Below are 137,214 nucleotides of genomic sequence, written 5' to 3' on the forward strand. Positions count from 1 at the left end.
GTCTTTCTCTTAGCAAATTTCACTTAGCAAATTGTTGCAAATGGCAGAAATTTCATTCTTTTTTATGGCTAATATTCCATTGTGGGCTTCCCAGGTGGTGCTAGTGTGAAAGCCCTGCCTGCCAAATGCAGGAGATGTATGCGATATGGGTTCAATCCTTCAGTCGGGACAATCCCCTGGAGGAGGACATAGCAACCCACTCCGGTATCCTTGCCTGGAGAATCCCATGGACAGAGGAGCCGGGTGGGCTGCAGTCCATGGGGTCGCAAAGAGCCGGACAGGACTGAGCGAGTTAGCACGCACGTCACATGCCAATGTTCTGTTGTATATATAACCCGAATCTTCTTCATCCGTTCATCTGTCGATGGACACTTGCTTTTCTTCCATGTGTTGGCTACTGTAAATAGTGCTGTTGTGAACACTGGAGTGCATGTATCTTTTTTAAAAATGCATCTCACACTTGCTTCTTACTGAACCTATCATGCTTCATGTAAATGCAGAGAACTTCAATTTTTGTTTTACTTAAAAAATATTTATTTATTTATTTGGCTCTGCCAGGTCTCAATTGCGTTATTCAAGATCTTTAGTTGCAGCATTTGGGATCTCGTTCCCCGACCAGGGATCAAACAGCGGCCCCCTGCCTTGGGAGCGAGGAGTCTTAGCCTCTAGACCACCAGGTAACTCTTGGGGTGCATGCATGTTTTTGAATTAATGTTTTTGTTTTCCTCAGATAGATACCCAGGAGTGGAATTGCTGGATCATATGTCGATTTACTTTTAGTTTTTAAGGCCAAATTCTTTCACGCAGCGACTGCAGCAGTTTACAGTCCCAGCAAAAGCTCACAGAGATTCCTTTTTCTCCACGTCCTTCTAAGTGTCTGTCATTGTGCTCTCTTTCTAACAGCCGTTCTGACAGGTGTGAGGTGATATCTCACTGTGGTTTAATTTTAATGCAACTTTTTAAAGCTGTGAATTCACTGTGCTCATTTTTTTTTAACTGTTCTCTAGAAATTCCATGTTCTGCTCCTAGCTCCTCCTTGGCTCCAGAGACAGGCTTTGCTGTTTCAGGGGTAAATGCACTTTTTTCTCCTAGTTTGGGTGCAGCATGATCAAGAAAGCCGAGGGTCCTGGTCTCCTTAGCAACCTGCTGGAGTGGGCGGCCGTCTTCCCACCTCTGCTATGAGCGCCGGGATTATCTGCGGGGCTTGGCTGGTGAGAGTTAGGGACAGGGAGCCGCTGTTCCCCTGCTGTGACCCCAAGGAAGACGAAAACTCTGTCCATGGTGACCTTGCACCCAGAACACCTGCTCTCCACCCTGGTGCTGTTTTCTCCCTCCCAACACCCACTTCCCAAATTAAACCCGGGGGCTGTCTCCAGGCAGATCTCCCGAGACACGGCTTGTATCCTTTCAGGGAGGCTTCACACTGGGGAGCAGGAACCGCACACACAGCACACACACACACACACACACACACACACACACACGCATGCACACAGCTGCCTGATTTCTTTAGCTGGAGCTGCTTGGATGCCTGGACAGCAGCGCCCATCTGCTTGCAGCTGCGAGTGATTTCGGCCACACTAGTGAGGTCTCAACTCTGTCCTGAGTCCTAGGCTTCTTACTTTCAGGCTCATAGCATCTTCAGACAGAAGGCTCTCGAGCACCCACCTCAGGACCCGGGGGCCCCCTTCGCCCGGCAGCACCTTGGCCTCCAGCCTCACGACCCTGGAAACTGCTCCCCTGGAGAGTTTATCAAAATAACAATTATGTGGTTTGGCTGGATTCAGTCTCTACAGTTGTCATAGAAACTAACTATAGGTTGTATTACTAAATAATTTCAGGGGGAAGCCAAGTGATGTTATTTTCTTAACAGTAAGCAGCCAACTATGTGTAAAATCCATCATTCTGTGGGGGGTACATGTTTAATTGAAGAGTCAGTTTTTGAAACAGAATTAACAGGTGTTGGCTGCCCCTGACGAGATTGAAATGCAGCTCAAAATCATCAGAGGTCAGTTCCAGTTGGACCGGGCAGTGTTCCTGAGCCCTGGTGGGTGGTTGACACTCTGCTGTTCTCTGGGCTGCCAAGATGAAAGAAAGCCGTTGGGTCCAGACAGGGTGGCCCCCACCCAGTGACAGACAGCCCGCACCCTCATCTGCAAAGCCCATGGCCCAGGGTCGAGTTCCCAGTGACCCTGAGCCGCCAGCTTCTCTTCTCTGGGTCCCCTGACCTGCCAAGAAGGGGGTCTCAGAACCCTTACGTGACCCACCCCTGCCTTGGCACAGCTCATGAGTGTGGACTTTGGCTACCAAGATTCTGGAAGCTTGCTGGAGAGGACCCAGCAGCTGGTGGGCACTGAGGAATAACAAACTCGGCTTTGGCTTTTGCTCCTTGAATCCCTGAGAGTTCTTGGGTGACTAGAGAGTCTTCTCTTATTCACAACCAGCCCCTCCCAGCACAGCTGAGTCTATGCCAGTGAGGTGACTCTGCTGGGGCCCCAAATAGCGTCAGGACAGGGCCAGTTACCAGAAGGGCAAAGTGGCCAGGGGTGAGAACCCCCAGCCCCCACCCTCGGACCTGGGGCAAGAGGACGGGACTGGAGACAGGGTCAGGACTCTCGAATGGTGAGACTGGAGAATGGTGGGGTGGTGAACAGGGGGCGAGGCTGCAAGGTTCACGGCCCACACCCACGCCCACGCCCGCTGGCATCAGCATCTCTGTTACATGGGCACCTCACAGTCCACTCAAGCAAAAGGGGTAAAAGCATCCCTCATATCCAGCGGGTCGCAGGACAGACGGTAACTGAAGGTATTTAAATGAGGCATCAACTTGTTTCCCTCAAAAAATGGGGTCATGCAGTCCCTGGGCCCTCAGAATCGAGGGGTGACCATTTCCAGGGGGCTGACTGGGCAGAGCACTGGCCACAGAGCCTGGCCCGTCGTGCAACATGACTCCAGAAGCTTGGGTCGGGGCATGACTCATCTTTACGGCACGGGACACAAAGTGAGTAACTTTTTTTATACTAACAAAGGTTATTAAAAAAGGGCCAAGTAATTGAAATGCAGTTTTAGCTTCAAATACAAGAATTCTGAGAATGAATTCCCCCAGATAGACTGTGGGGGTATTTACACAATGTCTATGACGTGCAAACCTCTGGGCGTTCATGTTCCCGGAGTCTTATACTGACATCCCACCTGCTGTATTTGGAGGTACTTCGAGGCAGAGCCCTCAGAGATGGGATGTCCTAAGAAGAGGGGGTGAGCTGGCACTTCCCTGGTGATTTAGTGGTTAAGATTTCAAAGGAGGCCTGGGTTTCATCCCTGGTGGGAGAACTAAGATCCTACAAAGTGAAGTGAGTGAAATTCGCTCAGTCGTGCCTGACTATACAGTCCATGGAGTTCTCCAGGCCAGAATACTGGAGTGGGTAGCCTTTCCCACAGTTCAGTTCAGTTCAGTTCAGTCGCTCAGTTGTGTCCAACTCTTTGCGACCCCATGAATTACAGCACGCCAGGCCTCCCTGTTCATCATCAACTCCCGGAGTTTATTCAAACTTGCCCATCGAGTCGGTGATGCCATCCAGCTATCACATCCTCTGTCGTTCCCTTCTCCTCCTGCCCCCAATCCCTCCCAGCATCAGGGTCTTTTCCAGTGAGTCAACTCATCACATGAAGTGGCCAAAGTATTGGAGTTTCAGCTTCAGCATCAGTCCTTCCAATGAACACCCAGGACTGATCTCCTTTAGGATGGACTGGTTGGATCTCCTTGCAGTCCAAGGGACTCTCAAGAGTCTTCTCCAGCACCACCGTTTAAAAGCATCAATTTTTCGGCGCTCAGCTTTCCTCACAGTCCAACACTCACATCCATACATGACCACTGGAAAAACCATAGCCTTGACCAGACAGACCTTTGTTGGCAAAGTAATGTCTCTGCTTTTTAATATGCTATCTAGTTGGTCATAACTTTCCTTCCAAGGAGTAAGTGTCTTTTAATTTCATGGCTGCAATCACCATCTGCAGTGATTTTGGAGCCCAAAAAAATAGTCTGACACTGTTTCCACTGTCTCCTCATTTATTTCCCATGAAGTGATGGGACGAGATGCCATGATCTTAGTTTTCTGAATGTTGAGCTTTAAGCCAACTTTTTCACTCTCCTCTTTCAATTTCATCAAGAGGCTTTTTAGTTCCTCTTCACTTTCTGCCATAAGAGTGGTGTCATCTGCATATCTGAGGTTATTGATATTTTTCCCGGCAATCTTGGTTCCAGCTTGTGCTTCTTCCAGCTCAGCGTTTCTCATGATGTACTCTGCATATAAGTTAAACAAGCAGGGTGACAATATACAGCCTTGACGTATTCCTTTTCCTATTTGGAACCAGTCTGTTGTTCCAGGTCCAGTTGTAACTGTTGCTTCATGACCTGCATACAGGTTTCTCAAGAGGCAGGTCAGGTGGTCTGGTATTCCCACCTCTTTCAGAATTTTCCACAGTTTAACAGTTCAAGCCACTGGCAAACCGCCAGGTGGGAAGACCCTGATTCTTGATCAGTGATGCTTTCAAGAAAAGATCTTGATCAAAAGGGGAAAATGTGGAATTCATTAAGGACTAGTCAGGTAACCTTTGGAGTTAAGGCAGGCCTGTAGGAGGCGCTCTCACACCCACCTCGTTTGTCTAACCGGAAATTGACTACTTATACTCCTGCGGGAAAGAAGATAACTTCCCTCCGCCCCTGCCCCCAGCAGCCCAGCCAATCAGAGACGGCAGCAACTCAGCTAATCGGAGGAGTCCATGCTTTGCCCCTCCAGGGGACTCTGGCTATCAGAGCCCCGCCCAGATTTTTTTTTTTCCCCTATAAAAGCAAGTTCCCAGTGCTTGCTCTCTGATTTGACTGTGGTCGGTCCTTGTCTGCGTGTTGTGATTTATACTTCCTCCACTGTTTTTATTATAGCTAATCTGGTGGTTGAAGTGGTATCTCTTTGTGGCTAATGGTATTGAGGATCTTTTCATTTGTTCTTTAGCTGTTCGTGTACCTTCTTTGGTGAAATGTGTTGCCCACGTAAAAAACTAAGTTATTGTTAACTTACAGATCTCTTTATTCTGCACTTCCCTGGTGGCTCAGTTGGTAAAGAATCTGCCTGCAATGCGGGAGACCTGGGTTCGATCCCTGGGTTGGGAAGATCCCCTGGAGAGGGGAAAGGCTACCCACTCCATTATTCTGGCCCAGAGAATTCATTCCATGGACTGTGTAGTCCATGGGGTCGCAAAGAGTCGGAGACGACTGAAAGACTTTCACTTACTCACTTATTCCTCCTTCTCTGATGAAAACAGCTGGCTGTCATATTATTAAAGCTGACAGAGGCTTCGTTAGCCTTGAGCTGCGCAGACTGATGGCCCTGATGCATTTACTCAGGTTGACATGGTCAGATTCCAGGAACTCGGTTTATCCAGGACAGGAAGCTTCTCCTCCTCTTGGGGTTCTGTCATCACCAGGATTTTGCTAGAATGCTGCAGGGCGTGGGTGGGGGGTAGTGAGGCTGGTGGAGATGGGTGTAGAGGGTCCAGGCGGCTCCCCTTGCAACAGTGGATTTCTTGAGTCGCCTCAGGTGTGTATGTGTTTTTAACGCTGTTTCTTTTAAAAAATAATTTCAAAAAAGTGTGAAATTTGGCTTAATTTTAAAGTCTAACTAGTGAAACCTAATTTAGTTTCTATTTTTGAAAGGACTAAAAGGGGATAAGTATATGGAGTGGTTTGAAAGGCAACTCGAGTCGGTGTGGAAGCCAGCGAAGCCGGAGGCTCTGCCCGCACCGGGCCTCTGTACACTGTGGCGGCCTCTCTCCTTACCCAGTTCAGAACCGCCACCTCCCGCCCCCAGCGCGGGTGCCTGGGCCCCGCTTCAGGCTGCAGCCGCACCCCTCTGCGGAGAGCAGCCCACGGACCGGCGCTGGGGGCATGCAGACGTCCTGGCACAGCGGGCTCACTAGCGGAGGCCGGCCCGCCAGAGCCCAGTGACCGCCACGGCCGAGCGGCTCGCGGGAGCCCGCCGCCAGCGCCGGGACCAGAGCCGCCGGGAACCCGGGGCTTCCCGCGCGGATCGGCAGGCCCACCCCGCCTCAGGTTCAAGGAGGGACCCCGCCCAGCCGGGCTTCCCGCTGATTGGCTGAACGGGAGAAAGGCGGGCGGTGATTGGGCGGGCCGGACGCCTCTCGCCTCGCGCCCGGTGGCCGCGCCTTCTTCCTCAGCCGCAGAACGGGGAGCGGAGGCGATTGGTGCGGACGCCGGCCTGCCCCGCCCCTCGACGTCACTACCCGGCGTGCCGCGCGCCGCACTTCCCCTCCGCCCGCTAATGTTTTGGCCGATCCAAGATGGCGGTGCAGGAGTCAGCCGCTCAGCTCTCCATGACCCTGAAGGTGCAGGAGTACCCGACCCTCAAGGTGGGGTCTGCGACCGCGGTGCGCCCGCGCCTGTCAGGGGCCGCGGGCTGGGCGGCGACCGGGCGCGGGGGTGGGGGAGGGGCGGGGCCGAGGCCGGGGCGCGGCCTAGGGCGCCGGGCGGGGGCCGAGGGCTTGGGGGCCGGGCTTCCCCTGGGCCCCGGAGCGGGGGCCCGGGCTCCCCGGGGGCCGGGCTCCCCGGGGTCTGGGGCCTGGGTGCGGTGCTGTCTGGGGCCCGGGCTCCCCGGGGGCCTGGGGGCTGGAGGTCGTGCCCTCCGGGGGCCGGGGACCTGCTGGCCGGGCCGGTGCGGCGTGTGGCCGTCTATACCCCCGCCTACCCCCGTGACAGGGCAGGGAGCGCGTCTCACTTGCGCCCCACTTCGCCCGCTGGAACCCGATGGTGGCCCCTTCGTCCTAAAAAGAACGCGAACCGCATCAGGGACCGTTCTGGCCGTAGGCAGGCTGGTTGCTTTGGAGGCGGGGGTCTCCGGAGTGTGGGGTCGGGGGCACCCAGCTAGAGAGACCATAGTCGGCGGTTGTGTCCAGCTTTCGTCCCAGAAGCTTCTGTCAGACGGTGTTGACGGATGACTTCCAGCCTCTCATTAGGGACCTGTGAGGAGAGGCCTCACGACCCAATGGGAGCCTATTTGCGGGGCGTCACCAAACCTGAAAAACAGCCCTTACCGCTCGGTCGCCAGTTGCATGACCTTGGATGGTCACTTAGGCAAGTCGACTTAGACTGCAGTGGAATCGCTGTTCCTGAGAGAGGGACCCCTACTAGTTCTTAACTAGTTAGTAGAGGATTCAATGGTAATTGGCTACAATGAAACACCTGGGAGTAAATTCCTTCAACGGTCAAGGTTATAACATTCCCAGGAGAGCTGCAGCTGAGCCTGTGTGAGTGTGAGTTCCTTTCCCTGGGGGTCAGGTATTGTCTCTGCTCCTGGAGGGCCCAGCTTCCCTGTCCACCAAAATGGTGACAGGTGGTGGATCGATGTGGCAAGATTGCTGTGAGCTCTGTTCACTTCCTGGGAGACCTCGGGGGGGTCCTCAACCCCTCGAGATTGTTTACTCCACTCAGGGCGAAGTGCGGACTCCGGCTGTGGGAGGTAGCTGCCACAGTCCTTACTCCTTGAGCCCTGACGGGAGGGGAGGGAGGGAAGCCCTGCACCACTGGCCTGAACCAGACGCCTGTTTGCTGGACCCCACTTGTAGGGGGTGGTGTTTTTATATGCAACTTGGGCAAGACCCTGCAGCTCAGAGGCCAGGGTTCTCTGCTGCCCCAGGCACACAACTAAATGTCCTCCCCACCCAAAGAAAAAAGAGAAGTATGAGCAGGGAACCGCTAACTGCTGACCTTTTATCTCACTCAGACCCCATCAGGCCTGCTGTTCGACTGACAGATGAGAAAGTTGAGAGTTGAGAACATGGGAAACACCAGACAGGAAGGCTGTCTCCTCGGAGTCCTTCTCTCTCGTTTCATAATCGTGAACGCAGTTTGAGTTCCAGACTTATTAAATAGACTTTGACTAAAGTAGTCATGCAGGCTTCCCAGGTGGTTCAGTGGTAAAGAATCCACCCACCAATGCAGGCGACACAGGAGACGTGGGTTCGATCCCTGGGTCAGGAGGGTCCCCTGGAGGAGGGAATGGCAGCTCGCTCAAGTGCTCTTGCCCGGAGAATCCCATGGACAGAGGAGCCTGGCGGGCTGCAGCCTGTGGGGGCGCAGAGTCGGGCATGACTGAGCGCACAGGCACAGAATGGGCATGGCGACCGTCTTAGAGGCAGAGAAGTGGTCTAGTGTTGTTTCCGGTGACGTTGCCAGATAGAAATCTTTCCCTTCTTTATTGGAATGGTTTTGAAAAGTGGAATTTTCACAAGGTACTCGCTCCATCTTTCCCTTACAGATTGTTTAGATCCCACAGAATAATTGCTCTCCTCTTGACACGTGTCACTGCTGGTAAACCCTTCTCAGGACTAGTTCCCGGTGGGTGGTGAGGAAGTTTCACTGGGAACAAGGGCTGCTCAGGTGGGAAGTAGAATTAAACAGAGCCCAGGAAAGCGGTTCACTCGGGAGTTCAACTAGTCTTGTCCTGAGCAGAGCAGAGGTGCCGTGGGGTGGGGGCTGAGGCCGGTGCTGGCAGGCCGCGCTTCTCCAGCGTGAAGGCAGGTCCTACTGCAGGCAGTGGGCATGAGCATGCCGCGGGCAAGCCTCCTTCAGACAGGAGGGCGGTGGGTGCAGCCTGGCTTGAAGCTGCTGGCACCCTCTGGCCCACCCTCCTCCCCCAGCCCCAGGCCTGGGGACGTTGGGATGCGTCTCTGCAGCGGGGGCTGTGGGAGGCCCGGCAGCAGCCCTGGGCTCCTCCCCGCCGAGTGAGAGCTGCTGGCCTGGATGCGCTCGCTGTGGGGAGGGCGTTCTTCCCGCAGCGGGCGCGGGGGACGTGCTGGGCCCTGGCTGGCAAATTTCCCTGCGGTGCTGTCGGGTGTGGGGTTGTGGGTCGTGCCCCCCAGGCCTCAGGGAAGGAGAAGCGGAAACCTGTGAACTGGAAACACTGTTTTAATTTGTCTTTGGAAGTGTTTTCTGATTATGAAAGCAATTTGTGTTTATTCTCCAAGTTATTTTGCTGACCATCCCATTCGTTTTTTGGGGTTTTTACTTCTGTTTATTTCCCTTTAGATAGCTGAAGGAAAATCATTTTATAGAGGCCTCTCTGTCACCCCACAGATCGGCGGGTCCGCTCAGCCAGGATCGGGGACGTGGCATTGGTGGTGGGAGACCATCCCTGGGCACATGGAGCCTCGTCTGGGTGCCTAGGCCAGGGGTCCCCTGCGTCAGCACCCCCTCCCAGCACCCCCCGCTCGGCACGTTGCTCCTAACTCTATCTGCGGACGGGTTCGCCTGTGTCTTTTAATTCTGCACACAAGTATTTAAATTTTCTACTTTTAGTGTGGTGACAGTTTTGTTGACCAGGTACTTACCTGCAATTTCAAATCCTGGGTTTGTACTTTTCATGCTAAGTATATGTCTAAAGTTACAACTTTTAGTTCAGTTTTCCAAACTTGGTCTCAGCTGGACTTGGAGGATCCGCATGGTCTCAGGTTTGAGAGGCGCTGGTAGCATGAAGCATGTGGACTTTAGAGACGGGTGTATGGTGGCCGTGGGCTGGGTCCTTACCTCTTTTTCCTTTGTGTGCGTGCTAAGTCGCTCCAGTCGTGTCCAACTCTGTGCGATCCTATGGACTTGGACTGTAGCCCTCCAGGCTCCTCTGTCTGTGGGATTCTCCGGGCAAGGATACTGGAGTGGGTTGCATCTTCTCCAGGGGATCTTCCTGACCCAGGGATTGAACGCGCATCTCTTACATTTCCGGCATTGGCAGGCGGGTTCTTTACCACTAGCACCAGCCAGGAAGCTTTTTACTTTAGGTTCTGTGATCACAGAGTGACCGTCTCTCCCACAGACACTTGCAGCACGGTTGCCCTCCTGTTCTCAGGTCCAGCCTCGTCACACCTGCAGAGTGCTGTCTGCCCTCACCCAAGAGCGCCCCCGGCCTGGCCCTGGCCTCCCAGAACCCGCAGACCAAGCGCTCGGCTGGAAGGCCCGCTCTGAAGCCCCGTGCCCACCCTGCACGGTCTCCCGGCCCGACACGCCCGCGTTGCTTACTGACGCTGGGATGTGTGACTTCATGGAGGAGACCCGATGGCATGTCCTCTGCCCCCGGCCCTCCCGCAGAGATGCAGCTTGACGGGAGGATGCTCCGCGCGCTCTGCAGGCTGGCTGGGCTTTAAGTGTTGTTGTACTTTGAACAGATTCAAGTCTGGGAAAGGGGTTTCTGGGCTCCAGTTCCCTGTGTGGCTGTCGGAGTTGGCGCCGACCCCAGCCTCAGGCAGTGCTGGCCAGGGGCCCTCTGCCACCATGCGCCACAGGCCCCAGGCTTCGGGCTGGTCTGTCATGACTTTGACCGCGGAGCTCATCACCTCTGTTCTCTAGTGAGGCTCAGAACACACCTGGGGCACATTCAGGGACACACCCGGGAGGCGAATCCCCACAGGTACCTCCGTCTCGATGCGCGGTTTGGGTGGCCATGCGGAGGGCCGGGTGAGGCCCCGTCGGGTCGTCCCCGTTGCATACTGGGTGGAGGCAGCCTCGAGTGGGGACCTGGGGTTCAGGGAGGTCCTGCAAGGGGGCGGGCCCTCGGGGCGGGCTGGCGGTTTAGGGGCAGCTGGGGAGGTGGGTTTGGGGAGGAGTCGCGTGGGCTGAATTGAAATCTTGGCAGGCCTGACCCTGAAGGCTTGTGGTCCAGCTGGAGCAGGCGGCTCCAGGCGTCCCAGAAGCCCTGCAGAGGGCAGGGCCACTCTGTGCCTGGGGGCCGGGAAGAGACGGGGTGGGGAGATGGGCAGAAAGGCCCAGGGCGGATGTCTTGACACCGACCTGCACGTGGCTGAGCAGTTTCCCCCGTAAAGGTTGGTGTTTCTCAGGGGTACGTTATTCAGAATCTTTTGAAAATGAGAACTATTCACTGTTTTGATCACTTCTAGCTGTTACTTAACAACTAAATGTTGCTGAGTAGTGACTGCTCAGTTACTAAAGAGGTCCCTTAGTCTGTTCAGTTACAGAGATCCTTTAGTGATTGTCTTTCACTCTGACGCTGGGATGTGTCAGGCTGAGTGGAGGTGCCCTGGCTGGGCCCGGGGCCTCGTGGACCAGAGACCCAGCCTTCGCCCCCTCCTTTCCTCTCACGGCCGCAGCCCCGGCCCACAAGGGCGAGCTGCCCCTTCTCAGCGCGTCACCGGCCCCATCTGAGCAGACCTCTCCTGGGCCCCTGCCCGCTCCGCACCTGGCCCCTGCCTGTCGGAGCCGGCGTCCGGACACCCCAGCAGCGGCTGGGCCTGCGCGCTGCCACCAGGACGTGGACCCCGTGCCCTTGCCACCGCCACGCCCTGGTGTCTTCTTTCTGTCTTCACTGCGCGTCTGGTGCTTTTTCTGTCAGACGCTTCTTGGGACCCTGGTCCTCTTGGAGGGGCCGTGTCTGGAAGGGCGCCTGGCCCCGAGGGAGGGAGGCGCCGGGGCCCGCTGTTCTGAGCAAGCCTCCCCTCTGTCCGAGGGGCCGCTCAGACACTGGCCTCACTTGTTGAGAGCGGCAGTCTGGGTGTGAGGCCTCGGGTGTCCTGTCTAACCCCTCCCAGCCTGCACCCCTATCCTCTCGGAAGGGTCAGCTGATGGGGGGGGGTCTGCTCACGACCCTGGCCCTGGCACGAAGCTGTGCGCGCTGTGACCGTCTGGGTGACGAGTGGGCAGCATCTCGGGCCGCCTCTGAGATGGCCACGGCCCGGCCTCATGAGCCGCTGGCTCTTCCCCGTTGCTGCCCAGCAGGGCTCTGGCCAGGGGCTCCAGGCGCACCCTTGACGGTGTCTGCTGCTCACCTCACCTCCTGTCCCGGGCCCCTCCTCCTCATCCAGCCCCATCTGGCCCCCACAGTGCCACCCGCGTGGTCCTCCCGGGCTCCTGGCCACGCCTCATCCCCACGTCGGGGCCACTCATGGTCTTGATGACCCTGTCTGAGCACCCCTGTGCGTGTCCTGACTCCCAGTGGGACCCCTTCCAGCCCCAGAGCGGTGGCCCAGAGCCTGGCAGATGTGCCGTCTAGGTCTGTCCAGCTTCTTAGCAGCTGGGGATCTGAGCTTGTCCCCGAGCCCGCCGCCTCCCCAGACCGGCTCCCCATCATCCTAGTCCCGGTGGGGAGACGTGGCTGAGGCAGCCCGAGAGCTGCATCGCAGAGCCCTCCTTGAGCCCCATTCTCACACTCGCGCCCTCCTCACTCTGCCTGCAGGACAGACTCGCACTCTGACTCCCGTGGCCGCCCTGTCCTCGCCCCGGCTCCCGGGGCTGTGGGGCGCCCCTCACTGTCCCAGCGCCGCCGTGCTCTGCACAGCTGCTGGGCCGCATGGCACCGTCCTGGCCTGGCAGCTCGCGCCGCACTTGGGCTGAAGTCCAGCATGGCTCAGGCGGTGAAGGATCGGCCTGCAGTACCGGATACCCAGGGAAGATCCCCTGGAGAAGGGAATGCAGCACACTCCAGTGTTCTTGCCTGGAGAGTCCCATGGACGGAGGAGCCTGGTGGGCTACAGCCCACGGGGTCACAAAGAGTCAGACACAACCGAGCGACCAACGCTTTCACTTTCCAGGGCTGTTAGAGTGGCCCCAGGCCGGCGGGTGACTTGACCCCTCTTCCCCTCCTTCCAGCTCCCCCCACCCACCTCCTCCCCTCCCCCACTGCTCCTTCCTACCCCCCCATCTCCCTGCGCCATCACCTCTTCCCATCTCCCCTCCCCCACTGTCCCCACTTCCTCCCCCTCTCTCCCCCATCTCCCCTCCCCACCGGCTCCCCCACCCCTTTGGACACTGAGGCACAGTGGCCTCCCTGCTGCTACAGGACGTGCCAGCAGTAGGGGCCTGAGAGTCTTTGCTCTTGTTACTTTGTGCAGAATCCTTTCCCCCATGTCCCTGTGACTTCTTGGCTTTGCTGAGATGGACCAGTGGCATGGAAAGACTCCATGCTGGTGAGGAACCAGCTATCATGCTGAGAGGGCCTTGCCCCCCCCCTCCGCCCCCCCGGAGAGGGAGCACAGAGGTGCCAGCGATGCCCTTCCCTCCTCCAGCTTTGTCCATCTCGCCCCATGCGCACAGGCGTGGACCAGAAGCGTCATTTTCTTAAGAAGCCTGTTCAGAAACAGGGATTTGCAGCCCTTCTGTCCTTCACGAGCCTCTGCAGGGTGTGCTGCACGGGGGAGGTCAGCCCAGGACGGGGAGGGGCGTCTGCTGCGCTCAGGGTGCAGCCCAGAATTTCAGAGGACTCCCGCTAGCTTTGTGATAAATATGTAGAATCCTCTTCTGAGGCTCTTATGAAAGATAAAAAGGTTCTTGTGAAAGATAAAAGGCCTTGTGCCATTGGCAAGATGCTTCCTTCCTGTGCTTGTGAAAGTGGCTGAAAACATGATGACAGATGAAAATGCACTTCTTTGTCAGCAAATACTGTGAGGAAACCCACAGCAAACCCTGGAGAAGGTCTGAAGCAACACATCCTGAAGCAAACGACAGTGTGTGGGAGGGCGGCCGTAGAGCTGGACGGGAGTTTCAGAGGTTTCTCGCAGGTCTCAGCTGAGGGTGTTTGCCAGGATCTGTTTCAGTTATGAAAATAGACAGGGTTACTTTCTGTGAGCTACTGAAGGGCGAGGAGGTGCTGGAGAACATCGTTTAACATCGGCTGATTAAGCGGAGAAGTCCTGTGGTCCTAAAAGCTGTCCTGCAACGCGTTACCACGGAAACATGTAGATTTGATTAATACAGGCTTAAATCTTTGGTTAACTAGATAAGATAAAACCAGAGTTATTTTTTTTACTATTTATTTTTATTTGTTCTGGGTGCCTTGGGCCATAGTTTTGGCATGGGGAGCTTTAGTTGAGGCATGTGGGGTCTCGTTCTCTGACCAGGGGTTGAACCTGAGCCCCCTCGCATTAGGAGCACAGAATCTTAGCCACTGGACCACCAGGAAGTCCCAAAATTCAAAAGCACATGACAAACCTTAAAAAAAATCCACCACATGTGAACCATAAAGAGCTGGTTCCTGTTGATGAGAAAGCTCCACGACTCTCTTCCTTGTTGAGTGTTGGACTAGGAATACAAACGTAGAGAGAATACATGTAGAAGGAATACAAAAATGTAGAAGGAAAAATGTGTTGAGTTGAATCAAAAATTGCTCTTTTGTAAAAATGATGACTGAATAGTCAGTAACAAGTAAAGAGATTTAAAAAAAGAAAAACTGAGGACCTCATGGCTTCTCTGGTGAATTCTATTCAATGTTTAAAGAAAAAGTAACACTGCTCCTTCACAGAGAACCAAAATACAGGAGAGGAAGATCACTGTTCAGCTTAATGAGGTCAGTTTTACCCTGATACCGAGACCAGACAGACCACAAGAAAACTGCACCAGTCTTATGAATGAATATAGGTGCTGAAATCCTCAACAGTGCCTGCAGACTGGATCTGACAACATGTGAAAAGGACTGTGTACCGTAACTAAGTGGGGTTTACCCCGGGAATGCAAGGTTGGTTCAACATGTGAAATCCAGTGTATTGTTATCCTAATAGCATAAAGGACAAAGGCCACATGGTCATCTCAACAGACACAGATAAAAGCACTTAACAAAATCCATCACCCTTTCATGATAAAAACAGTGAACCAACTAGGAATAGGGGAGAATGTCCTCAACCTGGTAAAGAGCATCTCTGAGAAAACCGTAGCCGTCATCACACTCCGTGGTGAAACATGGAAAGGTGAGCGAAAAGACAAAGATGTCCACTCACCATTTCCACTCAGTGTTGCCCTGGAGATCCTCACTGGGGCTCAGGCAGGAAAAATAAATAGCAGGCAGTCAGGCTGGAAAGGAAGAAGCGACAGTCTGCAGGTGAAATAGTCGTGTCTGTGGAAGATCCCACGGGATACACGTGTGCACAGCGCGCACACATCTTGGAACTGATAGTCTGGGACAAAACAGTTTCAGGGTACAAGATCAGTAAATAAAAGTAATTTTTATTTCTTCACCCTAGAAATGAACAGTGAAAAGGGAAATGGAGGAAACAGTTTTGTTTACAGTTAAATGATAAATTGGATTTCATTAAACCAAAAAACCTTGTACTTCAAAGGATGCTGTTTAAGGAAGTAAAAAGACTATTCTCAGAAGGAAAATATTTGCAAATAATTTCTAAGGATCTAGTATCCAGAATGTATAAACAACTCTTAAAGTTCAAGAACATAAAAACAAGCCGTAAAAACGAGCAGATGGTTATGAGGAGACACTTCTGAAGAGAGATACAAATGCTGATAGGCACAGAGGAGACGCAGGCATCATTGTCAGTGAAACAGCGAGACCGCAGCGAGGCCCCACTTTACACCCACAGGAGTGACTGATCAGAAAGATGGACAGTACTCATGTTGGATGAGGATGTGGAGAAACCAAAATCCTTGTGCTTGCTAATGAATGTAACATGGCGCGACCGCTGAGGAAAGCCGTCTGGTTAAACAGTTTCCATACGACCCAGCAGTTCCCTCCGAGAGAAATGCGAACATGCCCGTACAGAACCCATGCGGGCATCTCTGAAGTGGAAGCAGCCTCGGTGTCCATCTCACTACTGGTACAGAAACGAATGTGGGTCCCGTAAGGGGATGCCGCTTGCCATGGAGAGGAGTGAAGCGTGTGCTGCGTCATAGACTGAGCCGTGGGAACATGTCGCTCAGTTAAAAGGCCAGACGTGAAGGGCGACAGAGTACATTATGTGTTAGGTCTATACGAAGTGTCCAGCACAGGCAGATCCGGTCAGGTGGACAGGAGATCCCTGGCTGGTTCCTTGACTGGGGGCAAGAATTCTGTAGGCAGGAGTTTCTATTTTGGGGTGATGAGAATGTTCTGAAGATAGATGGTGTTGATGGTTGCACGGCCTTGCGATCATAGTAAACACCACTGGATTGTATACTTGAGTTAAAAGGGTAAATTTTATGGTGTCTGAATTATATGTCAGAAATTTGTAAAATAGCAATGCAGCTTATTGTACATTGTCCTTATTCTTAGATTGCCTTTCGAAAGGCAGACATTCTGGTTTGGATAAAGACTGATTTCTCTCTTCCCGTGGTGCTTTCTGTATCCTGCGGGAGACCTTTCTCTGAGGGCCAGGAAGGTTTCCCCCTGTGTTTTCCAGCTGGGAGTTTTACAGTTTTAGCTTCTACGTTTAGGTCTGTGGTCCGTTTCAAGGGAATCTGTGCAGATTGTATGGGGAGCAGGTTGGCCCTCTGCCCACGCGGGGTCCATCCCGCACCTCTGCTGTGGGCGTGGCTGGCCCTCTGCCCACCCGGGGTTCGTCCGCACCTCTGCTGTGGGCGTGGCTGGTCCTCTGCCCACGCGGGGTCCGTCCGCACCTCTACTGTGGGCGTGGCTGGTCCTCTGCCCACGCGGGGTCCGTCCGCACCTCTGCTGTGGGCGTGGCTGGCCCTCTGCCCACGCGGGGTCCGTCCGCACCTCTGCTGTGGGCGTGGCTGGCCCTCTGCCCACGTGGGGGTCGTCTCTGCGCCTCTGCAATGGGCGTGGCTGGTCCTCTGCCCACGCGGGGTCCGTCCGCACCTCCGCTGTGGGCGTGGCTGGCCCTCTGCCCACGTGGGGGTCCGTCCGGCGCCTCCTGGGCGTGGCTGGCCCTCTGCCCACGTGGGGGTCCGTCCCGGCGCCTCTGCTGTGGGCGTGGCTGGCCCTGTGCCCTGAATCGCCCTGCCTCCTCGGTTGCCCACACAGACTGTGCAGTGGGTTCCCACCGGGTCCGCCCCCTCCTTGGTCCCTGGGCCTGCCTGAACCAGTGCTTTGAATCAGGCGGCGTTGTCCGAATGGTAACAGAATAGTTCAGGGTCTCGTTACTGTGCCAAAAGCCAGTTGACCATGCATGTTCTTTGTTTCTGAGCATCCGGCAGAGCCGTGTCCTGCACGAGCTCCGTGCCCCTCTCGCTCAGCTTCCGATGAACCGATGGCATGCGCTGTTCCTCGTGCTCCTGGCGGAGCGTCCCAGGGCAGGGGGACCCGCACGCCCCCAGCACGGCTGCCCCCGTCCCTGCCGCGCGGCCAGTGCGCGCGCTCTGGGAGCCTTGGGGGCTGAGCGCCCGCTCTCACGTGTCGGGGGGGTCTGTCTGCTTCAGAGAAGTGTCGGTTCCGGTCCTCCGCCTGTTTCTCAGCCGGTTCTCGTCTGTCTGTCATGGGGGCCGTCAGGCTCCTCACGCAGCCTGGGGGCCACCCTGCCCTGGTCACGTGGCTCACACACATCTCCTCCTGTTCCTGGGCTGCCTTTTCCCTCTGATGGTGGTTTCTTTGGTTTCACGGAAGTTCTAAGGTTGAATGTTGCTCACCCCGTTCCTGCTGCCTGTCAGGAGTGTGTTGAGGAGTGACGCATTCTCTCTCTTCCCTGGTGTCCACTCTCACTGCCGTGTCTTGCGTCTCCGTGGTTTTCTTGTCTCCACCAGGACTGTCTCTGAGTAATTCTCCTTCCAGAGGATTTGGCAGCTGAGCCAGGAGCCTCGCCAATCTGAAAGCATCTCAGTTTTGCCTTGTTCTCAGTGATACTTCAGAGTGGTTTAGTCTGTAGCATTTCTGAAATTCCATCCCTTCTTTTGGCAAAAGCCCTTCAGGAAGGCGCCTGTGGACATGTTGGTGACAGGACAGTTGGGGACAGTGGGAGAGGCAAGGCCTGGGTGGCCTGGTGTCCCGGGAAGGACATGGGTCCCAGGAGCTCGTGAAGGGGTGGGGGGGAGGCCGGGTCCGCGGGGTCCCGGGACTGGCAGAAGAGGGACTGGAGCGCTCGGCCCCAGGCACGTGGCCTCTGAGTGCGGCCAGGGTCTGCGGTGTGGTGGGACGGCTGGGCTGGGGCACACTTGGGGGGAGGGAAGGAGGGGGGAGTCTGGAGCCTCTGGGCGCAGGTGTGGGCCGAATGGGGCCGGGCTCTGCCGGATCTTGAGTCGGCTTCTTTCCACAGAAGGGCCCCAGTCAGCTTAGTTACTGCACGGTGTGAGCTGTGAACGTGAGTCCATCACAGGCGTCCTCTTGGATAAAAGTGAAAAGCCGGGTCCGCAGCCTGGGGTGACCGTGGCGGTGTGCAGGCCCATGGCCGCACGCGTGCCGTGCTCACGGCGGTGTGTGAGAGGGGGTGTGCTCCGTGTGTCCTCTCGTGAGTCCACTCGTTTCACGGACGAGTCAGTTCAGCTCAGGTTGGAAATACACAGCGTGTCCACGCAGCCAGCCAGCGGGGCGGGGACGGGGGTCCCGCTCACTCGGTCAAGCAGTGGAACCAGCAGTGCCACTTGGGTTTAACAGACTGCCCAGGTTCTCAAAGGGGTTCGCTGTCATCAGCAAACGGTCCACCCCACAGCGCCTCTGGCGCTCTCACCCCGCAGGCTGCTCAGCGGCCTGCTGGGTCAGCGTGGGGGCCGGGTCGGCCCTGAGGCATCTTCCCCAGGGTGGCCGTGCTGTGGTCTTGGGAGCTCTGCCTGCCGCTCGTCTCCTTGCAGAGACGCCCCCCGCCCCAGTCCGCTCTCCCACCGGCCGTGGTTGGAGGCTGGGTGTGCCTCGTCCCCCCAGAAACCGCTGAGGGCGTGTCTGTGGGAGTCACTGGTGGGTCGCCTGCCTCGAGCCTGGTTCTGTGCTGGGCGCTGGCGCAGTGCCGTGTGCAGTGGCCGCTTCCTGAGCAGTGGACCCCTCAGGAGCCTCCGCTTTTCTTACAGGAGTACTGGGTCCAGAGGAGGCGACCGTGTGGGGGGTGGACCAGGGGACCAGTCCATGGTCTGTGTGGGGAGCCCGTGCCGTCCACCACTGGAGGGGCCTGAATGCCCTGTCAGGCCTTCGCCCGTGTCCACTGGGCCCCTCTCGTAGCTCAGTTGTGATTTGAGAGCCGCCACTCCCCGCCCGTGGTCGTCAGGGAGCCCGGGGCTCGGCCTCCCACCGCGAGAGCCGAGGTGGGGGCAGGCGTGCTCCCACGCTGAGGGCCGTGGCAGCCGGGGGGACAGGTGGTGGCCTTGCCGGGTCTCCTGGCCAGCCCCCGCCCCGGCCCCGACGTCGCCCGGGGGTCTCTGCTCCTGGGAAGCCCAGGCTCTGGGTCAGGGCCCGTGTCCTCCCTGCCCAGCACAGCGCCTGGCACGGGGTGGTTCCCCCTGAGTGTCGGGGCGGCTGGCGGGGCCCCCGCGAGCAGTGCTGCCCCGGGCAGGGCGGGTTTGGGGCAGCCGCTGCACTGCTCCGTGGAGACCCGCCTGTGAGCACCATGTGCTGGCGGGGGGCCCCCCTCGTGGGGGGAGTCCCTCAGAGTTCCCAGGGCTCCTGACTTCAGGGAGGCTTCACGGGTTGCGTGCCGCCCTGTGTTCTGGGGAACAGGCATCCTCTGACTGAGAGCCCCGGCCTGTCCTCTCTTGTGAGCGCTCCCGCCTCCGCTTCCCTGACCGACGTGTCCAGGGGCTGCTTCCTGTCTGTGCTCCGGGCCGCAGCAGCGTCCCGGCCACTCCCACCAGGGCCATCACAGGGCCATCGTCACAGGGCCGCCCCCAGCACGGCTCGCCGTTTTGCTCTCCTTCACTCTGTGTTGTCCCAGATGAACACGGGGGCTCTCTGGCCACTGACAGGTGGAGGTTTTGGGGACAGCGGGGGCTGCCCTGCGTCTCGTGGGCCGGGCGCAGCTCAGCCTTGTGTCCTTGTCCAGGAACCCAGGTGACCCTCGCTCACATGGGCCTTTTGTGGGGCTCAGGCAGGTTTTAGAGGAGACACATGTTTAGCGAATGAGAAGCCGAAGCCTCTTGCTTCCAGAAGTGCCACGAAGGAGGCCACCGTTCTCGTGGAGGACAAGCGGCCCCACCCGCCGAGGGCACGGGCGCAGCGGTCTTCCGTCTCCCGCAGGTGCCCTACGAGACGCTGAACAAGCGCTTCCGCGCCGCACAGAAGAACATCGACCGCGAGACGAGCCACGTCACCATGGTGGTGGCCGAGCTGGAGAAGACCCTGAGCGGCTGTCCGGCTGTGGACTCTGTGGTCAGCCTCCTGGATGGTGTGGTGGAGAAGCTCAGCGTCCTCAAGAGGAAGGTCAGTGCTCTCCCGGGCCGTGCCGCCTGCCCTGCCCCAAGCTGCGGGCACCCGCGGGCGCCCCCCTCCCTGCCGGCCCCTGGGGGAGCTGTGGCGGAGGGCGGCCCCCGCCCTGTCCTACTCTGCCGCGGGAGGCAGCCTTCCTGACCCCCCTACCAGTTCCTGTCTCCACCTGTCCTGTGCCCAGGATAGGAGCAGGTTTATTATTTCCACCATTTCACCTCAAAACAGCACATTGGCTTTCTTGTTTCTGAGGATGGTAGATATACCCCCAAAGTGAAATAAGATATTTGAAAACATTTTGTCGAAAGTACCGCGAGCTCATGAGACAGGAACATCAGGTTTGGAGAGCATGCGGTCCGGGGTAGGTTGGGGCCGAAAGCGAGGGACCCCTGCTGCCTCAGGACAGCCCTCTACCAAGGGCCTCCCTGGCCTGGCGTTGGCCGTTAAGAGTGGGGGTCTGATGGCAGGAGCGCTGTACCTCGGGTGAGAGAGCCCAGAAGCGGCGGTCTACAGCCACGTGAGCTGTGCGCCATGGTGACCAGCCCCCCATCTGGTCACGTCAGGGCTCCGGTGGAGTGAACGGGTTCTCCCCGTGGAGGCTGCTTTCCGCCTGAGCATCAGGTTGTTCCGCGACTGTAGCCACCACAGTGGGAGGGGACAGGGACACAGGACACCGTGACTGAGACTCGGCAGGAATGGGAGATCCACACAGACTTCAGAGGTAGAAGCTAGCAGATAGGGCACTTCACTGTGTTTAAAGGGTGATAACAGCTTGGAGATAACTGCAGGGAGTAGACAGCGTAAGTGATTTGAAGTTTAAAAAAAAACAAGTAAAAATTCAAGAAAAGAAAGATAGCAAATGAAAAACTCAAATTTTACTTACAATAAGTATTTTAGCATTTAACAATCAGATCCAGCTAAAAAGAGAGTTAAAGAGCTGGAAGGTGGGTCTGAGGAAATTACCTGGAATACAGCACTCTGGCGAGTGGGCCAGAGCGCACGGAGGGGCAGGCGGGAGCCCCGAGTGCAGGCAGAGTGACCGGGAGGTTTTCACCGCTGGTCCGCAGCGCAGAGACCTCACCACGATAAACAGAAACAAGTGTGCATGGGATTTTCACTCAGTGGGACTGAAGACGTCAAAAAAGCAGGTAGAAGAGAGTCCCCTTGTCAAGGAGCAGCAGATACCCTGACAGCTGACTTCTGACGGTGGGATGGGCTGGGAGCCGTCAGGGGCTGACTTGCCACTGACACTCCCACGGGAAGGTCACGGACGCACACTTCAGGTGGTCGCCAGTGGCTGCTGCGTGATGAGCAGGTGTAGGACACTGCCAGTTGGCCATCTTAATTCTGAACTAAACAGCCTTTAGAGAAAGTGGTATAAAAGATGAACTGTCAGGTTATAACGACAGGTGGATTCATTAACCCGGAAGCTGGACAAATGTAAAGTTCTCTGCCTCGGGCAGTGCAGCTTGAGTAGGTAAAACAGAAAGCAGTATCCCTGTGGGGAGAGGACAGACCCTGCCGTCGCCTTGGAAACGGTAGCTCCTCTCCTCCCCTCTCCTCTTGTGCGGCCCAGGGGCCTGCTTCCCCCTCTGACCTCCCTGCCACCCAGTCTTCCGTGCTCTAGGTGGGCGGCCCGGGTGGGAGTCCGGTGATTGGTCCACTGGGCGGTCCGGGTGGGAGTCTGGTGGGGTTCTGGTGGGAGGTCCAGGTGGGATTCCAGTGGGCGGCCCGGGTGGGCGGTCCGGGTGGGAGTCCGGTGGGCGGCCGCGGGTCCTGAGCGCCTGAGTGTGTTGCAGGCGGTGGAGTCCATCCAGGCGGAGGACGAGAGCGCCAAGCTGTGCAAGCGCCGCATCGAGCACCTCAAGGAGCACAGCAGCGGCCAGCCGGCGGCGGCCGGCGTGTGGAAGAGGAAGCGCATGGACCGCATGATGGTGGAGCACCTGCTGCGCTGCGGCTACTACAGCACGGCCGTGAAGCTGGCGCGCCAGAGCGGCATTGAGGTGGGCGGCCACGGGCCCCGCCGAGTCCTGAGCCGGGCAGCTGCTCCCTCGCATGATGGCTCGGAGGAGCAGGGGTGTGGGCGGGGCTGCCCGCCTCTCCCTGGGCCCGGGCGTGCCTTCCGTCACCCCTCTGTGGGGGCCCCGGGGTGCAGCTGTGGGAGCGCTCGATGCCCCGGGCTGGGTGCAGTGGTGACCGGGCCGCCCCTGCCCTCCGCGGGCCCCTGCGGGCCCACCCGCACCGTGCTGCACCCCTCATGCTGCTGGCTGGGCGCGGCGCTGCCGACGTCCCGAGGCGGCCTTCGCTGCAGCGGGCCCAGCAGTCGGGTGCCCGGCAGGTGGCTGCCCTCGTGTGCCCGCTTCCCATGGGCGGACCTTCTGGTGGGAGCACCTCTGTCGAGGGCGATGTCCTTCTCGTCTCTCCTTCCCGCGTCCCGCCCCAGCCTGCTCCTCTGCTGCACTGGGGACCCCCAGGCCTGAGCCTCCTCACCCTCGTGTCCTCAGGCCCCCTGGCCCCCAGCACAATCCCATCCCCACCCAGGATGCGTGGCTCCCGCCCTGGGCCGACGGGGCTCAGCTCTGGTGGCTCTGAATCCCAGTGTGTGCCCCTGCTCCCATCCCAGGAGGTGCCTGGGGTCCCCAGCAGCGTGCCCGGCCCAGCTGCTTCCCACGGGCTCCGTGTCCTCGCCTAGTTACAGCTCCAGGCCTTTCCTCCGACGTGGCTGATACACTTGGCGGGGGGGGGGGGGTCAGGGGTGTGCATCCTCCCACTTGCACGCCAGCCCTGGGCAGCCCCTTGAGCTGGGTGTGCCCGGCCCCAGGCTCCTGCTGTGGGTGACGGAGCTGCCAGTCTCAGCTTGGTGCCCGGTGGTCCCTGGCGCCCGATCCCTCACCAGGCACGCCAGCGTCCACCTCACCACAGGCTCTCCCTGCCTCACCTTCCCAGCATAGCCTGCCCGTCTGTCAGGCTTCACTCCTGTGCCCTCCCCTGCACCTGCGAGGGCGTGGCCAGGCTCACCCACCCGCACTGGCTGGTGAGGCCCAAGCTCCCTGTTCCTCCTGGCCCCCAGGTGTGCTCCGTGGGGGGAGAAGTGTGAAGCCAGACCAGATGTGGTGAAGGTGAGCTGTCTGCAGAGGCGCAGAGGGGCATCGGGCGGCAGGCAGGGGCCAGTGGTCACCTGTCTGCAGAGGGGCAGTGGGGGGCGGGCGGGGGCCGGTGGTCCTCAGAAGAAGGTCAGTTGGCGTGAACCTTGTCTAGGAGCCAGTCCCAGAAGGTGTTTCCCCGTGGAGCCCCCAGCCTCACACTGAGCACAGAAACTCAGCTCTTTCTGAAGCAGAGACAGGACGGCATTGTCCTGGCCTTGGGGTGGGTGAGGCCTCCCAGGAAGAGGCTGCAGCGCTGGGGCTCCTTCTCATCCAAAGACACCACGAAGAGGGAGGGGAGCGCGGGCCACGGCGGCGGCTGTGGTGGGCGGAAGGCCTGGTGGAGTCAGCCGTGGCCCCGTGTTAGCCGCCTCCGTGGTGGCGCCTCCTGGGAGGGGGCTGTGGGTGGTGCTTGCTCGCTGTGGCTCGCCTCTGGCCAGCTGGTTTAACATCTTTACTGGGGCTCCCATAGTCCAGGGTCCATGGTCATCAGAGGACTGTCCACAGGAAAGGGAGAGACTTGGAAAGGCCAGACTCTGGGGGTGTGGGCGGGAGAGGCCACCGCTTGCAAGTTAGAAAAGGCCTGGAAAGGATGGGACACAAGAGAAGGAAGACAGCGTGTCATCTGGGAGCCTAGCCTTGGCCTAGCGGGGAACATTCAGGAAAAAGAATACTGTGGTGAGATGGCCAGGGAAGCAGCACCAGAACGCGGCTCCCTCTGTAGGGAGGGCGGCGAGTCAAGGGCTGGATTGGTGAGTCCTGGCTGGACAACCACAGGAGACTTCCTCGCCTGAGCCCCATGCGCAGGGCGAGGCCGGGGGAGCAGCTGGCAGAGCGCGGGCTGTGGGGGGAGGCCTTGGAGTCTGGCGCTGGCCCAGCCACGCTCCAGCCCTCTGACCGTGTCCTGCTCTGCCAGTCAGGACGTGGAGCTGAGGAGAGGTCAGGCTGGGGCGCTTGAGGGCACGTCCTGCAGGCCCCAGCCACCGCCCGCCACTGTCCCTCCTGGGGTGCAGGGGGAGCCTCCCTTCTGTGGCGCCCCGCCCTCGCGCTGTCCAGAGCGGCCCTGACAGCAGCACACCCCGGGCCCTCTGATCAGCTGCTCTTGTGCCCGTGACCGGCGCCCGTTGGCGTCCATAGAGGATGCCCCAGGAGCTGGTCCACGGGCACCGTCTCGCTGCCTAGCAACAGCACCTGATTATTTTTTCTTGTTAATTGTGCTGTGAGTGCCTGGTTTCACGGCAGCGTCACTGTGTGCCCCCACTGACTCTCTTGAAGTAGAGCAGCTGTCTCTTCCTCATGCTGTGTCCACCAGTAGGACTCTGCTTCCTTCTGCAGCTCCTGCATGGAGCTTGAGGTGGCTCTCGTGCTGCACACGGAACGTCCGTGGCGAGCTCCAAGCTGCTCTGCGTGGCCGGCCTTGGCCAAGAGAGCGTGGGTGAAGCGGTGTCTGCAGCCCCAGTGGCCTGCGAGGCCTAAGTGGAGGCTGTGGAGACAGGAGAGTTCCAGGGCTGTTGTGTGCTGGGTGTTCCTCCACCAGATAACAGAAAATGACCAGCTCAGTCTGTGCCTGAGGGAAGAGAAATTCACTTTCTGAAATTTTCTTCCAGCCATCCCTTATTTTTCATGTCGGAACATGCATCACCTGCCCAGTGTGGCCAGGGAGGTCCTTCTTGCTGGCTACTCCAACCTCTTGCTTGGGCCCCACGCTTCCTGCCCCACCCCCCCCGCCCCGCCGCACTTCCTGGCACCATAGCGCCCCCTCGACTTCGACATGTGGGCACTGGAGTGGGTGGGTTGGCTCCTGTGGGTCCCTAGCTCTCCTGGGCTCCTCCAGCTCAGCGGCACTGGGCCTGCCCGCCCAGATTGCACTCCTCGGGGTGGGAGAGAGGAGCAGACAGTGGAGGCGAGAGACGTGCAGCCCCGCAACTTGCCCCTTCTCCAAAACCTAAACTCGAAATCAATCTGCAGAGCAAAACCCGTAGAAATTGAGAGCATGGACTACCGGGATCTCCATGTCGGCCCTGTGAGAGCTGGTGGGGCCCCAGATTCTGGCAGGACCTGGCCTGTCACTAGGCCTGCGTGCTGTGCAGACCCAGCCCCTGGCGGGGTGTCCCAGCGCCGGAGAGGGTGTTTGCGTGAGAGGAGGCGCGGGATGCTAGCTGTAGGGCGCCGTGACCGTCCAGCCTTGGGTGGGTCTGGGGTCCAGTGTTCTGAGCCGTGGTTCCCTTCACTGCAGGATTTAGTGAACATCGAGATGTTCCTGACTGCCAAAGAGGTGGAGGAGTCCCTGGAGAGGCGCGAGACGGCCACCTGCCTGGCCTGGTGCCATGACAACAAATCCCGGCTGCGCAAGATGAAGGTGCGCGGGCTGCGCCGGGTGGGGCTCTGGGGAGGGGCGGGGCTCCCGGAGGGGCGGGGCTGCACCTGGCAGGGCTCCCGGAGGGGGCGGGGCGTGCCTGGGCAGAGCTTGCAGAGTCGGCAGGGCGGCGCCACCTGCACCAGAGCCTGTTTCGGAGTTGTGTGGATTCATAACGGGCGGGTTGTTGGGTTTGGGGTTTTTATATAAGAGGGTGGTGTTGGGTTTTAGGGGAAATTCTCAAAAGGGCACTCTTTGTATTATGGTTTGAACAGATATTGAGTGAAGTTCTGAGGGCACGTGGTGTGGACCACGCATGTGCTGCCGGGGATTGGAGCAGGGTGGGTCCAGCTCCTACCCACCCACTCACTGACTCAGGAAGGCACCCTGCGAGGAGTGGGTGCCCGCCTGTGAGGGTGCAGAGTTCCAGGCTGGGATATTCTCGAATACAACTTCACTTGAGACCCAGAAGCAGCTTAAAAAATAGACACTTAAACATAAATTGCAGAATTTAAACATGTTTCCTGAAAGGTATCAACGCCTTAGGGCTTGCAGAAATGCTTGATTGTATTAACCTTTCCTGCCTCCATTAGAAAAACTGTGTTTTAAACTGAGTGCCTTTAACCCTGCCCCGTTGAGCTTGTCGTGTGCACATAGTCACCAGCCAAGGGTGACACTCTCTGCCACTCAGGGCCGCCAAAGCGAGCACGACGCGAAGACGGGACGGAAAAGTAGAGTGGCCAGTGGCTCCCCTAAAGAGAGTGAGGATCTTGGTATGGAAACCATAAAAGGAAAGCCAGAATTGGTATGTAACACGCGCCCGCGCTCTGCTCCACCCCCACGGCTGTGCGCTCGGCGGGAACCAGGGCAGAAGGAAAACAGGCCTCCGGTGCAACAGGCAGTTTCTGCACGCCCTGCTCCCTCCCCGAGACCACTGCTGCTTGGCCAGGCACGCCACGGGGGTCGGGTCGCAGCGGGGAGCCTTGCACCTACCTGCCAGGGGGTGGGCTGGCGGGGCGAACCCACCACGGCACACTCCCGTGGTCTCGTCACGTAACTGAAGGAGCATAAGTAGTTGTCCAGAAGTGCACCTAGAGGATGAGAGGACGTCAGGACGTCTCATGACAAAGTTCCGGCTGAACACAAGCCGGTGTGCAGGCTCTGTCCTGTCTGTACCCTTGTGGGCACATGTGAGCTCCGGTACTTGATCACACATGCAGGCTGGGGGCGGGGGGGTCAGGGAGCCCACGCCAGATGCCAGGGGTCCCTCAGATCAGTGGTGAGGCTCTAGACAAGAAAAGAAAGTTTGAGACCCACATTTCCCATAGTTGAAAATACCTCCAAAGTAGTGAGTACAGCCCACAGAAGTCTCCTGAGTTGAGGCGGGTCTCTGGACACGTCAGGCTGGCAGAGGCAGTGTGCGTGCTGTGTTGTCTGCAGCCTTAGTGCGGCCGTGAACAGGAGCGCGTGGAGCCTCGCAGGTCGCGTGTGACGTGGTCACCAGATGCTGGCCGTGCTTGTCCAGTCTGGACACCTGCGTGTGTCCACCCTCTCAGTGGACTGTCTGAGGGTTAACTTGGAGAGCAAAGAGCCACCATAAACAAGGAGACGCATTTCCACGTGTCGGTTTTCTAGAGCTGACCTAGGGCTTACTGGTAACGCTCCACAGCGGGCAGCCCCAGATGAAAGTGCTCATCGCTCCCTGTGAGGCAGGCGGCGCCCCTGGCCTCCGGCCCCGGCTCAGCCCTGCTCGTCTGGCCTCTGAAAGGGGCCGAGTTTTTCTTCACTGGTTTGTGCGGCACCTGCCACACCACCCTCGCCCTGGCTTATCCATTTGGGGTCAGGACAGGCTGCTGCCCGGGGCTCAGTGCCCTGCACGAGGGTGGGGAGCGGGGCTTGGGCGGGGAGAGAGACAACGTTCTCTGAGCCCTTGTGGAGTGTACGTGTGGGTACCAGGTGAGTGGTTCTGTACCTCTGCCGTGCTCCTGACGCCGGGCGGCACAGCCTGCAGTCAGGTCTGCCCGCGCTCCACTTGGTGTGCCTGGGGCTGGGCTGGGCGCTCGTGGAGGGTGTCCTCCCAGGGTCCCTCCAGCCCAGGTGCTTCCCCAGAATGCAGTGTGTACGCCAGGCTGGGGGGCAGGGAGCAAGTCATGAGGTTGGCAGGCTTTTGGAAGCAGCAGACGCAGGGCAGCATTCATACCATCTCCAGACCGGGGCACTGTGGGCGGGACAGTGAGCGGAGGTCCCAAGCTTGGCCTCCGTGCTGTGTACTGCATGTACTCTGCTTCTGGTTGGAAACACTTTTCTGAAGCCATGTTGAAGATGTTATAGTCTTAGTTTTTTTGTAAAATAATCCAGATTTTTCATCTTAGGTCACAAAAGTTAATTTTGCCTGCTTGCCCTCTACCCCTAGCTGCAGGAGTTTTAACCCAAATTGGGTTGATATTGCTAAGGTTTCAAAGTTCGCTTGGGCTCCTTACAAGCTACCCTGCTGATGGCGGCCGTATTAGCATCCCCTGGGGTCTCCTGTGGAGCTTCAGGACAGACGCCTTCCAGATGCAGCTGGGCCATGGCTGCCTCCCAGCACAGCAGCCCTAGCCCTGGGGCCCTCGCACCCGTGGCATGTCCCGGGCTCTTCCGGGAGCCGGCCCTGACCTCTGCCATCTTCGCCCGGTCCTGGCCACATGCTGAGGGCCTGCCCATCCAGGGCCTCTGAGCTGGCCCGTTCCCAGAGTCGCTGTGGCCCACACTCTGAGGGTCCTCATGTGGTGCTCCGTCCCCCCCAGCCTTCAGCGTGACCCAGGGCTGGAAAGAGGAGGCCTGCGGGTAGGAGGGCGTGGCGAGGGCACTGTGCTGACTGTGGTGATGAGGCTGTCACGTCCGTGCAGCCAGCTGCAGCTTGGGAGCACCCCCGATGCTCCTCGCCCACGTCCCCCAGCCCTCCCTGGCCTGGCCCTGAGAGATGGGGGGTGGGGCTGGGCCATGGCCTCTCAGGACCCAGCAAGTGTTGGCTGCAGGTTGAAATTAGGATTTCAGCAGCAGCCCTGCCTCCCCGGCAACGCCGAGCTTCTGTAGCAGTGCGCGCAGCCTCGAGCTGGGACACAGCTTTGGGTGCATCTGGCTAAGCTGGTCATTTTGTTGTCTTCACCCTCAGAGCTGCCTGGAGTTTAGCCTGAGGATCCAGGAGTTCATTGAGCTCATCCGGCAGAACAAGAGGCTGGATGCGGTGAGGTAGGACTACCCCCCCCCCCCCCCCCGCCCCCGCAATGTGCGGGGCAGGCTTCTGGGCCCCTCCCGGGCTAGGTTTGGGCAGGCGCAGCCGGTGCCTGGGTGGGGGTGGTGGGAGTGCAGACGTCTCCAGGCTGCACTGTGTCTTTGCAGACATGCGAGGAAGCACTTCAGCCAGGCTGAGGGGAGCCAGCTGGATGAGGTCCGCCAGGTCATGGGCATGCTGGCCTTCCCGCCGGACACGCACATCTCCCCCTACAAGGTACGGCGCGCCCTGGGACTAGGGTGGGGCCAGGCCTGCCGTCACTGCCACTGACCAGCATGGCCTGCACACCACCCAGGCCTTTTTCCCCATCTTGTTCCCATTTTGCTGGCAAAATCTTTGATCAGAATAGCTCCTAAAGCACTTCAGTTGGAAAGTGCAATTCTGAGTGCCTGCTCACTCCTCTGGAGGCCCGGTCAAGGCTGGACAGGCCTGGCCTCTGCGTGGCTCTGCTGGCGTCTTTCCTGACCTCACTTGTTGCTGCCCTTCATTCTCTGCCCTGCGTCAGGATCACTGGGTTCATCTCCCCTCATCCCCCCACCCCCAAGCTAAACACCCAAGAGAAGCCAAGCCACCCCTTCAGCACTCTGCCCAGAGACAGCTTCAGTAGCAGCTAGATTCATCACCCACAGCCCCGTCCACGAGCTCAGCTCTGCCAGGCCCACCCCCCTCTGTGCCCAGGAGCCTCCTCTCCAGTCCCCAGTGACTCAGGCTTCGCCGGGCCTGAGGCCTCAGCACGGTGGGATGCTAGATTCATCACCCACAGCCCCGTCCACGAGCTCAGCTCTGCCAGGCCCACCCCCCTCTGTGCCCAGGATCCTCCTCTCCAGTCCCCAGTGACTCGGGCTTCGCCGGGCCTGAGGCCTCAGCATGGTGGGATGCTAGATTCATCACCCACAGCCCCGTCCACGAGCTCAGCTCTGCCAGGCCCACCCCGCTCTGTGCCCAGGAGCCTCCTCTCCAGTCCCCAGTGACTCGGGCTTCGCCGGGCCTGAGGCCTCAGCATGGTGGGATGCTAGATTCATCACCCACAGCCCCGTCCACGAGCTCAGCTCTGCCAGGCCCGACCCGCTCTGTGCCCAGGAGCCTCCTCTCCAGTCCCCAGTGACTCGGGCTTCGCCGGGCCTGAGGCCTCAGCACAGTGGGCTTGACGGTGCCCAACTCTGAGGCTTCTCTCCAGAGACTGGCTGCGCTCTGCCATCTCGTCTCTCCTGAACCCTCACTTTTGATGGTCCGTTCTGTCGGGCAGTGTCTCCAGACGTCCAGCTGCTGCCCTGTGTTGTGAGGCTCCACCCCGTGTTTAGGGGCTTGTTCCCACAGCACCCACTTCTGGCAGCCGTCCTCTGCGTTAGCTCCTTCTGGCCGCTGCAGCAGCATACCAGAGACCAGGCTTATGAACAGCAGAATGTACTGTTCAGGGTTCAGGAGGCTGGAAGTCCAAGGTCAGGTGCCAGCCTGAGTCACGACTTCTCCTGGGTCCTCTCATAGCAGAAGGGTCAGGTGCTCTCTGGGGGCTCTTCTTAGAAGGACACTGATCCCATTCGTGAGCCCCCCACCCATGACTTCATTCCCTCCCAAAGGGCCTCTCCTGACCATCGTTTTGGGCCTCAGCGTTTCAGCGGGCGTACTTGTGGGGGAGAGAATAAAACGCTTGGGTGGTGGACCCACCCTGTCCATTGGGCCTTGAAGCTGGCCGCTGTCCAAGGCCGAGTGTTGCCCTGTGGCCCTACTGCCCCTCGGTGTTCTGTGGGAGCCTCTGGGCAGACCCTGCCCCCACCGCCCAAAGTGCCTGCACGTCCTTTTGAAAGCTGCTGGAAGCTGCTTGCCCACCTGAATTCACCCTTTCTGTGGTGTTTGGGAATATAATAGATCAGCAGGTCACAAAGATCTTCAGGTCTAAACTCACATTTTAACTCGGAGCATTTTCTCCTCCAAGTGCAGCAAGGGCCAGCCTCCCCTTGTGGGTGAGGTTCCCAGCTCAGGAGGGTGTGGAGCACATCTCTTCACTTCTTGGTGAGGCCTCACAGCAGCTGTAAAGAGCCAGGCAGCGATGTCATCGCTGCTCTGGGATCCAGAGGGACCGAGCCTCAGAATAGGCCCCAGGGCGGGCGTCCCCTCCCCTGGGCAGAGTTCTCCACCAGCTGGAACACGACAGCCTTTGGCTGTCAAGGTTGGTCTGGTAGGTTCAGTTCAGTTCAGTTTAGTCACTCAGTCGTGTCCAACTCTTTGTGATCCCATGGACTGCAGCATGCCAGGCTTTGCTGTCCGTCACCAACTCCCAGAGTTCACTCAAGCTCACGTTCATCGAGTTGGTGATGCCATCCAACAATCTCATCCTCTGTCGGCCCCTTCTCCTCCTGCCCTCAATCTTTCCCAGCATCAGGGTCTTTTCCAGTGAGGTAGCCAAAGTATTGAAGTTTCAGCTTCAGCATCAGTCCTTCTAATGAACACCCAGGACTGATCTCCTTTAGGGTGGACTGGCTGGATCTCCTTGCAGTCCAAGGGACTCTCAAGAGTCTTCTCCAACACCACAGTTCAAAAGCATCAGCTGTTCCACGCTCAGCTTTCTTTATGGTCCAAGAAAGTTGGTCTGGCAGGTTAAGCAGCACCAAAGAGGAGACCAGGATGACAGGAGAGCCGTGACTTCAAACAGGTGGAGGTCTCAGGTGCAGGAAGCTCAGAAACAGTTGGGACAGTGTCCTGGAAGCAGGAGCAGGGGACCAGACACTGCTGACACGAGCTGGAGCAGCCTTATTAAGGGAGCGATGCCTTTGTCCCTCATGGCAAGAGGTCACAGACACGTCCAAGTGGGTCACGGTGGGGATGGACAGAGCGCTTTGTTTTGACAGTGGCTGTAGCAGAGGCTGCAGGGCTCAGCTGGTGCTGGGCATGGCCACCCCAAGCGTGGGCCTCTTTCACCATGGACTGTGGGATAAAAGAAATGTTAAAAATCATTTTTTAAATGTTGAGAGTGTGATCGTGCCCTATGCCAGGGTTCTGAGGAGCTCACAGAACCTCTGACCGCACTCTTGCTTGGCTGCCTCCTCCTCCCTCCCTGCCCCCCCCACCCCCTTCTGAGTCTAAAACTGGGTGACTTTGGGGACCATCATGGGTCAGATTTAATCCTCTGTTCTGATAAGCTGTTCCCTGGCATAAGGCTTCTCCTTGCACACCTTAATGCTCTTAGCAAGAGGTTCTGGAGGTCGCTCCATGGGTGGCTTTCCTTGTAGCCCTGAGTCCTTGACTTGTCTCGGGGACCAAGGACACACTCTCCAGGGCATCAGCATAGGCTCAGGAGTCGGTGTCCCAGAAAGGGAGCCAGCAGTGGCCTGGCTGTGGGTGGAAGTCGAGGCTCCCCTCCGGGCGCCCGCGCGTGTCTCATCGGGGTGGTGCTCATCTCCGTCTGCGGGGAAGAGACTTGGAGTTTGTTTGCTGTTGTCACGACTCTGCCCCGCTTCTTCCAGGACCTGCTGGACCCGGCGCGGTGGCGGATGCTGATCCAGCAGTTCCGCTACGACAACTACCGGCTGCACCAGCTGGGGAACAACTCCGTGTTCACCCTCACCCTGCAGGCCGGCCTCTCGGCCATTAAGACACCGTATCCTTCACGCTGGGAGTGCTCCCCATGTGCCCCCTTCCTAGTGCAGGGCTCGTGTGCAGACCCCGCTCCTTACCAGCCTTGGTCCCTGCCCTTGAAACAGCGTCTGCAGTGTCCCCCCGGCCCAGATCGTGCCTTGACCGCGTTGCAGCCGCAGTGTTGAGACAGTGCCGGGAGCGCTCCCGTGCCCAGATAGGGACCGTGCTCAGTAGCCTCCATGGGGTGCTCGGGACCCTGGGACCTCGGCCAGCCCGCCTTCCTTAACCCGCACCCAGGCAGTGCTACAAGGAGGACGGCAGCTCGCGGAGCCCGGACTGCCCGGTGTGCAGCCGCTCGCTGAACAAGCTGGCGCAGCCCCTACCCATGGCGCACTGCGCCAACTCGCGCCTCGTCTGCAAGATCTCGGGAGATGTCATGAACGAAAACAACCCGCCCATGATGCTGCCCAACGGCTACGTCTACGGCTACAACGTGAGGGCCGGGGGGCGGGGCCTTGCGGAGCGCGGCGGGGCCAGGGCGGGGGGGGGGGGGGCGTGGGGGCGGGGCCAGGGCAGGGCGGGGCCGTGGGGGCGGGGCGGGGCCAGGGCAGCGTGGGGGCGTGGGGCGGGGCGGGGCCAGGGCAGGGCGGGGGCGTGGGGGGTGGGGCGGGGCCAGGGCAGCGTGGGGGCGTGGGGGGGCGGGCCCTGCGCTGTCCTTTGCAAGGCGGGTTGGGCGACGGTGGAGAAAGCCCAGGACTTCTTGGCAGGGGTACTTGCAGGAAGTGACTTTTGTGAAATGATTTGTTTCCAGAGAGTTGGTTCTGTGGGTTTCTCATAAGAAACTTTGATGTAAACCGGATTGGCCCTTCTTAATGCGCCTGGTCTTTCTTTTCAGTCCCTGCTCTCTATCCGGCAGGATGATAAGGTCGTCTGCCCGAGAACCAAAGAGGTCTTCCACTTCTCCCAGGCCGAGAAGGTGTACATCATGTAGGCGGTCGCCACGCCGGGCGGCCTTGGGCCCCTGCCTACCTGCCTTTCTGTTTCTGCGACCAAAGATCAGTGAGCAACGACAACACTCCTGGGAAGAAAGGAAGAAAGATTCGACAAGCGTGCACTCGACTTTGACACACGTCAGCTGTTGATGCTTCTGAAGTGCTTTCACCTTTCAGAGAGACTTTACAGACTGACCGTGCGGAGGGAGGCTGGAACCTTTCACCACAGGAACTGATTCCTTCTCTGTGTCCTCACAGTTCCTTCCCTTCTGCTGACAAGGAGCCCCCGGGACGGACTGGTCCTCGGCCACGGCCCGGGAGCACTGGTGGCCACGCCAGGCCGACCTGTGGCGACTGGGTGCCATGAGGGACCCTGTCACTTCTCTCTAGAGCTGCTGCCAAAAGGCTGGCACCACGGCTGCAGGTGGGGCTGGCCTCCAGGACCGCCGCCTGCCCGAGGCCGCACCCCGGGGGCCGCGTTTGGCCGTGTAGGTTCAGTGTCACGTCACTCGTGCCACCTCATCTCCCGCCTGAGAATGTATCTCGTGGAAACCCACTGGACCAGTGTCTGCAGAGGCCTTGCCGACGGCTCAGTGACTCTAGCTCCAAACACTATTCATTACAGAAGCCAGTAGTTCAGTTAAAGTAACCACCAATGACTTTTCAAATCAAACGAACTGTTGTAGTTTACACGAAACCGTATGGTAGAGGTTTGTATTCAGCGCTTATTTTTGCATGTTGATGTTGATTAGCTAATAAACTGTAAACGTAAGACTCGCCAGTAAAGGCATTGCTACTTCTTGTTTCGTGTGCGGCGACAGCACGTCAGACACCGTGGATGGTGTCTGCCACCTGCCTGTCAGTCCAGGGTGGGCCCCGGGGCACTCAAGAACTGCACTCACTTGATTGCGTCCTGCCTCAGGGCCCCCTCAGCCTCATGGCACCCCTAAGCAACCCCCGATACTTGGGGGGGGGGTCCTTCCTGGCATCTGAAACGCCACGTCCTGAGCGGGAATGGGGTCTGCTGCTCAGCCCTGCCTGCTGATCCTCAGCAGGAATGGTGCCCTGGCGGGTTAAGGATTAGAATCAGGGGCCACATGGGCCCCTCTGTCCACTGCTTTGGTCCCCGCAGTTCAGGAGTGCCCACTTCCCTTGGGCAAATTCCTCTCAATGGGTACAGCTTCTGTCACGGTGGCCGATGAGGGCTCGGAAGCAGCTGAGGCCATCCTGGCCTGGTGAAGGCAGGGTGCACCTCCTGGGCCGCCTGGTCCACCAGGTCCCCAGGGCCCGGCCAAGGTGAGCTCTGGTCCACTCACCTCCGTCCCTGTCGTCCTGCAGACACCTCCTGTGAGGGTCAGGGTGAGCTTCGTGGCCTCTGCTGACCACTTCCTCACACCTGTTCTCCGCCGTGTTCCCTGGCCGCCTCCTTCCTGGACTCACCGCTGCACTTCGCTGGCCCTCAGCCCACCTGGGCTCCTTGCTGGTGCTGGCCACTCTAGCTTCAAGCCTCGGTTGGCTCTCTGCTCCCTTGCCAGGTGCCCACTCTGGCCCCTGTGCCCTGGGTCCACGTCCCAAGGAGACCACGGCCTCCAGGTTGTGATTGTGCTCTGCTTAGTTGGGGCCGAGAATGGAGCACTATTTAAGTGGGGTCTCCCCGGACCCCAAGTCCACATGCCGCCTGTCAGGCCTGGCACATGTGTGGGCTTGCAGCTCTGCAGACACTTGGGCAGAACTGTCAGTGGGTTGATGGGTTCTTTGCTGCCATCCATACCCATGGAGGGAAACAGTGGGGGGTCTCTGCTGGCCTCGCCCCCATCTCTGCCTGCTTTCTTGCTCTTTCCTGTCTGTGGAAGTAGGTCTTAACTGAGCATGTGGAAGAGATGGATTTCTACCACGCATGCTGGTGTGCGTGGCCTGCAAGCCAGTCCAGCCCTCTGGGCTGCCCCCGAGGCCTTCCCAGGCCAGTGTCCTGGGCGACCCTGGTTCTTGCTGAGAGTGACTCAGCCAGGCCACTCAGGCATGGTGAAAACAGAGCCCCGCTGTCGGGTCCCTGGTGGCTCACCCACGGGCAGGGCAGCTCATCCTTTTTCCTGCCGATGGTTCCCACTGGCACGTGAGGGTGACTTCCTGTCTGCACACCGGTGGACATTGGGTTGCTTCCAGGTAAACCAGCCACGAGCATTCTTGGGCACTTTTGCTGAGCATGCACTCACTCGCGTTCTATGGGAGGATGTGGGGTTGCTGGTTGTGTGTTAACATTTGCTAGACAGACAGCTGGATGAGTTTTGCTGAATGTTAACACACCTCAGCCAGCAGGCCCAGGTGGCCAGCACCCCGGCCCCCACAGACTCTCCACTCGCCCCACACAGCCATCGCTCCTGTCTTCATGACTCAGGTGAGTTTCACCTCCACTCAAAACGAATCACAGACTGAGCTCTGGGTCTCTGCCAAGTCTCACCCAGAAACATCCATGGTCCCTGCAGCCCTGCTTCTCCACGCTCACCCAGCCTGGCTGTCCACCTACCACGGCCACACAGGCGGTTTCCCAGAACAGTTGGTACCCATGACAGCTGGTACCCGCGCCTCTGGACATTCCTTCATTCCTCCTGGGTAGGCGCCTGGAAGTCGAGTTGTTGTGTGCTGGTGCCCCAGAAACTGTGAAATCAGGGAGCATGGGTCCCTTTTGTTGACTTATTTTCTAGGTTTTCTAGACTGCATTTTAGCATCAGCTCATAAGGGTCTACTGGGAAAAAACCAGTCTGTGGGGTTTAAACTGGAATTGTGTAGAATTCTTAGGTTGACTTGAGGATGGTCTCGGTCTACTTGAGATGGGAGGATATTCCTGTGATCCTGGAGGCCACAGTCCAGGAATAAGGTGCCGGCCGCTGGATCCTGGCAAGGCCCTGTCCACACAAGACACTGGTCCTATAGCATTGGAATACCACCCTTGCACCCTTCTGACCTCACTTAACCTTCAGTTCAGTTCAGTTGCTCAGTCGTGTCTGACTCTTTGCGACCCCATGAATCACAGCACGCCACGCTTCCCTGTCCATCACCAACTCCTGGAGTTTACTCAAACTCATGTCCATTGCGTCGGTAATGCCATCCAGCCATCTCATCCTCTGTCATCCCCTTCTCCTCCTGCCCCCAATCCCTCCCAGCATCAGGGTCTTTTCCAATGAGTCAACTCTTCACATGAGGTGGCCAAAGTACTGGAGTTTCAGCTTCAGCATCAGTCCTTCCAATGAACACCCAGGACTGATCTCCTTCAGGATGGACTGGTTGGATCTCCTTGCAGTCCAAGGGGCTCTCAAGAGTCTTCTCCAACACCACAGTTCAAAAGCATCAATTCTTCGGTGCTCAGCTTTCTATACACAGTCCAACACTCACATCCATACATGACTGGAAAAACCATAGCCTTGACTAGATGGACCTTGGTTGGCAAAGTAATGTATCTGCTTTTTAATATGCTATTTAGGTTGGGTAACTGCCTCCAAATAGAGTCACAGGGAGATAATGGTTTAAGGAAGGGGGGCCTGATTTAGTTCATAACAGGGACTTAAAAATCAACAGTTCTGAGTCTTGCAGTTCATGACACATTCTCACCACATAGTTACTCAGATTTACTTTATTTCTCTCATTCACATTTTATAGTTTTTAGTGTACATGCCTTGGACATATTCTGTTAACCTTCATTACCTCAAGATTTTTAATGCTATTGCACACATAACCTTTAAATTTGTCTTTCCAGTAGTTCCAATATGGTAACAGACATAGTGGTTTTATTTATTTATTTATTTTTTGTCCTCTAAGGCATTTTATTTGTACGTATTACATCCCTAGAAAAAGAATCCAAGGATTTTCCCTCCTGTATGTTTTCGTCTTGCTTCTTCATGGTCCATGATGCCAGCTGAGGTTGTCAGTACAATGAAACCAAACTGACGGGATGGGAGCAGGTTATTCTGCCATTTTTCTAGATCTTTGAGTTGCACATCAAATCTGGGGCTGATCACTCAACACTTATTTAGCCTGCCTGTGAGGTTCACAACAATTTTCCCAGCCCTGTGATCATCAATGATTTCAAATTCGCCAATGTAACCATGCTTCATCATCACTGTTAGAAACCTGACGATGACCTTGGAGCACGGCCGAATAAGCACCTGGCGTTTGCCTCTCTTTTCAGCGTTGTTGATACTCTTGAGAGCATCAGCCAGGACATTCATGCGCACCATTCTGGCGGCACGGAAAGATGGCGGAAAGAGGACATAGTGGTTTTATATATAGACCTTGTAGCCTGTGACCTTGCTAAAGTCCTTCACCAGCCTTACTTGGCAAATTTTAAGGCCTGTTCTATGTACACAATTGTATCATCTGTAAATAGAGACAGTTTACTTCTTTCTTCTTAATGTCCGTGTCTTGTGTCTCTTTTTCTTCCCTTCTTGTACCAGCCAGAGCCTCCAGCTCGTGGTTAAAACAGGAGGAGGGCGTCATGGCCTTGTCCCCCTTCTTGGGCAGAAAGTGTCACTTTTCACTGTTAAGAATGAGGTTTCTGCAGGTTCCTCTGGGTGTTCCTTACCAGGTTGAGGGAGTCTCCTGAGAATTATTATTGTGAATTGATGAATTTTGTCAAATGTCCTTTTTTTTTTTTTGTCTAAGGAAATTACCATGTGATTTTTCTTCTTTATTCTGTTGATATGGAAGATTACATTCTTTGATTTTGAATGGTTAAACCAAACTTGCCTTCCTGGATAAATCCCACTTGGTTTGTTATGTTTTTTATGTATGGCTGGATTTGATCTGCTAGGACTTCGCTAAGCACATCATCTGTAATGTGCTCTATTATTGCAATGCCTGTAGGACATGTTGTGATGCGCGGTCATTCCTCTTCTTGATCAATTTTTTCTCCTTAATTTTTCCTTGATCAGTTTAGCTACAGTCAGTTTTCTATCAATCAGAATTTCAATTCTATAGATATTACAAAGCACATTTTGGATTATTTCCTCCCATTGTTTCTTTTTAATTGATTTCTGCTCTTTATTGTTTTCTTCCTTCTGCTTATTTTGTTTGTTGTTGTTCAGTCGCGCAGTTGTGTCCGACTCTTTGTGACCCCGTGAACTACAGCACACCAGGCTTCCCTGTCCTTCACCAACTCCTGGAACTTGCTCAAATTCATGTCCATTGAGTCGGTGATGCCATCCAAGCATCTCATCCTCTGTCGTCCCCTTCTCCTCCTGCCTTCAATCTTTCCCAGCATCAGGGTCTTTTCAAATGAGTCACCTCTTCGTATCAGGTGGCCAAAGTTTTGGATCTTCAGCTTTAGCATCAGTCCTTCCAGTGAATATTCAGGACTGATTTCCTTTAGGATGGACTGGTTGGATCTCCTTGCAGTCCAAGGGACTCTCAAGTCTTCTCCAACCACAGTTCAGAAGCATCGATTCTTCGGCGCTCAGTCTGCTTTACAGTCCAGCCCTCACATCCGTACACGACTGCTGGAAAAACCGTAGCTTTGACCAGATGGACCTTTGTTGGCAAAGTGATCGTCTCTGGTTTTTAATACTCTGTCTAGGTTTGTCATAGCTTTCCTTTCAAGGAGCAACCAGCTTTCAAATTCATGGCTGTGGTCACCACCCACAGTGAGTTTGGAGCCCAAAAAAATAAAGTCTATTTTGGATTTAATTATTTTCTAGCTTCTTAAGGGGAAGATTACTGCTGTGGAGCCTTTCATTTCCAACACAATCATCCCTACATTTTAATGTTTTTTTCATGCAGTTAAAAATATATTAGTTTCCATTGTGATTTTTTTACATGACCCACGGACTATTTAGATGTTTGATGGCTAATTTCCAAATATGTGGAAACTTTCCAAATATCAGTTAAATTCTAATTTAACTCTGAAGAAGTTCTGTAACATTTCTTAAACCGTAAAACCACTGGTAATGAATTCACTCAGCTTTTGCCTGAAATGATTTCATTTCACCACAGTTTATAGTTTGGGGGGCACATTTCACTGCACATATGATCCAAGGTTGACAGTGTTTTTTCTTTTACTGCTGCAGGGTTTTTTTTTCATTGCTTTGGAGCTTGCGTTGTTCTGGCCACAAAATTTGCTGCTCTCTTATCTTTGTAATGTCCCTTTTCTCTCCAACTGCTTTTAAGGTGCTTCCTTGTTCTTGTTGATTCAACATTCACCAAGTATTGAACATCTACTGTGCGCCTGACATCATGAAACAAGACAAAGATCCCTGTCCTCATGGAGCATACCTCCTGAGAACAGAAGAGGAAAAACCCCAATTACCTGAGGATGAGATTAGAAACCCGTGTGAGAGAGGGTTATAAGCACTGTGGACAAAGTGGACCAAGTCCCGAGCAGGCAGGTAGGGCGGCTTCCCTGGTAGCTCAGCAGTGAAGAGTCCGCCTGCCGGTGCAGGAGACACAGGTCTGGTCCCTGGGCCAGAAGATTCCACACACAGCTCATGTGTGACAACTGCCGAGCCTGTGCTCCAGAGCCTGGGAGCCACAAGTACTGAAGCCTGCACACCTAGAGCCTGTGCTCCAAAATAAGACAAGCCGTGCACCTCAACTAGAGAAAAACCCACGTGTGCACCAAGACCCAGCACAGCCAACAAGAAAGGGCTGGGGCAAGGGGGTCTTGTTACAGCAAGGGAGGTGAGAGGCTGAGGGACGACATGCCAGGCAGGATGCACAGCCTTGCAGGCATGGGGTGGCTTCCGGAAGCCCAGCGGCTGCAGAGGCAGGGAGAGCAGGAGGTAGGTGGTGGGGTGACCGGCACAGACCCGGAAGGCCCCGTGGTCTGTTAAAGTCTCTGGCTTCACCGTGGGATGGGAGCCGATGAAGGGGCAAGGAGATCACACCATCTGACTAGCCTCTAGGGGGTCCTTCTAGCTGCGGCGAGGTGAATGGTCTCTAGGGGGCAGGCGAGCGCAGAGGTGACTGCGGGGACCGGCTGAGGGTGTGGCAGGGGCCTGGCGGTGGCGGTAGAATGTCCAAGTGCGCAGATTCTGAACTCCCTCTGAAGGCGGGGCTGTCTGGACATCTGAGCTGGGGGAAAGGAAGAGGGGTCCAGGGGGCCTCCGAGGTCGTTGGCCCAAGCGCGTATAAGGACAGAGGACCCCCCATCGGCTGAGACGAGTGGGCGGTGGGGCAGAGAGGGGTCTGCAGGAGAGGGCCGCGGAGAGGAGTCCAGGGGGCGAGCTGGTGGCGGGGAGGGGCTTCTCACGGGAAACGCCCTGTGGCCGCAGAAGGGAGACCCGAGGCGGGGGCCGGCGGCCACTTCTTCCGCTTTTTAATTGGTTTTGCCTCGTTTTTCGTTCCTCCCCCTCCCCCCGCTTTCTTAATAGCTGTTTATTAAGCTGTAATTCACATACCACAAGAGTCACCCTTCGCAAAGGTCCGACTCGACATTTCAGCACAGAGGCGAGGCTGGGTAACCGCCACCCCTGATCCCGGGCCCCCCGCCGCTCCCTCCGCTCGGGGTCCCCCTCTTCCGGGCGTTCCGTGCCGGCGGTACCGCACGGTCCAATCGGCGGCCTGTTCTCCGTCCCAAGACGGGAGCCCGGCGCGTCGGGCACCGCCGCCCGCGGAGGGGCGCGGGCCCGTCGGCCGCCTCTGTCCGACCCGGGCCCCCGCGCACACCCAAGCTGCCGCTCGCCGGTCCGTGCGGGCGCCGCGAGCCTGGGGAGCCTCCCGCGGGCCCGGCTGCGGCGGGCGTCCGAGCACGCGGGGCCGTCAGGCCTGGGGGCGCCCCTGCCGCGGCCTCGGGAGGACCAACGCCCAGCCCCGCGCCGGTCCCGCACCCGGGACGAGCCGGGAAGGGTCTTCTAGGGAGGGTCACCCGGGCCGGGCTCCCCGCGCTGCCCACGGACCTGGGAGGGCGCTGCCAGCGAGGGCGTCCGCCCAGGCCCCGGCCCGGGGAGCCCTCTCGGAAGCGCCAGGGGGCAGCGTCCCCCGCGACGTGGAGAACTGCGCCCACCTGGTGGCCCGGAGCCGAGGAGCCGCCACGCTTCCGGCGCCGACGCCGAAAAGCCGAGCGCGCACCCCCAGTCGGGCCCGGCCCAGACCACGCGCACGCGGCCCCTTTAAGGCCTTGCCGCGCCCGCCCGCCTCCTTTTTTCTCGAGCGTCGTAAGCCCCACCCCACCCCCTCGGTCGGGAGCGCGCTTGCGTCACAGCGCAAGTCTCGGCCCTGACCCCGCGTCCACGCCTCGGGGGTCCAGGCGGGCCTCCGCTCGCGGCGCTTGGGTCACGTGACAGCAGGAGGGCGGTGCCTGTGCCGGAAGGGGCGGGCTAACCAGAGAGCGGCCGCCCAGCCGGCTAGACGGGGCTTCGGCCGGTCAGACATTCGCCCCTGCTCCGCCAGGGCCAGGGCCGGCCAATGACTGTCGTGATCTGGAGCACGTGATGGGGGCGGGCCCCTCGCCGGAAGGGCGGGCTGAGGCGAGCGGCCGGTAGCGCGGTAGGTGGGACTGAGGGGCGGCCGAGGGGCCGGGGTCGGAGTGCAGCCGTTTCTCGGGTTCGCCTCCTGCGTCCCCCGCCCCATGATGCCCCCGCCGCGTCCTTCTCTGGACGCCGCCCTCTTCGGTCCGGCCGCGCCCCGGACTTTAGGACGGGGACTCGTCGACCCCGACTGGCCCGAGGGCGGCGGGGCGCTGGGGCTCTGCTCCGGAGGGCGGGCCTGTCCCGGCGGCCGAGCGTCGGCGAGGGCAGACGGTACTGTTGGTGGGAGACGCGGCGGACCGCCGGTCGTCCTCGCCACCCCCGACTCCTGCGGCCCCGGCCCTCTCCCTGCGGCGCGGGCTCCTCGGCTTTCTCCATACCCGCCTGTGGCGGCTGCCCGCGGGCAGATCGAGTTGCAGCAAATCGCCCTCCGGGTCTAGAGGCCACCCTGTGGCTTTCGGAGGGATGGTCAAGCTGGCGGGGAAGAGGTGCGCCTGCTGTCCTGCGGGAAAGCTTACTTGAGTGTAATTCAGGCCGTTCTGGTCCTTGCCTTCCCGCCGAGCGTGACTGCGTGCTCCGTGGCTCTCGCTGGCGGTCTCAGATTGTAGACTTCCAGAGCACCGTTCTGTTGTTGCCCTTTTCCTAATTACCATCAAAAATGTCTTGTTGACCCAGCCCGGAATCTCACCTTGAATTAAGTTTCAGCAACACGGGGTCAGAGGTCAGGTCGCAAGGACTTTTCAGCGTTGTGCCTACACCCTGTGCCCAACACATTGTGGAACCCAGCGAACATCTAATAAAGCCCAGAGCTGTGAAATACTAGGTGGTCGTTTAGCGTCTCTTCGTTTCCTGTTTCTAGATATGGATCAGAAACTTTCAGAGTTGGTAGAAGAACTCACAACTTCAGGAGAGCCCCAAGTGAACCCCGAGAAAATGAAGGAACTGAAGAAAATTTGCAAGTATGTCTTAAGGCTCAAGGTCTCAGCAAACCTGTGACAAGCCTAGGAGATTGTGGGGCTACTCTGGGGTCAGCTGTCTGCTGCCTGTCCCTGTGATCGCTTCTCTGCTGGGAAAGAACTGGCAAACGAGCATCCCCAGGACATCTCCCCAGGGCCCTGCAGGGCTTGGTCCTGTTCTGGGGCAGCAGTTCCAGGCAGGGGTGTGCAGCGTTAGGGAGAACAGGTCTGTTCCATTCTCTGTGTGGGTGCCTATCTTTGAGCGCATGTGTATGATTTAACGGTTACTTAGTGTTGGAACATGTGTGGGAGGAAGGTTAGAGGTCACAGAGGTGGACTCTTGTGTTGGGGGGGAGGTCCTGTCTGTTTTTGGACACCACTCTTAGCCAAGAGCTTCTCAGGTGCTAGCAACAGAAGTGAGGATATTTATTGGTTATTCTTATCATGTGATTACAGAACAGAACTTAAGTGATCATTTAAGTGATAAGAATTGACATTTTGGTAAAATGGTGACTCAGGTCAGGTTTTGCTGCATTCCCTGAAAACCCCCAAAGAGCAGGGCATTCGGGGTGGGGAGGGTGAGGATAGCTGGGAAGAGGAACAAAAGAGGGGTTGCTGTGTGTACACCTCCCAGGGTGGCTCCCAGAAGGCCACAGAGCTTTCCAGGAGGGCTGGGGGGCGGGGGTGGTCTCCCTTTGGGTTGGGGTCTCTGCACCGCTGCTAGCTGTGGGCCGAGAGTCCTTCAGGCCCTGTGGGCACTCGACTGTGGATGGGCAGTCAGCCGGCCGAATGACCGAAAGCGCCTGGCTGGGTCTCAGTGAAAGTGTGAGCGCTGACACCACCTCGTAGGGTTCTTGTGTCAGGAAATGTGTTTTTCTGTTCATCTGATGAAGGTAGTAAAAGCTTTGCTTGTGGGCCACCCAGCACAGGCAGGGCCCGTCTGACCCGGGGGAGGGCGGGCGGCTCTGGAAGGGTCCGTGTCCCTGCCACCACCGGGGCTGTGTCTCCAGGTCCTCAGAGGAGCAGCTTGGCCACGCCTACCACCTGCTGATGACCCAGCTGAGCCAGGAGCATGCGGAGATCCGCCTCTCCGCCTTCCAGGTCCTGGACCAGCTCTTCGCCAGGTCTCACCAGTTCAGGACACTGGTCGTTTCCAACTTCCAGGAGTTCTTGGAGCTCACGCTGGGCACTGACCATGAGCGGCCCCTGCCACCCCCCAGGGAGGTGGCACAGAGGCTGAGGCAGGCGGCCACCCGGGCCGTCCGTGGCTGGAACGAGAAGTACGGCGCAGCGTATAAGAAGCTGGCCCTAGGCTTCCACTTCCTAAAGCACAGCAAACAGGTGGGCAAGCCCTGCACTGCACCGCCCGGCCTGTGGGGTCTGGGCGGGGTGGGGGTGGTCTGGCGCCGGAGGAGCAGCTGTGAGGGAAGAGCCTCAGCTCGGCCCCGCGTGCACGTGGGGCTGAGCCTTTGGCCCTGGTTTCCACAAGATGAAAAGGAGCGTGAGAGTCATCTGCTCAGACACAGCCCTTTTCTCTGCCGGGCTCTGCGCTTGGGCCTGGCCAGTCTGGGTGGATGACACCTGCTAGGACCGGTACTGCCCCCTCCTTCCCACCCGCTCCAGGCCTGTGGCTGCTGCCCCCTTCCCGCTGCCCCCTGGGGTCCCCTCGCGCTTTGTTCTCAGGCCCTTGGGTCTGGCCAGCAGCCTCCCTTCCCACCTGCAGCATGTTTGTGACTAGAAGCCTTTTTACCTGACTTTACCAGGATACGCCGATAGCTGTGTCCATCCTGGGGTGTAGTGTTGTCGTCGAGTGTGTTACTCGGTGTGTTAAAGCAGCAGGTGTGAACTTGAGATGATAGCACTTCTGCCCGTGGTGCTTCTGAGGATAGTGGTGCTGCTGTGTCTTCTGTCAGGCCTGGTTGCAAGTGACGTTTTCGTTGGATTCTTTGTAGTTGGGTCTGACCTTTAGCTAAACTTATCAGGTAGATTTCCAAGACTCGGATGCTCGCACTCTGGCAGAAAGAAAACGAGCAGAAGAGAAACAGAAGCGCTTGGACAGAATCTACAAGGAAAGGTCTGAGTGGGCAGCGAGGGAGATGGAAGGTGAGCTTTGGGGAATGGGGGTGCCGCTCCCCTCCCCTCTTGCTGCTCCTTGCCAGGCAGGAGCTCAGGTCCATGCCCAGCGGTGCACCCCTGTCCCAGGGCCTGCTCTGGGAGTTTGGTGGCGGAGGGGGGGAAGGAGGAGGCCGGAGGTCAGCTGACCTCGTAGCCACAGGAAGACCTAGATCCCCGGGCACCTGGCACCCTGCAAGGAACTGCCAGGACCATGGGCACAGGGGTCGCACTGGAGGAGGTGCCGGCTGCGGCTCACTGGGGGTTGGGGGCAGGTGGGTAGACAAATTGGATGGAGTTGGTTCAAGTTGAGGGCGGGGGAGGCCCCCTGCAGGCCGTCTACCCTGTCCTGCGGCCCTGACGGCCACGCTGCAGACCCACATCCCACGGTGGCCTGAGCGTCGCTGTCCATCCGACCCCGACAGCCACCACCTGTGGTCTTGCCCGTCTCCCCAAATTCCTGTGCCAGCCCTCCCTGTGGGGGCACCCAGGGCCGGGAGCACCTTGAAGGGCGGGGGTCAAAGACCCTTCCAGAAGCCTGGCCTCAGGAAGGCCGCAGAGCCGGGGAATCCCGCGGGCAGCCACAGCCAGAGTGGGCAGGTGGGGCAGAGCTGAGCTCGACAGGGAGCGGCCAGGAGTGCTGTCCAGGGGGCTCTTGCTGGGCACGGCTGAGGGTGTCGCTGCGAGTGTCCCGGAGTGGTCGGCACTCCTGCCGGGGCTGAGCGAGCCGTGTCCCGTCCTCCTAGAGATGTCCGCGGAGATCCGGGGCTGCCTCACCGAGCTAGAGAGCTGCTTCCGACTGCTGCTGCCCTTCGACCTCGACCTGGTGCCCCGGGCCGCCGGGTGCCCTGTGCCTGAGGAAGGCAGCAGGGACGAGGAGCAGCCCTGCTGCAGCAAGAGCCTGCCCGCCTGCGCACGCCGCCCAGGAGCCGTGGGCACGGGAGGGCCGCCCCCGGAGGACGGGGACGGCGACCCGGACGGGTTCGTGCGGCAGCACGGGCTGGGCTCCCGCCAGTACACGCTGGCCGTGGACCTTTCCCCAGGTAGGGCTGCCCGCACGCTGGGCCGCCGGGGCCACGGGCCCAGGGCGCTTCCGGTGCTCGGGCCTCTCGGGCTGTGAGGCAGGCGCAGGAGGGGACTCCGGCGTGGGGGCCGCGGGGCGCCAGCCCTCTGACATGCAGGGCTCCCCGGCCCGGGCCAGAGGGCGGCTGGGGGAGGAATCGAGAAAAACAGTTTCCTGGCACGTTTGTGACAACATGGGCCGTGACCACACTGGCACCGTGGGGCTCCTGCATCCCAGCCCCGTGGGCGAGAGGCACTGACCGTCTGTCCCGCCCCACATGGCCCGGGCCCCTCCGGCGGGGTGAGGCTGAGGCTGGAGGTCACGTGGCCTCCGCAGCCACAGGAAGGCCTGGCCCACCGGGCACCCTGAGCCCTGCAGGGAAGCGTCAAGGCCTGGACACAGGGGTTGCGCTGGAGGGGTGCCGGCTGAGGCTTGCTGGGTGGCAGAGCTCACGGGGAGGCCCCGGGCCGAGGGCCGGGTGGGGCCTCCATCCCGAGGGCAGTGTGGGCGTGGGGCGGTTGGTCCCCTGACTTCACGGCCTGGAGAGGGGCTTTGGGGTCAGGCTAGATCCGCTGTGGCCAGAGCCACAAGACAGTCTCCTGGACCGGCAGGTTGGGTGCCGGGTGATGAGTGGCTGGCGGGTGGGCCCGTCTGGGGTACCCCGTGACCTGCCTGGGTGGTGGGCCCTCCGACGACTGCGTTTCCCGCAGAGAGTCTGAGGGTGCGGGAGAACGAGGACAACGCGGCCGTCATCCGTGCCGCGCAGGATGCGCTCAGGCTCATCCAGAACAAGCTCCTGCCAGCCGCACGCTCCTGGGTCCAGGTGGGTTCCTGGGTCCGGGTGTGCTCCTGGGTCAGGGCAGGCCCCTGGGTCCGGGTGTGCTCCTGGGTCAGGGCAGGCCCGTGGGTCCGGGTGTGCTCCTGGGTCAGGGCAGGCCCCTGGGTCCGGGTGTGCTCCTGGGTCAGGGCAGGCCCCTGGGTCCGGGTGTGCTCCTGGGTCAGGGCAGGCCCCTGGGTCCGGGTGTGCTCCTGGGTCCAGGTGTTCTCCTGAGTCAGGGTGTTCTCCTGGCTTAGGGCAGGCCTCTGGGTCCGGGTGTGCTCCTGGGTCAGGGCAGGCCTCTGGGTCCGGGTGTGCTCCTGGGTCCAGGTGTTCTCCTGAGTCAGGGTGTTCTCCTGGCTTAGGGCAGGCCTCTGGGTCCGGGTGTGCTCCTGGGTCAGGGCAGGCCTCTGGGTCCAGGTGTTCTCCTGGGTCCGGGTGTTCCCCTGGGTCAGGGCAGGCCTCTGGCCTGGGCGTGCTCCTCGGTCTGGACAGGCCCTGGGTCCAGATGGCCTGCATGGGTTGACAGAGGGCGCAGGGCTGACTCTGGGGGAGAGTGGGTACCTGGCCTAGGAAGTGATGCCGTGTTCTTGCAGCTGTTCACTCGTGCGGGGACTCATGGCGGGCACTTGGAGGGCGCCATCCACCTGAAGGCCGAGCTGGAAACCGCCTTGAAGAGGTCCCGGGAGCTGGACATCGCACCCGAGGAGGGCCGCAGGGGAGAGGTGAGTGCCCCCAACTGGCTGTGAGGATAGCCTGGGGCCATCCCCCTGATGGGAGCTCAGCCCCGGGTGTCCTCGTGTATCCTCACCAGGAGCTGACTCATCTGAGCACCAGAGACCATGGCCAGGCCCTCCCCGCAGGTGGAGGAGCTGTGCCAGGGTTTGGGCAGGAGGTGGCGGAGGTGGACTGGGGCGCTGGCTGCAGGGCTGGGGCTCTAGTGAGGGGCCCCTGAAGTGCCCGTTGGGGCCCATCCTGTGGGCTTGGTGGCCTGCCAGGGCCTGAAACTTCACGTCTGGAAGATACCCGTAGAAAGAGGGACCTGGGTCCTCCAAGAATATTCTAGGGGAGGGGGGTGGAGCACCTGGAGGGTGTATGTGGGCACTGGGGCCGGCCCAGTGCAGGGGGTATGCGCAGGGCTGGGGGAGCCACAGCTGCAGTGTGTGTGTGTGTGTAGGGTGTGGGATTAGAGCTAGAGGGGGTGGGTGTGTGTGTTGGGTGTGGGGAACCACAGCTGGACCGTGTTAGTGATTAGAGCACAAAAGCTGTGGTCAGAACTGCTGCACCAACAAGCAGCAGAGTTCCCTGAGCGTGAGGCGTGCAGAGCCGAACCCTGCTGAGTCACGCTTTGCCACCTGGAGGAGACGGGTGGTGTGGGTGTCAGGTGACGGGTCCCAGCTCCTCCAGGTTTTCGAGAGGGCCCGGGGTGGGCAGGCACCGTTTTTTGCTGAGGACGAAGTCAGGTGTAGGCCCCCGTACTTAGAGTGGAGAGTGGTTAGCGCTCTGAGCTTGGCGCACCCTTGTCCTTGCCCCTGGGCCCGAGCCGCGGGTCGCGAGGGTCTCCGAGCTCAGGCCGCCCTCCGCCTCCTGCCCTGCGCTGCGCGGCCCTCGGGGGCCGGCAGGGGGCGCTCTGAGGCCGCGCTTCACCCCCCCCCCCACGCTGCCGCCCGCTGTGCTGCGCGGCCCTCGGGGGCCGGCAGGGGGCGCTCTCGCCCTTCTGCGGCGGGCGGGTGGCGGTCACGCGCTGGCAGCCTGGCCCTGCTCCCGAGGCCGCCTCTCTGCAGGGCTTTGCTGAGCACGCAGCTCAGTGAGAAGTCAGTCAGTTGTGGGAGTTGTGACCTCAATGCTTGTTTCGCAGTGAGGGTGCTTTCTGGGCCAGGGAGGGCAGTTGGTCCTGTGCGCAGGCCCCTGTTTCTGAGCCTCAGCAGAGCCTGGGTGCGGTGTCGGGGCGGAGGGCCTGGCGTGAGGGCAGCGGGGGTCGCGGATCAGCGCTGTGCGCCCCTTCACGGCCGGCTCAGCCCGGCCCACCTTACGCGAAGGTCATCTCTCGGGTGCTGTGTTGGGGTTGGGTGACCCGCCCCAGTGTCTCCCAGGTTTGCTGGGCTGGAGGCAGCCAGGGCTTTGGGGAGACCCATGGGGGGGGGCCCGGCAGCCCTGCCTGCTCCTTACGGCCGGGACCAGCCTGCCCTGCAGGGCTCCAGGCCCGGGACCAGCAGCAGAGCCTTCCGAGAGTCCTGACTCGGCTCCCTTGAGGGCTCCTGGGAGAGGCCAGCTGCTGGGAACCCGCCCTGAGTGGCCCCTGGGTCCGATCCAGCTTGAGCGTCAGCGGGTCACTCTCTGCAGCCGGGCAGCCCCAAAGCCTGGGAGGCACGTGGTCAGGTCAGAGGGGGCCCTCTGCAGGGAGGAGGCTGAGGACGTGAGGGGTGTTCGGGGTGGTCCAGTTGGGTCGGGGGGCATGGGGTCAGCGTGGTGGCTTCAGCAGGAGGAAGCCGGGCTGCCCTGTCTTCTCTAAGAGCAGACTTAGAGGCTTGAAGCCCGTGAGCACGTGCTCATCGGTTCTCTGGGCCGCGGGCCTGCGGATGGAGTGATTGGGCGTGCGGCTGAGTGGCAGCGCCCGCTCGGGCAGCCCACCTCCCAGAACAGCCCCGCGGTGGCGCCTGTGCGGCTCCACGCGGCCGCGGTGTCGTGTTCTCGTGACACGTCTGCAGTTTCAGTCTCTGCCTGGTGTCTCTGCTAGTGCAGGCTGAGCTGGGAGCGAGTGGTTCAGTACTTGGGACTAACACCGTGGGAGACGGGTGGGTCTGAGGTCCTGCTGCTCCCACTGTGTAGGCGCCACCTGACTGGGGCCTCTGGTCAGATTTCCCATTTTAGTCTGTGTTGCCGTGTTCTTTTCCTTTTGATGTAGGTGTTCTGTCTTTAAGGAGTATTTAAGCCAGCTTAAATATGTGTAACTTTTGTTTTACGTAATTCTCTTGTCTTACGGCTTGTCTGTCCCAGCTCCGTGTGGAAGCAGGCAGAGATTGGTCTTAGCTAGGTCGATGTGGAGCATCATTTGGTAGATTTAGTTTCCAGCCCTGTTGCTGGAGGACAGGCCTAATAATCCATGGCTGCTACATCTGTTACACTGATAAAAATCCTTGGAAAACTTTTAAATTGCCTGCTGTTTAATTATGTAGCAATGATCACCACTTACTTTGTATTGTGTGAGTCACAAAATATTAATCTCCACCCACCAGTAAGTCAGAAAATAATGATTGTATGCATCAGTCTGTCCAGGCTGTCCGCAGAGCGGGTGTTCTCTCGGCCCCAGGCTCCTCGCTGCGGCCACTGAAGCACCCCCACGACGCTCCCCTTCTCCCATTGCCGGCAGCCCTGGGTTTAACCCCCACACGCTCCCGCTCGTTTCAAGGGCACAGATCCCGCATGACTTGGGTGACGGCTTCTCCTGTTAGTGGCTGGGTGGGCGCCCCCGCAGCTGTGCTGTGCTTCAGGAGCCGCGTGCCGGCTTCCTGAGCAGAGAGCCCGGGGGTGACGTTCTGACCGTGCCATGGCCCCAGGGAAGCAGGGAGCTGAATCAGCTGCCAGCAGGGCCTTGTGCCCGGCCGGGCCAGTAAACCTTCCTGGGGGCCGCTCCCTCCATCACCCTGCACCGAAGGCCGCTGTGCGGGGGCGGCAGCCGGGGCAGGGGCTGCCCTGCTCTCCTGAGGACGGGGAGCACGTTGGCTGCTGCGGGGGCAGCTTCCCACCCCACAGGCCCTGGGCCCTCCCTGCGCTACAGCCCAGCTCCCCGGCACCCTCCAGGGCGGCTGCTCTCTCCTGAATACTTCCACGTGTGGTCTCCTTAATTCCAGACTCAGCCCTATGAGGTCAATTCCATCCTTAGCCCTGTTTTACAGATGGGAAGGCTGGGTCTGGGGGAGTTGTATGGGTCTTCTCACTGAGGCCAGGATGCATGGTGAGCATGCGATCTCGCCCAGAGGCCGGGCTGGGCAAGGCCAGCCAGCCCACATCAGGCCCCAGGCAGGGTCCCAGCAGGAGGGTCTGCCCAGCCTCCGCCTGGAAATGGTGACCGGGCGCCTGGTGGACCTTGAAGGGGCGGTGGCGGCCTCGCACACCCTGGCCGGCTGGCCTCGGTGCTGGAGCAGCGGGGGCAGGTGGGAAGGGGGCTGACGGCTCCAGGCCCTTCCGTGCAGGAGAGCAGCAGTGCCCCGAGCCCGCTTGAGGTCTGTGATGGTCAGCACCCGCCCACAGCAGGCCCACACCTGCCGAGGTGCGTCCAGGCAGTGGAGATGCACATGAGATATTGGCCTGGCTGGGCAATTTGCACGCGGTCCAGGGAGGGCATTAGCATATAAATAGCAGCTGTGATGACGACCCTCACAGCTGAGCACGGTTAATTTTTGGTTTATAAGATAGAATGGGGTTTTAAGTGCATTGCCATCAAGCTGAGGAGACAGATGCAGCTTGGCGCTCACTTGTCTGACGGGGCCTTACATCATTTTTTTTTTTTTTTAAAAGGGAAACATACACACATAAAACTGAACAAAAGTGATTTCTTGGGTGAAAAGTAATGGCGATGGTGCCCCAAGTTAATTAGATCGCACAGAATGTGTTTAATGGTCCAGCTCTATCGCGGGCAGGCCTTGGGCGCGTAGGTCTGGGAGGTGGCCCTTCCCATCCTTCTCGAGTAATTAGCAACCCGCTACCCTACTTCTGTAATCGGATTACGTTGTATATTTTAGCCATTTTATTGCTTGTTTAATTATGATCTCAGAGCCTCATTTTTCTAAATCCTTTTAACTGGGTGAGAATCAATTTGTGTGGAATGAGAGGAAGGCCCGGGGCGTCCTCTGCCTCCCTGGGGCCCTGAGGGTTCAGTCCCAGGGCCTGGGCATCAGCTGCAGGGCCTGATCTGCCTGCCCAGCCTCCCAGGCGGGCTCAGGACTGGACCTGGCAGGGAGGTTTCCCTCTGGGCCCCTGGGCGAGGGCAGGCTGCTTTCTCAAGCGTGTCTGGTGGTCTCTCTTCATGACGGGGAAGCTCGGCTCCCAGCAAACTGCTCTTGAGGACTGTCAGCAAGCCTGACCCTGCTGTGCAGGCGACCTGCCCTCACCTGATGCCCGCAGGCCATGACATCCCCCAGGACCCTCAGGGGTCTCTGTGCCCCTTCTGTGCCCCCAGCTGCCTCCCACCCATGCCCGGTGTGGCTTCTGACCTGATCTGTGACCTTTAACCTCGAGAGGAGGTTGCTGCTGTGGCGTCTGGGAGTGCTGGGCTGGCCCCTCAAGTGCAGGTAGATGTTTTCTGTGGGCCTGGGCGTCCCCAGCTGAGTGTTCCTCCAAGGCTGGGAGAGGACTGCCCGGCTTAGGTGATGGGGGGTTCCCTTCCACTGCCCTCCGGGGATGAGTTGCCCCCGGGCTGGATGTGGGAGGGCCTCAGGGTGCTCAGCATCTCTGAGCGCCGCACAGCATGGAGAACTAGACCTTCCTGTGAGTGGAGCTGTTCCAGCCCGAGTTCAGAGCAACAGTGGAACCCCTGCTTCCCCGGGGGCCTGGTTTGGGGGTCACCCCAGCCTCCAAGGGGTTTGGGACGCGAGAGTGGCAGCGACGGGCGCAGTGGCTCTTGTGGGAGCATGCTGGCACTGCCCGTGTGGAGCTGTGCGCCCGGGCCTGGGGCTCGAGCGGGCCGGCCCGCGGGCCTCGTCAGCGTGCATCTAGGCCCGGAGCCGGCTTCCGGGCTTAGCCAGAGGGATAAACAGTTACCTGGGGAGAGAGGGTATAATTCCTAATAGTTAGCTAAGCAGCCAAATGTTTTTTAGGAAATGAAAATTTAATAAAAGTCCCAGGTGAAATTCAAGGGTGTGAGCAATAAGCATAATATTTTATGAAAATGAGCTCCATATTTAAAGTCTGGCACGGTGTGTTATGCATTGTAGCACCCAGTCCACATCTACCTTTTGGAAAATTAAAACACATAAATTCTGTTTAGTGTTTGATACGCACGGCACTAGCTGGGACCGTAATGCCCGAAAACCTTGGGCTGCTTTCCACCTTTCATAAATTCCTGGGTAGATTCTATACAAAAATAATTTTCAGGTCCGCGGCTCATTGTTATTCAAACGTGATTGATCGTCGTCATTTGCTCGGCTCTGGAGTTAAGTGCCCCTGTCATTTCCAAAGAGTATAATTGGGACGTTTCACAGGTCAGCGGTGGAGACAGGCTTCCCTTTTGATCAGTGTTAGACTGATAACAAAAATTACAGTTTCCAATGATTAATGTCTCCGTGCCTCCCAGACGCGCGCTGCGGCTTGCGCCCAAGCTGAGAGCATTTGCATCTGATTAGGCCTCCCAGCCGCTCCTCAGCCTCTGGGTCCTGGGTGCCTGTGGCCTGGCCGGCCGCCTGCCCTGGGGCCTGCGGGCCGGTCCTCGTCTGTCTGCCCTGGGCAGCTGTGTGCTGCAGGGCCTGGCTGTCGGGATGGACCCTGGTGGGGAGGGTGACGGTCTGTGGTCCGCGTGAGCATCAGTCTGGCCGCAGTCTCCCCTCTGAACGTTTCTCGCAGTCGGGCCTGGGGCTGCAGCCCCTCAGACTCCAGGGTGTTTCCGGGTGGTGCTGGCCGTGCGACCCAGCTCCCAGGTACATCCGTGCTGTGACCCTCTTGGGAAGGACGGGCCCCCACACCCCGTCCGGGGGTGCAGGGGTTGAGAATGTGAGGAGAGGGGGCTTTCTGGGCCTGAGCGGCGTGGGCTGCTGACCCCGACCCAGGCTGTGTGTGGCCCCAGCGCGTGGCGTGAATGTGAGGCAGCCGCCGAGCTGTTTTCCGGAGGAGCCCCTGGCCCCTGCAGCGAGCCCCCCATGCTCCGGGCCCCTGCTGCTCCCACCTGGCTGGGTGCTGCCGGGGAGGGGGCGGAGGGGGAGTGGATGTCGGGGCCCTGGGTTCGTGGGGCGGGTGGGGGCTCCAGGCTCACAGAGCGACAGGGAGGGCCGCCCCATCCAGGGGAGGCATCCTCTTCGGTGGCCTTTTAACAAGCCGCTCTCAAGGATGAAACGTTCTGGAAGTGCCGTAGTCCCAGCAGCAGTGCTGGACGCCTAGTGCGGTGCTTCTGGTCTGGCCGGAGCTGGGTGGAGGGCTGGGACCTCGGGCCCGTGGGGCTCTGTGGGTCTCAGCGGGCTGGCCGGCGAGGCGCACGCGGGCCGCTATGGTTTAGGGACACGGGCGGGCTGTGGGTGCAGCCGAGTGGTGAGCGCTGATCCCGACCTGGAGGCGGTCCACAGAAGCGGGGCTGCGACTCTGCCCGCGGCCGTCACTCACAGCTCGCGGTGTTTCCACAGACAGCAGGCCCTGAGGACGAGGACGAGGACGAGGATGAGGACGACTTCCTGGAGGTCCCGGAGAAGGAGGGCTACGAGGCCTGTGTCCCCGAGCACCTGCAGCCTGAGTGCGGTGAGCAGCGGCGTGGGCCGGGAGGGGGGCCCTCAGGACGCGGCCCCTGAGGGCGGACCTGGGTCCAGCCTGGGCCCGCGGAGCAGGGGGCGGCCGCGGGGGTGCCCGGTCTGTGCCACGTGCTCCTGGGGTCTCTGCCGCCCTGCCGGGCGCTTGCTGACCCGGGCCATCCCGAGTCCTGTTCCCGTCGGTGGGGTCACGGGCTCGGCCTCTGGTCCAGGAACCCCAGGGCCCCTCGGGAAGGCTCCGCTGCCCCCTGCCTTTGCCAGGGGGCTTGTCTTCGAAAAGCTTCCAGGAGCCGCGTGTGCGCCGGGGCACCGTGTGTCCAGAGGGAGCGAGTGAAGCCGGCGCCACGTGGGGCTTGTGTGGGCAGTGAGCGAGTGGTTGACCCGAGGTTTGAGGTGGCGTGTGAGAGGAGAGTGAGTTCGTCCGGGAGTTAGGTGCTCAGGCAGTTGGAGTGCGGACGTGACCAGGGTGGCCCCCACCCCGGTGTTCGAGGCCCTCCCTGGGCGCCTGGGCGTGCAGCCACTGCTCAGCACCGCCCTCTAGCCCCGCCTCGCCCTCACGCTGGCCTCCCCGGCCACGCCGTCCCAGCGCGGGTCCCTGAACCCCAGGCCGCTCCTGGGGCCCGGCCTTCTGCCACGCCCCTCCAGGTGCCTGGTCTGGGCCCGCCTCCCCCAGGCCTCGTCCCACGCCCTCGAGGCAGCAGGGGTGGGTGCTGGAGCCCTGAGGGGCCCGGCCTGTCTCCTCGGTCTGCCCTGGCTGCTCCCCTCGAGGGGGCGCTCAGTCTCCAGGCACCAGCGTAGGTGACCACCCCCGGGTGCTGCCAGCCCACCGCTTGTCCTCATGGTGGCCGGGCGCGCAGAGTGGAGCTGAGCTGCTCCCCGGGGGTTTGTGGGCTGGGCCCCCCCCTGCAGGAGGGGCCGCTGTGCCCCAGGACAGGCCTTTGATAGCGGGTGGTGGGAGACCCCTTGCTCCTTAAGGGGTCCAGGGCCGGGTCTGCACTGTGGACCCCAGCGCTGCGGGACAACGCAGGAAGTGCTGGGCGCCAGTTCATAATGCCAGTTGATCTTCGTCACTGGTTTTCAATTAAAGGCGATGACTCTGCAGTAGATTCGTCTAAACCCGCAGCTGGGGAGATGGCACCCGTTTCTTTCTCATTTCTTTCTCTGAATTTTCACTGAGGGGCTTTTATCTTCTCCTTAATCCTACCATTTCTGTCAGGACGTAATCTCTTTCTCAAATTTACATTTTAATTACAAGGCCAGCTGAACTAGGTAAAATCAATAGTGTCAGGCTTGAGCCCAGCTCCACGCTCAGCCCCCGCCTCCCGTTTCCTGCCATCGATCCCGCCGCCCCGCCTGCCGCAGCGCAAATAGGTGCCACTTGGTCACTTTAAACAAAAAGGGGATTTAGACGTTTTTGTGATTCTCCTTAGAGCCGCTGCGGGAGGAATTTGAGCTGAGGTCCGGGCCTGGGTCCGGTGCCCCGGTTGGCAGGTGGGGCCCATGGCTGCCGGGCTCCCATCGGTGTTCTCCCCAACAGCACCGTTTCCAGGGCCGCGGACTCTCCTGCTTTTTGGGTTTTTGCTTGAAAGTGTGTCATGGAGATTGATTTTCTACAACAGTGTGAGAATGGTAGTGTTTTCTCAGTGCCCTGACTGTTTACCCTGCTTCAACACGCTTACCCATCTTTTTAATGGTTTAAAACAACAAATCAATGAAAAATATATTTCATTCTTGTAACTCTTAGGAATTCTCGTATCGATTGTTGGGCAGTGATTGTATCCACCTTCGTAAGTGCCACTGCGGCCACTTGCCAGCCTGCCTACTCACGTGCGCCTGGCCATGCGTGTGCACGGGCTGGGAGCGCTGCATCACCGGGATTGCAGGTGGGGGCGTCTGGAAGGCCTCGTCCCTGGACCTGGGGTATGCGAGTGACAGAGACTGGTCCCCGCCTGCCTTCCGAGTGTGCTCAGAGCTGGGGGCTGTGGGTGACCCGTACGGACCTGCCGTACTGCCGTACTCTGCCCTGGGTCCTCCACTCTCAGCCACGAGCACTCGAGAAGCAGGGGTGAACCCCACACTCAGTCTGTGTGCGAGCTTGGAGGGCATCAGGAGCAGGGAGGGCAGGCGAGTCTCATGAGGGGCTTGGAGGAAATGTTTTCAGATTTGTGGGCATCGTGAGGCTTCTGCAGAAGCACCAGACAGCACGTGGGCGGGTGTGAAGCTCTATGTGTACAGGGAGGCCGCGTGCAGACACCAGGCTCTGTGCACACGGGGAGGCCGCGTGCAGACACCAGGCTCTGTGCACACGGGGAGGCCGGTGCAGACACCGGGCTCTGTATATACAGGGAGGCCATGTGCAGACACCAGGCCCTGTGCACACGGGGAGGCCGCGTGCAGACACCAGGCTCTGTGCTTACGGGGAGGCCGCGTGTAGACACCAGGCTCTGTGCACACGGGGAGGCCGGTGCAGACACCGGGCTCTGTGCTTACGGGGAGGCCGCGTGCAGACACCAGGCTCTGTGTACACGGGGAGGCCGCGTGCAGACACCAGGCTCTGTGCACACGGGGAGGCCGCGTGCAGACACCAGGCTCTGTGCGTACAGGGAGGCCGCGTGCAGACCCCGGGCTCTGTATATACAGGGAGGCCGCGTGCAGACACCAGGCTCTGTGCACACGGGGAGGCCACGTGCAGACACCAGGCTCTGTATATACAGGGAGGCCATGTGCAGACACCAGGCCTGTGCACACGGGGAGGCCGCGTGCAGACACCAGGCTCTGTGCTTACGGGGAGGCCGCGTGCAGACACCAGGCTCTGTGCACACGGAGAGGCCGCGTGCAGACACCAGGCTCTGTGCACACAGGGAGGCCGCATGCAGACACCGGGCTCTGTATATACAGGGAGGCCGCGTGCAGACACCAGGCTCTGTGCACACGGGGAGGCCGCGTGCAGACCCCGGGCTCTGTATATACAGGGAGGCCGCGTGCAGACACCAGGCTCTGTGCTTACGGGGAGGCCGCGTGCAGACACCAGGCTCTGTGCACACGGAGAGGCCGCGTGCAGACACCAGGCTCTGTGCACACGGGGAGGCCGCATGCAGACACCGGGCTCTGTATATACAGGGAGGCCGCGTGCAGACACCAGGCTCTGTGCGTACAGGGAGGCCGCGTGCAGACACCAGGCTCTGTGCGTACAGGGAGGCCGCGTGCAGACACCAGGCTCTGTGCACACGGGGAGGCCACATGCAGACACCGGGTTCTGTATATACAGGGAGGCCGCGTGCAGACACCAGGCTCTGTGCACATGGGGAGGCCGCATGCAGACACCGGGCTCTGTATATACAGGGAGGCCGCGTGCAGACACCAGGCTCTGTGCGTACAGGGAGGCCGCGTGCAGACACCAGGCTCTGTGCACACGGGGAGGCTGCATGCAGACACCGGGCTCTGTATATACAGGGAGGCCGCGTGCAGACACCAGGCTCTGTGCGTACAGGGAGGCCGCGTGCAGACACCAGGCTCTGCGTACAGGGAGGCCGCGTGCAGACACCAGGCTCTGTGTGTACAGGGAGGCCGCGTGCAGACACCAGGCTCTGTGCGTACAGGGAGGCCGCGTGCAGACACCAGGCTCTGTGCACACGGGGAGGCCGCATGCAGACACCGGGCTCTGTATATACAGGGAGGCCGCGTGCAGACACCGGGCTCTGTGCGTACAGGGAGGCCGCGTGCAGACACCAGGCTCTGCGTACAGGGAGGCCGCGTGCAGACACCAGGCTCTGTGCGTACAGGGAGGCCGCGTGCAGACACCAGGCTCTGTGCGTACAGGGAGGCCGCGTGCAGACACCAGGCTCTGTGCGTACAGGGAGGCCGCGTGCAGACACCAGGCTCTGTGCACATGGGGAGGCCGCGTGCAGACCCCGGGCTCTGTGTGTACAGGGAGACCGCGTGCAGACACCAGGCTCTGTGCACACGGGGAGGCCACGTGCAGACACCAGGCTCTGTGCACACGGGGAGGCCGCGTGCAGACACCAGGCTCTGTATATACAGGGAGGCCGCGTGCAGACACCAGGCCCTGTGCGTACAGGGAGGCCGCGTGCAAACACCAGGCTCTGTGCACACGGGGAGGCCGCGTGCAGACACCAGGCTCTGTGAGTATAGGGAGGCCGCGTGCAGACACCAGGCTCTGTGCGTACAGGGAGGCCGCGTGCAGACACCAGGCTCTGTGCACACGGGGAGGCCGCGTGCAGACCCCGGGCTCTGTGCGTACAGGGAGGCCGCGTGCAGACACCAGGCTCTGTGCACACGGGGAGGCCGCGTGCAGACACCAGGCTCTGTGAGTATAGGGAGGCCGCGTGCAGACACCAGGCTCTGTGCGTACAGGGAGGCCGCGTGCAGACACCAGGCTCTGTGCACACGGGGAGGCCGCGTGCAGACCCCGGGCTCTGTGGGTACAGGGAGGCCGCGTGCAGACACCAGGCTCTGTGCACATGGGGAGGCCACGTGCAGACACCAGGCTCTGTATATACAGGGAGGCCATGTGCAGACACCAGGCCCTGTGCACACGGGGAGGCCGCGTGCAGACACCAGGCTCTGTGCTTACGGGGAGGCCGCGTGCAGACACCAGGCTCTGTGCACACGGAGAGGCCGCGTGCAGACACCAGGCTCTGTGCACACGGGGAGGCCGCATGCAGACACCGGGCTCTGTGCGTACAGGGAGGCCGCGTGCAGACACCGGGCCCTGTGCACACGGGGAGGCCGCGTGCAGACACCAGGCTCTGTGCTTACGGGGAGGCCGCGTGCTGACACCAGGCTCTGTGCACACGGAGAGGCCGCGTGCAGACACCAGGCTCTGTGCACACGGGGAGGCCGCATGCAGACACCGGGCTCTGTGCGTACAGGGAGGCCGCGTGCAGACACCAGGCCCTGTGCACACGGGGAGGCCGCGTGCAGACACCAGGCTCTGTGCTTACGGGGAGGCCGCGTGCAGACACCAGGCTCTGTATATACAGGGAGGCCGCGTGCAGACACCAGGCCCTGTGCACACGGGGAGGCCGCGTGCAGACACCAGGCCCTGTGCACACGGGGAGGCCGCGTGCAGACACCAGGCCCTGTGCACACGGGGAGGCCGCGTGCAGACACCAGGCTCTGTATATACAGGGAGGCCGCGTGCAGACACCAGGCCCTGTGCACACAGGGAGGCCGCGTGCAGACACCAGGCCCTGTGCACACGGGGAGGCCGCGTGCAGACACCAGGCCCTGTGCACACGGGGAGGCCGCGTGCAGACACCAGGCTCTGTATATACAGGGAGGCCGCGTGCAGACACCAGGCTCTGTATATACAGGGAGGCCGCGTGCAGACACCAGGCCCTGTGCACACGGGGAGGCCGCGTGCAGACACCAGGCCCTGTGCACACGGGGAGGCCGCGTGCAGACACCAGGCCCTGTGCACACGGGGAGGCCGCGTGCAGACACCAGGCTCTGTGCTTACGGGGAGGCCGCGTGCAGACACCAGGCTCTGTATATACAGGGAGGCCATGTGCAGACACCAGGCCCTGTGCACACGGGGAGGCCGCGTGCAGACACCAGGCTCTGTATATACAGGGAGGCCGCGTGCAGACACCAGGCCCTGTGCACACGGGGAGGCCGCGTGCAGACACCAGGCTCTGTATATACAGGGAGGCCGCGTGCAGACACCAGGCTCTGTATATACAGGGAGGCCGCGTGCAGACACCAGGCCCTGTGCACACGGGGAGGCCGCGTGCAGACACCAGGCCCTGTGCACACGGGGAGGCCGCGTGCAGACACCAGGCTCTGTGCACACGGGGAGGCCGCGTGCAGACACCAGGCTCTGTATATACAGGGAGGCCATGTGCAGACACCGGGCTCTGTGCACACATGGAGGCCACGTGCAGACACCAGGCTCTGTGCACACGTGGAGGCCGCGTGCAGACAACAGACTGTGTCTGCACAGCCTGTTTTCGCTCTCGCTTCTCTCTGAGTGAGTCCTTGCACACAGATGGAAGGACGGACGTGCCGTCAGGAGGCCAGGCGCAGGGCGTGGTGGGCTGTACTGTGTCTGTGTCTTCGTATCTCTGCTCCTCTGGGGCCTCTGGCCCCTGGAGCTGCCCGCCTGGCCATCCTATCAGTTTTCTCTGTGTCCTGGGAAGGGTTTCTTGGATGGGAGGTCCAAGGTATCTACTGTAGAAGCCGCAACCTTGACACCTAGTGGAGCTGGGTGAAAAACTCTAAGTTTGAACATCATCCCCCAGACCTCACACTCAACTGCATGTGGTGCCCGTGGATGGTCACAGCCTCGGGAGGAAAGCTACTCAGACCTTTTTCTTCCCCTCTGATGTTTCTAAGTACCCTTCTGAGAGACTTGTCTGTTCTGCCTCTGTTTCCTTCTTGCCCTCAGGGAACCCCTCCGTCTTCCTCTGATTCCAGGAAACCTGGACTCTGTTTCCCCTGCTCCAGTCATTTCCTCTCTTTCTGGGGTCAGGTGACGAGGACGTGGATACACGTCACTCCTCCGTGTGCAGAGAGCTGCCCGTGCGTGTGCGTGGCCGCCTGCCATCGCGCATCCCCGCCGGGGCTGTCCTCCCCAGGCTGCTTGCGTCCCCTCTTCGTCTTCTGCTGCCTTCTCCAGCGCCTCTTCAGTTCTCGTCTCCTGGGTGCTTTGTTCGTTGTCTTTCCTGCCATGTGGAGGAGAGTTCAGAGAGGGCGAGGCCCTCGGGGTGGAGCGCCTCTGGGTCCTGATGGCTCCACCCCCTGCCTCCCGGGACGCCGGCCCCGTGCCCAGCTGGGAAGGGCTAGCAGGAGTCAGGGACAGCCCGGGCACTGGCACCGGTGGGGCAGGGGGCCTGGTGAATGTGGTCCAGGGGTGTCAGAGACACAGCCCCCGCCGCTCTGGGCACTCGGCGCAGACGCCTGGCCCACAGAAGTCGGTGTCCGGCGTCCTCGGCAGGGAGAGGCCCAGCTGTGGGGCCCAGATCAGCCGGGCAGATGCTCACACGGGCTTTGCCGTCACCGGGGGGTCTGTGCAGGGTCACAGGGGTGGTGATCGAGAGCAGACATTACTGTGTTCCAGGACTGGAGAAAGGTCTGGCCGCACCAGGCTCGCAGGCGAGGAAGAAGCCTGGGACGGACACGGACGCCTGTGACCCCACCTCTGCGGCCGCCCAGCGGCATCGGCTCCGGCCCCACAGGCCCCCAGCCTCGCCCCCAAGCCCCAGGTGACGCCCAAGCGCTCTGTGTGCGCACCCCCTGGGCAGTGCCTGCCTTGTCCGCCCTGGGGTGGGGACCTGGGGCCCCAAGTCCTCTCTCCTGGCATGCAGGCCAGGGCCGCCCCACGGAAAGGCCCAAGGCTCCAGGGCCAGAGGAACAGACGTCAGGGCACTCGAGCCCTGCGTGAGGAGCACGGTGTGAGGCCGGCTCCCCTGGTCCAGGCCCGAGGTGCAGGGGTCAGGGGTCAGGGCCCAGGGGTGTCCCTGGGGCCTGGGGGGCGGGAGAGGCGGGTGGCCGAGGGCGGCCCCGGACTCCCCGTCCCTGAGCCCTGCTTGCTCTCTAGGGCTCTGCTGGCACCCGAGCAGGCCGCGCGGCGGGCGGCAGAGCAGGCCCGAGCTCCTGTTGTCCCCTTCGGGGTGGACCTGTGCTACTGGGGCCAGGAGGAGCTGACGGCCGGCAAGATCCTCAAGTGAGTGAGGGCCCCGCGCCCCCTACGCACAGTGGACACAGCTCTTAGCGGCCTGCCTACCGAGGCCCACGGGCTCTTGAAATCCCAGGGCTGGGCAGTGGTCTGGTCCTTCCCAGAGGCCCGTGGACTTTTTGAACCTCCCTGATGGTGGAGCATCAGGACAGTGTGAGGGCCTCAGCCCAGCCCAGCCCGTGCTCCCAGCTCTGCCCAGGCCCCTGTCACCACCCCCTTCTGTCCTCTGCCTGGGCTCCTATGGGCCGGGCCCGGGGCTTTACGAGGAGCTTCCTGGACACTGCTGCGTTGCTGCACCAGCCCGCACCTTTTCTGCAGACCTGAGGGGCGGGGGACGCAGGTCTGTGTTTTGTTAACGCCCGTCAGGGAACCCCCCACCAGGCCCAGGCCACGCTGGGCGTTAGGCCGCTGAGCTGTGCCTGGCATACGCCTGCCATGCTCGGCATCTTCGCTTCCCCTGGGTGGACTTGCAGGCCTGGCCTTGCTGTGGGCACTGAGAGGTGGGTCTGTGTGCAGGTGTGACTCGGAGCACCGCTTCTGGAAGCCCTGCGAGGTGGATGCCGAGGTGGACAGCGCTGGCGTCTCCGAGGCCCTGAGGAGCCGCTGCTTCCCCTTCGCAGGGCGGTTTGAGCCCGTGCAGCACCGCTGCCGCGCCCCGCGGCCCGACGGCCAGCTCTGCGCGCGCCAGGACCGCCTGAAGGTGGGGCTGGGCCGGGCAGCCCGCTGCGGGCGGGGCAGGGCTGGGCTGCGCTCCTGCCTTCTGGCACCAGGAACCCTGTGGGCACAGCACTGGGCCACTGCACCTCGGTCCCTGCGTCCCCGCCCGCGTGGTGCTGGGCCTGGGGTCCGCGGAGGCGGACTGAGTGCAGAGCGCCCTCCCGGCCCGGCTCCGTCCCGCTGCACCTGGGGGCCCCCGCCTTGTGGGGCATGTGTTGGAGGGCGGGGGGTGTGGGCCGGCCCTCCTCAGAGCCGTCGCTGGGGTGGCCGGCAGCCAGGCCCGCGTCAGAACGACTCCGTTCTCTGCGCAGTGCCCTTTCCACGGGAAGATCATCCCGAGAGACGATGCGGGCCGGCCCCTCAACGCGGAGGACAGGGCCCGGGAGCAGAGGCAGCAGCTGCAGAGGCCAGCGGGGCGCCCAGGTGGGTCTGGGGGATGAGGGGCAGGCCTGGCGTGAGGACGCCCTCACCTAGCAGCCTCCTGACCAGCCCGTGGCACCTGCGGAGGTCAGCTGCCATCTCCAGGACATGGCTCCTGTTGAGTGGCGTGGGTGGGTTCCCCTACGGCTGGAAACTGCCTTGTCACCGGTGGTCTGTTGGGGTTCTGGGTTTTTAAGCCTGTGTTTAAGCGTGTGAGGGAACAAGGCGAGGAAGGTAAGTGGCTGAGCCCTGGGGCTGCCTGGAGGCTGCCAGTTCCCGTCTGCTTGCTCACCTGCTGCCTGGCCAGCGTGCGCACACGGGGCTGTGGGTGCGTGTGGTGTGCAGCGACTGTGGACAGTGTGTGGTATGCGAGCAGGAGGCCAGGGTCCTGCCCGTGGCCCCAGGCAGTCCCCAGGCTGGGCCTCTGAGCGTGGAGTGCTCTCTTGGGCACGTCCTCGGGGCCCCCGTTTTCTGGCCCATAGGCCAGTTTCATGCAAAATGGACACAGGACTGGAGCCCTTGAGACGCTGTTCTGTGCCCTTCATGGAGCTCTCGTGCTGCAGGGAGCCCGTGCTCCGTCCTGGCGTGGGCCACGCTGGCTGCTGCCTGGCTCCCAGAGGCCCCTGAGCTGCAAGCAGGGTGGGGACCCACAGAAGCGGCCCCCTGCCAGGGCAGCCCCGGGTACCCTCGGGGTGGGGTGGGGGCCTGACCTGTGTCAGAATCCCATGGTTTCTCAACCTGGTCTGAGGTCTGGAGGCCCCCACTTTTTTGACAAAGCCCACAGGCTCAGGCCTAGAAGCCCCCGAGGCGGAGGGTGGCCGTGTCCTCGGGGCGGTGCTGGCGGCCTGCAGGTCCTAGCCAGGCCGCCTGTCACTTCAGCAGGTCCTTCCTGTGTCACAAGAGATCGGTGTTGGATTTCAGCCTCACAGCAGGGTCAGCCCCTGGGCCCTGGGCCTGGAGGGCGGCAGGCAGGGCCTGACCTGCTAATCCATGGGCCACGGCCTTCCCTGGTGGCCCACACTCAGGAGCAAATTAAGTGCCTATTTTTTGTGTCAGCCCTGAAGAGTATCAGGTTCTGCAGCCCTCGGTGACTTGTTAACAACAGGTACTGGGCCGGGGCCGCGGCCGGCGCTGGCCAGTCAGATGTGAAATAGCGTCTCTTTACTAACTGCAGTATCGATCCCGCCTCCCTTGCACGCGGGCAATTTTCTTTTCCCTGGCGCTCACCTCGGTGACAATGCGTGCGGGGCTCCAGGGCCCGTCAGCACGCAGGACGGCCCGCTGCCGGCTCCTATTGATTTTCTTCAAAGGCTTTTAAATTGCTCCTTCATTTTCCTGAGATGCTCATTCCATCTCTACTGGGTGCCGGCGTTTTTCCGTTGTGTTTAAACAATTGCTCCATTCACTGGGTTCCTAAACTGTGACGCCTTCTCATTACTGGGAGATAAACTGTTTGGACAGTTTTCCTTAATCTTGGATTAATCGTTCCTATATCTGGATTGTGCAGCCCCGTATCCCTTCACTTTAGAAATCAACTTGGGGAGGCCACGCCATCTCTGTATCTGGGCGCCTGGCTCCCCCCCACTGGACGCACCCTGCTCACTGCCAGCCCCTTTGCCAGCTCCGGCTACTCACTGTCGGGGTCTGGTGTCCAGCACCCTTCTGCCAACTGGGGCCAAGGTCCGTAGGTCTGGACACTGGTAGGGGCTGTGCTGGATAGACGCTGAATTTCAGGGACCTCTACACAGCCCTGCCTCTCCCCGCCCCCCGGGAGAGAAGCAGATTGAGGGGAGTGGACCTTGAGGCCTCTGCCCGTGGGTTGGGAGCGCCTCTCCCGGGTTTGGACTGTTAACGCTTTCCATCCTGGCAAGTGGGCACACGGACATGGCCCCTGGTGCAGCCAGGGCAGGTGAGGCCAGGCCGGGGCTGGGGGACATTTGTTTCCCTTTGGACCACCTGCTTCTGGCGTCTTGAGGGGCCTGGGGGAGCTGACACCCTCCTCACCGGGGCCTGGAACCAAGTTAGCTTCAGGCCAATCAGGAGGCGCGGCGGGCACTGCCCCCTCGGCCGTGGCTGGCCTGTGCCCACCCTCTGGTTGGGACAGCCCAAGGGCCCGCTGGGGGCCGAGCAGGCCACAGTCCACCTGGAGGCTGACGCAGCCACTTGCCTGTGGCCTTGTCCCCCGGCCGCCAGACTTGGTTGCCTTCCTGCCTAAGGGGCTCCATGGGGACACCCCCCCTTAACCCCCCACAGCGGGGTTGGGCCTTGGTGAGGTTGGTGCGGATGTTTTCTGAAATCTCAGGGTCTGTCTGCAGACTGGCAGGACCCCGAATTCCTGAGGGACGTGGAGGCGGCCACCGGGGTGAATCTGGGCTCATCCAGGCCTGGCGGGAAAGGCAAGGGCAAGCGGCAGAAGCACCCGGGCCTCACCGACCTCAAGCGGCAGGCTGACACGGCCCGCGCACGCATTGCCAAGAAAGTGTTCGCCAAGTAAGTGCTCTTCACGGCGTCCCGTCCTCTGCCCTGGGTGCTGGGACGTAAATGGAGGGGCCGCCCACCCAGCGCCTCACTGTCCGTCCCGCTGCTGTGGCCAGTGCCTGGGAAAGGCGCAGCGGCGCCTGCCGGGTCAGCACCCAGGCCTCGGGGTGGGGCCGTCCTCAGGCTGGACGCTGCGACGGTGCTCCGCTCGCTGCACTGCCAGGGGATGTGCTCCCAGCGACCACCATGTCCGGGGGGTGCAGAGGGTGGCTTCCTGAGCACCCCACGGAACCCCTGTGTTGTGGGCACGGGAGTGGTTACATCTAGGGCATCGTGACTCTGGGCTCACGGCTGGTTCCCTGTGGCTCGGCCGGGGTGGAGGGCAGGGTGGCTGCTGACGCCGGGAGGACTGTGGCCTGGGGCGTTCTCCCCGCGCCCCCCAAGGGGCCCAAGGGGGCTTCCTGCGGCAAGCTGTGTGGCCTGCAGCGTGCTGTGTGAGAGGCCGCGCCGCCTCCCAGGCACAGGTGCCGCCTGTCATGGGAGCCGAGTGGGGCAGCGACGCGCACACGGGCGGCGTGTCTGCTCTGGGCGGGGGCTGCTGCCTCCGCCCACCAGACTGCTGGGGGATTGCGCTCTCAAGGGCAAGATTGGGGTCTGGAGGCCGCCCTTGGGGCTCAAGGAGCAGTGGGAGATGTGCCAGGCCGGGCCAAGGCGGGCGCCACGGCGGGGGGCTCCCACGTGGTCCCGAGTGCAGCAGCCACCCAGCACCGAGGTCCCGCCAGACTGCAGCTGGGGGCCTGGGGCCCGGCCGGCCTCCCTGGTCACACCTCGCTGTGCTTCCCCGCAGGGCAGCTGTGCAGAGGGTAGTCACCGCCATGAACCAGATGGACCAGAAGAAGCACGAGAAGTTTGCAAACCAGTTTAACTACGCCCTGAATTAGGGCCAGCCCCATCCATGGTCCCCTGTGGTTGTCAGCGCCTCCTCTCTGGGTGCCTGGGTGACAGCAGTCGTCATCCAGTGTGTTTAATGCGAGGACTTGGCGCACACTCTAATCTAAATGTCCCAGAGGCGTGCAGTTCCTGCTGCGGGGACCTCGGCCAGCGCTTACGGGCCGCCTGCCTGGTCGCCTGGGGTGAACCGGGCAGCCTGGCTCCCAGGGGGCGTCTTGTACGGCCTGTGTGCTTTGTGACGTGGTTCAGGGTTGCTCAACGTCCGGGACGAGTGCAGCCCTGCCCTGCCCCCAGTCTTCTCCCCTTCTCTTCTGGGTCTGCCTGCGGGACGTTTCCTGTGCCTGGAGTCACAGCCCCACACAGCCCTGGGTGTGGCTGCCTTCGTGGCACAGCGTCCTCAAGGCCGTCCCCTCTGGTGCTGTCAGCGCATCGTCCTCTTAGGTCCAGATGACGCTCCACTGTGTGACAAGACCACGCTTACCCGTTCATCATGGACATGTGGGTGGTTTGCACTTTGGGATTATTACAGATTCTGTTAATGACCATTTGTGTGCAAGTTTTTGGGTTTATGCCTAGAAATGAAATGGAGGGGTTATATAGTAACTGTTTAACTTTACTGATGAATTGCTGAAATGTTTTCCAAAGCAGCTGCACCATTTCCATCCCTACCAGTGCATCTGGGGGCTCATTTCTCCATGTTCTTGCCACACTTGTTATCATCAGTCTTTTTAATTTTAGCCATCTTAGTGGGTGTGAAGTGGCATCTCATTGTGGTTTTGAGTTGCATTTTCCTAATGATGAATGATGGTGAACATCTTGTTGTTCAGTCGCTAAGTCTTGCCCGACTCTGTGACCCCAGGGACTGCATTGCGCCAGGCCTCCCTGTCCGTCACCAGCTCCTGGAGTTTGCTCAGACTTAACGTCCATTGAGTCACGATGCCATCCAGCCACCTGTGGTGAGCATCTTTTCATCTTCTTTGGAGAAACATCTAGATCCTTTGCCCATTTTCAGTTGAGTTGCTGTTTTGAGTTGTAAGAGCTCTTTGTGTTTTCTGGATACTAGACCTTTATGGGATTTGTGATTATTTCCCCCCATTCTACATTTTCATTTTCTTACAGTGGTCTCTGAAACACAAAAACTATGAATTTTGATATCCTATATGTCTGTTATTCATTTTGTCACTTGTGCTTCTCACATCATAGTTAAGCAGCGGTTGCTTAATCACAAGTCATGAATGTAATTCATGTTTTCTTCTAGGAGTTTTATGATCTTGCTCTTAAACTTAGGTCTTTGGTGTGGATCAACCATTTTGAGTTAATTTCTGTCTGTGCATCATTTGTGTGGATATCCGGTTGTCTCAGCATTATTTATCAAAAAAATTGTTCTTTCTCCCGTTGAATTGTCTGGGCACCTTTGTTGAGTGTAAGTTGGCACAAAGGTCTGAATCCATTTCTGGAGTCACTTCTGTTCCCCGACCTTGTGCTGTTACTACAGAGTCTGGACTGATGCAGCCTCGTGGGGAGTTTTGAAAGCCTCTGACTTTGTTCTTTTTAAACATTGTTTTGGCCGTTCTGGGTCTTTTAGATTTCCAAATAAATTTTAGGATGAGCTTGTCAATTTCTGCCAAAAAATAAAAAGGTGTCTGAGATTTTACGGATTGCGTTGACTCTTATGCGAGGATTTTTTTCAACAGTAAATACTTTGGGGTCCCACATGAGCTGTGGTTGGGTGAATCCTCGGAGGCAGAACCACAGATGCGGGGGGGTAGTACCCCCAATCCCTTTGATGTTAGAGGTCAAATGTAATGTCGTCTTAAATTTTAAACTTAGTGAACTTAACAGCATCTTTCCATATACTTAGGTTTTCTTTGTATTTTCACGGTTTTGTAGTTTTTCTTATACCAGGTGTCGCGTTTGTTAAATGTATTCTTAAATGTTTTATTCTGTTTGATGCCATTGTAAATGTAGTTCTCTGAATTTCGTTTTTGGATTGTTCACTACTAATACCTAGATATTACAGCTGATTGTTTTACATTGATCGTATATCCTGAAAGCGCTCAGCTCACTTACTAGTGCTAATAGGGCTGCATATTCGTGTATAGATTCCTTAGGATTTTTTGTACATACTGTCAAGTCATCTGCAAGAGAAAGTTGTGTTTCTTCCTTTGCAGTTTGGATTCCTTTTATCTCTTTGTCTTGTCTAGTTGCCTCAGAGCAAAGCCAGAGAGAACTGGAGAGAAGAGACATCCTCTTCTCGTGCCTGATCTGAGAGGAAGAGCTTTTGGTCTTTTTCCACAGAGTGTGACGGTAGCTGGGCTTTTTGTAGTTGCCGAGTAGCAGGTTGAGGATGTTCCCTTATGTTCCTAATTTGTTGAGTGTTTTGTCATGAAGGAAGTTGAATTTTTGTCAAATGCACGTTCTGTATCTATTGAAATGATTGTGTGGTTTCTATCCTTTGTTCTGTTGATATGGTATATTACATTAACTGCTTTTCATGTGTTGAACTACCCTTGCATTCATGGAATAAATCCCACATGGTCAATTCAGTCGTTTGTATATTTCTAGAAATCTGTCCATCTTATCTAGGTTATACATACAGTTCATAGTTTTCCTTTATAATCATTTATGTTTCCATAAGGTTGATAGACTAGAGATCTGTTCAAGAAAACAATAGCAAAGGAACATTTCAGCCAAAGATGGGCACAAAAAAGGACAGAAACAGCAAAGACCTAATAGAAGCAGAAGAGGTGGAAAGAATACACAGAACTGCACTAAAAAAAATCTTAATGACGCGGATAACCACGACGGTGTGGTCACTCACCCAGAGCCAGACATTCTGGGCTGTGAAGTCAAGTGGGCCTTAGGAAGCACTGCTGTCAGCAAAGCTAGGGGAGGTGATGGGATTCCAGCAGAGCTATTTAAAATCCTAAAAGATGATGCTGTCAAAGTGCTACCTCAACATGTCAGCAAACTTGAAAACCCAGCAGTGGCCACAGGACTGGAAAAGGTCAGTCCTCATCCCATTTCCTAAGAAGGGCTGTGCTCTTCTTAGTGTTTAGACCACCAGGCAGTCGCGCTCATCTCCCATGCTGATAAGCTAATGCTCAAATTCTTCATGCTAGTCTTCAGCATTGCATGACCTGAGAACTTCAGATGTCCAAGCTGGGTTTAGAAAAGGCAGAGGAACCAGAGTTCAAATTGCCAACATTTGCTGGATCATACAGAAAGTGAAGGAATTCCAAAAAGAAAAATCTACCTCTGTTTCATTGATTGCGCCAAAGCTTTTGACAAAGTGGATCATAACAACTGTGAAGAACTCTTAAAAGAGATGAGAATACCATACCATCTTACCTGTCTCCTGAGAAACCCGAATGCCACTCAAGAAGCTGTTGCTTAGAACCTTGTATGGAACAACGGACTGGCTCAGGATTGAGAAAGGAGTGGACAGGGCTGTTTATTTTCACCCTGCTTAACTTACATGCAGAGCACACCATGAGAAATGCTGACTGGATGGAGCACAAGCTGGAATCAAGACTGCCGGGAAGAATGTCAGCAACCTCAGATATGCAGATGACACCACTCGTGGCAGAAAGCAAAGAGGAACTAAAGAACCTCTTGGAGGAGACTGAAAAAGCCAGCTTAAAACTAAACATTAAGAAAACTATGATCATGGCATCCGGTCCCATCACTTCATGGCAAATAGGTGGGGAAAAGGGGAAGCAGTGGCAAACCTCTTCTTGGGTGCTCAGATCACTGCAGGCATGAAATTAGAAGATGATTGCTTCTTGGTGTGAAAGCTGTGACAAACCTAGACGATGTGTTAAAAAGCAAAGGCGTCACTTTGCCGACAAAGATTCAAATAGTCAAGGCTGGGGTCAGGCTATGGGCTTTCCAGTAGTCATAGACGATTGTGAAAGCTTGACTGTAAAGAAGGCAGAGTGCTGAAGAATTGGTGGTTTTGAACTGTGGTGCTGGAGAAGACTTGAGAGTCCCTTGGACAGCAAGGAGATCAAACCAGTCAATCTTGAAATCAACCCTGAATACTCATTGGAAGGACTGATGCTGAAGCTCCAATACTTTGGCCACTTGATGGAAAGGGCTGACTCATTGGAAAAGACCCTGATGCTGGGAAAGATTGAGGGCAGGAGGAGAAGGGGACGACAGAGGATGAGATGGTTGGATGGCATCACTGGCTCAATGGACATGAACTTGGGCAAACTCCAGGAGATAGTGAGGGACAGGGAAGCGTGGGTGCTGCCAAGTCCATGAGGTCGCCCAGAGTTGGACACGACTCGGTGACGAAACAACAAAAGCAAGGGTGATGGCGCTGTCGCTTCTATCATTCCTGATTTTAGAAATGTGAGTCTTCTCCTTCTGTTTTCTTGGTTAGTCTAGCTAAAGAATTAATCAAATTTATTGATCTATTCGAAGTTGTCCTCTATTATTTTTCATTTTTTGCTTGGTTAATTTCCACTCTAACCTTTATTTCCTTGGGTTTTTTGCATTTATAATTTTTCAGTTTTGTCATACTTTCTTCAGTGGAAGTTTAGCTTAGTGTTTTGAGGTCTCCTTTTTAATGTAGATGTTTATGGGTATAAATTTTCATCTAAGCACTGATTTAGCTTCACCCTATACATTTTAGCATATTGTGTATTCATATTTATTTATTCTTATTTTCTAACTTCTCTTGTGATTTCTTTTACCCATTGTTTATTTAGGAGTTTGTTGCTTAATTCCACATGCTTGTGAATTTCCCATTTCCTCCCGTTCTTTGATTTCTGGTTTCATCGAGCACGTCCTGCATGCTTTCATTCTTCAGGATTTGAGGCTCGTGCTCTGTCCTGGAGAGTCACGTGCAGCGCAGTGTTCGGCGGGTGGTGGGCGTCCTGTGGAATCTGTAGGTCTGGTTGGCGTCTGGTGCTGCTCAGGTTTCTTTTCCTGTTGATCTTTACCCCAGCTGTTAAATTAATTATTGAAAGTGGGGTGTTGAACTCCAACTATTGAAGTTACGTTTCTCCCTTTTCTGTCAGCTTTTGCTCCATGTACTTTAGGGCTCTGTTGTTAAGGGCGTACATGTTTCTGTTTGGTATTTCTTCCTGAGGGATGGACCTTGTATCTTAGAGCACAACCTTCTCTGTCTCTAGTAACGTTTGCCTTGAAGCCTGTCTTGCACGATGTGAGTGTGCCTCCTGTTGTTTGCATGACACATCCTTCTCCAGCGCTTTACTGTCATCCTCTCTGAATCTAAAGTCTTTCTTATGGATGGTATGTATTTGATCATGTTTCTTGGTCCGTTCTACCAACTCTGTTGCTTGAGTGGAACATTTAATCTGTTTACCTTTAATATAATTACTGATAAGGTAAGATTTATGTCTGCCATTTTTCTTTTTTTTCTACATGTCTTTTAAAACCTTTCTCCCTCTGTTACTGATTTCTTGTGTGTTAAATAACTGTTTAATTCCCTTGTAATACTTTAATTCCCTTGTGCCTTTCATTATTTGTAGGTAATTTTTTCAGTGGTTGCCTTGAGGATTACGATGAACAACTTAATACACTCTAGTTTGGATTAATGCCAGCTTGATTTCAGTGGTTACAAAGCTGCTTCCTTAGAACTCTGTTTCTCTCCAGCTCCTTTCCACTGTTCTTATCGTACAGGTTGCATCTTACGGGTTGTCAGCCCATCAGCGTAGGAGTGCGATTGCTGCTGCATGTAGTCGCTCTTTAGCTCAGTCGGAAAGGAAAAGGCTCGCAGGCGTGTTTACACTGTCTTACCGGCCCTGAGGCTGCTTCAGCCGCGCCCTCTGTCTCCTTGAGGATCTGAATCTGCCCACCGTGAACTGTCTTTGTTGTTGTCTCTTTGGGGATGTCTTCATTTCTTCATTTTTGCGTCGTTTTGGTGGATATGGAATTCTTGGTGTAACAGTTTTTTCTTTCAACACTTTGAATGTCTCATACATATCACTGCTTCCTAGGCTCCAGGGTTCCAGGCGAAAAGGCAGCTGTCAGTCTTTCAGAGAAAGAAGCCTCTACATACCGAGTTGGGTTTTCCTCTGCTTTCAAGATGCTCTGTCTTCACCGTCCTGCTGTTAACTACAGGCTGTCTAGTCTGCGGCTCATTGTCTGTGTGCTGCTGGGCTTTGTTGAGCTTCTTGCTTGTAGACGTGGTTTCTCTTTGAACTTGGGAGATTTTGGCCATTGTTTCTCCAAAGATTCTTTCTGCCCTGCCCCTCTTTCCTCTTTGAGGACCCCCGTCATGTGTGCACACTGGCCTCTCAGGCCTGTTTGGTTTTTTTTTTTTTTTTTTTCATTCTTTTTTCTGTTTCTCAGACTGGACCTATTGACCTATCTTCAAGGGCCTAGATTCTTTGTTTTGCCAACTACAGTCTGGTGTTGAGTTGCTCTAGTGAGCTTTTCATTTTAGTGATTGTACTTTTTCAGTCCAGAAAAAGTCTATTTTGTTTTCTTCCTTAATTTTTTCTTGTTATTGATACTCTATTGGTAAAACATCATTCTTGTAATGTAATTCTTTAGACGTGAATATACGGTGACTGACTTAAAGTACTTGTCTAGTAAGTTTAACATCTGGGCTTACTGCAGAAGAGTTTCTGTTGACCACTTTCTCCCTCTGTGTGTGGGCTCTACTTTGCTGGTTCTTCTTGTGTCTCTTTTTTAAGTAATAGGATGTGGCAACTCTGGAGATCCTCCCATCCCCCAGATTGTTGTTTCTGTTTGTTTAGTGTGTTTCCTGGACCAGTTGTGCAAATCTGCACCTGCTGTGCTTGGCCATGTGAGTCCTTGTCTGGCAGCTTCCTGATCAGTTCATTAGGTTTCCTCAAATGCTTTGATCCAATGAGTCTTGTAGTTTTGCCGACTAGCTGTGTGTGCATGCCTGTGCATGTGTGTGGGGTGTGTGCATGAGGGTGCATGCCTGTGTGCATGGGAGTGGGGGGTGTGCATGGGTGTGCATGTGTGGGATGTGTGTGTATGTGCATTCATATGTGGGGTGCATGTGCATGAGTGCATGTGAGTGTGCATGGGAGTGGGGTGCATTGCATGGATGGGTGTGCATGTGTGGGGTGCATGTGTGTGAGTGTATGTGGGGTAATTGTGCATGTGCATGTATGAGTGTAGGCATGTGTGCATGAGTGTGTGCACTGGGGGGGTGTGTGCACGGGTGTGTGTGCATGTGTGTGGGAGTGTGTGGGGGTGTGTTGGGCATACCTTCAGTGTCCTACTAGCCAGATGCTGACCCTGACTTGGTTTTCCCTTCATGAGTGTTTTGATTTTTGCTTCACAAGAAAGCAGCTTGTAGTTGTAGTTGATGTTTCTCTTAGGAGTGAGAGCAAGCAGTTTCCATATGTTAAAGCAGTCTTGTTTATCCTTTTCTGGGAATTGTATTCCATACCATTTGCTCATTTTTCTGTTAGTTTATTGGTTTCTTATTAAACTGTGGGAACTCTTTATTCAGTGAGAAAACAAGCTGTACATGATGAGTTGCAAATACATCCTAATTTTATCTTCTGATTTTGCTTACATTGTTTTCTGCCATGTAGATTTTTTAAAATGTAGTTGAATTTAACCAGTCTTTCACGGCTTCTTCGTTTTATATTCCTGGGGCCATGGGGCTGCTGTGGGGTGTGGGGTGGTGGGGTGCGGCCCCCTTGCCCAGTGCAGACTGACTGGCCAGCCAGGGAGCAGCACGGGGTGGCAGGAGAGAGGACTGGCAGGGCCGTCACAGCGGCCGGGAGTCAGGGGTCAGAGTTGGCTGCACAGAATGGAAAACTCCAGTGACAGAGCCTCGTGAACACCAGGGTTTAACATGCTTAAGTCCTAAGGTGGTGCTCAGGTTGGTGAGGAAACTGCACAGAGCCACTGGGCTCCATGCCTTCCCAGCATCAGAGCACAAGGCCTGTATCCCCAAGACTGTCTCTTGGCCCAAGGTGGCTGCTGGAGCCCCAGCCATCACTGGGTCTGCACCTTAGCCTCAGCCACGTCCTGTGAGGAGCCTCCTTGGGAACGCCTCCAGCAGCAGCAGACACTGCTCATGTCAACTCGGCCAAACCTAATCCCCTGGGAATGTCCAGCTGCCCAGAAAGCAGGAGAGGGGGTCCCTCTCCCAGGGATCAGCACCCAGCTACCATCAGCTCTGTGTCCTGGCAAAAGAGTGGTCACTGGCCGGCAGGGGCTTCTCCAGAGGGGCCGCCACGCCACTGTCTGGTGCGGGGCGGGACAGGGCACCTGCAGTCCCGTGCACACTGTGCCCCCCGAGTGGCAGTCCCTGTGTTCCTGAGGATGACCTGTTACTCTCCTGCCCACCCCTCGGTCACCCGCTTTGTCCAGCCTTGCCCTTCCCCATGGAGACAGCACACCCTCCAAAAAGCCGCAGGTGGCCAGGGACGGTCCCTGTGAGCTGAGTGACGTTTCAGTGGCCCAGGAGGGAGAGCCAGGGGCCACCCTGGGCAGGGGTGCTCAGTCACGCTGGCTGCCCAGGAGCAAGGGCACATGGTCACAAGTGGGGAACGGGGTGGGGTGGCAGGGGCTCCAGCCACTGAACGACGGGCTGCACCACTGGCGTGGGCAGGGCTGGGCGCCAGGAGAGCCTCGCTGCCAGAGGAGGGGCCCGTGGGGACGAGGACAGGAGCGCCTGGGCTGGGGCAGCGGTGTTGGGGGGTCCTGGGCAGGGAGTGAGATGGGCCCCCCACCTCAGCAGGACAAGCGGGGGTGCTGGGGCCCCGAGAAGGAAGGAGCGGGACAGGCCGCCTGCCCCGGTGGAAGGGCGGCCCGTGTGGACAGCCTGGAGCTTTGGCTCCAAAAGAAGGCCGCACAGCAGGCAGCCAGAGGCAACTGTGAGGCCAGGTGGAAACAGCGGGGGATGGGAGGTGACGGCAGGATGGGCAGGGGGCACGAGCCTGCGGGGGGGGGGGGGGGGGGCGGGCATAGCAGGCCAGGGCAGGCTGCTGGCCAGGCGAGTGCCCCTGGGCGAGTGCGAGGGTAGGGATGTCCCCAGCACACCCAGACGGAACAGCGCTGGTCAGAGGTGGAGCAGGTGGGCAGGGAGACAGGTGAAGCTGCTGGGTGCTCTGTGGGGGTGGGTCTGCTGGCAGCCCCCATGCCCACTCCCCTTACCACGCATGGCATGGGGTGGGTGCGGGGGTGGGGGTGAGGGGGGCAGGTCTCACCAGCTAAGAAACTACACTTCCCAAACTCCCTTGGCTAGGAGTGATCAAGTGACCAAGTTCTGGCCAATGAGATCTGAGCAGCTGATACAAGGGCTTCTGGAAAGCTCCTTAAAGGAAGCAGTTGCTCCCCCTCTCTCGTTTGCTGCCTAGAACGTGGGTGTGATGGCTGGAGCCTCACCCTCCATGTGTGTCTGTGAAGACGAGGCCCAGCCCAGCCGAATGGGGCAGTGGGAGAGTTGGACAGAGCTGGTGCCCCAAGAACTCTGGGAAAGTTCTCCAAGCTGGTCCCCCAAGAACTCTGGGGAGGTGTCAACAGCTGCCCAGGGCCGCCAGCGGCCAGCATTCCCTCACACAGGAGAAAGAAAGTCTCCTTCAGTTTCCATCCATTGAGCTTTTCTCTTTCACGCAACAGGAGACGGGGGCAGTGCAGGGAGGGGAGCCCCAGGGGGGCTCTGGGTGCCTGTGCGCGTCTGGGCAGGGAGGGGCCGTGTCTTGCCTGTTCCTCCACAGGATGAACTGCGTGGGCACCATTCTAGGATTGGGGGCCGGGGCTGGAGGAGGGCCTCCCCAGAGTGCACCCAGATCCTGGGCTGAGCCTCACGGCACTCACAGCAAAGTGGGGCCACAGGGGGACAGGGATAAGGTGCCAGGGGGGCCAGCACGCCCCTCTGCCTCCAGCTCAGGAACCCCAGAACTGGGCAGGCAGGGGCCCCCGAAAAGCCTCTCGGGGGTCAGGCTGGTGGGGACAGTTTGAGGGTCCCCGGGGAAGTGGCGTCTGCACCTCTGAGTTCCCTGGGTTCGTGGCAGATTCTGATGACCTGTAGGAGAGGGGGCGGGGAGCTGGGCCTGTGAGCGCCTGCAGAAGCGGGCAAGGGCACCTGGGCTGGGCCAGGGCCCCCCCAGCAAGCCCCACACGCGCCAGGCCTGTTCTTCCCAGTGACGCGCCTGCCCCCGGGGTGCCGGAGGCTCAGACAGGCTGACACGGGTCCATCCCCACAAGGGCTCAGCACTGAAGGGCGACCTCAGGCCCAGGGGAGTGACAGGGAGCCCCCACTTCCGCAGCGGGGCGGCCTGCGCAGGTGCCGTGGGACCAGATCGGGGCTAAGTCTGGGGGCCCCAAGGAGGAGCGGAGTGTGGGAGGGGGGCGGGATCACTTCCTGCCTCACGGCTTCCAACCTCCCCCCATCCTGAGCCCGGGCTGGTGATACTGCAAGGTCCAGAGGTGTGGCTGCCATGTGTCTGGGTGACCTTGTGAGTGTGGGTGAGAGGTCGGGTGGGGAGAGGGAGCCCAGAGCTGCTGCCCCTTGTGCGTGAAACTCCCTCCTCCTTCCTGCCCTCGGTTCCCCAAGGTGGGCGTGGGGAAGGCGGGCAAGGGGTCCGGGGTGGGGGGGTGGGGGTGATGGACCCTGCCCCTCCTCCGCAGTCCTGAGGGGGTGCCCAGCGCCAGAAGTGCAGGCTGCGGCTTCTTGCTCCGCAGCCCCGGGACCTTGCTTGGGCTAAGCGCACAGTGACCTGGGAAGCTTGAGGCCAGGAGACTTCAGGGGCCCCAATGTCCGCTGCCTGCGCCCTCGGGAAGCCAGGCCTCGCCGGTGAGACTGGGGGCGCTCACACTCCACACCCGCCCGTCCTGAGATTCGGACCTCCTGGCTGCGTGAAGGTTGGGCAGAGGATCCCAAGGGTGCTGACCGCCAGCCGGAAGGTTACTGCAGAATTTCTGCAGCACCGGCCCTGTGCAGGTGGGGCGCCCGGGGTGGGGGGTGGTGCTGCGGGTGAGGAGGGAGGCCGAGGCCAGGGTGGGGGCTGCAGCGCAGTGCGGGGCAGTTCAGCCACCCCATCCAACCCCCGCCCTTCCTCCACCCTCTGCCCACCAGAGACAGCGAGGCAACGCGGGGCACCCTCCTCCAGCCCCACCGGCCGGGGGTGGCTGTCACCCACTGGCCGCAGGGTCATCCTGCTCCACCACCCCAGCCTCAGCCCCAGCCCTGGCCCCGCGGTCGGTGACCAGCACGGGGAAGAGTCCCTCTGAGAACACGCGAGTTGGTCACGGAGAGGGATGTCCCCCCGCGGGCGCAGGGCTCGGCCACGGAGCAGCCGCGGGGCTGGGCAGGCACACGGCCCCACCACTCACTGTCCAGCGACCATGGGAGACCACCCTGAGTGCCGGCGGAGGGGACCCCATCACTGTGCCGTAGCGCCCGCATGCGGAGCCTCGCCTCCTGCCTCCCTGCCCCCGCGCTCCAGAAGCCGGCAAGAGGGGCTCGGTGCCGGGCTGCGGGCAGAGAGGCGCTGCTGCAGGGACCCCGCGGGCTGGGCTCAGGCGCCTCCCGGGGAAGCAGCAGACGCCCCCGCCACCTCGGCAGGCCTGGCGCTCAGGGCTGGCGGGGCCGAGGCGCAGCGAGGCAGGAGCACCGGGCAGGGGCAGACCCAATCCCTGCCGCAGCCCCGCCAGCCCTGGCAATATCCCCGCGACTTTCCTCATCCCGGGCGCCCCCCGCGGGGGAGGGGAAGAGGAGGTCCGGAGGTTTGGGGACTTTAGGAGTAGGGAAGGCAGGGGACCCGGTTCTCTGGGGCTGGAGGCTCCACGGCGAAGGTGCCCAAGCACGTGGGGGAACTCGGGGCGCATGACGTGCCAGCCTGGCCACGGGAACCCGGGCCGGCGGGGAAACGGGGGCCCACGGCTCCCGCGGGGTCCAGCACCCTGGGGCGCCTGAGGCGCGCCGAAGTCCCCCTGGAAGGGCAGCGAGGAGCCTGAGGGACGCGGGCCTCCTTCGGTTTATTGATTGGGTAGAGTTCGGCAAAGTGCTTCCGAGCGGACCGAGCTTGGCCCCGACGCACGCGGACAGTCGTTTATAAATTTAAAACTCTTCTGTAGCAATCGGCTATATACAGAGTCAGCGACCGCGGCCTTGCCAAAGAGCCAGCCCGCGGGCGCCCTCGAGTCCTCGGGCCGCCCGGCCGGTCCGGCGGCCGCGCTCAGAGGTGCGGCGCGTAGAAGGCTGGCGCGCCGTAGGTCTGCGAGCCCAGCACGAAGGGCGAAAGCACCGCCGGGCTCGACAGGAAGGGCAGCTGCGCGGCGCACACCAGGCCGCCGGGGCCGTGCGCCGGGTACCCCGCCGGGCCGTGCATGGCGAGCGGCGCGCCCATGGGCGGCGACGGGCTGAGCGGGCTGAGGCCGCCGGGCAGCCCTGCGCCCGGCCCCGCGCCCGGGCCCGCGCCCCCGCCGCCGCCGGTCGGCGCGCTGGTGTCGGCGCCCGGGTTCTGCTTCTTCCACTTGGTGCGGCGGTTCTGGAACCAGATCTTCACCTGCGTCTCGGTGAGGCTCAGCGACAGCGCCAGGTTGAGGCGCTCGCACACCGACAGGTAGCGCGTCGCCTTGAACTTGTTCTCCAGCGCCACGAGCTGCTCGTAGGTGAAGGCGGTGCGCGCGCGCCGCGGCTTCCCGGACTTTGAGTCGGAGCCCGTGCGCTTCCGCTTGGGCTTCGCGGCCGCCGCCGCCGCCGCACCCTGTGAGGCCGTCCCTGCGCCCCCAGGCGCCGCCGCCGCGGCGGCTCCCTGCGGGCCCGGAGCTCCGGGCGAGGTCCCGCGGGGACCCGGGGCCGCGGCCTCGTCGACGGCGCCTGAGGGTGCCTCGGCCTCTCCCTGGCAGCCCGACCCGCGGGCCCCGAGGCCACCGCCGCTGCCGCCTCCCCGCGCCTCCGCGCCGCGCGCCGCCTCGTCCTCGTTGTCGTCGTCGTCGGGCGCCTCGTCACCGCTGTCCGCGCTCGGGCTGCGGCCGCCACCACTGCTGTAGCCGTTGGCTTCCGCCTCGTCCGCCTTGCAGGGGTCGCCGGCGTCTGCGGGCCGGGCGGGGCGGGAGGACAAGACAGTTAGGACCGGCGCGCTCGCCTCCGCGCTCGTCTCCGCCGTCCTGCGCCCGTTTCCGTTTCTTCTCTGCCGCCTCCCCGGCCCCGGGCGCTCTCGTTTCCCTGCCGGCTCCCTCCCTCCTCCCGCGCCCGCACCCGCACCCCTCCTCTCCCGCAGTCTCCCGGGTCCGCGCCTTTGCCCGAGAGGCGCGGACCGGCCCGCCGGGTTTACGGCGGGGGGAAGGATCCCATCGATCCGCGGGGCAGATACAAACTTAATTAAACTCATTTTGTGTAATGTACAAACTAGTTAAAGGCCATTTAATTTATTTCGGCGTATATTACCCTCCAATTACCGCAAGGCTCCGGGTCAGCCAATTACTGAGCGTTTAAGAGTGGGACGGACCAGAGGCCTGGGGTGAGGTTGGAGGCCGCTGCCGGAGGCGATTTCGGGGGACCAAAAACGCTGCCCTGGATCCATCCCTACCTCGAGCCTTGGGGCCTAGAACTTGGCCCCTGGGCTGAGGCCCCAGCGGGCCTGGACTGGGCCTGACCGGAAAATCCTGGCCTGGGCGGTGGGCGTCCAGGGCGGCGCTGAGATCCCGGGGATGGAGTCCCCGCTTGGCCTGTCTGAGCAGCAGCCCCGGATCCTCCAGGCAGAGGCCCGCAAGGTGGCTGCAATCCGAATCTCAGAAATGTGAAGGACAGCGTCTGACCTGGTGGCGGCCAGGAGCGGGGCTGGGGAGTTTCTATGCAGCCCCGGCTCCACAGGTGGCCGTACAACCAGGGAAGAAGGCAGGACAGGCCCCCAGCACCGTGCCCAGCGGTGGGGCACCAGGTCCCGGGAGGACAGCGCCAAGAACTGGAGAATAAAGGACAAATGCAGTCCTGGGAGACTCCTCCAGGGAGACCAGAGGCTGCCCGGAGGCGGGCCTCCAGGCCCCCAGGTACCCCTCGCTGCAAGCAGAGACTGTGCCAAGATGAGCCCGAGAGTACTTTGCTCCTGTTCTGTTCAGGGCTGGACTGCGGAAGGGGGGGCCTGACCGCTCCCTCCCTGAACCTGAGAAACTGGGCCTTCTGACTGTTCCCCATTAGAGTGGAGGCTCTATGTGGAAACTCCCAGAACCTCGCCAGGTGGGAAGCCTGAAGGGTCCCCTCCAGTTCGCCCTGGTGTTAGTCCAGCTCTGAGGGTGCCCCAAACTGGAGACCCCTCTCCTGGAAAGGCCCCCCAGCCCTGCCCGCCCTGCGCACCTCTCCCTGCCAGGCAGAGGGCCCGGGAAGTTGGCCGGAGGAAGGGCCAGGGGAGGGGGCACCGAAAGCAATCAGGAGCCGGTCGAATGCAATTCTCGATCAATAGCGGCCCCTAATAAGTGTAATAGGTTTTAATCGAGTAATTATCCGAATTTTGACCCTATAATTTAGATGTTTGGGGGGAGTTTGCAAGGTGCTTGAAAGAGATATGCATGCAGCCGTAATGGGATATCGACCGGGCCGGGGCTCGGGCCGCCCCATTAGCGGTTGCTTTCCGCCGCTAAGCACATTTCCCCTTAACTGTAATCGAAGGGATTTAATTGTTTTTCCAGAGATAACCAGCGTTTTGTCACAATTAGTCTGATTTGTCCCCCCAAAAAATGAGAGAGAAAGAGAAAGAAAAAAAAAAAGGAAAAAAATGAATGGAGGGCGGGGGCCTCGGGAGGCTGCAGCGGGAGTGGGGAGGTCATGGCGTGCGAGCCCGCCATGCCCAGGGCGCGCAGTAGCCAAACCTGCGCCGGCCGCGCGGCCCGCAGCCCTGCGCCCGGCCCGGGGAGCCATCTGGAAAGCACCGAGCGGTGCGGGCCGGGAGTCCGGGTCGGACGCAGGCGGCGGGCGGGCTGGTGCGGGCCCCGCGCGCTGCGAACTTTCCCACAGAGCCCTGGCGCCGGGCCGGCCAGGTTCGCTGAGGGGTCCCGGGAGCGCGAACGCGTAGCCGCGGCCCGTGCCCCTGCCCTGGAGACCCGGCGCCGGCCCTGTCCTACTCACGCGGCGGCTCAGCTCCGGTCCCGGCTCCAGCTCCGGCGGCGACGAGGGCGCGGCGCTCCAGCTCCTCCGAGCGCGGCGGACGTCCCGGGGCGGCGGGGGCCGGGGCGCACGGGGCGCAGGCAGCGGGCGCCACGGGGCCCAGCAGCACACAGCGGCGTCTTCTGCTGTTGAACTTGTTGGGGTCCAGTATGTCCAGCACCGAGAAGGAGGTGGGGCGCGGCGGCGGGCCGGGCCGGGCCGCGCCAGCCCCCTCGGGCGCCGCGGGCACCGTGTCGCTGGCGGCTAGCGGCGGGGCTCCGGCTCGCGGGAAGGCAGGCAGTTCCGCGCGCCCGTCCATGGCGTCCCGGGCGGCGGCGGGCGCGGGCGGTGCGGGCCCTTGGCCTGGCGCGGGCGGCGGCGGCGGCGGCAGCGCGGGGCCGTCCCCGGGAGCTGCCGGGCCGCTCGCGCTCATGCCGGCCTCCCGCCGCGTCGGCCGCTCGGGCCCCTCCGGCTACTGGGCTCCCATCCCCGGCGGCCCGGGCGCTGCCGCTGGGTCCTGCGCCGGCGGCCGCGGCTCGGCTCGCGCCCCGGCTCGCTCCCCGAGCCGCCCCGCGCTCGGCCGGTGCTACTGCCGCCGCCTCCGCCGCCGCCTCAGGCGCCCGCCGCGCCGGGCCGGCTCCTTTATGGCGGCCCCGCCGGCGGCGCCCACGCGCCCACTCGCCGCACACACGTGCGCCCGCCGGCGGCCGCGGGCTCCGCCGCCCTCGTTAGCGCGCGCGCCTAATTGGCTGCGAAAGGTCCCGGGCGCAGGAGGCGGGCCCCTCGCGGGACACACGGACGGCACCCCGGGCCCGACCGACAGACGCGCAGCCCGGGGACAAGTGCGGTGCGCGAGAGGCTGTCGCGGTTCGCTTCGCTTCCGCTCGTCCGGAAACGCCGCCGGCCCCCCGTGCTTGGGGCGGGGGGACGCAGCCCCCTCAAATAATTGCGGGGGCCCCGGGGCGCGCCCGGCGAGTTGGCTGGGGCATCCCAGCGGCTCGCGAGGCTGCCGCGCCCCTCGGCGGCTGGGCGAGCCGTGTGGTCCCCGCGGGCCGACCCCCGGGGTCTTGGCCGCGTCGTTAGCCCTCTCCCGGGCGTTTCGCGGGCCTCAGTCCCGCCTCCCTCGTCCCTCTGCTCTCGAGTCTCCGGGTCTCGCTCGCTTAGCGACTCGGGCCGGCGTCCCCTCACGCCCCCGCCCACTTCGCGCCGTCAAATTAGGGCCTGGCCTCGTGTCCGCGCCGGGGGCGGAGCCGACGGCCCCCGGGGTCGCTCATCAGAAGTGGAATCGAACGCGGGGACGGCTGGCTGGGCCTCCCGTTCCCGCCCCAAAACAGGGGCCGAAAAACTCGTGCCCAGGGCAGGAGGCTTACACGAAAATCGATAGCCTCCTGGAAGGGGAAACAGCACCGCAAACTCCCCTTCCCGCTCCCGGAGAAGTCCTTCGGTCCGGGTGCTACGTGTGCGTTTGTCCACACCGCGAGGTGCGCACCGCCCGGCCCTGCGGCCCTCGGGGGGCCGGCCCGCGTCCGAGGGCGGGCCGCCGCTCTCTCCTCCCGGCGCCCGCCGATGAGCACACCGGCCGCCGCGGGACCCAGGTGGGAGCCGGCGGTGGGAGCGCGCGTGCGGGGTCCTCAGGGTGTGCGCTGTTGGTGGCGGGGTGTGCGCGCGGGCGTGTGCACGAGCGGTGTGCGCCGCCCCTCACTGCGGTCCCCGGAGCCTGCTCTGCACACAAGGACGGGTCCTTTGCAATTACCGCGGGCAATGATCCTTTGGAAGCAGAAATTAAAAGTTGGGAGAAATAATGGGGGACCGATTGGCTGTAATTTGGACCAAGCTCGGACAGGCTGATCCTCAGGGAGGTGGGGGCGGGGTGGGGGGATGGGGAGGCCAGACGTCCCCTCCCCCAGCCCTTCCCCTCCCCCGCGTGCTGGTCCGTCCGGAGATTCTAATCAGACCCACAACACTGTGTCCTTCCTTGCCAGGACTTGATTATTCTTTATCTTTAAATTATAAATCACCTCTGGGGGAAGGAGGGTGGATAATCTCTCATCACAGAGAGGTAATTATCTCCTTCCCACCCCCACCTTCCTGGAGGGACTCTTAGGCTCTCTCCACCCCTCCCCCAGCAGAGTTTGAACATAGATGCGCACACCCATTCGCACGCACTCACACACTTGTTCACCAGCACACACCACACACAGGCACAAATTCATTCAAGAGCACCCAGGCACGAAAACGCAGTCACATCCCTGCAGCCAGCCTCAACCCCTGCCCACCGGCTCCAAGCTGGCCTTGGTGCCCCTCCACTCTCTCCATGAGGAGGGGCACACGGTCCCTGCCCCCTGAGCTACTGCTCAGAGCCCACCCCACCCCCATGCACAGCTGCTGGGCAGTCCTGGGCCCTGACCTGGTTCTGGGTGGCCAAGGCTCAGTGTGAGGCAAGCCCCTGGAGGGCACGCTCACACTCCATGCCTGGCCCCACCGCAGGTCACCAGGCGAGGCACACACACCGTAGTCAAGACCCCCACCCTTTGCTGGGTGGGCGGAGGGCGGGGCGGGCAGGAGCCTGCGCTCACTCTGGTTACACGCTCATGTGAGGAAGAGAGATATGAGCTCTCTTGGTACAACTTTCATTCCACACGAGCACACACACACATGAAATGACGGCCTGTATAATGTAGATGTAGTGTAATGTATGGTGATTATCACTAAAGCACAGTAAACAGAACACAGTATATTACATACGATATGTAATCAGCATAATGGAATACTATACCAGAACAGACAACCACGCGTGCTCCTCTCCAAAGGACATGCACACACTCAGCGCAGCAAAGCGCTCTTGCCCTGAGAGGTGCGGGCTGGTCCAGGCCGAGGGCCACCCGGATGAATGGCATGGATGGAAGCCCTGTGCCTGTCCCAGAGCATGGAGATCCTTCCCGCCCCTTCTTCTCTGCCCTCAGCGTTCTGCTGGGAGCTTCGGCAGGCAGGCAGGGAAAGGAGTCTGCAGCGTGCAGCCCAGAGCAGTGTGGGGCGATGGTGTGGGGGGGTCCTCCAGAGTACACAGGGGACCCCACGCTGCTTCCCCATGGGAAGCTGTGTGTGGACAGGGGTGGGGAGATGGTCGCGTCCTCTCCCGCCCCACCCCTCCCCCATCTCTAAGGAACAGCCGTGGTCATGGAGATACACAGTACCCCCTCCTCTACCAGACCTGGAGACGGCCTCCCATCTCCCCAACTTCAGCTCAGAGCGAGCGTCTGGGGCTATAAAGACGTCCTTTTGCTCCTAATCACAATTGATTGTCAATTAGAACCTCATTTGTGCAATCTTTGCCCATCTGCCATATCGGGTTATCTCCAAGCCACCAGCTTCACTTGCGGGGGCCCCAGGTGGGCAATGACAGGTGAAATCAGGGCTTGATGTGGGGACGGCTCCACCTGCCTGGTGGACAGGAAAGCCCCCTCATTACTAAGCCCCACACTCTGCACATCTGTCAGGACCAGAGGGGGTCACTGGTGGGTTGGGAGGGGGAGTGTCAAGGCTGGAACCAACATGGACAAAGTTAGAAATCTGGGGAGAGACTGGTGATAAAAGGCCTTCGAAGTGTGGATGAGGGCTGAGATTATGTGGAAGAGGGGAGGGGAGGGAGGTGCCTGAAGGAGCTGGGGGAGCACTGAGCTCTCAGTCCTCTCACCGCTGCCAGCATCCTCGTGTTTGGCCGGCTTGGAGGCGTCGCAGGAGGAGCAGCCCCCATCCCTGCCACTATCCCTTCATGCGTTTGTGAGCCCCCTCCTCAATTTTTCATCTGTGAGTTGTGGGAGTTGGATTCCATGTGACCTCTAAGGTCCCCACATCCTCCCCTCAAAGGACGAAGGATGACAGAATTAACAGCCTTCACTGTACATGGGGGGAGGGGGGAGACCCCTTCTCCTCTTGCAGCTGGAAGAGCAGCAGTGCTTGGGGGTCCCCAGGGTGCACGGATAAACAACCCCGCTTCGAGTGATGTTTGGCTCATGCAAAACACACCCCACCGCAGACGGCCCAGGATCCTCCCAGCATCTCCATGAGGGACGCGGAGCAGGGGGGACTCCCGTCCACAGACCAGTGCTTCAGTCCCGGAGTCCGGACTGGGCTCCCTGCTGGCACTGCGTCCTCTCTGAGCGGGCTCCTCCCGGGCGCCTGTGGGGAGAATGCAGGCGGCAGAGGCGGAGGCTGCCACAAAAGGCTCTGTGCGCCCTCCCCCTCCTATGCACCCCCAGATACCCCCTGGCAACGGCTGTGGGTCACCCGAAGTTTGGCAAATGAAAGGGGAACTCTCTGCTTCTTTGCTTTCTCGTCTTCTCTGAGACCTCACCTGGGGTCTCCTGACGACTCGAGAAAGGGCACCCCACACTCAGGACACCAGAGAAGCGAGGGGGCCGGGGCTGCCGCACGGAAGCTGCGGGACAAGCGGGACCCAGCCTCACGCAGCCTTGGCGTCCAGAGCGCCGTCAGCACCGCGGAGAGCGCACGCCCAGGCCGTGTTCAGCACCGCGGACAGCGCCCCGCCCCGGGCGCTCTGCTCGGGGCAGCGTGCCCTGGTGCCCGCGGCCCTTTGGCCGCACCGGCGCGTGCTGCCAGCATCGTTAATGGCACAAAGGACCGGTACTCGGCCACCAGCTGACGACAGGGAAAACAGTTCAGATGGGGTGTCGGGGGGGTGTCCTTGCCCCAGCAGACCCTGTCCCTCCAGACTCCCCCTCGAGGTTTCTGTCCTCGTCAGCCACTTTGCCTGTCACTGTCCGTCCCTGCGGGGCAGCAGGGGCTCCAGGTTTGATCCAGCCCTGGATGGCCACCTCCCCTCCCTGTCCTCCAGGGTCCTGCCAGACGCAGAGCTCCAAGCTCAGGCATTTTCAGTCAGCGCTCACCAGAGGCTTCTGGGATTTCTATGGATGCCCCCCCTCCTCGGGGAACGCCCAAGATCGCTCTGTCTAGGGGTGATGCTCAGAAGACCCCTCCCAAGTGGACTGACAGGTGCTTGAGCTCTGGGTATTAGGGTCCCCTGACAGTGGCCACCTCTCCTGCCCTTGCCACAGCCTGGCCCTTCCGTCTGCCCCCCATCACTCTAAAGCACAAATCCAATCACAGGCCTCCTGTTCCAGCAACTCCTTGAGGTTGCCATGGTCCAGGGCTGACTCAGGGCTCCGCAGCCCGAATCAGGCAAGGCCTTCCTGACTGGGTCCTGTGGGTGGTCCTGCTGGCCCTTAGGCCCGCGTCCTGTGCCAAGACGGTGTGGCTGCAGAGCGCCTCTGGCGATGATGCCCGTAGCTACTGTGCACCCACATCCTGCCGACTCACCTTAGTGGCAGCGCCCCCTGGAGGCCGCCTGACCTCCCCACACGGAGGCGGCGTCAGCCTGGGGGCCTGTCCAGGCCCCAAGCGTCACGCTGTCAAGGCATAGCGCGCAGTGGTGCCTCTATGTGTTCACCTCGGCTCTGGCCCCAGACCGCGGGCTCCGGGACATCATGTGTGTGGTGAGCTTCCTGTCTCCCGTCAGAGCAGACGCAGGATGCAAGATGCAAAAGTGGGTTTACATCGACAAGAATAATTGGAGGGAGCAACGCTGAGCGTGGAGAGTGTGTTTCCGCTCGTGCACTGCACTTGCGCCCCCGTAGCGGTTGACTCCCTTGTCTGTCCCTCCCCTGGGAGCAGGGAGACGGCCCTGGCCACCTTGGGTCTGTCCGCTGACTGTGGCCTGGCGCTGACCAGGTTTCTGCCGGGTGCAGTGGACACAGCTGCTGCGCTGCCTGTTTCCCGGTTCGAGCCACTGTGCAGCGGGTCAGGCTCACACCCACCAGCTACTTGGGAGGCGCCTGCCCCAGGGGCCCCCTCCTCAGAGGCAGGACTGGGAGGGTGGTGTCCTTGCTCTGATCTGGCTTGGCCTCTTCCTCTCTCCCGCCCGGATTTCTCCTGCCTCAGTAAATCCCAGGCACCCACATCGCTGCTTGGGCCTCCCCAGGGGTCGGAGGTTGGAGGTGGACCTGGTCTACCCTAGGCTTCCTCTGCATGAGGGAGCATGGTCAGCCTGTGGGCCTGCTGTCTTGGTGCACAGCTGGGTTCTGGATGCATCTGCGCGCACAGACACTTTCACAGTAACTCCTCCCCTCCCCCAGCCCCATCCAACTGGAAGAGCTCTAATGAAATCAGAAACGTCACGGGGTGGATGGTGTAGCCCAAGTCCCCTGCCCTTCACTCTCCCTCCCAACAAGGCCTGCCAGTGGGGAACGGATGCTCTCCACTGCTGAAGCCAGCTTTGGCCACGTGGGTTTGGCCATGTGAGCTGCACGGGCAGAAGTGACCAGGCCTCCTGACTCAGGCCTTCAGAGGCCTCTGTTCCCGCCTGTGGACGCTTCCAATCTCTTCCATCAGAACACGGTCCAAGGCCTTGACAGCCCAGAAAGGAAGGTGTCGAGGCTGCCTGAACCCCACTAACGCTCCTGGCCAGGGAGCGGGGTGGCAATTGGCAGCAGATCCCGGCCCACCGGCAGGAAGTGAGTGACCATGCTCTGGGCCAGCTAGAGCTTCGGGGTCGTTTGTCACACAGCGGGGTGGTGGCAGAGCCCTGACTGACAGTGCACCCCTGGCAGCCCACGCGTCAGGGCGGAGACACGGCGCCCTTGTCAGCCCCACTCACCCGTCTGCCCGGGCTCCCGCCCTTTCTCCCTCTGTGGCCAGACCCCTACCTGTCCAGCAGCTGGCCTAGCGCTGCTCAGCCACCCCTCGGTCACAGCGTGGCCCACCCCCCAGACGTTCCCCTCATCACTCTGCGTTCTGGCCACAGGTCTGACAGCGTGGCCCGGGCTGGGCCTGGGGGTAGCAGAGAGTAAGATTTGCAGGTCTTGCCTCGGGAGCCCCTGCAATCCCCCGGCCACAGGGAGGGAGGGCGGGCGGGCGGTGACCGCAGCCTGAGGGGCGGAGGGCGGGTGAAGGCGGTGGGGGAGGAGGTGCCCCTCTCCCGCCCAGAGGGAGGGGGGCAGGGAGCGCAGAAAACGCTCCGGAACTGAATTCACAGGAGCGGCCCGCACTCAGGGGCCTGCGGCCGCAGGTCGGAAGGGCACGCGGGGGGCGGTCAGGCGTTGTAATGAGCTTAATTGAGGTTAATGCCTCTTGCGCGGCTCCCTGATTATTAAATTATTATTATCACGCGCATGAATCATAATTAGAAGTTTGAGTAACGCTCCAGGGAAAAGCTCGGAGCAGCGACTCAGGCGCGCCGTGACCTCCCAGGGCCCGGGGCGGGGTGGGCGGGCTGGGGGCGCGTGCCGCGTAGAAGGGGTGTCGGCGGCAGGGGTGGGGGGCGCTCTGTTTGCAGCGGGAAGTGTCCTGGCGTGGCGAGCGTTGTCTGCCGGGGTGGAGGCGCGCGCGTGTCCGAGGGCTGCGGCGCGGTCACCCGCAGCGCCGTCCCCCGGGCGGGGCAGCAGGACACCGGGGTGGGAGGGACTGGGAGCCCCCGCGGCCCCCACGGCTGCCCCTCCGCCGCCGGGGTTTGCGACGGCACCTCCCCCCCCACCCCCACGGTGCCCTCCCGATCGCCCCCCAGGAGGCCCCCAGGCGCTCCGCAGGGTGGGGGGCCTGCCGCGCGTGTCTGCATGTCTGCCCCCGAGTGTGGGGGTGCAAACCCCTGTGCGTCGTGTGGGTCCGACCTGCGTGTCGGTAACCGGCGTGCTTGTGAGCCTAACGGCGGGGGTCCAGGGGAGAGACCCCGAGGGCGGGGTGCGGGCGGGGTGCGGGCGGGATGGGGGGCTTTCTAGGCAGCACAGTCCAACCCCTCCGCCCGGTCCCCGGGCCCGCCCCCTGCAAAGCTCCTCCCAGGGAACCCGGAGAAGAGACGCCGGGCTGGGAGCGCTGGGGAGGGTCCCGGGGCTGCTCTGCGGGAGAGAGGACCCCTCCCCTCCTCCCGCCTCCCCTTCCCCCTCCCGCCTCCCCTTCCCCCTCCCGCCTCCCCTCTCCCCCTCCCGCCTCCCCTCCCCCCTCCCCTCCTCCCCCCTCCCCTCCTCCCCCTCCCCCTCCCCTCCCCTCCTCTCGCCCCTCCCCCGCCCCGCCCCTCCCTCCCCCTTCCCCGCCCCCGCCCCTCCCCCTCCACTTCTCAATTTATTTTCCTCTGTTGCAGAAACATATTGAAGGGGGAGAAAAAGGAAACATTAAGATCCACTGTGAGCCGCACAGCGGTTTAACGATTTCAAATGAGCCCCGGCTTGGGTGAGGACCCGACAATCGGCCGTCAGGATGGCAGATGACGGCTAAAATTACCCGGAATCAATATTCTCACCGGGTGTCCCGGGCTGATAAGCGCTGCCAAGACAATGTTGACTATTAAAGTCGACAGCTTGAGATATTACACTATTAGTTATGCTATTTTTAATAATCTATAATATTTGGGCTATAATTAATTAATTATACGGGTCAGATAATATCTCGGGCTGGAATGAGGTCTGAAGGACCTATTACGGTGGTAATGAGAAAGGGGAAATCTAATCTGAGGACAGGTGCAAGAGAGCCGCGCGCAGGCCCAGGACGCTGCCGCCCGTGCGCGCCTCGGCTGCCGCTGCCCCGGACCAGCCAGCGCGGAGGCCCCTGGAAGCGGGGCCTGTGGGTCACAGGTGTGGGTCTCTGCCTCTGAGCAGCTGGGGGAGGGCGAGGGGGGCCTGGACCTCCTCCAGGGATGCTCCGGGCCTCTGGTCCCGGGAGGCCCCCACGGCTTCCCGGTCTCTCTCACGTGGAAGCTGGACTGAGGGTTCCTGGTCCAAGATGCTCAGAGCTCGATCACAGGCCTCGCCTCACGCCCATCCAACCTCTTCCCAACACAGGGAACAAGACCCAGGCCTGCTCTCTCAGTCTGGAGGGCCTTTCTGGCCGCTCACCCCACCCACTTCCTCCCACTCCCGGCCAGGAGGCCTTCCTGCTGCAGCCCCAGGTCCTTTGCACTGGCTGTTGTTCCAACTGCCCACCTTCTCACTGACACACATTTCACTTTTTCTCGTTCACGCCCATTTCCAGCGGCGCCTCCCCGAAGGCCCCATCTCAGATGCCCCCACCGCAAACGATTGTCGATTTGCTGGAGCGGGAATGGGGGGTCGGTGCTGCTGTTCCTGAGGGCACAGAACCAGGGAACCGGGGTCTGGACGAGGGTCACGTGCGGGTGTGCCGTCCCGGCTGAGCTCAGCGGGGCCACCGCCCCCCTGGCTGTGCTCCAGCCACGGGAGCTGCCCTGCCCTCGCTGGGGTCCTTCCCCCAAACCACGCTATGGGCTGCTTCCCAGGAGTGCAGTCCTGCTAGGATGGGCTGCAGGAAGGTGGGAAGGGGCGCTCTATCTGCCTGCCTGGGGGCCCGGGGCCTCAGAAGAGCCCAGGGTCTGGACGTCCTGATGGGGTGGGAACCCCGCAGGGCTGCCACTCCTCACCCCGGTGCCTCCTCTTCGGGGTCAGCCCCCAGCCACTGCCCAGCCTGCCCCTTCCTGCCCGCACCTCCTCACGGCCAGTTGCTGCGGTGCTGGGTGGTGGGAGGAGGGCCCTCCGTCTGCAGGGAATTTAAAACAGGAGTGAGACCATCAGCAGCTGGCCCCTTCCGACTGTCACCAGCATGGTGTGTCTAAACGATGTCAGTGATAAATATTCCTCCCGGAAAAAAATGCTTTGTCGGTCCAAGCTCTAGATGGTGGCTGTGGTTACTGCAGTCTGTAGAAACGTCTGTGAACTTCCGACTCCACATCGCTCAGCTTCTCCCTGTGTGTGAGCGTCACCCACGCAGACGCTGATCGGGACCTCAGGCCCCAGACCGGCCACACCTGTCGCCATCTCGGTGTTCTACTCTCAGCCTCATGCAAACAGCAGGCCCCATGTGAAGACCCAGAGATGGAGACGCAGGACGTATGACCCCGCCGTGCCGTTCCAGGTGCCATCCTCACGGCTCCGGAGCGGACCCCAAGGGCATCTTCCACTGCACCAGGGGGTCCTGCCCTGGACCCGGGAGCGGAGGAAGGACAGTAGTGGGAGAAAGCTGGCGAAACCCCGGCCAGGCTTCCCTTGACTGTTTCCCAGCCCTGCCATCCGCGGGGACAGGTGTGTGGTGGGCAGTGGGGAGGAGCTGACCCGGGGGCCAGGAGGAGCCTTCTAGAGCTCCTTGCCGCTCTCTGCAACTCTCCCTCAGACCTGAAGTTATTCCCAGGTGAAAATTTTACTAAAATACTAAGTTTTACTTAAAATTATTAAAATTACTAAAATTTTAACGTGATCTAAAAGTACCAACCCATTACCTTTTCCTTTTTTTTGCAATTTAATATTAAATTGGTTAGATTTTTTACTGATGATGTAAAAATTCAGTAAAAGAAAATCCTCACCATTGGTGTTTATTGTCTGTCCAGTTCAGTTGCTCAGTCGTGTCCGACTCTTTACGACCCCATGGACCGCAGCACGCCAGGCCTCCCTGTCCGTCACCAACTCCCGGAGTTTACTCAAACTCATGTCCCTCGAGTCAGTGATGTCATCCAACCACCTCATCCTCTGTCGTCCCCTTCTCTTCCTGCCTTCAATCTTTCCCAGCATCAGGGTCTTTTCCAATGAGTCAGCTTTTCGCATCAGGTGGCCAAAGTGTTGGAGTTTCAGCTTCAGCATCAGTCCTTCCAATGAATATTCAGGACTGATTTCCTTTAGGATGGACCAGTTGGATCGCCTTGCTGTGGTTGCTTATTTTCTGATAACTGCTGGCAAGAACCATCTGCGTGCCCCTGGTCCCAAATCCTGGTGGCCGCCGGCTCTTGGGGCCCCAGTGCAGCGCCCCCGCCCCAGGCTCCTCCCCACACCTCTCCCCTCTCCGGGGCCTTCCGTCACCCTCCCGCCGGCATGGGCGGGCATTTCGGTTCCCGCTCACCTCCCATGTACAGCGGGTGTGGAACCGCTCCAGCGCTTCAGCAGAGAAAGGGTGATACACCTAGGACCCCGGGATCGAGGCCCGCACAGACAATGGGCCAGGAGCCCTGGTTTGAGGGCAAGGCTCCCAGCGGAAGGGGGAGGCCCGCTGACTGGGCCGGGCCCGGGGTGTCCCCCTCTGACCACAGAGGGGACATGCTGACGAAGGTGCCGAGAAGTCGAAACGTCTCCCGGGCGCCCGCTTCCCTCCCGTCCTGTCTTCTGTTTTTGGAAGCTCAGCCGTCTGTGCTGCTTGTCCAGTGGCGGGGGCCCCTCCTCTGCCCCGTGTGAAGTCGCGAGCCGGGCTCGACCCTCAGCCGGCCCGTCACCACTCAGGTGGCTGCGGTACTCATGCGCCGTGGCGGGGCCTGGTTTATCTTGGATCCCCTCTTTAGGAGACAGCAGACACGAGCTGCCAGGTGGAAGCGAAGTCCTGCTTGGCCCCGAGCTCCCAGGCGCCAGGCAGGCAGATCTGCTCTCTGGCCGTGAGTTTTGTTCAGCGGACGCTGGTCCTGTGTGGGTTTCGCGAACTGCCTTTGCCCCGCTTCTATTTGTTCAACTGTTGGGGTTGTTGTGCTGTAATAATAGGTTAAAAATTCTTAATTATAAAATATTTCAGACACACAGAGAAACAGAGAAGTGTATAATCAGCTCCAATGATTATCAACGTCTTCTCTCTGCGGGTTCATCCATTCACAGCCACACTTTTCTTTCCGGAATATTTTAAAGTGTATCTCCAGATATCAAACCATTTCACCTGTGACTATTTCCACCAAGAAAAACAAGCTGAAAAAAAGGTATCCAGATGGGGAAGGAAAAAAACACAACTGTCGCAGATACAGACAACACGATTACCCACAGAGACTCCCACGGACTGACCTCCCCAGGCTCGGAAGGTTGGTAGCTCAGAGGATGCGCCCTGGAAAAGTCAATCACATTTCTATCTGCTAGCGATCGGCCACTGGAAACTTGAAAAATGTACAGTAGCTTCAGGCCTAGAGGTTCCTTCCCGTCCCTGGTTCTGAGTCTTATGATGATTGGATGTTGCGTTTTGTGACGCTTTTTCTGCCGCTGCTGGTGTGACCCCAGCAGCTTTCGGTCTGTGCCTGGAGCACTTCCTCCACCAGCCTCGGCTGGAGGACGAGGACGAGGATGAGGACGAGGATGGCTGCTGCAGTGTTGACCCTCTCTGCCGTCTTGGGATGAACCCTCTTGGTCTTAGCAGCTTGTTCTTTTTATCTGTTGATGGATACCGTTTTCTAGCATTGTGTTGAAGGTTTTCGCATGGCTGTTCATCACAGGTGCTGTTCTGTAGCTTTTTATCTGCTTCTGCCTCTGTCAGCTGTTGGAATTAGGGTAATGCTGGCCTCATAAAGTGGGAGTGCAATCTCTTCTGTTTTCTCAGAGGTTAGGTAGAATTGGTTTTATTTTTAATCTCTAAATATTCTGAAGAATTTGTCAGCAAAACTATCAGAGTTTGGAGTTTTCTTATTTGAAAGGTCATTACCTACGGAGCCAATTGCCTCAGTAGATGGGGCATACTCAGGTTGCTAGCTCTTGGGTAAGTTTTGACAGTTTGTGGATTTCAGGAAGTCGGTCTGTCCATTGAAACTGTTGCGTTTGAGCGAGTTAGCTGTTCCTGACTGTCCTCTGAGTGTCCGTGGGCTCCGTGGTGATGGCTCTTTCTTCACCCCTGTTACTGGTCATTCGTGTCTTCCCTCTTTGTTTTCCCCCTTCAGTCCACCTAGAGGTTGATGAATTTGACTTTCCCAAAGAACTGATTCTTGACGTCACTGATTTTGCCCAACGTTTTTCCGGTTTTTACTTCAGTGATCTGGGCTTCACCGTTGCTATTTCCTTCCTTCTGGCCGCTTCGCATTTCGTTCGCTCTTGTCTTTCTAGTTCGCTAAGAAGAAAGCTTAGGTCACTGAAGTCATCGTTCTTCTTTTTCAATATAAACACTAATGCCATAAATTTCCCTTCTAAACACTGCCTCAACTGCAATCCACAAGTAATTTTGATATTTAAACTTTTTCATTTTCATTTAGTTCAAAAATGTTTTCCAGTTTCCCCTGAGAGTTCTTTGATCCACAGATGATTTTGAAGTTTGCTCCCCTCCAAGCGTCGGGGATTTCTTGCTTGTTGATTTGTTGTTGGCTGGGTCCCTGCTGGGTCTCTGCTGCTGCGGGGCTTTCTCCTCTGGCTGTGCAGAGCCGGCTTCTCGCTGCGGCAGCGCCTCCCGTTGCAGAGCAGGGCTCCTAAAGCACAAGCTCAGTGGCTGTGGCGGGAGGGTTTAGTCCCTCTGCGACTCGTGGGATCTTTCCAGACCGGGGATGGAGCCCGTGGCTCTTACATCGGCAGGTGGACTCCTTACCACTGAGCCACCAGGGAAGCCCTGCATCTGGGATTCTTGACGATCTCTTACCGTTACCGATATCTACTGTAATTTCATTGTGGTCGAGAACATTTTACCTAAGTTGAATTCTTCAAATCTCTTACGTTGGTTTTATAGCCTGGCATATGCTCTCTTTGGAGAGCGTGCTTGTGCGTTTGAAAAGGATGTTATTATTTTGCTGTGTCAGATGTGGAGTGTCGTTCTATCATGTTGTTTAGAAACATCGGTCGATGGTGCTGTCCACTTCCTCTGTTTTCCCGGGGATGGTCTGTCTGCTTGTTCTACTGACACGGAGAGAGGACCCACAGCTGTGGGTTTGCCGGTCCTGCTCCCAGTCCTCAGTTCTTGCTCCATGTGTTTTGAAGGTCGTGTTGCTCAGGCTGTTAGGTGAACGCACATCTGGGCTTGCGTGTCTCCTTGATTAATTGGCCCTTTTATCACTATGTAATGTTTCTAGTTACCCCAAGTAGTTTCCTTTCATCTTATATTATTAATGCCACTTCAGCTTTCTTCATTATTGTCTCCAAGTGATATCTGTTTAGATTCTCTAACTTTTCCCTAGTTTTATTAAGACGTAATTGACACATGGCACAGTGTAAGTTTAAGGTGTAAGCATATCTGGTTTACATATATCACGAAGCGGTTATCACAATCGTTTAGTGAACATCCGGGATAATTATTTTTTTAGTGATTGTTCTTGAGATTATAATGCTCTTTGAGCCCCCAGGGAAGTCCCGTTACATCTACAGATATTCAAAATTCCCTCAATGTTATAACTTTTGCCCTCAGCTATCACGTATTTTAGAGAAGTGAGAAGAGGGCCTGCTCTGACGGCCTGGTGAGTAAGACTCCACGCTTCCACCGTTCGATCCCTGGCCAGGCTGTGCTGCTGTGCAGACAAAAACTTTTTTAAAACAAAAATAAATTTTAAAAAATAAGAAGGAAAACACGATTTTACCCAGACATTTATGATTTCTCTTGCCTCATTTTTAAAGTTTCAAGTTTCGTTCTGATATAATTTTCATTCTACCTGAAAGCTCGCCTTTAGCATTTCTTCTAGAACAAGTTCACTAGTGACAAATTCTCTTAGTTTTCCTTTGTCTGAGAGCGTCTTGCTTTTGTCTTAACATCTGAAGGGCATTTTTACTGGATGCAGAATCTGGGTTGGCGTTTCATTCCTGTGAGCACGTAGAAACCTTCGTTCCCCTGCCTTCTTGTTTTCGTGATCTCGGCCAGAAGCCCACGGCCTTTTCTACGCTGTTTCCCTCAGATAACCACCTTCCTCTGGCTGCTCTTGTGGTTTTTTTTTTCTTTTTGGTCTTCGGTTTTCAGTGGTTTGATTATGATGTTCCTGGGAATGAATTTGTTTTGAGTTTACCTTCTTTGGAGTTTACTGAGCTTCTTGAGTCTGTAAATGTATGTCTTTTAGCAGATTTTGGATGTTTGGGGTCTCTGTTTCTTCAATATGTGTTCTATACTCGCTCCCCTCCTCCTGGGACTTTGTGTTGGGCATATATCAGTTCTTCATTCCCTTTTCTTGCCTATTAGTATGTCATTGTACAGACATCCATATTTTCTTTCTCTAATCATCTGTTGATGGCCATTATGAGTAATCCTGCTATGAACATACCTGTACAAGTTTCTGTGTGGGTGTAATGGTTTTATTTCTCAGGTAGATACCTAGGAGTGGAATTGCTGGGTCACTGGGTAACGCTGTTTCATCATTTGGAAAACTGCCAAGCTGTTTTGAAAGTTTTAAAATGGGGATGCCATATTACCTTCCCTCCAGCGCCACATAAGGGTTCCCATTTCCCCACCTCCTCGTCAGCACTTATTGTTATCTGGCCTTTTGATTTTAACCACCCCAGGGGGTGTAAAACGGTATCTCATTTTGGTTCTGATTTGCATTTCTCTGATGACCAGTGACACTGAGCATCTTTTCCATGGGTTTATTGGCCATTTGTACATGTCTCTTGAAGAAATGTCTATTCAGATCATTTGCCTATTTTTAAACAATTGTTTGGTCTTTCTTTATTAAATAAAGTTTTTATTGTTATTCTCACTATCATTATATTAGAGAAGGCAATGGCACCCCACTCCACCCCATTTTTCTTGCCTGGAAAATCCCATGGATGGAGGAGTGTGATGGGCTGCAGTTCATGGGGTCGCTAAGAGTCAGACATGACTGAGCGACTTCCCTTTCACTTTTCACTTTCCTGCACTGGAGAAGGAAATGGCAACCCACTCCAGTGTTCTTGCCTGGAGAATCCCAGGGATGGGGGAGCCTGGTGGGCTGCCGCCTGTGGGGTCGCACAGAGTCGGACACGACTGAAGCGACTTAGCAGCAGCAGCTTTCATTATATAAAAATATGTATTTTGGCAGCCTTACAAAATTAATTTTAAAATGCTTCCCCCAAATTATTGCATTGAAAGTAATATGTTATGCCCTGCTTTAAAAGAAAAAAAGTAATTAAATTTTCAGGCTCATCCTATCTACTTTTTTTTTCGTTTATTTATATTAGTTGGAGGCTAATTAATTTACAATATTGTAGTGGTTTTTGCCATGCATTGACATGAATCAGCCATGGATTTGCATGTGTTCCCCATCCTGAACCCCCTCCCGCCTCCCTCCCCATCCCTATTTGGTCTTTTATTATTGAATTTTAAGAGTTCTTTGTGTTTTCAAGATACAACATACTTGTCAGATATATGATTTGAAAATACTGTCTCCTCTTCCCAAGGATGTCACTGTACTTTCTTGACCGTGTTCTTTGAAGCACAGATATTATTAACTCTAAGCTCATCTATTTTCCTTTTTGTTGTCGATGCTTTTGGCATCACATCTAAGCAGCCATTGCCAATTCTGAGACCATGAATGTTTACCCCTATCTTTTTTCCTAAGAGTTATACAATTCTGGTTCTTACATGGTTTTCAGTCCATTCAGAGTTAATCCTTGTGTGTGGTGTGAGGTAAGGGTTAGGCTTTATTCTTTGGCATGTGGATGTTCTGTCTTCCCAACACCATTTGTGAAGAGTATCCCCTACCTGTTGACTAGTCCTAGCACCATCGCGAGCAATCAGTGGGCCAGAGACACAGGCTCTGTTTCTGGACTGTTCGGGCCCACTCTCAGTTGGGGTGGGACCCCAACTCCATGGTCACCCAACTCCGTGACCCCAACTCCGTGACCCCAACTCTGTGACCCCAACTCTGTGACCCCAACCCCATGACCCCAACTCTGTGACCCCAACCCCATGACCCCAACTCCATGACCCCAACTCTGTGACCCCAACTCTGTGACCCCAACCCCATGACCCCGACTCTGTGACCCCAACTCTGTGACCCCAACCCCATGACCTGAACTCCATGACCCCAACTCCGTGACCCCAACTCTGTGACCCCAACTCTGTGACCCCAACTCCATGACCCCGACTCTGTGACCCCAACTCTGTGACCCCGACTCCATGACCCCGACTCGTGACCCCGACTCTGTGACCCCAACTCCGTGACCCCAACTCCATGACCCCAACTCTGTGACCCCAACCCCATGACCCCAACTCCATGACCCCGACTCCGTGACCCCAACTCTGTGACCCCAACTCCATGACCCCGACTCTGTGACCCCAACTCTGTGACCCCAACCCCATGACTCGAACTCCATGACCCCAACTCCGTGACCCCAACTCTGTGATCCCGACTCCGTGACCCCAACTCCGTGACCCCAACTCCATGACCCCAACTCCATGACCCCAACTCTGTGACCCCAACTCCGTGACCCCAACTCTGTGACCCCAACTCTGTGACCCCAACTCCGTGACCCCGACTCTGTGACCCCGACTCTGTGACCCCAACTCCATGGCCCTGACTCCGTGACCCCGACTCCATGACCCCGACTCCATGGCCCTCTGTGGCCCCGACTCCATGGCCCTGACTCCGTGACCCCGACTCCATGACCCCATCTCTGTGACCCCAACTCCATGGCCCTGACTCTGTGCCCCAAACTCCGTGACCCCAACTTCGTGACCCCGACTCTGTGACCCCCAACTCTGTGACCCCAACTCCGTGACCCCAACTCCATGGCCCTGACTCTGTGACCCCAACTCTGTGACCCTGACTCTGACCCCAACTCCATGACCCCAACTCCATGGCCCTGACTCCGTGACCCCAAACTCCGTGACCCCAACTCTGTGATCCCGACTCCGTGACCCCAACTCCGTGACCCCAACTCCATGACCCCAACTCCGTGACCCCAACTCTGTGACCCCAACTCTGTGACCCCAACTCCATGACCCCGACTCTGTGACCCCGACTCCATGACCCCGACTCCATGGCCCTGACTCTGTGGCCCCGACTCCATGGCCCTGACTCCGTGACCCCGACTCCATGACCCCATCTCTGTGACCCCAACTCCATGGCCCTGACTCTGTGCCCCAAACTCCGTGACCCCAACTTCGTGACCCCGACTCCGTGACCCCGACTCCGTGACCCCAACTCCATGGCCCTGACTCTGTGACCCTGACTCTGTGACCCCAACTCCGTGACCCCAACTCCATGGCCCTGACTCTGTGACCCCGACTCTGACCCCAACTCCATGACCCCAACTCCATGGCCCTGACTCCGTGACCCTGACTCCGTGACCCCAACTCCGTGACCCCGACTCCGTGACCCCAACTCCGTGACCCCAACTCCATGGCCCTGACTCTGTGACCCCGACTCTGACCCCAACTCCATGACCCCAAGTCTGTGACCCTGACTCTGTGGCCCCCACTCCGTGACCCCAACTCCGTGACCCCGACTCCATGGCCCTGACTCTGTGACCCCAACTCTGTGACCCTGACTCTGACCCCAACTCCATGACCCCAACTCCATGGCCCTGACTCCGTGACCCCAAACTCCGTGACCCCGACTCCGTGACCCCGACTCCGTGACCCCAACTCCATGGCCCTGACTCTGTGACCCCGACTCTGACCCCAACTCCATGACCCCAACTCCATGGCCCTGACTCCGTGACCCCGACTCCGTGACCCCAACTCCGTGACCCCCAACTCCGTGACCCCGACTCTGTGACCCCAACTCCGTGACCCCGACTCCGTGACCCCAAGTCCATGGCCCTGACTCTGTGACCCCGACTCTGTGACCCTGACTCCGTGACCCCAACTCCGTGGCCCCGACTCCGTGACCCCAACTCCATGGCCCCGACTCCGTGACCCCGACTCCGTGACCCCAACTCCGTGACCCCGACTCTGTGACCCCAACTCCATGGCCCTGACTCTGTGACCCCGACTCTGACCCCAACTCCATGACCCCAACTCCATGGCCCCGACTCCGTGACCCCAACTCCGTGACCCCGACTCTGTGACCCCCAACTCCATGGCCCTGACTCCATGACCCCAACTCCGTGACCCCGACTCTGTGACCCCAACTCCGTGACCCCGACTCCATGGCCCTGACTCTGTGACCCCAACCCCGTGACCCCGACTCTGTGACCCCGACTCTGACCCCAACTCCATGACCCCAAGTCTGTGACCCTGACTCTGTGACCCCGACTCTGTGACCCCGACTCCGTGACCCCGACTCCATGGCCCCGACTCCGTGACCCCGACTCCGTGACCCCAACTCCGTGACCCCGACTCTGTGACCCCAACTCCGTGACCCCGACTCTGTGACCCTAACTCCATGGCCCTGACTCTGTGACCCCGACTCTGTGACCCTGACTCCGTGACCCCAACTCCGTGACCCCGACTCCATGGCCCCCACTCCGTGGCCCCCACTCCGTGGTGGGGTGCCCTCTTTTGCTGCAACCAAAGTACCCTTCTTTGAATCAACAGGTCGAGTGGCTCACGTGAAGCTCGTGTTTTTCACTCTGGCTTCTTCCCCGAGAACTGTCAGCTCGTCTGTCATTCCCTTTCATTGTCTTTCTTGAGCTTTTGTTATTTCTGGTTTGAGCTCTGGATTCCTCTCTCGGAGGCCATTTCTGTCATCTGCAAATTCATTGCTTTTTATAGAGAGCTGTTTGGTCCAGTTTTTGTCTCTTCTTTGGCAACATGTTCCTGGAAAGCGTTCCTTTGCTTTGGTTTTTCCGTCTGTCTGTCTGCTGCCTCTGCCTCTGTCGCAGGCGCACAGCCTCTCCAGCGGACTCTACCCTGGGCCCCTCACCCGCTCCTGTCACGGCCGCTTTGAGTGGGGGACCCCCTCGGAGGGGTCACCATGGAGCCTCTTCCTGCTGTGACTCCAGGTCTAGGAAGCAGGAGAGCCGAGCGGGCGTGAGGCAGGCGTGCATGCACGTGTGTGCGTGTGCACGTGTGTGCGTGTGCAGCCGCTGTGTGCCGCCCTCCACGGAGCCGTGGAGGAGACGCTGCTCGCCGGCCCTTTGCCCCCCACTCCCGCCCGCTGTGCCGGCGAGCCCCGTCCCCGCCGGGCAGAGGAAGCTGGTGCGCCCCGGTGCTGCCGGGCAGCCTGTCCCGGGTGGCTGAGCGCCGGGCCTGTGGGCCGTCCTGAGGGGGGCAGAGCCGGGACTGCGGCCGGTGGGGCCTGGGCACCTCCCTTCGGGGCGGGAAGGGGCAGATGGCTCGTGCCCCCCGGGCTGGCTGGCAGGGGCCCCCGGGCTGAGCCCGGAGGCGCGACAGCCCGGCTTGCCTTCTTCCGAGTGGGGCTGTGGGAGCCCACGGACAGTGAGCCCACCGCCCACACTCATAACTATTGTTAATTAAGACTGTCTCCATTATGGCGCTAATTAACAATTAGCATAAACATAATTAGCCAGCGCTGACATTTAACTCATTACATTGTTTAAATAATTTTCGGAAATTGCCCCAAGCGGCATTCTGTCAGCCTGCAATAATGGCGGCACTTTGTCATGTAAATTAAATGACACAGTTTGTTGTCTCCCGGCTCCTCCGTGGGAGACGGCGGCCACGGGCCACAGGTCCTGCGCGTCAGCCTGTCCCTGCCCCGCGGCGCTGTGGGGGGCAGGGGGAGCGCAGGCTGGCCCGCCCTCCCCAGGGTCCCCCCACCCCGAGGAGAGCGCGGGCCCCAGGCCCCAGGACGGAGGGAGACCCCGCAGAGTCCGGAGATGGAGGCTCTGGGGCTCAGCTTCCAGCAGGCTCCCAGGGCAACCCCGCCCCTCAGCTGCGGCCGTGTCCCGTCCCCTCCTGTGCCCCCAGGCCTGCGGGTCTTGGTGTCCCAGGGTGGCAGCGGAGGGGACACCTGGCCGGCCCCGCGAACGTCGGGGCAAGAGCCGGGCCCTGCAGCCCAGCTGGAGACCCCGTCACCACCCTCAGGAGGGCCCACAGCCCAAGCTGGGGGCCACGGGCATCGGACCAGGCGCAGACCCTCCTCCTCCACACGAGGAACCCCGAACGGGCCCGGCCTCTCTGCAGCCCCCGGCCCAGGCCCTCCTCGGAGTCCCGCTCAGGGCCGGGGTCCGAGAGGCGTGACCCAGGGGCCTGCACCATCCTTGCCGCTGCGGAGAGGGTGCCCTGAGCAACCTTGCGTCCGGCGGCCCCTCCCGCCCAGCTGGGCGGCCCCTCGCCCTGCACCTCCGGCCCTCCACCCCTGGCATCTGGCTCCCCACCTCTGCGCTCAGGCCGGAGCCCCTCCCCAGAGCAGAGGCGGGCTGGCCGAGGTCCCCGCAGGGAGGAAGGAGATGCCCTCCGGGCCTCACCCCAGCCTGGACGGGCCGCCCCTCCCCCGGCCCCAGCTGCCCCTTCTGACGGGGTCGGGGGCGCCCAGCCCCGTGTGGCCTGTCAGCCTCCATGTTCACTTGTTCGCTCGCTCATTTGCCTGTTCATTCATTTGCTCATTCCTCTTGTTCGGCCAGGGGGTGGTAGCTTCAGGCAAGGCTTACAGCAAGATCCTGGGTGCCCGCTCCCTGCCATGCGGCCCGCCCCGGGGTGGGCCTGGCCCCCGGAGAGCCGGTCCCCTTCTCACCACAGGCTCTCGCTTTGCGTCGCGCTGGGTCCACTCACGGCCAGGCCCCCGGTCCTCACCTGCGGGGCCGGGGGCTGCTCCTGTGACTTCTGGGCAGGTCCCGGGGAGCCCCGTGGGCCCCCCACCCCCGGAGGGCGTGCGGTCACTCAGCAAGCCCCGTGGTGGTCTGCACGGCCCCCCCGCCGGGCCCGGGATGACAGTGCTATCCGGCGGGCGGCTCTGCCGCTCTGTCGGGGCTGCAGGCGGGCGTCCCCAGCCCCGAGAGCGACAGGAACCGACAAATGAAGTCTCTGAGTCTGGGAGTGACTGCCCTTCGCCTCCCGCCCCCAAGGCAGAACTGAGTGGCCCGCGGTGCCCGGGGCGGCTAAATCAAATGGCCCCGAGACTTGTTGGGGGCCGGCTCTGGCTGTTAAGTGCTTGTCAGCGTCCACAGTCCTCTCCTGACTATAAAATTCCCGAGAATTATAGGAGCGCCGGGGTCACATAACTCATCGCACAGTAGATTTAACCTGGCGGCCAGTAATTCATATTTGTGGCGATAATATTGTTTTCCACTTTCCGAGAGTTATCACCGTGTCTCCCTTCCAGGTCACTATGGATATCAAAAATCAATTTGGAAAGATGGATACTGTCAGGGAATAAAGCATGAAAGTGGAGGCTGCCCCCTACGCCCTGCGCTGAGCTTCAGGCACCTCTGGCTCGGGAACCTCAGCGGGAGCCCTGACCGCTCACCCAAGGGGCCTGACTTGAGAAATCCGGGCTTCTCCCTGGCGCCTGGCTGCCCCCGCCACCGCCAAACACAGGGAGGGGACGAAGGGGCCGGGGGTTTCACCCTGGGTGTCGGCAGGGAGGAGCCCGAGGCGGGCGGTGGGTGGATGGCTGGGGGGGATGGCTGGGACCCCACCGGCCGAGGTCTGCCCTGTGTCGGGGCCACCAGCCCTGGACCGGGCCTGGGGACAGACTGGCAAGGGGAAGGCCTGCAGGACGCCTGTGGGCTGGGCTCTGTCCCCACCACCTGTGCTGGAGTTCGGGGTACAGCCAGGCCCCCGCCTGCCCTGGGGCCGCCCACTGAGCCCCAGTGGCCTCTCCAGGCAGAAGCGGCCGAGCCCAGACCCCTCCGCCAGGCGCCATCCTCCGACCAAGGGCCCGGGTGGCCTTGTGCTGGACCGTGTTTCCCCGAGACGAGCCCACAGTGTGGGCACCTTCTGTCTCGGGGGGCAGCTTCCAGGGCGCCGTCAGCGAGACGCAGGGCCCACACGGCCACGGGGCCCTGGGCTTCCCGGCGGCCACCCTGGCTTCCGAGGCCCCTGCTGTCCCGCGACGGCACCTGGTGTGCGAGGCGGGGGGAGGGCGGCGTGGCCCCTGTGCGCCATGGTGGGGGGCTGGTGCGCTGCTGAGAGCTGTGTGCTCACGAGTGTGTGCACGTGTGTGCGTGTGCTCAGAAGTGTGCGTGTGCTCAGAAGTGTGCGCACGTGTGTGTGCTCAGAAGTGTGTGTGCACACGTGTGCGTGTGCTCAGAAGTGTGTGCTCAGAAGTGTGTGCATGCGTGTGCGCGTGCTCAGAAGTGTGTGCTCAGAAGTGTGTGCACACATGTGCATGTGCTCAGAAGTGTGTGCTCAGAAGTGTGTGCATGCGTGTGCGCGTGCTCAGAAGTGTGCGTGTGCACTGGGGAGTCTCCGAGTGCTCGTAGGGGTGACCTGTTGTGTGCTGCTGACCCCGTGTGTTGCTGTGTGTGTCGCTGGTTGTATGTCAGTGTTGTGGTTGCGTTGGTGGTCGTGAGCGTGCGTCTCTGCAGCCTCGGGTGTGGCCCACCCCGTCTCCTCCCTCGTCCTGGGGGTCAGCGTGGCTGAAGCGCAGGAGCCTGTGACGGGTCAGGGGACAAAAAGGAGGAGGTGGGGCCGAGAGCGGGGTGGGGTGAGATAGGGGTGCGGATGGGGGTGAGGATGGGGGTGAGGACGGAGGTGAGGATGGGTGTGAGGATTGGGCTGAGGACAGGATGAGGCAGGGCAGGGCGGGGTGGGGTTGGGGTGAGAACGGGGTGAGGCGGGGTGGGGTGGGGTGGGGTGGGAAGGGGGTGAGATGGGGGTGAGGACAGGGTGAGGCGGGGTGAGGGGGGTGAGGCGGGGTGAGGACGGGGTGAGGCGGGGCGGGGCGGGGTGGGATGAGATGGGGATGAGATGGGGGTGAGATGGGAGTGAGGCGGGGTGAGGCGGGGCAGGGTGGGGTGGGATGGGGGCGAGATGGGGCTGACGACGGGGTGAGGCGGGGTGAGATGGGGGTGAGGCGGGGTGAGGACGGGGTGAGGCGGGGCGGGGCGGGGTGGGATGAGATGGGGATGAGATGGGGGTGAGATGGGAGTGAGGCGGGGTGAGGCGGGGCAGGGTGGGGTGGGATGGGGGTGAGATGGGGCTGAGGATGAAGTGAGGCGGTGTGAGATGGGGGTGAGGCGGGGTGAGGTGGGGCGGGGCAGGGTGGGGTGGGATGGGGTTGAGATGGGGGTGAGGACAGGGTGAGGCGGGGTGAGATGGGGGTGAGATGGGGGTGAGGCGGGGTGAGGCGGGGCGGGTGGGGTGGGATGGCGGTGAGATGGGGGTGAGGCGGGGTGAGGCGGGGTGGACACAGGGATGCTGAAGCAGGTCTGCCCCTGATTCGCCTGGGGTCCCGGGGGCAAGCTGCCTGGTGGTGTCTGCCTGCCGTCCAGGGACCACGGGCTGGGGTCCAGGCAGCTTGGCCTGCAGAGCCTCCCAGAGAGGACCCCCACTCCCCTCAGAGCCCCTCCCCGCCCCATCTCCTGCCTCCCGCCTCCCGCCCCCAGTCTCACGCTATCGTGTTCCAGCTGTGCTCACCTCCGGCCTTAGGACCCTGGCCTCACTTCAGTGTTGCCGCTTCTGGGAAGCACCCCTGGCCTGAGCAGGTAGAGATGGCACCCCCCCTCCCTGTGTGCCGTGCACTCTCCCCCAGGCCCCCACCTGGAAGGGTGGGGACGCTGGCCAGCGCAGGCCTACGCGGGGGAGTGGGCCCGGCTTCACGATCAGCAGCCTTGCTGGAGGAAGCTTCTGGAACCCCAGGGGCAGTCACCGCGTAAGTGACCACTCCTGGGCCCTTCCCTGCAGCAGGCCCTGTCCCGGGGGCCCGCCCGGCGCACCGCCCAGCTCTTCCCAGGCGCCACCAGGGCGCTGGCTGGCCATGGCCCTAGAAGCAGCCCGCTGCGGGGAGCAGGCCCACGGTTGGCAGCTCCAGCTCCTGCTAGGGGACCTATCCACGCTCAGGTGGCCTCACCCCTGCCCCACCCCCGGTGTCCCCTGGACGGCCCGCCCTCCCCGAGGCCCCTGGCTCCTCCGCAAACGCAGTGTCCTGGGGGTGGACGCCCGTAAGGGCTGAAGGACTTGTGGTCGCTCGGTGGAATTCCTAGCACTGCGGGCTGGAGGGAGCGCAGGGCTGGGGGCATGGAGGCAGGGACCCTGAGTCAGCCCAGAGAGGCTTCAGAAGGAACGGTGACCCCTGCCTCTTCCAGGGCCTCCTTGCTGGGGGTGAGATGGCAGAAGTTAATTAAAAAGCAGCTGATGACTGCGCAGAGGTCAGCGGCCACACAGACATGGGGACCGGGTGGTACCGGCCACGGGTCACTGTCCCGGGAGGGCCGCTCGGCGGGTGGAGGTGACCCTCCAGCTGGTTAGGACCCCCGCCCCCGACTGCAAGTGATCCAGCTCCAGTTGCCTTTAACGAAGCAGGACGGAGCTCAGAAGCCAGTCCTTTTAGTAGAGAGCTGAGTCTCCCCGGCCCTCACTGCTGTCCGTGGGTGCGGGGGAGGCCCTGGTTCCGTGGGTGGAGCAGTTGGCCCCGGGCTCCCCCCTCGCCCCTCTGGCTGGTGGGCTGGCCAGGCCGGGCACCGGCGGGGCGCCTGTGTGGTGCGCCCTCTGTCCCCCTGGCCCCGGGGGTCCACACACCGCTGTCCTGCTTGCCCAGGGCTGGCAGGAGAGGGCCTGACACACGGGGCGGGGTGCCCCTGGGGTGAGAGTGGGGGGCCCTGGCACACGGGCCCTGCCCACTGGCTCCCGAGTGTCAGGCAGGGGCAGGGCAGAGTGGCTTGCATCCAGTTCGGCCACTGTGCTCAGGGCTGCCGGGCACCAAGGCCCAGGGCGGGCATGGCAGCGGCAGGGGCGTCCCGACGGCATCCCCAGCGGGTCAAGAGCGCCATGCGCTCACTGTGCTTGTGACGTGACTTCTGGGGCCCCAACTGCTCCGCCTGCCTCCGTGGGGGCAAGAGAGTTGTGCTGGGGGCTCGGCCAGGCCCCTGTGTCCGGAGGACGGGGCCCACGGCGGGGGCTTGGCTGGGCCGTCGCCCTGCCCCCCATCTCCTATCTGCAGACACTGACCTGCCCATGGCCCCTGCCCCCCCAGGGCACCCCACAGCCCGGCAGCTAAGCCAGGTGGCCGCAGGCCACGGCCACGCAGGAGGCCCCTCTCCCTGGTTCCGGGTGGACACTCACGCAGAGACGGGGCGCGGGACAGATGCGTCGGCGGGTGCGCCCTGCCCCGCGTGCCCTGCAGCAGCCCCCACCTCGCTGCTGAGATCAGTTTGCCTCTGGGGCCACGCGTGGGCTCCCCGCGTGCCGGGCACCCCGCGTGCCGGGCACCCCGCCCGACACAGCAGCTGCGCTCGGAGAACAGGCGACCCTGCCACAGCCAGCCCACGGGCGGCAAGTGTGGCGGTGGTTCCCTTGCACCAACTGACCTGATGGCCTCCAGGGCCGGAGAGATGCCATGGACAGCACTGAGCCAGCCCCTGCCCAAGCCTCTGGCAGCCTGAGCTCTGGGGCCGGGCCCAGGGCGGGCCTTGTCCACACCTGCTGAAGGCCCCGCTGGCACCTCCAGGACCGCCGGGGGGCCCTCCTCGGCCCTGAGAGGGGGCTGCCACGTGACTGCCGCGTCCTCCAGTGTTCCCACCCAGTCCAGGGGCCAGAGCGCTCCCAGGTTAGAGCAGGAGCTCGCTTTCCCGGATGCTAAACTCAGCCACGGGGGTCCACTCGGGAGACACTGGCACTCTCGTGGCACCCACCCTGGAGGCTGCTCCTCTCTCTGCCCATGACCAGGCGGCTGCCAGGAACAGGGAGGGGGGCCCGAGGCTGCCCGAGCCGTGCTGGAGGCCTCGGACCCGAGACTGACCGCACTGGGCTTGGAGTGGGGAGCTCCAGGGCCCCCAGGCTGAGCGAGGGGCGTGAGCATGTGTGTGCATGTGTGCCTCGGGCGTCCTGTGTGAGACCCGAGTGCCTGGGTGGACCCGGCATGCAGAGGCCCCTGGGTGCTTGTCTGCTGAGCAGCTTTCGGGACACTGAACCTCCACCTCCACGGGGCCATCCCGGGATGGGACGGGATGTGAACACCTGGGAGGGTGCTGGGGAGGCAGACGCGTGCCCTCCGGGGCTCCAGTCCCGTTCAGTTCAGTCGCTCCATCGTGTCCAGCTCTGCGACCCCGTGGACTGCAGCGCGGCAGGCCTCCCTGTCCATCACCAGCTCCCGGAGTTTACGGGTCCACAGACACGGCAGGCAGAGCGTGGGGAGGCAGCCATCCCCAGACCGCGGTGTAGGAGCCCCTTCTGAGCCCCTCCTCGCAGACCCTGAGCCCAGGGAAGCCCCCGCTTGGGGGTCCTGCCGGTGATCGCCACTGGGCCCCCCGCGTCAGTTTCATTTGGGGTTGTACCCTCAGACACAGACCTCAGTGCCAGCTTCCTGGACCCCCCACCCTGCCACCTCTGGGACCATGGCTGTTTTCAAAAGTGCTGGGCCGGGAGGGCCAGCTGGCAGCAGGCAGGGAGAGCGTTTGCTGGTCCGAAACGCGGCAGCCCTGAGCCCTGAGCTTGGAGGAGGCTAAGGAGGTCTGTGAGGAAGAGCCTATTGATTTTAATTACCCACAAACAGCCCACAGGGACAAAGGACTTTGGCTGTTTATGTAGCGGCGTGTGCGCTATTGTGGAAGGAGAGATCAAATCAGCGGCCCTCATTATTACTATAATAATAAGGCCAAAACGCTGCTCCAGGCTGAGGGCATTTTTTTTTGAAGCAATAACCTCACCTCCCCACCCCCTCACCGCCCCTCCTAGGCAAGCTCGAGCAACAAGGAGCAATTACATGCTGTCGATATTAATTCAATTAAATTCAGGTTATTTATCGGGTATTATGGAAGAGGATTCTCTAGTCTCACGGAGCCGGGGCGTGACTGAGGGAGTGGGCAAGGTACAGGCCTCGAGCAAAATTGATTGTGGCACAGGCCAGAAAATCAGCGAGTGTCCAGGAGGGAGGAGGATGGGGTGGAGGTGACACGGGGCTGTGTAGGTGGTGCTTCTCCCTGGGGAGACGGATAGAATTCCAGGTGGAAGGCGTCTGAGTCCTGGCTCCTGCAAACCGCTGCAGAGGCCTTGGGTGAGTCATCCGAGGCCCGGCCTTCGACTTTGCACCTGGAAATTGATTTTGGATGATGAACGTGGTGGTGATGATGTTGACCAGGGTGGTAGTGATAGATGACAAACGACATAATGAAGGAGTTGATGGCAGTGACAACAACGGTAAATGTCAGAATGATGATAGTTGTGATGGTGGTAGTCATGGTGATGGTGGTGGTGATGGTGATGATGGTGATGGTGATGATGATGATGGTGATGGTGGGGATGGTGATGATGGTGATGGTGGTGGTGGTGATGGTGAGGATGGTGGTGGTGGTGATGGTGGTGGTGGTGATGGTGGTGGTGATGGTGGTGGTGGTGGTGATGATGGTGATGGTGGTGGTGGTGGTGGTGGAGATGATGGTGATGGTGGTGATGGTGGTGATGATGGTGGTGGTGGTGATGATGGTGATGATGGTGATGGTGGTGATGATGGTGGTGGTGGTGATGATGGTGATGATGGTGATGGTGGTGATGATGGTGGTGGTGGTGATGATGGTGGTGGTGGTGATGGTGGTGATGATGATGGTGGTGATGGTGATGATGGTGATGGTGGTGATGGTGATGGTGGTGGTGGTGGTGGTGGTGGTGGAGATGATGGTGATGGTGGTGATGATAGTGATGATGATCATGATGGTGGTGGTGGTGGTTGTGGTGGTGGTGATGGTGATGATGGTGGTGGTGGTGATGATGGTGGTGGTGGTGATGGTGGTGATGATGATGGTGGTGATGGTGATGATGGTGATGGTGGTGGTGGTGGTGGTGGTGGTGGAGATGATGGTGATGGTGGTGATGATAGTGATGATGATCATGATGGTGGTGGTGGTGGTTGTGGTGGTGGGGGTGGTGAAATCGGTGGTGACGGTGGTGGTCACCAGGGTCTGAGAAGTGAGAGGCCATGACTGGAACGGGGCTCGGGAGGAGAGCGTAGCGGAGGAAGAAGGAAGCCAGGGGCTGGGCCTGGAGGCGCGGGGGTTTTCATCTCCACACGGGACAGAGTCATCTCACAGGCCAGTGTAGCAGGTACTGCAACCCGGCAGGTTCAAAGGACAGGGCCCACCCTCTCCCTGTGTAGAGACGGGGGTTGGAAACCAAGGTGTCGGCAGGGGAGGCTCTCTGCAGGGTCCCCTGCCCCGGCTGCCAAGGCCTTCCCTCCAGCTTCTGCTTCCTTTCAGACTTCTTTCCTGTCTTCATCCCACGTGTTTCTTCCATTTTTCTCGTAAAGATACCTGTCATTGTTTTAGAAAGTGAAAGTAACTTTCCAACAGTCGTGTCCGACTCTTTGCAACCCCATGGACTGTATAGTCCATGGAATTCTCCAGGCCAGAATACTGGAGTAGGTTGCCTTTCCCTTCTCCAGGAGATCTTCCCGACCCAGGGATCGAATCCAGGTCTCCCGCACTGCAGGCGGATTCTTCAACAGCTGAGCCACACCGAAAGCCCGTCATTGTTTTAAAGGCTCTCCCACTCCACCAGGACCTCAGGGTCACTAACCACGTTGCAAAGACCCCGTTTGTGCAGGCAGGCTACTGCTGTGGGTTCCGGATGAAAACGGATTTCGGAGGCCCGGAAGGCGGAGCTGCCAGGGAGCCCCGCGGTCACAGCTGCCGGTGACCTCTCTGGAGACCCCTGCCCTCCTGTGTGCGGCTGAGCACTCGTGGACGATGCTCTCTGACCTGGCCTTGAACCTCAGCCAGTGCAGACATCAGCAACGGGCCGGGGTCCACTCTGCTCCCTGGGCTATGCTGACTGCCTCTGGCTCCCGAGGCAGGCTGCCTGTGGCCTGACGTTGGACACCGTGTCTAACCGGCTGAGATTGACCTGTTTGGGGCTCCTCACTGCAGCTGAGTGATTTGATCTGAGCCCCAGACAGCAGGAGGGGCAGTAATTGGATGTGATGGGATGGGAGGGCCACTCTCTGAGGCGGGGGTGGCTGCCAGGCAACTGGGGGCCTCGGCCGGCAGGCAGGGCTGGGGCAGCCACTGTTGGCGGGAGATAAGCCCCTCACCCTCAGCCCCCAATCTCCTGGCTGGGGTCATGGACAGAGCCTGAGGCCAGATGGAATGAACACGGCTGCTGTCCGGGGCTGCCTGGCCGGCTGCCCGGAGGGCGCCGTACAATTAGTTTTAAATATCAATTTCACGGCTGCTCAGGGGAGGAGAGGAGCAGGCAGGCGACGCCTGATGCGAACTGCGTGCTGCTTGCTGGAACTTGGCGAGGAAAGGCAGAAGCTGTCAGCTTCACATTCAGTGGAGGGAAGGCCAGCCATCTCCTGTGGGGCCTGGTCCATGTTGACTGCAGGGCTGCCGGCCCCTCCCTTCCCCTTTCCAGCCCTGCGGGACTTCCCTGCCTCTATACCTTGTCCACGCTAGTCCCTTCCTGCTCCTTCCTCAGGCTTGGCTGAGAAAGCCCCCTCCTCCAGGAAGCCCACCAGGAGAGCTCCTTCTGAGACCATTGATCCTGTTCTGACCAAGCCTCAGGCCAGAGCTTGGGCGTCTTTCAGAGACTGGGCGTGCCTGTGGCCCACCTGCCTCCCCAGCCCCTTCCTGACCGGACGCAGCTCTGGCCAGCCAGGCTCTGGTGCCAGGAAGCTGAAGCAAGTGAGGCTGTGGCCTGAGGGCTGGTAGAATGGGGTGGGGGACCCGCTGGGACCAGTGCCAGGGATGACGGGGATAGAGGGAACCCGGGGAGGGCGCTCGGCCCTGCTCCAAAGACAGGGCAGAGGAGTAAGGGGCAATGATGGGATCTGGGGGGCTCCTGGGTGAAGGAGCTGGGGCGGGGTGCCATACAGAGGAAGGGGTTTTGACCCGAACCTGGAGGTAAAGGCAGAGCCCGCTCGGAAGAGAGTTGAGAAGGTGGCCCCCTTTGTGGGGTCAGGGAAAGCCTGGCGAAGTTCCCCCTGGGTAGCCCACCGCGCCCCTCCCGGGCCGGACCCCAGGTGGCCAGGCGCCCAGCCCACCCTCCGCGGGACTGGAGGGTGCTGATCCGTCCTGGGGGCTGCACCGGCCGGTGTGGGCCTGGGCGGGACCCCCGAGTGCGCGCGCGCCCCGCCACCACTTTCCACTCGGGGTGGTGGGGCGTCTGGGCCGGCGCCGCGGGGCGGGTGCCCGGGAAACGACGCTGAGCGAGGGCACCTGCCGGCTCCGCGGGCCCGGGCGCGCGGCCCCCGGCGCGGAGCCGGTCCCCGGGGCGCCCCTCTGCGGCGGCCCCCCAGGGGGGGCGGTCCCCGGGCGCGCGGCGGAAGCGCCGGGCGGCGACCCGGGGTCCGCGCGCCTCTCACCCGCCGCACCGCCGCGCAGGCAATTTGTCTCCGTCTCCCCTCTCCTAAAACACTTTTATCAAAATTGGCGGTCACACCGCGCTGAACCGTGGTGGCCTCAATCTTAAACGCCGCGCTGCAGATTTTAATTTGGGGAAGATTAATGCGCTCGCGGCGTCGGCGGCGCCGCGCCCGTTATCGGGCCTGACGGGTGTCAGCGGTCCCCGTGCGCGTGTCCCCGTGTCCGGGTCCCCGGGGCCGCCGGCGCCGCGCCTGGCCGGCTGGGGGAGGGAACCCGGGATGCCGGGGGCTGGGCGCCCCTGGAGCCGGGACCTGCGCCGCGCTCCCCCGGCCGCCAGGCCCCCTCCCCGGGCCCTGTGGCCGGTCACCCTCCACCGCGGAGTCCAAGGCCGGACCTCCAGGTGCGACCGCTGCGCTGCTCACCCCGTCCTCCTCCGGCCTCCGGACCTCGCACCGGCTGAGCCCGGGCTCCGAAAGTTAGTGCCGGGCGGGCCCTGAACTCGACTCCTCAACCGCACCCCACGGCAGGGACGCCCGGCCTCACCCCGCCCCCCGCTCCAGCTCCGCCTCCAGGGTCTCCCCAGCTTGGCCCCTCTTCCAGGCGACACCCCTGCCTCCAGGCCCGTGGCCCTTGACCCCAGGCTCCGTTGACCGGTTGGGGCGCCGGTGAGCGGTCAGCTCACGCCCTCTTCTGTTCCGCCCTGCAGCGACTCCTGCCGCCTGAAGCGGCCAGCCGCGCCCGCCTGCTTCCCAGGCCCCGGGCCGCCCGCCTCTCCAGGCCTGGGGCCGCCCTCCCCAGGGCCCCCTCCCTCCTGCACCGTGATCTCCGGGCAGCTCGGGGTGTCTGTCTGTCCCGGCGTCCCGCGTCTAGAGCCGTGTGGGCTCCAGCAGGTGCTCAGGGTGTGTCCCTGCCCCCACCTCACCCGGGAGCACTGACCTTGGGGAAAGGCCTGGCCTGGCCTGAGGGCGCGCGGGGAGAAGCCAGGGTCAGGGGTCAGGGAGGAACCCTGAGCCCTGGGCTCTCTGACCTGCCCCCGAGCCCTACGCCCCCCTTGCCCTCGCCCGGCAGCAACCCCGCTGCCTTGGGGGAAGCCCCCCATCATCCCCACAGTGGCTCAGGGAAGGGCGGGGCGCCCTCTCGGCCCTGGCATGGAGGAGTGCCTCACCGGCCACTCTGGGTGCCCGAGAGCAGCAGGTGGAGGTCAGGGCTGGGCATCAGAGCACAAGACCCGACTCACAGGCCGGGCTCCATCCAGCGGCTCCTAGTGGCCAAGGGTCTGCCCGCGCTGGCACTGCAGGGTCTGCTCCCAAGGGTCCTGGAATATGTGGCTGCTTTTTGGGTAAGATTGGTGGACGGGAGAAGTCTGAACCCCTGGTTCCATTGATCCAGTATGTGACATTCATTCATTAAGTCAGTGATAGGCATTGGGTCTGGCTGCGAGGGGTACCGAGGGGTCAGCAAAGCCCCGTCCCGCATGTGAGCCACGTGTGACCTCCCCAGTTGACGGGAGCTGAGAGACCGATGAGGGGGACGGCCCCACAGTCAGAGCACGCGGAGGGTGTCCCTGGGCAGCGGGCGGGGCTCCCGGGGCCGCAGAGCTGGAGGCTGAGGGCCTTGGGCAGAGTCTGCACCACGGACGTGGGTGCTGGTCAGGGTATGAAGGTCAGAGGGCGTGGAGGGATGGGGCCAAGGGGGAGGAAGGGGCCCAGGAGGGCATCCTGCCTGCGGCCCGAGCACCAGGAGCGTGGGGTGGGCGCTCAACTGGGATGGAAGGACCACGTCCAGGACTGGACCCTCGGGAAGTGGGGGCAGGCAGAGGGCGCTGGAGGGTTTGACCCCAGCCTCTGCAGAGCTGCAGTGAAGCTGTGGGGAGCTGGGCAGGGGCCCTGGGGCTGCGTCCAGAGAGGAGAGGGCATCCTGGATGTGTCCACACTGGGCTCTGACGTCTCGCACTTGCAGGCTCTCCTTGCCCTGCATGAGTGGTCAGGGAGGGCTTCCTGGGGGAGGAGACCCTGAGGGAAGGAACTGGGGAGAGGTGTCCAGAGCCAAGGACCGGGAGGGAGGGAAGCGGGACATCAGGGGGAGGGAGGTAAGGCAGGAGTTGCTGGGTCTCAGAGGTCCTGTCAGGGTTTGGCCTTGATCCCATGGGTTACAGGAGCCACCTGGGGTATCAAGCAGAGTGACCGGTCACACTGGTGGGTGTGAGGGGTCAGGGGAGGGATGGATGGGGAATGGAGGGGTGGGGGCTGGAGGCGTGGGGGATGGGGAGAGGATGGTGGGGGGAGGGGTGGGGGGAGGCGGATGGAGCGGGATGGACGGGGTGGGGTGGGTAGCAAGATGAATGGGGGAATGGTGGGGGATGGAGGGGTGGGGGTGGGGTGCAGGATGAGTGGGAGAATCGTGGGGGGATGGTGGGGGATGGATGCAGATGCATCTTCCCAGGTTCCCTGAGCAGGCGCTGAGGGTTCGTCCCTGCTCCCTGCCCAGTGGGAATGGAGAAGAAGGACAATCACATGGACCCCTGTCCAGACACATCACGGCCTGACCCCAGGGAAGAGGTGACAGTGAAGTGGGGTCTCCTGGCTCAGCTGGACGGAGAACCGTCAACCCCAGTGCGGCTGCCCTGTCTGCGCTTGGTGGGGAGTGCGTGGAGCTGGGCCCCAATCCCAGTTCCCCCAGCCGCCTCTCCAGACCCCATGGTGACCGGGTCAGTAGGAGTGTCAGAATTCGCTGCGGTAACTCCAGTGCTGGGAAGTGGAAGGCCTGGACATGCTGGAACCCCTGGCACATCCCAGGGCCATCTGTCTTGCCAGTTTCCGTTGCCATGACACCTGTACCTGCCAGCTTTTCAGGTGGCCCGTGGGTTTGGGGTCCTGGGAGGGCGCATCTGACTGGCTGGGCCCAGGTGTTGCCCGGACCCAGGTTGGGGGGGGCGGTCCCAGGCCTGTCCGCTCCCACTGCCCATAGGAGAGCTGCTTTCCCAGGGGCCCTGAGGACCTGCAGATAGGTGATGGCCAGTGACAATATCCGAGGGCCCTCAACACCTGGACTTCAGAGAGAGGGCCCCTTGCCACCCCCAAGGCCACAGGACCTCACGCTGGGAAGACAGTGTCCCTCAGGCTCTGTGAGTGTCCTTCACGGGTTTAATTTGGTGGAGAAAGCCCGTTTAGGTTCTCTGAGATTGTTCATGAAATCCCCATGTGTAAATATAATCTGAGAGCCTAAAACTCATCAGTAATTCCACTCTCCCTGCCCTCGGGGGTTCCTCTCTCCCAGCTCCACCAGAAGTGAGGTGCCAGGGCGGAGACGCCCCCAGCCCCCTTGGAGGGCAAAGCTGCCTGCAGAGTGGGGAGGCACCGAGTGTGGCAGAAATGAACTCAGCATCTTTCAGGGAACAAAATCATTGAGCTCACAGACTGAATTTAACAGCCTAATAGAAATATGCAGGTGAAGGTACAATTAATTTTAATTACTAGACTATACACTGTTGGTTGCACAGCCATGAGTAAAATTAAAATGGCAATCACAATTAGGAAATTGCGACCTCATTGTGCAACAAATTAGTCACAAATTAAAAGTGCGTCCACACTGCCTCTCCTGGATCTTTACGGCCGTTCCTGCTCCGCGGACTTTGTCCTCCCAGGGTGGGAGCTGACCTCTCGGAGCAGAGCAGCTCTGTGGTGCTGGGTGAGCCAAGGAAGGGGACCCTCTCGGGTCACCCGCCCTCCAGGGGTCCCGCTGGCCCATCCACCCCGCAATGCCCGGAAGGCCCGACTCTGATTTCCCGCCGGCCATGGGCTCGCGGCTTCTTCAGGGTGGGCCAGCCCTGCCGAGGAGGACAGGACACCCAGGGGCGCCCTCTCTGGCCTCCGTGGGCCTGGGGGCTGCCGCCGCAGGGCCACAGGTCGGCCTTCTCCTCTCTCCCTGCTCAGGCGGGCTCAGCCCGGCCTCACCGCTGGCCGGACCCCACTGTCCCGAGTGGACAGTGTGTGTGTTTCCATCTAGACCTCCAGGTGCCCCCAACCCCGCCCTGAGCGCCCGAGGTCCTCTGTCCAGGCCTTTCTCCCCGGGGCGCCTGACTCTCTGCCCTGCGTTCCCGCTCAGCACTTCAGCTCCCCTCCCCTCCTACCCCAGCTCAGCCTGAGCTCAGACTGCTGCCTTCCGCCTTCTACCTGGGGCCCTCCGCTCACTCCCTATGCCCCCAGGTGAGGTTACGGCTTCACCTCTCAGGGTCTCACCATGCCCTCACCCCCTCGACCAGGGCCCCCTGTTCCCTGCCCTCTGGCCAAGCTGGCCCCACCCACTCCTGGTTTTCAGAGCTGCCTCCCAGCACACTGCTTTCTTTCATGCTGCTCCCTCTGTGGAGATGCTGTTCCCGTTGCTCATGGCTCATCCTGCAGTTTCAGGTGGGCCCTGTGCCTCAGCAGGTCCCCCGCCACGTGGAGCCCCGGGAGGGGGTGTGGAGATCAGCGGGCAGCCAGCACAGCTGCCAGAGCAGCACCCAGGCCAGGCACTGGGGGTGTGGGAGCCGAGACGGGGACGAGAGCGCAGGGGAGGCTGAGGCCCCTGGGCCGGCGTGGTGACCGCGGAGCAGGTGCAGGGAGGCGCGGGGGACGGTCACTGTTGGTCCTGCTCACCCCGGGGGTGGTGGGCCGGCCAGCTGTGTCTCTCTGACTCAGGGGTCTAAGCTCAGGGTGGCTGCATCCTGCCTTTTCACCAGATGGCTCACTCCTGCTCCAAGCTCCAGAGGGCACGGCCTTGACCCAGAGCTGAGGCAGCGGGGTGCAGGGGAGACCGCCCCCTCCGGCTGAGCGTGACCACTCTGCTGGGGACCAGCGAGCACACTCCCTCCTGTCTCCTCCCCCTCCCCGCTCTGTGCCTGGTGCCCCCACCAGGTTTGGGGGGCCTGATCCCGGTGCTCCGCAAGTCCTCACCTTAAGTCAGGCCCACGGGGCTCCCTGCCAGGGCTCAGCTCTGAGTATCCTTCCTCCAGCCGGGAGGCGACCAGGCCCGGGGAGGGGTGTGTGAGGACTTCACACTGGCCGTGCCTCCAGCCTCTGTATTGCCCCCTGCCGCCTCGGGGGGCATTTCCACCTTCTGATGGCTCCTCGCCCCGACCTCCAGGCGAGGCTTGGCGGGTAGTGCTTCACCCTGTAGCGTGAATGCAGTCACTGGATCGTGCCCGGCTCGCCCAGAAGAAGGGACGCGGTGCAGAAGGGGCGGGGGGGTTTGCTGCCTTCCCAAGCCCCAGAGCCCAGGGAACAGCAGGGGGCAGGGTCACTCACTCCCGGGACACCAGGACCCTCCCACCAGTTCACTTGCAGCGCTGCACGGCCCCAGTGGGAGCCCCTGCCACACTCGGTGGGGGCTGGCTGTGTGTTCTGGGACAAGACGCCCCTTCCACCTTCCTCCACCTTCAGCACCCTGAGGGTCCCAGAAGGGCAGGCCTGTCCCCTTAACAGGCAGCTCTCAGAAGCCTCCTGTGTCAGCAAGTCCCAGGGCCCCCAGCAACACCGGCCCATGCCGCCCCGGAGCTACGCTCCAGCGGTGCCTGTTCCCAGCCAGAAGCCCCTGGGGGTCACTCTCCCTTGGGGGCGGCGTCTGGTGAGCAGCCCAGAAATGCCCTGGGCAGGGGTTTCCCAGGGCTGGGAGCTCACGCCATCCTCGGGCAGGGTGGCAGCCCTTCACCCGTTGCCCAGGGCCGCTGGGGTCTCACGCAGTTGGTCCATCTGGTCAGTGAGTGCTGGCGTCAGCCCAGGGAGGCAGCTGCAGGGTCCTCTCTGACCCTCGGACAAGGTAGCCTTCCAGCCTGAGGCTTTCTTGGGCCCCCACATTTTCCCTTCTTAGCGTGTCCTTCACCTCTCAGTCCCTGCGTCCCACCTGTTTACCATCTGTCTTTCTCACTGGCGTTCACTCTCCACGCGGGATGTCACTGATGGAGGCCCACCAGGGAGGTGGACGCGTGGTGAGCGTGGGTACAGACGCAGTGAGAGTACTGAGTATTCTGCTCATGGGTGTGGTCTGTCTCACCTTTCTTTAGTCCCCTGGCTCAGTGGGTAAAGAGCCTGCCTTCAATTCGTTAAACGCGGGAGATGTGAGCTCAATCCCTGACTCGGGAAGATCTCCTGGAGGAGGGCGTGGCAACCCACTCCAGTATTCTTACCTGGAGAATCCCGTGCACAGAGGAGCCTGACCACAGTCCATAGGTTCACAGAGGCTGACACGACTGATCACACATGCATCAGTTCAGTCCAGCCGCTCAGTCGTGCCCGACTCCCTGCGACCCCATGAATCGCAGCACGCCAGGCCTCTGTCCATCACCAACTCCCGGAGTTTACTCAAACTCATGTCCACTGAGTCAGTGATGCCATCCAACCATCTCATCCTCTGTTGTCCCCTTCTCCTCCTGCCCTCAATCTTTCCCAGCATCAGGGTCTTTTCCAGTGAGTCAGCTCTTCGCATCAGGTGGCCAAAGTATTGGAGTTGCAGGTTCAACATCAGTCCTTCCAATGAACACCCAGGACTGATCTCCTTTAGGATGGACTGGCTGAATCTCCTTAAAGTCCAAGAGACTCTCAAGAGTCTTCTCCAACACCACAGTTCAAAAGCATCAATTCTTCAGTGCTCAGCTTTCTTTATAGTCCAAATTTAACATCCATACTTGACTATTGGAAAAACCATAGCTTTGACTAGACAGACCTTTGTCGGCAAAGTAATGTCTCTGCTGTTTAATATGCTGTCTAGGTTGGTCATAGTTTTTCTTCCAAAGAGCAAGTGTCTTTTAATTTCATGGCTGCAGTCACTGCAGTGATTTTGGCGCCCAAGAAAATAAAATCTGTCACTGTTTCTATTGTTTCCCCATCTATTTGCCATGAAGTGATGGGACAAGATGCCATGATCATAGTTTTCTGAATGTTGAACTTTAAGCCAACTTTTTCACTCTCTACTTTCAGTTTCAACAAGAGGCTCTTTAGTTCTTCGCTTTCTGCCATAAGCGTGGTGTCATCTGCATATCTGAGGTTATTGATATTTCTCTCGACAATCTTGATTTCAGCTTGTGCTTCATCCAGCCCAGCATTTCACATGATGTACTCTGCATATAAGTTAAATAATCAGGGTGACAATATACAGCTTTGACATACTCCTTTCCCAATGTGGAACCAGTCTGTTGTTCCATGTCTGGTTCTAACTTTTGCTTCTTGACCTGCACACAGATTTCTCAGGAGGCAGGTCAGGTGGTCTGGTATTCCCACCTCTTGAAGAATTTTCCACAGTTTGTTGTGATCCACACACTCAAAGGCTTTGGCATAGTCAATAAAGCAGAAATAGATGTTTTTCTGGAACTCTCTTGCTTTTTCAATGATCAATTTGATCCCTGATTCCCCTGCCTTTTCTAAATCTAGCTTGAACATCTGAAAGCTCTTGGTTCATGGACTATTGAAGCCTCCCTTGGAGAAATTTGAGCATTACTTTGCTAGCGTGTGAGATGATTGCAATTGTGCATTAGTTTGAGCATTCTTTGGCATTGCCTTTCTTTGGGATTGGAATGAAAACTGACCTTTTCCAGTCCAGTGGTCACTGCTGAATTTTCCAAAATTGCTGGTATATTGAGTGCAGCACTTTCAAAGCATCATCTTTTAGGATTTGAAATAGCTCGTGACTAATTTCTCTCAGCCATGACTGGCATTTTTTCAGTGCACAGGTCTCACACATATTGTGTCGGATTTCTCTCTATGTATCTCATATTTTTGATGGTATTGCAGACACCATTTTAAATTTCAAATGTCCAACTGCTTGTTGCTAGTGCACAGAAATACAGTTAACTTCTGTACGCTGACCTTGCATTCTGCAGCCTTGCTGAACTTGCTTAGGTTATTAGTTCTGATACCTTTTTTGTAGATTGCCTACGTAGACAGCCATGCTGTAGAGTAATAAAGTATTACCTCTTCCTCTGCAACCTGAGTGCTTCCTATTTTTGCCTTATTATGCTGGCCAGAACACCCAGTAGTGCTGAAGAGAAGAGCTGTGTAGAGACGACCTGTCCTTTCCCCTAAATTTTGGGTGAAAGTAATCAGTCTTTCACCACCAAGTGTGACATCAACTGTGTCAGGGATGCCCGCTATCAAGATGAGGGTGTTCTTTTCTGTGTCTACTTTACTGAAGATTTTTGTTAGAAATGACTGTTGGACTTTATAAAATGATTTTTTAATTTACATCGTCATTAGGTTTTTCATTTTTAGTCTGTTACTATGGTGAATTACATTTTTCAGAGTTAAACCAACCTTGCATTCCTTAGATAAATCCCACTTGATCATGATCTGATCCTTTAAAAACATTGTTGAATTCCATTTTCTAAATTTTAAGAATTTTTGCATTTATGTTCATAATGGAATACAGTCTGTAGTTTATTTTTGCTGCCTAGTGTTGGAGTGAAGGTCATGTTCACCTCATAGAATGCGCTGGAAAGTGTTTTCTTCTATTCAGTTTTCTGGAACAGTCCCTAAAAAATTATCATTTCTTCATGAGACTTATTTGGTCTTGGGGTTTTCTTTTTTATAAGGTATTTAACTAAACATTCAATCTTTAATAGTGATAGAACAATTTAGATTTTCTATTTCTTCTTGAAGGGGCTTTGACAGTTTGTGCCTTTTGAGAAATTTGTTCTTTTCTTCTAAGTTGTCCAGCTCATTGACGTAAAGTACACACGATATTCCCTTAATATCTTTTCTGTACAGTCTGTATTGATGTCACTTTTCTCATTCTTGAATGTGGTCATTTGCGTATTCTCTCTTTTACTCTGAGTTGGTCTGGCTTGTCAATCTTACTGAGCTTCTCAAAGAACCAGCTTTCGATTTCATTGATTTTCTCTACTCCTTTTCTGTTTCATTGATTTCCACTCCAGTGTTTATTATTTCCATTCTTTCACTTACTCTGAGTTTTATTTGCTCTTTTCCCCCTTGGTTCTTAAGGTGGAAGTTGAGGTCATTGATTTCAGGTCTTTATTTTTTTCCAGGACAGATACTTTCCCTCTATGTATTGTACTGCTTTAGCTGCATGTCAGCTTTTTGATATGCTGTATTTTCATTTTCATTCAATTCAAAATATTCTCATTTTCCTTTTGACTTCTTCTTTGACCCAGGGGTTATTGAGAAGTATGTTTTGTAGTTTTTCTAGGTATCTTTCTGTTACTGATTTCTAGTTTAATTCTATTGTGATCAGATAACATGCCTTGTATGAGTTGACTACCTTAAAATTTTGGAGACTCGTTTTATCACTCAGAGTATGGGCTTTCTTGGTAAGTGTTGGAAAGAATGTGAAATCCGCTGTTCTGAGTGCCCCATGCATAATCAGCTCAGATTGGTCCATGGCGCATTCAAGGCTTCCATAGTCTTCATGATACTTGTCCATCACTTGTTGAGAGAAGGTGTTGAAATCTCTAACCACAACTGTGGGTTTGTCTGTTTCCTTGTGTTATTCTTGGTTTTTGCTCCAAGTATTTTAAGCTCTGTTATTGGGTGTGTAAACATTAAAAGAAGGCAGAGCACCAAAGAATTGATGCTTTTGAACTGTGGTGCTGGAGAAAACTCTTGAGAGTCCTTTGGACTGCAAGGAGATCCAACCAGTCCACCCTAAAGGAGATCAGTCCTGAGTGTTCATTGGAAGGACTGATGCTGAAGCTGAAGCTCTAATAATACTTTGGTCACCTGATGCAAAGAGCCAATTAGAGAGACCCTGACGCTGGGAAAGATTGAGGGGAGAGGAGAAGGGACGACAGAGGATGAGATGGTTGGATGGCATCACCAACTCAATGGACATGAACTTGGGCAAACCCTGGAAGATGGTGAGGGACAGGGAAGCCTGACCTGCTGCAGTCAATGGGGTTGCAAAGAGTCAGATGTGACTTGGCGACCGAATAACAACGTAAACTTTAAAAAGGTTTATGTCCTCCTGGTGAAATTAGCCCTCTGAGTGAGTGTGAAAGTTGTTCAGTCGTGTCTGACTCTTTGTGACCCCATGGACTATACAGTCCATGGGATTCTCCAGGCCAGAATACTGGAGTGGGTAGCCTTTCCCTTCTCCAGGGGATCTTCCCAAACCAGTGATCAAACCCAGGTCTCCCGCATTGCAGGCGGACTCTTTACCAGCTAACTCCTCGTGAATTAGTCCTCTGTCGTAATTAAAAGGCTCTCTTTGTTAGGGGAAGGACAGTGATTGAAACCGCCCACCCTGGCCAGGCACCACAGTAACTATTTGCATGAGTTGCTTTACACCATGAGGTCCTGGTAAGGAACACGGGACTAATAAGCCTCCACCAACTGGAAGAGTTCGGGAAAGGTCAAAAGGAGACACCACATGTCCGACCACCTTCCAGAATCCTTCTTTCTGGCATCCATCTTGACTGAACAAGGCATGAACAGGCTGAACAAGTCAGAATGATTGGCTCAAGACAACCTGGAAACTAATCCCATCACCGTAGAACCCAGGACTGCGAGCCGCAGCAGTTGTTCTCCTGGTCCCCTCACTCTGCTGCTCTCCCCCGGGGGCCCTTTCCCCATAAAATCTCTTGCTCTGTCAGCACGTGTCTCCTCGGACAATCCGTTTCTGAGTGTTAGACCAGAGCCCAGTTTCGGGTCCTGGAAAGGGTCCCCCTTCCTGCAACATCTTTGTCCCTGGTAATGCTCTTAGTCTGAAATCTACTTTTATATTAATATAAAAAACTCCTGCTTTCTTTTGATTAGCATTAACCAATTTATCTTTTCCCTTTTACTTTCAATCTTGTTGTCTATGTTTATAGTGGGTTTCATGTAGGTAGCATGTAGGTTATCTGATCAGATAACCTCCGCCTTTTAATTACAGTGTTTAATTGCACTGTTGACTGTAATACCAATATTTCTGGGCTTAAATTCACCTCTTCTTTTTGTTTTCATTTGTCCCATCTGTCCTTTGGTCCTTTCCCCCTTGTTCTGTCTTCTTTTAAGCTGAGTGTGCTTATGGCTTTATTTCTTTCGTCAGTTTGTCGGCAATTATTCTGAATCTTGCCCTTTCAGGTGTTACTTTGTGGTTTATAAGGGCATCTTCAGTTTCTCTCCACCTGCATCCAAATGACCTTCCACGGTCCCATGGATCCTGTAGGAGCCATGCAGTACCCAGCTCGTCCCAGCATCTCCTTTCCTGGTCTTTGTGCTCTTTATTTCCATGTGCGTTGTAAGTGTCCGCAGCACATTATTTTTTATTGTTTTGCTGAGACGCTCGATTACCACAGTTACTGCTGCTGGCAGATGCAGGTGTCCAACTGGCTTGGATCCTTTTGCTTGAAGGACGTCTCTGACATTCCTGGAGTGTGGTGGGTGAATTCTTTCAGCCCTTTTCAATGTCTGAGAAAGCCTTTCTTCTGCCTTTGGGTTTGAAGGATATTTTCCTTGTGTAAGGCATTCCAGGCTGACAGTCATTTTCTCTCTAAAGATGCTGCTCCGAGACCTCCTGATTCACACGCTCCCGGGAAGAACCTACTGTCACCCTGTCTTAAGGTCTTTGTACCAAACGTGGTGTTTCCTCTGCCGCTTGAAGACTCTTATCACTCACGTAATAAACTGTGCTTGGGCTTTGTTGAACTTCTTGGGCTAGTGCGTTTTCATAAAATTTGGAAAAGTTTTGCTCATTGTGTCTTGAAATATTCTTCCTGCCCTCCCCGACCCTCTGGGAGCTCCAGGTATGCACAGATTTGCTGGAGGTTTTCTCCCAGGCTCCGCTGTGTCCCCTCCAACCCCCCAAGCTGCAGCCTGGAAACCTTCTAAGACTGCAAACCAGGTGCCCCAGGTTCCTCTCTGTGTTCCATCGCAGGGTCACTGTCCAGCCTTGCCTGGTGTCCAGGGATTTCAAAGCCGGGGCTTCATGTGTCTTATGTGGTTCTTGCACTGTTTCCCATTGGAGGGTAAACACAGATCCTCTTCCTCCCTCCTGGCCCCACGTGGAGCTTCTCCTCCTTTTAAATCCACTCAGCTGGTTTTCTACCCCTTTAAGGGCAATGAAGACCTTGAGTGTTACAGAGGAGCCCAGTCTATTCTTGGGCCTCCTTTTGATCCCTGCCCTGGCCCCCTTCCTGCTGCTGGGGGACCCCACTGTGATGCTGTGGTCCCGCCACCTCTCCATGGCCTCTCCTCCGGCCCCTCATGCTTCTCTTTTGGACTCTGTGGGAGAAGGTGAGGGTGGGATGTTCTGAGAGAAAAGCATTGAAACATGTATATTATCAAGTGTGAAACAGATCGCCAGCCCAGGTTGGATGTATGAGACAAGTGCTCAGGGCTGGTGCACTGGGAAGACCCAGAGGGAAGGGATGGGGAAGGAGGTGGGAGGGGGTATCAGGATGGGGAACACATGTAAATCCATGGCTGATTCATGTTAATGTGTGGCAAAAACCACTACAATATTGTAAAGTAATTAACCTCCAACTAATAAAAATAAATGAAAAAAAAAAATCCACTCAGCTGGTTTTCTACCCCTCTAAGGTCACCGAGGACCTTGAGTGTTACAGAGGAGCCCAGTCTATTCTTGGGCCTACTTTTGACCCCTGCCTCGGCCCCCTCCCTGCTGCTGGTGCCCCTCCTGTGATGCTGTGGTCCCGCCACCTCTCCATGGCCTCTCCTCCAGCCCCTCATGCTTCCCTTAAGCTTCTCTTCATTCCTGACCCTTAAGCGCCCAGGGCTCAGGCTGGACCCTCCCCCTCCTCCCTCTTCCCCTCCTTCCAGCATCTCCTCCTCATCCCACAGTCTCACTGGGTGACATGCTCTAACCCTCCTGTATCTGGACACCCATGCTTCTGTCTCCAGACCTCTCCAGGTTCTCTCCAGGAATCCAGCCACCACTCAGCACCTCCAGCACCTCAGCACCCGAGGGACGGCATGCTCACTGCAGCCGGCACCTGCTCCCTTGCCGTCTCCCTCCTCCAGCTGCTTTAACCAATCCGACTTCATTGTGACCCGCCTCTCTCTCCTGAACGGACCCCTGAATGGACCCCGCCACCTCTGCATTCAGTTCAGAGCTCGTCCTGAGCCTTTCCCCAGCACCCTCCATCCCGCCCCCATCATTTCTTGGGCCAGGGCCATGGCCCCAGCCTCCATTCTCTGCGCTGCACCCGCCCTAGCCCCGTGCTCTGCTCTCTGCGCTGCAGGGGGTCCTAGTGCACCCACCTTGGGCCTCGCCTCAGACCCTCTCTGCAGCAGAGTCCCAGCCCCTCTGCTGCCCTCAGAGCGCGTGTGTGCTGCCCGGCGACCCCTCACCTGCCCACACCCCTCTGCCGGACACACCCGCCCCCACCCCGCCTTCCCTCAAGCCAGGCCCTCACTGGCCCCCCGCGTGGGGTGCAGACAGCAAGTGGCTGCACTGCCCACATGACCCTCAGCCCCGCAGCTGTCACTGCTGACCCCGAGGGTACTTGTCACACCCGTGGGTCCTCTTGGTCGCCTAGGATGCCGGCTCTGTGTGGGCAGGGCCCCCCCCCCCGGCCCCGGCGGCACCTAGGTGCCCAGTGTGAGCCTGGTGCAGAGTCAGCACCCAGTCAGCCTTCGCTGGGTGACAGGCATACAGGGAACAAAGACCTGGGGGCCGGCTGCTCACCTGGGCCCTCTGCAGTCTGCCCTGGAGGGGCAGGAGCCCAAACCCAAATCAGATTTGCGATGGAAACTGTAAACCACACTGAGATTCTTCAGGGTCTCTACTTCGTTTATTTATTAGTTTCTTTAATGAAAAAAAAAAACCTTTCTTGGCCACACTGGGTGGCTTGTGGGATCTTCGTTTCCCCGCCCGGCATTGAATCCAGGGCCCCGGTAGTGCAAGCGCTGAGTCCTAACCACTGGGCCACCAGGGGATTCCCTCTATTTTATTTCACGTATTCATTTTTTATAGCCATCTTTTAAGATAAAGGTTTACACCGTTGCGTCAGTTTCCCGTCTATAGCAAAGTGACCCGGTTGTGCGTGTACACATTCTTCTCCATGACCGTTTGTCACTGGACCCTGAATACAGTTCTCCGTCCTCACAGCAGGGCCTTGTTGCTGAGTTTTCGCAGCCGAAGGTGACCAGGAACTCAGGAGATCTGCTGCAGAGTCATAAAAGACAGCGTTTGACCAAAGGGCCCAGAGAACACCGGGCTCTCCTTTCACCCCTGCCCACGCTGACCGCGGTCTCCCCGCGCGCTCGACCCTCACTCACCACTGTCTTCGGCCGGGACTGGGCCTGTCGCTGGGCAGTCTGGAGAGTGGAGGCTCCTGGGCTGCGGGGCCAGGGGGCAGGAGGACCCCGGCTCCCTCACGCCAGTGGGCTTGGCCAGGGCGGATGGTCAGCCACGGAGGCAACGTGGTGACACGGAGGCTGGGCGCTCGGACAGGCGGTGGGGCTTTGGGCTCCGGCCCGTGCGTGCTGCCTCCCGGGCACCTGGGGCTGCGTCCAGGGCAGGGCTGGACCCGTCCTCAGGGGCCCAATGGTGGAAGGTGGGGCGCTGTTGAGAGAAGTGGGCGCCACCCCGAGTGTGCTCCATCTCCATCTGGTCAGACTGCATCTGCAGACGCGCACAGGGGACCTGGCAAGAAGTCACCTTCACACGCGTGTCAGCGTGGCCGTGCTCCCGGGAGAAGCCTCCACCTCACACCCCCTTGGAAGCGGGAAGGGGTGGCCCCCCAGAAGCGGGAAGGGGCTGCCCATCTAGCTTGCAACTCTCTCCTCTGTGGCTTCACTGCACAGGGTGGGGTGAGCATAAGGATGTGCCCAAGAGAGAGGGCCTCTCTGAGGGTCCCCACCCTAGCTTCCGGGGGAGAGCTTGGCCTGCATGGAGCAGGAGGAGCTAGGGGTACACGGTTACTGGTCCTGAGGTCCCTACAGTTCATTCGGAGAGGTCCAGGGGGCCCCCTTCCCTGACCCCACCAAGCACTTGTAGGAAGGACCCAGGAGCTGGGATTCCTGGGGCGCCCTGGCCCCGAGCGGGCGCGGATGTGAGCTCTGCCCTGGTGCGCTGCACAAGGGGGTGCTGGCCTCAGTCTGCTCACCTGTGGATTGGGGCCAGGGTCCCTGCTCTGCTCAGCTGGGTCGGTGGGTAGCCTGGGGCGGTGGGCAGGGGTTTGATCTGAGCGCACTCCCGACCCCTGACTCTCAGAGCCCCTGGGGGGGTCCCACAGTGGGGACGTGGGTGAAGTGACACAGCCCTGGGCCTGGGGGTGCTCTAGCAGGCTGCATGGGGGCAGGGCGTGAGAGTTCATCTCTGCTGCCCTCATCACAGAGATTTGAGCCCAGTACCTAGCGGAGCCGCTCCAGGGGCAGGTATCATGGTGCCTCCAGCTCTGCAGTGCCAGCAGGGGGCTCGCCCAGACACGCCAGGGCTGGAGGACGGCTCCCCAGAAAGGAGGGCAGCGCTGGGCCCGCCCCGGCCCAGGCAGGTCCTGGATCCCTGGCCTCAGCATCCCGGGTCTGTGAAATGGGACCGTCGCGCCAACAGTGGGCCAGTGCAGGCGGCCAGGCCGTGGAGGTGGGGGGCCCTGACCCGAGTCGGGTCTGTGGTCCTGGAGGGGAGCTGCCCCCCACCCCTGATCCTGGCCATGGCCAGGGCCCGAGGGGGCCCCGCTCCTGCCCAGGAGGGGCTGGCCTTCGTGGGGCGAGCAGGCCCCCTGCAAACTCTCCCCTCCTGCCTGCCAGGAGCCCGCCCCCACCCCGGGCACACACACAACTATTTAATTTTGCTCTGGCAAGGAATAATAGAGTCCTGTGTATCTATTACAGATGTGGGGAGATTGGGCCACCGCGGCCTGCACGGCACATTCAGAGCCCTAACAAAGCTCCCACAATCGACTCGGCCTGCCATTATCCATTCAGCGGGGGTAATAAATGAGCCGGGCGCAGCCTGCCATATACCACCCAGCCCAGATAACGGCTGAAAGGAGAAAATTAAATTTTGCTTTTGTTGAAACATTATGATTTATGTATTTGTAATATAGGCTGTGGTGGGCAATTGGGGGAGAAAAGATTGCCGCGCATCCTTCAGGGTTACTGATGGCCCCGCTGGCCACTCAGAGAGCCGGGCCGGCACCAGCCCACTCCCCTGCGTAGGCCGGGAGAGAAACCTCCAGTGCCCCAGGCAGGACCCACTCCCGGCGGCGGGGACAGAGGCGGGAGGCCCCCCAGGGAGGCCAGGCATGGAGTCCCCTCCACAGGGGTGGGCAAAGAGGCATCCTGCCGTCCAGACCCGGGGCCAAGCATTCCGAACCTATAAAAATAATTAACTTCTCCGGCCTGGCCCTGGAGAGACGGACACGTGAGCGCATCCTGTAATTTATAATCTTGCCATCCTGCCCAGTAATGCAGCAATCAGAATGGGGCTTATCGTGCTGTAGAAGGTAATGAACTTACCAGCTCCCAGCCCATGGGCTCTGGAGCGAGGGCCTGGGCGGAGCGGCCCCCGTAAGGTGGCAGCGGCAGGCACCTGGGTGGCAGGGCAGGCCTGTGGCCCTGGACCCACGTGTGGCCAGAGTGGACCCCGTCCAGGTGCCAGGAGGCTGCGTTCCTGGTCAGGTGGGGATGGCAGAGGGCGCTCTGAAGGCCCCAGGCAGGGACCAGGCCGAGCCTTCCCACCCAGAGCTGCTGGCCGCCCCTGCGGTTTTCCGCTCCAGGTGCTAGTCGCCAGGACCTGCCCTCTTCGCTCGTCCAGAGCCCCTGAGAGTCCGGGGGCGCACGCCTGGGATGTGCCTCCATGTCCTGGGCGGGGACCCCTGCCCCTCCAGAGGTCTGCTGTGGGGTGAAGGCCTCTGCAGGCCCCCAAAGGTGCCCCTCCTCCAGCTGGGGGTGTCCAGCCTCGTCTGTGCTCGGCCCAGGGAGGTCAGCCTGGGGCTTCAGGGAGGGCTTGGCGCCCGTGAGGCTCTTCAGCCCCCTTCCTGCCGTCTTTGGGGGGAGAAGTGCTCCTTTCAACCATCCTCAGCTCCCAGGACCCCATGTGACCCAAACTGGTCTCCCCTCTTCCCACTCCTCTGCCCGCTTGTAAGGCCTGCCTGCAGGGTGTGAGCTGGGCCGCTGAAAGCCCTGGCCTTCCTCCGAAAGGGAGTCCCCTTTGAGTCACCACCAAGGCCCGAGAAACCGGCTCCTGGTGAAGCTCTCTGAGCTGCTGGATCAGACTTTGCCTGAAGCAGACGTCCTTGCCCACTCGGCTGTTTAGGCCGGTGCTCCCCTTGCTGCCTCGTGGGCTGGGCATCCCTGGCAGTCCCACTGCTTCTCTCTGGGCCTCCTGCTCTCCTGGGACACCAACTCCTCTGTTCGAGGCCCTGCCTTTGGTCCCAAGAGCGGGAACAGGACTGGCCTGGTTCCCCGGGGCCTGGCCCTGCGGTGAGGGTGAGGGCTCTCACGGCCTGAGGGGCGGGAGGGCAGATTTGGGCTGAGGATGAGCGAGCCAGAGGGAGTGACACTTGAGGGTCCCCGGGGAGCCAAGACGAGCCCTCACGCTTCTGTCTCTCCTCTGCTTTGCCTTCTCCGGCCCTGGGCATCCAGAGCCCAGCCACAGCTGCCCGACTGACGAGGAGATCTCAGCCACGCCACTCACCCACCGCCTGCGGTCTCTGCCTCTCAGGCACCCGGAGAGGCAGAGAGGAGGCAGGACTGACTTCAGGGAGACTGCCTGCTCCCCAGGCTCATTCCTGCAGCAGCTGCAAATACGGGCGTGTGCCCGCACGGGGCCACGAGCTGGTATGGGGTGGCCCGGCCCGTCCGCACTCGAGAGTAGGAGTCCTGTCTGTGCAGAGGGTCAGGCTGGGAGGGGTCGTTTTAGTAACAGAGGTGTTTGTGTGTGGACTGTCCACCAGGCCCGGGAACGCTGTGACGGTCGTGAGCCGCCGTCTGCGCAGCGCGTCCTCCGGCTCCCAGGCTCACTCGAGTCACCGTCCGGAGGGGGCTGCAGCTGGCCCTGCTGGGGTCCAGCGTCCAGCCGTGGCCGGTGTGGGGCCGCGGGGCCCTCAGGCCAAGGGTGACGGGGGGCAACTGGGAGGGCCTGCTGGGCTGAGGCCACGGCGGCAGAAGAGCCGGCCTCTCGTCCGAGTTCAGCGTCCTCCCCTTTGGAGCACAACCGTCCTGCCCTGCACGGGCCGTACAGGAACTGGGACGGACCCACCGTGTCTGAGCCTGAGCGCCGGGCCGGAGGCGGGGGCCTGGATTCCCCATCTGAGGAATCCCCAACTGGGGACCGCTTCCCCATCACCTTCCGCGGCAGCCCGCGGAGGTGAGCACGTGGGGCAGCCACGTGAGCGCCAGCAGTGCGGGGCGGGGTGGGGCGCCACGCCGGGGCCCCTGGAGAGGGCTGGGAGAGCCCCGTGTTCTAGAGAAGTCCAGCGGCTTCCTTCCGTCTGGGAGAGGCCGGAGGTGTGCGTGCGCACACGTGCGCATGCATACACTTGTTCACATGCGGTGTGTGTGCGTGACTGCGCTGACGGTGTTGAAGCCCACCCTCCCTGCGGCCCCCAGAGGAGGGGTGCGTTTCCAGGTGGGTTATGTGCGCTTTGAGAAGGCCCTGGGCCATGAGGCTCAGGTCCTCCTGGGCCGAGCGGCCTGAGGCTCTCGCAGACAGACCAGCCTGGGAAGGAAGGCCCGGACAATGACAAGGGGTCTGGGAGACCCTGCCCCCTGCACACCCCTCCCTGCTGGAGGCAGGGCTGCCTGCGTTCTCCGAGTGGACAGCCAGGGAGGTCCCAGGACTGCCAGGGATCAGCCAGAGGCAATCCAGCCAGAACTGGACAGGGAACGACAGACTGGTTCCAAATAGGGAAAGGAGTGCGTCAAGGCTGTATATTGTCACCCTGCTTATTTAACTTATATGCAGAGTACATCATGAGACACGCTGGGCTGGATGAAGCACAAGCTGGAATCAAGGTTGCTGGGAGAAATATCAATAACCTCAGATATGCAGATGACACCACCCTTATGGCAGAAAGCGAAGAACTAAAGAGCCTCTTGAAAGTGAAAGAGAAGAGTAAAAAAGTTGACTTAAAACTCAACATTCAGGAAACTAAGATTATGGCATCTGGTCCCATCACTTCATGGCAAATAGATGGGGAAACAGTGGAAACAGTGACAGACTTCATTTTGGGGGGCTCCAAAATCACTGCAGATGGTGACTGCAGCCATGGAATTAAAAGTCGCTTAATTCTTGGAAGAAAAGCTATGACCAACCTAGACAGCATATTAAAAAGCAAAGACATTATTTTGCCAACAAAGGTCCGTCTGGTCAAGGCTATGGTTTTTCCAGTAGTCACTTATGGATGTGAGAGTTGGCCTATAAAGAAAGCTGAGCACCGAAGAATTGACTCTTTTGAACTGTGGTGTTGGAGAAGACTCTTGAGAGTCCCTTGGACTGCAAGGAGATCCAACCAGTCCATCCTAAAGGAGATCAGTCCTGAATATTCATTGGAAGGACTGATGTTGAAGCTGAAACTCCAATACTTTGTCCACCTGATGCGAAGAGCTGACTCATTGGAAAAGACCCTGATGCTGGGAAGGATTGAAGGCAGGAGGAGAAGGGGCCGACAGAGGATGAGATGGCTGGATGGCATCACCAACTTGATGAACACGAGTTTGAGTAAACTCTGGTAGTTGGTGATGGACAGCGAAGCCTGGCGTGCTGCAGTCCATGGGGTCGCAGAGAGTCGGACACGACTGAGGGACTGAACTCACTGATCCAGCCAGCAGGCCTGGGGCCTGGGGGCCCTGACCTGTGGGGCTCAGTTTACTAGTGTTCCCACGGTCGCCCAGACCCAGAGTGAGGGGCTTCCACCCTGGCCCAGCAGCCGGCCTCCCCAACGGCCGAGTCCCACAGGCAACTCGTGCCCTGGGACCAGACCCGAGGGGAGACAGGCCTTCTGTTCCGGGGGCCCCTCTGGAGCCCCCAGCCCTCCCCCCCTCCAGCTTCAGTGAGGTCACCCCCAGGGCTCTCAGGCCCCGTCCCCAGCCCAGGGCGTGGTCGGCAGGAGGGGAGTGGGCGACCAGGGTGCTGTGTGCTGTGGGCAAACCCGCGTGGGCCCGGTGCCCTTAGGGGGGGCTTTCCAGCCAGTCTTCTGGTCCTAGCTGCGGGCGGCCCCAGGCTCTGGGTGGAAGCTGGGTGGTGGTCAGGGAAGGGACGCTCCCTGCAGGCGGGAAGAGCCAGGCGGGAAGAGCTCCGGGAGCACCAGCCTCACCATGTTTTCCCAGCTCAGGCTTAATTTCTGCTCCTGGGTTCCGACAAGGCCACCTGGGAGTTGGCGACCGTGCGGAGCTGGGGGAGCAGCTGCCAGATGCCCAGGTGAGACTCGAACATAAGTGGCCCCAGGTCACCTCCATGGCCCGGGGGGGGGCCACAGGCAGACAGGCAGTGCGGGATGGGGGGCCAGCCCAGCCCCTGCTGGAGGTCCCGCCTCCTCGGGGATCCTCCTCCAGGGCCCTGTCTTCTGGTCCACTTCCCGTGGCTGGCGGAGGTTCAGCCTGTGGACTGGGGGTCCTGCCTGCTCACAAGGAGGAGAGGCCAGGCTGGCTAAGACCGGGACCCTGAGAAGGAACCAGGAGAGATGGAGCCCCCAGGTTTGGGTGCCTGAGGCCGAGGCAGGGGCGGAGGGCGCGTGTCAGAGCTGAGCTGGTGGCAGACAAATGTCATTTCAAAGAGCATGAAATTTATACGGAGCCCTCACCCTCCTCCTGATCACTTGGGATGCCTCCCGGCTTCAAGGTCACTCTGTGTGAAGAGGAACTCTCAGGAGGAGGCCGGGGCCACCTGGGCAGTGGTCCCAGACACCAGGATCTCAGGGAGGCCACCCGTGGGGCAGGGGGAGCCTCGGGGCGCCCGAGCCTGTTTCCATGCATCCTGTGGGGGCAGAGTGATGTGGGATTCACCCACCAGTGCAGTCTGGATGCCCAGCCTGGGGCTACCCTGCCACTTCCAAGCAGAGCCGCTCGCTCAGGGCCCCCTCTGCCCCCACCCCCACCCCCTGCCAGTCGTCGGAGCCGTGCAGGCATTCCATCACCAGCTGCGTCCCGAGTGACCGTGAGTGCCGGCCCCGGGGCCGCTGGCCACATCGAACCTTCCTGTGCCGAGCCCCCGCGGAACGACCCGGCGAAAGCGGCGGGCTGTCTGCGCCGAGTGGCCGCTCCTCTGGGGACTCGAGGCTGCCCAGCGGGACAGCTGGGTGACATCACGCATCCTGGGGGCCAGCGGCCCTGTCGGTGTGGGCTGCTGGTGGGACCTCTGGGCCCCGGGCCCTGCCCCCCCTGCCCACGCCCCACAGCGGGCACAGGACTCCTGGGTCCCCGCCCCACCTACCCACGCCCTATAGCGGCACAGGAGTCTGGAGTCAAGTGGAGGATGCCAATCAGCTTCATGTTGTTTTGCTTTTTGTAGCTTAGAGGACGTACTGGGATGCGGTCAAGCCTGGTCTGAAGACACCAGCAGGCCAGCGAGGGGGAGGAAGGCAGGGCCGCACTGGCAGCCCCCTCCTGGCCTCTGAGACGCCACCTTTGCGCTGGGAGCTGAGAGGCCAGGAGGACACCCGGGTGTGATTGAAGGATGAGGAGCAAGGGCTCGGGCCTCTGGGGACCGGACTGTCAGCCCAGAGACTGCGGGGTTGACTCCGCCGCACTTCCTCACACGCCCTGGATCCAGCCCGGACCCCAGCCTCTGTGCCGGCAGGAGCGGGCTCTCTTCCCCAGGACCGGTCCCTGGAACCAAGAGGGGATGAGGCCTGTGGGGGATGGAGGGACAGAAAGAGCGGAGACAGGGCGGACAGACAGACAGTCACTTGCACGGATGGCCAGTGTGCAAATGTGTGTTTGCTCCGAGTCGCTGACTGTGGCTGTGCACCCACACCCGACCATGCTGACCATCTTTGAACTGAAGACCGCCACCTTGGGGTCCTCTGCTCCCCGCCACCCCACTCCCTTCCTCTCTTGCACTCTTAGCCGCTGGCTCCCGGGACACTGTGCTCCGCCCGCATCTCTCCTTAAACTGCCACCACTCCTGCGTCCTCCTCAACCTCCGCCTCCTTCACCCACCAAGAGGCCGGGGTGCCCTAAAGGAGGACGCCCTCGCCTTAACCACCGCCACCTGCATCCCTGCTCCCACCTGGACGCAGGTGACCTGCACTCCTGGGAAGGCTGGGCCCAGTTCTCACAGGGATGTCAGTTGACTGATGGGAAAAATAGATGCTTGGAAGGGTTGACAGATGGCTGGATGGCCGGTGGATGGATGTAGGGAGATGTGGAGACGGACGGGGCTTGACGGGCAGATGGGCCCAGAAGAAAGTGGACTAATGGATGGACGGGCCGTCTGTGCTTGACCGGACTGGTGGAGGAGGATGAACGGATGGGCGCGCAAGGACATGGAGGGCGAGGGAGTGAGGAAGACAAACGGGTGGGCAGGCAGACGGAAGAAAGGGTGACCCATGTCTGGAAGGAGCTGGGGATGTCCCCAGGGGACAACCCCAGGGGATGTCCCTGTCTCCCCAGCGCCTTGATTTGGGCCCGAGACCGTGTCGAGGCCTCCTGCACCCCCGCCTAGCCGCTGCATGGCCTGCTGACCTCCCGGTCCAGGTGCACGTTGGCGGAGAGCGTGTGATGGTGCGTACGGTGAGCACACGACGGTGGGGCGGGGGGCGGTAGGCGGGGCCCACCCCGGCCTCCCGTCGCGGGCGGAGGGCCTGCTGCCCTTTGTGGGGGTCAGTGCACCCCCTAGAGATCCCCTCATTCCCCCGGCCCTCGGCTTCTACCCCTCAGCCGGCTGCCCCACAGCCAGGGGTCCCGCGGGGCCCGGGCGTCACCCGGGAGGCTGGGCATGGCACAGCCCGTCAAGGGTGACTGCCTGGCAGCCGCCCATGACGTGACGTCCCCGCAGCTCCGGGGCTGCGATGCTTCGGCCCCATCGCGGTGGACGCTGCCGGAGGCGTCGCTGACATTTCTGCCTCGCGGGCGGTAATTGAGGTCCCGGCCCTGGACCACGGGCCGCCCCCCGCGCCGCCGCACAGTCCCAGCCGCCACGTCCGCCCCCGCCTAAGGCTGGGGGGAGACTGAGGCGCCCCGGGGAGACATGGCCTCCGGCCGGGGACGCTCATCCTCTCAGTGCAGCTCTAAGCCTGGCCGTCCCACCTGACAGCCTCGCTCGCCCCAGCCCCCCCAGCGCCGGCAGGCACCCGACCCTGCTGTCCTGGAGGGTGAGACAGGCTCCCGGGGCTACCCCCACCTGCCACCCGCCGCGGGCACACCAGGCCCTCCCCTCCCTGCCCACCCGCACCCCCCGGCCTCCTCGGAAGGAGGGTCTCCACTCCTTGCCACTTCACCGGCCGGCTACCCTGTCCTAGGAGGCCTGGCTCAGGCCTGGCCGCCAAGACCTCCTCTGACCCCCAGGACCTCCCATCCCCTGACCTCTGACCCCAGGACCCACCCAGCTGCCTGTGCGCCGCCTCCTCACGGGCTCAGTCCTGGGCCCTCGGCTCCTCTCTCTGCCCCCTTCAGCACGAGAGTGCATGTGGTGTGCGTGCATGGGGTGAGTGTGTCACGGGTGTGTCAGGGTGTGCACCTGTGTGCTCATGTGTGCTGTTCCCACGTGCATCGGTGCACCTGCCCGTGTGCCTGTGTGCGCGCGTGTGCCGGCGTGCCTTGAGCGCGTGTGTTCTCGTGTCTGTGTGTCAGCGTGTGAGCGTGTGCCATGTGCACGCGTGCATTCTCGTGTACACGCGTGCACGTACCTTGTGCCGTGTGCATTCTCGTATGTACACGTGTGTGTGCAGTGTGGCCCCCCCCTCCTGCCTCTGCTCCTCCACAGTTGTCGCCCCGTCAGGAGAAGGGCGGTCGCAGGCTGACTCTTGCTTCCCCCGCCTACCTCTTCCGGAGCCTCCTCCCTTCTCCCACTGCCTGCCTCCAACCCCCCAGCTCCTCCCCATGTCTGCATACCCCTGCCCCGAGCCCGGGTTTGGGGGACCCCACCCCAGGCCCCACAGTCCCGGCCAAGTCCCCTCACCAGCCTTCCTCCAGCGCCTCTGACACCATCTTCCCTGGGGCGTCTAACCCCACCCTACTCCCTACGACTACATCCCTGGGGGCCGCTAGGCCTCCTGTGCCCGCCACTGTGAAATGGGGGGCCCTCCCACTGTGAAATGGGGGGCCCCTCCCACTGTGAAGCGGGGGGCCCCTCCCACTGTGAAACGGGGGGCCCCTCCCACTGTGAAGCAGGGGGGCCCCCTCCCACTGTGAAACGGGGGGCCCCTCCCACTGTGAAGCAGGGGGGCCCCCTCCCACTGTGAAACGGGGGGCCCCTCCCACTGTGAAACGGGGGGCCCCTCCCACTGTGAAACGGGGGCCCCCTCCCAGCCAGGCTTGGCGCTCAGGCCCAGTGAGCCGCACGCGCTGCAGAGCCGTCCCTGCCCCCAGGGAGCCGCGGGGCTGGGGGCCGGCAGGCGGCCGGGGCGCTGCGGTGCGCAGCGAAGGCTATTTAAATGCTCCATTGGAGAGGGATTAAAGTTTACGCAAGGTCACCGAGGATGTGATAATTATAATCACAGGTTTTGGCTCCACAATGACAGCCATTTGTTATTTCCGCTCGGGCGGCTCCCGCGGCCCCGAGCTGGTGACAGGCATGGACTGATTTAGTGGCCCGAGCGCGCCCCGTCCCTCCC

The 137,214-nt window shown here is 59.6% G+C and overlaps 4 protein-coding genes and 1 pseudogene across 9 annotated transcripts; 3 read left to right on the top strand and 2 right to left on the bottom strand.

Annotated features, from left to right (window-relative positions):
- The first annotated feature begins 6,305 nt into the window (after window positions 1–6,305).
- MAEA (macrophage erythroblast attacher, E3 ubiquitin ligase) lies at window positions 6,306–34,193 on the top strand. 3 transcript variants are annotated; one of them, XM_065913887.1, is made up of 10 exons: window positions 6,306–6,423; window positions 19,884–20,066; window positions 21,869–22,072; window positions 25,449–25,571; window positions 26,260–26,373; window positions 28,723–28,799; window positions 28,950–29,058; window positions 32,304–32,437; window positions 32,713–32,908; window positions 33,311–34,193. In XM_065913887.1, exons 1-10 carry the CDS (start codon window positions 6,355–6,357, stop codon window positions 33,404–33,406), a joined length of 1,305 nt encoding a protein of 434 aa, XP_065769959.1. In that variant the 5' UTR covers window positions 6,306–6,354; the 3' UTR covers window positions 33,407–34,193. The 3 variants fall into 3 exon arrangements, with proteins under 3 accessions (XP_065769959.1, XP_065769960.1, XP_065769961.1); XM_065913889.1 differs by lacking the exon at window positions 6,306–6,423 and adding an exon at window positions 7,157–7,317; XM_065913888.1 differs by lacking the exon at window positions 26,260–26,373.
- A 2,991-nt stretch (window positions 34,194–37,184) lies between these two features.
- Window positions 37,185–37,681, bottom strand: LOC136152627 (small ribosomal subunit protein uS8-like; annotated as a pseudogene).
- A 4,044-nt stretch (window positions 37,682–41,725) lies between these two features.
- On the top strand, window positions 41,726–74,105 carry UVSSA (UV stimulated scaffold protein A). 4 transcript variants are annotated; one of them, XM_065914010.1, is made up of 14 exons: window positions 41,726–41,879; window positions 42,720–42,819; window positions 43,827–44,157; window positions 44,799–44,919; window positions 45,675–45,971; window positions 46,702–46,814; window positions 47,405–47,533; window positions 54,137–54,248; window positions 61,338–61,482; window positions 61,818–61,943; window positions 62,472–62,655; window positions 62,984–63,095; window positions 65,395–65,582; window positions 66,418–74,105. In XM_065914010.1, the coding sequence occupies exons 2-13, from the start codon at window positions 42,722–42,724 to the stop codon at window positions 65,541–65,543; spliced, it is 1,917 nt and encodes a 638-aa protein (XP_065770082.1). In that variant the 5' UTR covers window positions 41,726–41,879; window positions 42,720–42,721; the 3' UTR covers window positions 65,544–65,582; window positions 66,418–74,105. The 4 variants fall into 4 exon arrangements, with proteins under 4 accessions (XP_065770082.1, XP_065770080.1, XP_065770081.1 ...); XM_065914008.1 differs by having other exon boundaries at window positions 41,728–41,879; window positions 65,408–65,582; XM_065914009.1 differs by lacking the exon at window positions 41,726–41,879 and adding an exon at window positions 41,886–42,348 and having other exon boundaries at window positions 65,408–65,582.
- Window positions 74,106–78,673: 4,568 nt separating this feature from the next.
- NKX1-1 (NK1 homeobox 1) lies at window positions 78,674–82,012 on the bottom strand. Its single transcript, XM_065913890.1, has 2 exons — window positions 81,562–82,012; window positions 78,674–79,533 (listed from the first exon to the last, which is right to left on the bottom strand). Exons 1-2 carry the CDS (start codon window positions 82,010–82,012, stop codon window positions 78,674–78,676), a joined length of 1,311 nt encoding a protein of 436 aa, XP_065769962.1.
- LOC136153062 (collagen alpha-1(I) chain-like) lies at window positions 82,011–101,144 on the top strand. The gene is made up of 16 exons (XM_065914704.1): window positions 82,011–83,187; window positions 85,283–85,386; window positions 85,616–86,223; window positions 86,827–86,882; window positions 87,064–87,142; window positions 87,271–87,396; window positions 88,064–88,149; window positions 88,294–88,441; window positions 88,931–89,342; window positions 89,729–89,817; window positions 90,105–90,218; window positions 90,616–90,757; window positions 91,366–91,509; window positions 92,672–92,867; window positions 93,612–93,700; window positions 101,031–101,144. The coding sequence occupies exons 1-16, from the start codon at window positions 82,011–82,013 to the stop codon at window positions 101,142–101,144; spliced, it is 3,684 nt and encodes a 1,227-aa protein (XP_065770776.1).
- The last annotated feature ends 36,070 nt before the right edge of the window (window positions 101,145–137,214 follow it).

The sequence above is a fragment of the Muntiacus reevesi genome, chromosome 22 (assembly GCF_963930625.1).
Source record: "Muntiacus reevesi chromosome 22, mMunRee1.1, whole genome shotgun sequence".
NCBI classification, from domain to species: Eukaryota; Metazoa; Chordata; class Mammalia; order Artiodactyla; family Cervidae; genus Muntiacus; species Muntiacus reevesi.

Excerpts from the sequence above, each read along its gene's own strand:
- UVSSA (XM_065914008.1), top strand. The coding sequence starts at position 42,722 with ATGGATCAGAAACTTTCAGAGTTGGTAGAAGAACTCACAACTTCAGGA. Across the intron at positions 42,820-43,826 it reads GAACTGAAGAAAATTTGCAA|GTCCTCAGAGGAGCAGCTTG; the intron begins GTATGTCTTAAG and ends CTGTGTCTCCAG. Across the intron at positions 62,656-62,983 it reads CGCGCCAGGACCGCCTGAAG|TGCCCTTTCCACGGGAAGAT; the intron begins GTGGGGCTGGGC and ends TTCTCTGCGCAG.
- MAEA (XM_065913887.1), top strand. The coding sequence starts at position 6,355 with ATGGCGGTGCAGGAGTCAGCCGCTCAGCTCTCCATGACCCTGAAGGTG. Across the intron at positions 26,374-28,722 it reads TAAAAGGAAAGCCAGAATTG|AGCTGCCTGGAGTTTAGCCT; the intron begins GTATGTAACACG and ends CTTCACCCTCAG. Across the intron at positions 32,438-32,712 it reads CTCTCGGCCATTAAGACACC|GCAGTGCTACAAGGAGGACG; the intron begins GTATCCTTCACG and ends ACCCGCACCCAG.
- LOC136153062 (XM_065914704.1), top strand. The coding sequence starts at position 82,011 with ATGCCGGCCTCCCGCCGCGTCGGCCGCTCGGGCCCCTCCGGCTACTGG. Across the intron at positions 90,758-91,365 it reads TGGACGAGGGTCACGTGCGG|ACGCTGATCGGGACCTCAGG; the intron begins GTGTGCCGTCCC and ends TCACCCACGCAG. Across the intron at positions 92,868-93,611 it reads TCACCACTCAGGTGGCTGCG|CAGCTTTCGGTCTGTGCCTG; the intron begins GTACTCATGCGC and ends GTGTGACCCCAG.
- NKX1-1 (XM_065913890.1), bottom strand. The coding sequence starts at position 82,012 with ATGAGCGCGAGCGGCCCGGCAGCTCCCGGGGACGGCCCCGCGCTGCCG. Across the intron at positions 79,534-81,561 it reads GACCGGAGCTGAGCCGCCGC|ACGCCGGCGACCCCTGCAAG; the intron begins GTGAGTAGGACA and ends CCCGGCCCGCAG.